The sequence below is a fragment of the Cricetulus griseus genome, chromosome 2 (genome assembly GCF_003668045.3).
Source record: "Cricetulus griseus strain 17A/GY chromosome 2, alternate assembly CriGri-PICRH-1.0, whole genome shotgun sequence".
Taxonomy (NCBI): domain Eukaryota; kingdom Metazoa; phylum Chordata; class Mammalia; order Rodentia; family Cricetidae; genus Cricetulus; species Cricetulus griseus.
In genome coordinates, this window is record NC_048595.1 from 100,669,165 (window position 1) to 100,813,343 (window position 144,179).

General features: G+C 44.6%; 4 protein-coding genes and 2 pseudogenes across 4 annotated transcripts; 4 read left to right on the plus strand and 2 right to left on the minus strand.

The window, feature by feature from the left end:
• The first annotated feature begins 1,078 nt into the window (after positions 1 to 1,078).
• Positions 1,079 to 5,293, plus strand: Fam205c (family with sequence similarity 205 member C). Its single transcript, XM_035438693.1, has 5 exons — positions 1,079 to 1,222; positions 1,673 to 1,718; positions 2,343 to 2,403; positions 3,437 to 3,924; positions 5,055 to 5,293. The coding sequence occupies exons 1-5, from the start codon at positions 1,079 to 1,081 to the stop codon at positions 5,291 to 5,293; spliced, it is 978 nt and encodes a 325-aa protein (XP_035294584.1).
• Positions 5,294 to 12,017: 6,724 nt separating this feature from the next.
• On the minus strand, positions 12,018 to 17,145 carry LOC113834431 (40S ribosomal protein S20-like). The gene is made up of 2 exons (XM_035438694.1): positions 17,015 to 17,145; positions 12,018 to 12,474 (listed from the first exon to the last, which is right to left on the minus strand). Exons 1-2 carry the CDS (start codon positions 17,143 to 17,145, stop codon positions 12,018 to 12,020), a joined length of 588 nt encoding a protein of 195 aa, XP_035294585.1.
• Positions 17,146 to 24,756: 7,611 nt separating this feature from the next.
• Fam205a (family with sequence similarity 205 member A) lies at positions 24,757 to 31,554 on the plus strand. Its single transcript, XM_027403620.1, has 5 exons — positions 24,757 to 24,900; positions 25,475 to 25,520; positions 25,938 to 25,998; positions 27,393 to 29,631; positions 30,061 to 31,554. The coding sequence occupies exons 1-5, from the start codon at positions 24,757 to 24,759 to the stop codon at positions 31,552 to 31,554; spliced, it is 3,984 nt and encodes a 1,327-aa protein (XP_027259421.1).
• Positions 31,555 to 52,917: 21,363 nt separating this feature from the next.
• LOC113834432 lies at positions 52,918 to 92,636 on the minus strand (annotated as a pseudogene).
• A 6,764-nt stretch (positions 92,637 to 99,400) lies between these two features.
• On the plus strand, positions 99,401 to 104,318 carry LOC100751366 (annotated as a pseudogene).
• Positions 104,319 to 129,212: 24,894 nt separating this feature from the next.
• Ccl21 (C-C motif chemokine ligand 21) lies at positions 129,213 to 129,886 on the plus strand. Its single transcript, XM_027403305.2, has 4 exons — positions 129,213 to 129,279; positions 129,373 to 129,493; positions 129,589 to 129,771; positions 129,853 to 129,886. Exons 1-4 carry the CDS (start codon positions 129,213 to 129,215, stop codon positions 129,884 to 129,886), a joined length of 405 nt encoding a protein of 134 aa, XP_027259106.1.
• The last annotated feature ends 14,293 nt before the right edge of the window (positions 129,887 to 144,179 follow it).

Genomic DNA, 144,179 nt, shown 5'->3' on the forward strand with positions numbered 1-144,179 from the left:
GTCCCCAGGAACTCCGGTGTCAATGAGGAGACCTCGGAAATCTATGGGACCTCCTGTAGTAGTTCAGTCCTTATCCCTAGCATAGGTGTGGACTTTGGGAGCCCATTCCACATAGAGGGATACTCCCTGAGCCAAGACACACAGGGGAGGGCCTATGCCCTATCCCAAAGGATACAACAGACTCTGACGACTCCCTACGGAAGGCCTCACCTTCCCTGGGGAGCAGAAAGGGTGTGGGATAGGTAGAGTATTAGTTGGGGGAGTGGTGGTAGGGGAGGAGGCGGGGAGAGGGAACTGGGATTGACATGTAAAACAATCTTGTTTCTAATTCAAATAAAAAATTTGCTATGATATGCTTAGCATAAAATAAACTCAGCATTTTAATAACTTTTCTTGGGATTTATTTATTATTTTCTTCTGGTGCTGGGATCAAGCTAAAGCTTTCTACCTTTCTCAGAAACATTTAGGACAGCAGCCACAAAAGTTTTGTCTTTTTTCCCCCTGACCTGTTTTAAAAGCTCTTCTTCCTAAAGCTTTCAATACTGTATCAGTCATTGGCTGTGACATTAAAATTATGCCTTTTAAAGATTTAACCATATAATTCCTGCCCAACCCTGTTGTATGATTTTTAGTTATCTCCTCAGTACAGACAATGTAGTTCATGGTATTCCTCTGACTAAGGCTCTGGCTTATTAAAAGTGTATGTAATGTGCATAAAGACTGTTACCTGGAGACAATTGCCAGACTGTGGAATTAACGAGAACTGAGCTGTCACAGTACAGGGAGTAGAGAAGCACAAAGGGGTATATGCCACCCGTGACATCGTTTGTCACAGGCTCTGCAGCCTGTATAGACAACTGATACCCTCATCTGAATGTTGAGCCACCACATGACTTTATCAAAGCCAGATGAAGGTCTGCAATTCTGTGCCTGCTCTGTGGAACAGGAGGGCTTTGTGAGGTAGTGTGGTGGCCTGGGTGTCTCTTCTGTGAGGCAAAGAGCCGAACTCTAGAACTCAGAGGCGTTACATTCTAACACCCTGGGAGTCTGGGAGAGGGATGACTAGGGAAGTTGAATGATGTTGAGCCCTACTTTTATTCTGTGGGATATGGGGTACCCATTATATACTTATGGATCTATCTTCATTATTGCATTAATTATTTGGCATGTGAAAAGGAGCCATCGAGAATTAAGGTTGGGACCTGACAAAAGCTGTTACAAGGTAGGGAAATACTATGACCAGGTCTGAATACGTTGTTTACAAGGAGTTTATCCCCTCGCTGTCTCTCGGTTATCTTACCCCTTGTTTTTTTCTTTTTAATGAGGATTTTTTTCACTGGATCCAGATCAGCTCTGATTTGGGTCATTACCTTGGTTGGTGGACATTTGGGACTTTTGATAACTGAAGCCCTTTGGTTACTAAAGTTGCCCATCATTTAGTTTGCCCATTTTTTTTTTCTGCCCTTTGAATCCAACGCAGAACTTGTCCATGAAGTGGGATGGACGGTATAGAGCATGAAGAGCCTCACATTGAGTCAGAAATAAGAAGAAAAAGACCAGGATGATGAGATGGGAAGGCAAAGATTAGGGGGCATTTCTGGATTTTGTTGCACTTTAGATGTGAAAAAAATTTGTGTTTCCACTTCATATTCTAATGCTTTTGTCTTTCAAGTGTTACCGAAAAGTCAAACAGAGGCCTAAAGATAGAACATCAAGAGGTAAATCCCAATTTCTTTGACTCCCTACCTGTGTGGGAGAGGTTTCCACAGGTCCTGACCCTCTGCGACGACTGGCACCAGAAGCCAGGTGTTTACAGCCCTTGAGGACAGCACTATAAACCAGTGACAACTAAAGAAAGACACACGGGTGGGAAGGAGACCAGGCACACTCCAGCTTCTGTCTGACCTCCCTGGGATAAAGCACAGGGATGTGGAGCCAATGTCCTTAACTCTGTCATTATCTTGTTTAAAGCTCTATGGAAGTCACATTACCTCCATCTTTGTTCTCCACAAAATGGGCACTGATATCATGGTCAGGGATAGGACAGCATGGCAAATAGTTGCTGCACATAGAACATTTACTTTTGAGGTTGTGGACCACCTGTCCCTCAAAAACCTTCAGCTTCTTTTTGTTGTTTCTCAAGACAGAGTTTCTCTGTGTAGCCCTGGCTGTCCTAGAATTCTCTCTGTAGACCAGGCTGGGCTCAAACTCAGAGATCCTCCTGCCTCTGCCTCCCGAGTGCTGGGACTAAAGGTGTGCGCCACCACCACCCAGCTGCCTTCAGCTTATAGGTTGTCCCCTCAACTTTCCATTCTGCCTAACGCTGTGTCCTCCCCCTTCAGCTAAGAGAACGTCCAAGGAAGAAGCTGAGAAGCTTCAGAAGCTGCTGTCTATCATGAAAAGGTGATCTCTTGCTCGCTCTCTGTGGTCTTCCAACCCCCAGCCTGGCTCTGATGATTGCTTAGCCTGGCCTGGGTGGAGGATGAGGATGAGGATGGGGTATTGACTACAGAGAGATACACCATGGAGTGAGGGTAATATCAGTCCAAGTTGATAAGTCTACCAGGGCAGAGAGAGTTCATATGTAACTCAAGAGGGAAGAGCCACCCATTTTACTCAGGGTCCTAGTTGTTTTGCATTTCAGCATTCACTGATGCTGACATTGCTCCTGTCATGAGACAAGAGAACAGTGTTGGCATAAGGAAGCCATTACTTAGCTAATCTCTTTCCAGCTACATCCTTTCAGGGGTGGAGCTCTGGTTTGGCTGAATTCTGCTGACACACATATCTCCTTAGAAGGCCTGGTATACCCTCAGTCAGTCATCTTATACTCTTCCTTAGGACTTCTATAGAATGGGAGTGATTCCTAAGAGATGCTGGGGACAGCAGCAAGGACACCCCTAGTTCTTAGAATGAGGTTCCCATTTCTCACAGTTTGGATATACTGTTTACCAGGTACCAAGTTTCTCAGCTCCCCCCACCCCCCAAAAAAAACTGATTCAGGCCTTACATGGTGGTGCCCTTGGTGGTGCCCATCAGCTAATCTGCCTGTTTTTTCCTTCTTCTTCTTCTTCTTCTTCTTCTTCTTCTTCTTCTTCTTCTTCTTCTTCTTCTTCTTCTTCTTCTTCTTCTTCTTCTTCTTCTTCTTCTTCTTCTTCTTCTTCAGGTTCTCGATACAGTTGGCAGAAAACTGACCCAAGTTTCCAGTTCTCTCTGAGGGCTGTATCCTCTGATGGGTTTTCTGAAACTTTTCCTCAGACTCTCAGCCCAACCACAGACCTTACCAACTGAAAATTTCCCAGGAAACAAAGCAGAGTGGCAGACACCAAGAGGCATAGGCCAGGCTGTGTAGGGTGTGGGAAGGAAAGCAATCTTGGCCCTCATCTGAGGGGGCAGGTGCCATGCTGTCTTTAACAGTTGCCATTTTCCTTCCCAGCCAGGGCTGGCTTCCTCAGGAAGGAAGTGTGCGGAAGCTCCTGTGCTCAGATCCTTCGTGCCCAATCTGCAATGCTATGGCTTTGGAAATTCAGCAGCTGCTGGGGGGTGAGAACAAAAAGACCTCTTCTACTCCGCTGAGGCCATCCCAGAGCTTTGCTTGCCTGGAGTCATTGTCTACATCAAAAACGTTTGACAAGAATCCAGAGCTCTGTTCCCAATACTCCAGAGACATTTCACTGGTGTCCAGCCTCACACCGTCACAATCAACAGATCAGAAATCTTCAACTCAGTCAGCTGCCCCATCAACTGGTGATGCCAACATTCGATATTACTGTCCTGATCATCAGCAAAAGCAGGGACCTCAAGGGTCAAATGTGTCCCGGGATGCAGGCTCGCTGTCTTCATCAAGTGTGGAAGAACCTGGGGTTCCTGCAAACCAGCAAAAGAAGAGGAAGAAAAACAAGAAACATGTCTTGAAGAAGGAAGGTCAGCAGCCCTTGAGTATTAGATTCCTTCTTTGTCCTGAGACCCAGAGCTTCCTGAACCTGAAACAATGTCCTATGACCTTACATTCCTGTCACCAGATGTTCCTATATCCCAAAGGCCCCAAGGTGCCTCTGAGTATAGGAAGATATAAATGCATGCATTTTTAACATTGAGCTTTCCCTTGATCTTTGGAGGAGTTCCTGGGGCATCTTGTAACACACCACTTCACCACTTCCCATATTTTCAAAGCTCAGAAACCCAACAACAGACAACCTTCAGATCTAGAGTGAGTGTTCTTGAAAGAATTTTCAGCTGAACAAAAGACTGTAGAGTAGAGCCAAGGTGACCTAGACTGAGCAGAGCGCCCTAAGGCTCTGCCCACTGAGCCTCTGGCATCTCACAGTCCAGTTGGGACACAATAGAGGCCCAGGTACTTTGCATGTAGCTGGGGACAAAAGTGAATAATCCAACCTGAAGGTCCCCTGGACCCCTTAGACCAGAGTGAAGGCCAGTCCTTACCTAAGCAGGGAAAATGAAGGACCTAGTGGAATCCAAACTTGCCAAGAATCATAGAGCACAGACACTTTGCTGAGGTTCATGAGACAGGAAAAGGTTTCTAAGCAGAACCTCAGGGCTGCTTGGCTTCCCATGGCCTCTTAAGGATCTTTCTCAGGTAGAATTTTAGTTTAAGCAAGTTGCCTTCATGAGGAGGGACTGGTAAGACCTCTATCAGTAGAGCCACCATCTCTATCCCCTTGGCTTTTGGTTCCAATTCAACACTTTTACTAGTTTCTTCACTAGTTCCCAGAGCATCCTTCCTTGGGACAGATAAAAATGATCTGCACAGCTATTAGGATAAACCAAACTATCTCACCCAAAGGTTCCTAGGAATGCTCAGCCAGGGGTACCCAGATCTTATAAGACCAGACCTTACAATGCCAACTTATTGGACCAACATCTGCTGGCCCAGTATTTGCAAGTCCAGTATTCAAAGGGGCTTCATTTTTTAAATAGAAAAAAATCAAGGTGGAATTCTCCCAGGCCATTTTGCAGGGGGCAAAACTTGGTAGGGCTGGGAGCTGGAGGGTCTGATGAATGAGACTATACTCACTGGAGTTCCACCTTCCCAGAACCCCCAGAAGCTGAAGCGGAAAATAAGATGACGTTCTTTTCGCACTGGGTTAACCCTGAAGTGAAATGTGCGAGGCCAGAAGAACCCATTGTCCTGTCTAAGTCTGAAGCCAAACCCAAGACTAAAGTGCCCGAGAAGAGCCAAACTCCTGTCAGAGACCACAAGGAAAGAGCCAATACGGAGCAGACTATGAAAGACCTGAAGGCCAAGCCTCTCAGTGCCAAGAAGACCAACTGACTTGCCTCCATTCTGACAGTGCCTACACAGCTCCAGCAACACCTGCTTCTGCCCAACCAAACCTGGGCCTCATGGCTATCCCCACAAGTGCTTCAAAAATTGTCCACAATTGGTTTGTATTACCCAGCTAGGATAGCAATGTCAGATCTCCTCAGCAGAAGGCACTGGTTAGCAGAGGGGATAACCATTTCAAGCCAAAAGAGTTTGTAGGTTCCCAAAGCTCTATACCTTCCCGAACAAAGACTGTCAATAGTCATTTCCACTACCATGCAAGTGAGGCATGGCATTCTCCAAATATACTATAGACCCATAAGCAAAGAGCCAGCTGTATTTTCTTTTGTTTTCATTGCTGTGTGTGAGAAAGTAGGAAATGCTTTTCTTGTGGTATAGGTGCTGACCTCGATGGGTCAGCATTCTATAGAACTCCTATACTCGTGCCGAGAAGGAAGGACCCTTGATTAAGATACTTTAACTAAAAGTATAGATCAGGCTTGAATTCCCACAGGAAACAAGCAACCTATCTTTCCCTTTAAAAATGTTTAATCTATCTCTGTGTTGGTCACTTGCTCCCTTTTACAATTTACTTATTCTGTCGGCTCCACCCAAATTAACACTTCATGTACTTCAGAAACTCAATAAAATAGTTTGGAAGTTAGAAGGAAAGAGAAGAAGGAATGGAGGATGGAAAGAAAGGAAGAAAAAAGAAAAAGTTCTGAAGAAACCAGTGAGCACAGGGCACCAGAAAGCAACAGCCAGTGTGGCAGAAAAGGGGCCAGGTGACCACAGACCTGGAAGCCAGAGGAGGAAAACAGCTCAAGCAGAAAATTATTAGTTAGCTGAAGAGCAGCCAGGCCAGCAGGTGAGATGAGGACTTGGTGCTCACTGTCACACTGAGAAATACAGAGCTCCTTCATGGTCTGAGACCATTAGGTCAAGGAACAGATAAGACTTGCAGTGGATTGACAGGAAAGCAATTGGGTGACAACAAATAGAAATAGCTCTCTTGAGGGCTTTTTGTTCCTAGAAGTAGAATTGAAGAGGTGTGGGATCCACCAAGGCGGCTTTTGTTTTGTTTTGTAGGTTTACTGAACACAGTGCAAGAGGTAGTGAGGTAAGTATCAATTGCCCTCCAGAGTTGGTCTTTGTGCATTCTTAAAGATAGAAAACAGTTCTTCTGGGTGGTGTTGGCGCAAGCTTTTAATCTTAGCGCTCCGGAGGCCGAGGCAGGTAGATCTCTGTGAGTTTGAGGCCAGCCTGGTCTACAGGGTGAGTTCTAGTACAGCAGAGGTGACTCAGAGAATACCTGTCTCAACCCCCCCCCCAACAAACAAACAAAACCCCCAAAACCACAAAAACCCAAAAACAAAACACAAAAAAAATGAAAAACAAAACAAAACAAAAAACCCAAACAGTTCATTGCCAGTTGATGGCAAAGAGAGTCAAGAGAGATAAACTGGTGATTTGAGAAGCAAGTGAAGAACTCCTAGGAGCGGGACTAAGCACCACACTGAAGAGTAGTAGATCGCCTTTTGGTGGTGTTATTAACGAAGGTTAGGAAGAGAAGTCTCTCAATATACAAGTGAGTGTGGGTAAAGACCAAGAGGGGGAGGAGTCAGTGAGCTGGGAGAGGGCGTCGGCTTTAAGGGGAAGAGCGATTGGAGAACTGGAGCTGGAGAGCCGGAGGTGATGGTTTCTGGAGGTTACCACAGAAAGTGTCTGTCACTAAGGAGTTGGGGCAGTGAGACCCCAGATGGGAAGGAAAGATGGTTGGAGTTACTGGTCACGGCGTGAAGCAGGCACTCCTGGAACTGGGAGCAGCAAGAAAGATTCAGAAAAAGCTCTGAATCCACAGATCTGGATTCCGGAAGAACAGGGACTGGAGAAGGAGAAACAGGGCCAGGGCGTCTTCCGCTCAGTATGGATCAGGGAGGATTTGGAAGTGGGCCAAGGGAGGAAAACTGGGAATCAGAAAGGAAAAGAGGGGGCTCTTAAATACTTGGGATGGATCCCCGTTAGCCACTATGGCAGTAGGCAGATGCCTCTGAAGGCAATCTGTCTACTGCGTCCTGCTAGCCTGCCTCAGGGGAGAGCAGAAGCAAGGGCAGGAAGCACTGGGCTTCCTTGTGATGTGGCTTGAGGCAGGGGTGGGCTCCTAAGGGAATTCAGCGTCTGTCACCATCCCATCAAGCCAGGAGGAAGTGGTAATGGGAGTTGCTTCCTCTCACAGGGCTCCAATGTTCAGCACAATGTGTTCACTGCTAGCAGGATGCAGAAACCCAGGTGGGAAAAAGTATGGATGTGCCCCGTCCCACCTCTTGGTGGTGATTCTGTGTCTAAAGGAAGGAAGGTCTGCCCTTAGTTGATCCTCAAAGCGGAGAAACACAAGGCCCAGGCTCGCTGAGCCAACACCCTCCAGGTGTTTTCCTGGAGCATCCCCAAAGATCAAGGGGGCCTTCCAACAGGCATCCTCTCTGCCCACTGAAGCTAGGCAGAAATCCACAGAGCAAAGGGTGGGGTGGGGTAGAGGGGTGGAGGGGGGGTTGCTAGAGGGAGGCATGTGTGAAGGGAACTGATTGGCTCAGGTGGGAACCCGAGTTAATGTGTGCACTTCCTGGGTTATGATGGAGTATATTCTGCCCGTGTCCTGCTCCATGCTGTTAACTGGCTCCTGCTTCATGGCAAAATCAGGCAACTGATCCCCAACAGGTTTTATTCTATTTTTGCATAGAAATATATATATATATATATATATATATATATATATATATATGAGAAAAGAGTTTATTTGGCTTACTCTTCCATATCATAGTCCATTATTTTTTAATTTATTTTTGTTACATAGAATATATTTTGATCATACTCTTTCCCCTTCCTCAATTTCGTCCATATCCTCCCTACTCACATATTGCTGCTCATAAACTTATGACACCCACAAATCAGGACATCACTCAACCCTCTGCAGCAGATGGTACTTGACGGAGACCCACAACTGCGTAATGTGGAGCAGAGACCGTGGAGCGCTTCTTAAATGGGATGTCTTTATTAAGAACCCTCCCTCGAGGCTCAGGGATTTTTCTATGTGGAAGAGGAAGCAGAAAGATTGTAAGAGCCAGAGGTGGTGATGACTTCAAGGACACACTGTCTTCCCTACAAATTCTTAACCTTTTCACCATCCCACCCGACTCCATCCTAGAAGCGAGGTCACAAGATATGCAGAGTGCAGGGGAGAATGTATAAGTGTGTCTGTGTGTGTGTGTGTGTGGGGAGGGACATGAGTGTGTCTGTGTGGGTGGGTATGAGTGTGTCTCTGTGTGTGTGGGGACATGAGTGTGTCTGTGTGGGGGGCATGAGTGTGTCTGTGTGGGGCATGAGTGTGTCTGTGTGTGGGGGCATGAGTGAGTGGATCTGTGGGGGGGGCCATGAGTGTGTCTGTGTGGGGGGGCATGAGTGAGTCTGTGTGTGTGGGGCATGAGTGTGTCTGTGTGTAGGGGCATGAGTGAGTCTGTGTGTGGGGGGCATGAGTGAGTCTGTGTGTGGGGGCATGAGTGTGTCTGTGTGGGGGCATGAGTGAGTCTGTGTGTGGGGGCATGAGTGTGTCTGTGTGTGGGGGCATGAGTGTGTCTGTGTGTGGGGGCATGAGTGTCTGTGTGTGGGGGCATGAGTGTGTCTGTGTGTGGGGGCATTGAGTTGTGTCTGTGTTGTGGGGAATGGAGCCCGTTGTGTCTTGTGTCGTGTAGGGGGCATGAGTTGTGTCTGTGTGGGGGGACATGAGTGAGTCTGTGGGGGAGGCATGAGTGGTCTGGTGTTGAGGGGATGAATGTGTCGGGTGAGGGTGGGCATTGAGTGAGTTCTCTGTGTGTGGGGGACCCCGGGGCATGAAGTGTGTCTGTGTGTCGCGGGCATGAGTGATGTCCTGTGTTGGGCTGCATGAGTGTTGTCTGTGTGGGGGGGCATGAGTGAGTCTGCTGTGTGGGGGCATGAGTGTGTCTGTGTGTAGGGGCATGAGTGTGTCTGTGTGTGGGGGCATGAGTGAGTCTGTGTGTGGGGGCATGAGTGTGTCTGTGTGTGGGGGCATGAGTGTGTCTGTGTGTGGGGGCATGAGTGTGTCTGTGTGGGGGGCATGAGTGAGTCTGTGTGTGTGGGGCATGAGTGTGTCTGTGTGTAGGGGCATGAGTGAGTCTGTGTGTGGGGGCATGAGTGAGTCTGTGTGTGGGGGCATGAGTGTGTCTGTGTGTGGGGGCATGAGTGTATGTGTCTGTGTGTGTGTGTTGCTGCTATTGAGTGAGTCATGGGGGCATGGTGTGTCTGTATGTGGGGGCATGAGTGTGTCTGTGGGGGGGCATGAGTGTGTCTGTGTGTGGGGGGCATGAGTGTATCTGTGGGGGGGCATGAGTGAGTCTGTGTGTGTGGGGGGAATGAATGTTTCTGTGTGGGGGCATGAGTGTGTGTATGTGTGGGAGGAATGAGTGTGTCTGCGTGGGGGGCCATGAGTGTTGTCTGTGGTGAGTGAGTGGATGTGTGCTGAGTGTGTCTGGTGGGGGGCATGAGTGAGTCTGTTTGTGTGGGGGGCATGAGTGTGTCTGTGTGGGTGGGCATGAGTGTGTCTGTGTGTGGGGGGCATGAGTGTGTCTGTGTGTGGGGGGCATGAGTGTTTCTGGGGGGGCATGAGTGTGAGTGCCCGTGATGGTTAGAAGAGGGCATCAGATCTACTGGAGCTGGAGTTACAGGTGGTTGTAAGTTACCCAGTGTGGGTGCTGGGAACCAAACTCTGGTCCTCCGAAAGAGCTCTTAACACCTAAACCATCTCCCCACTCAGCTCCTATTCAGTTATTTTATGTTTGTTTTTTCAAGACAGTGTCTCACTATATAGCTCTGGCTGTCCTGGAGCTCACTATATAGACTAGACTGGCCTTGAACTCACAGAGATCTACCTGCCTCTGCCTCCTGAGTGCTGGGATTAAAGGCAGGCGCCACTCTGCCTGGCTTATTTAGTAATTTTTAAGTGTAGATTCAGTGGCACTAAGTACATTCATAATTTTGTGTGAGGATCACTATTTCCTGAACTTTTTCATCATCCCAAAGAGAAACTCTTGTAGCTGCTAAACAATAATTCACTATTCTTCCTCATCAACCCAGACTCTGGTAACCATCTGCTGCTGTCCGTCTTATGGATTTGCCTATCGTAGATATCTCTCACCGACTGATGTCATACAGTGTTCTATTGCATCTGTCTTATTTTGCTCAACATCTTTGAAGTTCATCTATATTGTAACATATCAACATTTTATTCCTTTTGTGGGTTAAATAATATTTCATTATAGGCATACATTACATTTATTTGAACAGTTGTGTTGTTTCCACTTTTGGCTAATGTGAATATTGTTACTTTAATACTGGTCTGCAAGTATCTTTTCAAACCCTTATGTTTCTTTGAGACAAAACTGCTGAGCCATTGTGATAATTCTATCTTTGACTTTCTAAAAAAGATTTTTTTTTGCAAAGAGAATCTCTTTTTTAAGATTTATATTTGCATGTGTGTATATGTATTTGTGTACTGTGTACATGACTGATGCCCTCAGAGGCCAGAAGAGGGAGTCAGATCCTTTGGAACTGGAGTTACAGACAGTTGCCAGTTGCCAGTTGCCATGTGGGTGGTGGGGACTGAACCTCGTTCTTCTGGAAGAGCAACCAGTGCTTTTAATTGCTGGGCCATCTCTTTAGCCAGTATCTTTAATTTTTAAAGAATTGCTAAACTCTTATCCATAGCAGCTGTATTGTTTTATAGTCACACCAGCAATGCACCAGGGCTACATTTTATTCTCATCTTCACAAATATATATATTTTTTTTTACAATGGTTATTCTGAAGTGTGTGAGGTAGCATCTCACTATGGTTTTGATTTGTATTTCTCTAATGACTGGTAATGCTGCTCTTTTGTGTGTTTATTTGGGTATTTGTGAATCTTATAAGAGAGATATTTATGGGAATCCATTGCTTATATTTGAATTGGGCTTTTTGTGTTGTCTTAACTACTGAACATTTAATTGCTAAGCGTTACTGAGAACTTTGGAGTAATTGTTTCCATAGTTCTTACTTTTCCAGGATGCTGTATGTTGAAATCACATAGTGTTCCCTTCACTTGGTAATATGTATTGAAGTTTCCTCCATGTCTCCTTGCAGCTTGCTATCCATCCATGCTGGGCTTGAGACCAAGGACCGTATACATCTAAATACATATGGTACTGCTAAACTACTACCCAACCCTCTTGTTTCTTTTCCTCCCTTTCTTTTACTTCCCTTACTTCTTTGTTTCTTGAGACAGGGTCGCACTATGTAGCTCAGGATTGAGACCATTATCCATCTGCCTCAGACTTTCAAGTGCTGGGATTAGAAGCATATACCATCATGCCCAACTTAACAGTATCCTTAGAAAAACAGGTTTTTTTTTTTTTTTGAAGTTATACTATTTTATATTACTTCTTTGAGAATTTCATGCATTTATGCAATATATTTTGATCATATTAACCTCCATGTCTAGGAAGGTCAGAGGCCCTAGGGTAGAACCAGCTATTGTTATTTTGCTAAATGCTCGTGCTGTCAAATTGTCTTCTAAGTATCTATGCTTATACCCGTAGATGTTGGCTGTTTTTTGTTTTTGTTTTTGTTTTTGTTTTTGTTTTTGTTTTTTTTAAACCGGCTAAGTCAGTTTATTAAAATAGTTGACTCAGGCATCTGCAATAGTGACTTCAACCTCCACGCCTGGCTCAATACTGATGGAAGTGATTTGCTTAACAATCTCGGAAGGACTGTGCAAATCAATCAGTCGCTTGTGGATTCTCATTTGGAAACAACCCCATGTCTTGGAACCTTCACCACAAGGTGTTTTTCTTGTAGTGATTCTCAGAGTCTTGGTAGGCATGCGCACCGGTTCCTTCACTTTCAGATTCTTTTCCTTGGCGCCTCTGATCAAGTCAGCGCACACCTTCTTCAGCGACTTCACGTTGCGGCTGGTGAGCGTGATTCGAATTCCGTGAGTCGCCACCTCGGGTTCCACCGGCGTCTTTCCGGTCTTTAAAAGCCATAGCTGCGGCGCGGCTTCCTGACCGACTTGTTCCTTGGCAGGAGCGAGCAGCCGTGAGTCAGCACGGGAGCAGACGGAGCTCCGGGCACGCACCGCCACGCTTGAGAAAAAGAAGATGTTAGCTGTTCTTAATCTTGGCCAGAAGCTTCTTTTTTTGCAGTGGAAATAAGTCAAAGCTGAGAGGTGTAACTGATGATAGTGCTAGTAATGAGACTGAGTGCTCCCTCGGACATGAGCCCCTCCACAACCACTACCGTCAAGGCTCAGGCGACGGGAAGGGTGTAAGACTGGGAGGAGAGCTGTGAAATGCCGTCTTCTGAGCATGGCACGCCTATCACACCCATGACCTCACAGCAGCCATGGTTGCCTTCACAAGACTTGTACAAGATCAAGTCAGGCGAAATCCTGGTGTAAATGAGAGCAGGTGGTCTCCAGGCCCCTCCCTTTGCCGAGGAGCTGTTAGCATGGATAGCTGCTGGGGAGAGAGAATCATTATGAGTACGTGGTCCCTTGTGTAGTGGGTTATTTAAAAAAAAAAAAAAAAGACATGAAGGGGAGCTTATTGGAGGGGATAAAAGGAGGTAGATATGATAATATTTGTGAGTATGTAGGAAGTTCTCAAAAATAAAAGTATTTTTCAAGCTAGGCATGGTGGCACACACTTGTAAGTACCAACCAGCACTGGAGAGGTAGAGGCAGGTAGATTGCTGAGTCTTACTAATCCACCATCAGCCTACCTTAATTGACATACTCCAAGCCAACAATGAGCTGCTGTCTCAAAAAAAATGGCATCTGAGGCTGACCTCTGGCCCCCATGTGCATTTGCACATACCTGGTGTCCTCAAACACACACACACACACACACACACACACACACACACACACACACTTATAGCACTGAGTGTCTATGTTAGAAAAAATTTCAAAACAGTAATCTCTATCACTAAAATTAGAAAAAAAATAAATTCTACACAATGCAAGCAGACAAAAAGAGGCAATAAAGAGTGAAACAAACTGAAAGTAGATTGAAAAATCTACTTTCTTGAAAAAAAAAAACCTCTAATCATATCTACTGAGGGGATGAAATTTGTCAATATAAGGAACAAAAGAGAAGACATTGCTGTAATGCCATAGGAACCAAAGAACAGAAAGAGTGCTCCAGTGTTGTGACAGGCACTGGCGAAACATGGACAGACAGTATCTGCAGGCTGTGGTGTAAAACAGTTCACTCTCTTCCTGATAACCCCATTGCCCTCTGTTGGTTTAAGAAATTAAAGTTGATGCTAGTAGCTTTTTCATGAAACACTAGCCCAGGTGGTCTCATTGATGGATTCTAAACAAATACATGGGAAACTCTAATAACAAACAACTTTTCTAGAAAAGCAGAAGATACAGGAAATCTTCCAGCTGTTTTTTTTTTCTTTCTTTTCTTTTTTTTGAAGTGAGGCAGGCATGAGATAAGGTCTTATGTATCCAAAACTCTTCAATTTATTCTCTGGCAGATTTTTTAGGACAAGGGTAAAAAGCAGCCCCATTCTTCCCCAACATATCACAAGAAATGTCTCTAAGCAACTTACTAATATTCTTCCTTTTGAAACCTCTTGAGTTGGGCCCTCATACTTTACATCACTTTCAGCAGCACTGTCTTCTATGATCCTACTAGGATGACCCATTAAACCCCTCTTAAAGCTTCAACAACTTTTCTAGTCCCAAGTCCCAAAGTCTATATTACACCAATAAGCAACATTGCCAGGCCTGTCACAGAAATACCCCACTCCTGGCACCAACTTCTGTCTTAGTTGTGTTCTATTGCTCTGAAGAGACACAATGACTAAAGCAACTCGTATAAAAGGAAGCATTTAATGGAGGGCATGATTACAGTTTGAAAGGGTTAGTGCATTGTCATTGTAGGGAGCATGATGGCAGGCATGGGGCCGAGGAGCAGGTGCCGGTTACATCCAGATCCATAGGCAGGCCGGGGGGGAGGGGGGGAGGAGAAGGAGGAGAGGGAGAGGGAGAGGGAGGAGGAGGGGGAGAAGGAGAGGGAGAAGGAGAAGGAGAAGGAGAAAGGAGAGGGCCTGGCATGGACTTTGGAAACCTCAACCCCACCCCACCCCACCCCCAGTGACACACTTCTTCTAACAAGGCCATACCGCCTAATCTTTCTAATCCTTTCAAACAGTTGTACTTCCTGGTGACTAAGCATTCAAATATCTGAGCCTATGGGGGCCACTCTTGTTCAAACTGTTACACTATGCATCCCACATACATCATCTCCTTTGTCTCAGCTTTCCGAGTCCTAGGAGATGCCTCCATTTCCAGCTTCAGTTCATCTTTTGATGTCAGACTTACTCTGATAGCCAAACAAGCAAACAAACAAATCAACAGGTAAGATATACATTATCATCACTCATAAATGTAGAAACAAAAAAAACTCAAGAAATACTAGTAAGTCCAGCATTTCAATATATAAATTAAGACCAAAAATGGAATTATTCCAGAAGCTTAATGCTAAATCAAAATTGTGAAAAATCAATGTAAACTACCATAACAGTATAAAGAAGAAAAATTACATGATTGTAACAATAGATATAGAAAAAACATTTGACTAAATTCAACATCTTCCAAGATTTTATTTAAAGTAACTTAAAAAAAAACAACTTTCAGCTGGGTGGTGGTGGTGTACATCTTTAATTCCAGCATTTGGGAGGCAGAGGCAGGTGGATCTCTGTGAGTTTGAGACCAGCCTGGTCTACTGAGTGAGTTCTAGGACAGCCTCCAAAGCTATAGTGAAACCCTATTTCGAAAAACCAAAACCAAAACCAAAACCCCTCTCTCATCAAACAAGGCATAGAAGGAAATTCTAGCAAGCTGATGAAGGACATTTATGAGACACTAATATAAGGTCTTTAAAAACTATAGCTCTACCTGGCCCTGAATGTTCTATGTAATCAAGCTTCATAAATTAATCCAGATACAGAATTCGGGGAAAGACAACAGATCAATGAAACAGAATGGAAAGATTATAAGGGAAATCACAAATAACTTCTACAAATTAAAAATAGAATTCATTTCCCCCCAAAAGTGTACTGGGCTAGCTGGTAACACACACACACACACACACACACACACACACACACACACACACACACACCCACGCGCGCGCGCGCGCGCGCGCGCGCGCAAGCGCACACAACAACAAGGAGATGCAACAACAATGAGATGAGACTGAAGGATGACATACAGAGCAAATTTTATCTTCCTTTGCTATTTGCATTTTGTACTGTGTACATGTATGCCAACATTTCTGTTTTAAAAATTGTTAGACTGGACTCCTTTAATTAGATACACGCCTTTAACCCAGCACTTTGGAGGCAGAGGCAGGCAAATCTCTGATTTCAGAGCTAACTCAGTCTACCTGAGTTTCAGGCCAGCCAGGACTATAGAAAGCAGCTCTGTCTCAGCAGTGTTAGTAACTGACATGAAGCAGAAGCAGAGGTCTGCCAGCCAGGGGTTTTATCCTTCTCCTTTACCTTTCTCCACATCTGCATTTCTGTCTACTACCAGCTCCTCTGTCACGGAGAATTAGCATTCCTCACTACCAAGTGAACGTTGGGGCCCATTCCTCAGTGTCCCGGATTCGTTAGTTTTCTTTCCCGTTCAGAACAGTTCTTGCCCTAAAACCTGTAGTTCTAGACTAAGCTCCAATGTTGCTATCCCAGGAGTCTTGTCTGACCCTACAGATCCCATTGGAGCATTCTCTGAAGTATTTGTCTGTTTGCTTGTTTGGGGGGGGGGGTTATTGTGTGTAGCCTTGAACTCATTGGTACAAAAAAGACTTTCTGAACAGAACACTATTAGCCCAGCCACCAAAATCAACAATAATCGAGACCCCTCAAAATTGAGAAGCTGCTGCACAGCAAAGGACACCATCATTTGGACAAAGCAACAATGGGAAAAGACTTTGACCAACTATACATCTGATAGAGGGCGAATATCCAAAACACATAAAGAGCTAAAAAACAAGATAAGACAAGACAAGATAAAACAAACAAAACAAAACAGCCCTAGCCTATATAATCAAGAAAACAAGCAACCCAATTAAAAAATGGGGTACAGATCTAAACAGAGAATTCTCAATAGAGGAAACACAAATGGCTGAGAAACACTTAAAGAAATGTTCAACATTCTTAGCCATCAGGTAAATGCAAATCAAAACACTTTGAGATTCCATCCTACATCTGTCACAATGGCTTAGATGGTAAGGATGTAGAGCAAGGAGAACACTCATATGATGCGGATGAGAGTGCAAACTGGTACAGACACCATGGAAATCAGTGTGGTGGTTCCTCAGAAAATCGGGAGTTGATCTTCCTCAAGATCCTGCTATACCACTCTTGAGCATATACCCAAAGGGTGCGTTATCCTTCCACAGCAACACTTGCTCACTCATGTTCATTGCTGTTATAGTCATAAAAGCCAGAAATTGAAAACAACCTAGATGTCCCTCAACAGAAGAAAGGATAAAGAAACTATGGAACATTTACAAAATGGAATATTGCCCAGCCATTAAAAAAATGACATCGTGTAAACCATGTTGCCATCAAAGACCAAACAGATGCTCAGGTCTAGGCCACAACCTGAGATCATGTTGGTATCCAAGAGCTGTGCCACTATAGGGACCATGATGATTTGCGTGACCAGCACCCTCACCAGGGGCCATGTTGTCATCTGGGCCAGGACTGCTGTTGATGGCCATGTCTGGGTCCATGACCCTACTGCAGACAGGGTCTGTGTTGATATCTGTGGTTCCTGACACCATTGAAGGCCATGCTGATACCAGGGGTCTGGGTTGCCACCTGGGGCCATGTTGGTATTTGAGGGCCTTGCTGCCACCAGGGCCATGCACTGAGTGGCCTACACTGCCTTTTGGGGCCATGGAGACACTGGGCCTGCTGCAGCTGGGTCTGTGTTGATATCCATGGCCTATGTTGCCACAAGGAATTATAGGAGCCATGTGTGTTGAAGTCCCAGGCCCTTGCTAAGCAGTCCCCACCCTTCACTGGTCCTGGGATAGTTGACCCTACCCCTCCATGAATACTGCAGCAGGAGAGCTGGTCCCACCCCTCAGGGGAGAGCAGACCCCTGTACTAGGGAAAGATGGCCCTCACCACAGGCGTGTACTTCCCCTGGTCAGTGCGCTAAAGCTGACCCTGGTGAAGGGTGCACAGATAAGCCAGCCCTGAGGGTGTGAGAGCAGGCGAGGTGACCCTGGGTCTTCCTTGTCTGCCATGTGGAGGCATGGGGGAGGGAAAGATGCTACACAACCCCCCAACCTGAGCAAGGGAGATAAATGGCCCTGGGGTAACAGGAGTGGGAGAACTAGCCCTGCCCCTCACCAGGTGCAGCACACAAGAGAAGGGGCCCGACACATTATTTGAGCTGTATACTAGAGTTGACCCTGAAGATGTGAGAGCAGGAGAGCTGATCCTGCCCCCACCCCTTGTACGCCCCTACAGCAATCAAGAGACTGGCCCCTCCACCTCGATTGGTGCTGTGAGTGTGGGTGAGCCGAAGCTGAGAACACGAGAGCTGGAGAACTGGCCCTGGTCCTTGCTACAGGCTGCATTGGGTGAGCTAGCTGAGGCAGTGCTGGAGAGCTCACCTGATAGTGACAATGAGAGAAAGCTGGTAGGCTGACCAATCCAGCTACCACCCAGGGCCAGAGTTAGGGCTATGAGTTGCCCCAGCCCAACATCTACCTCATCTATGAACTGTTGGAGCATGTGAAGGGGAAGAACCTACGAACCAAAACTGCAAGATCTCCATGACACAGGACAACAACAGGATATCCAAGGGGAGCCCCAGTAAGAGCCCATTAAAGGTGGCGTAGCAGAAACCAGAGGCCTCGAACCAGACCATTGACTGATGGCAATGGATACTTGCAAGTAAAGATAAGTGGACTAAAGAGTAAACTGTGTGACTCAATAGGCCACACTACAGCTTCCACGTTGAGATGTATTTTGCTTTGTTTTATTTAGTTTTGGATTTTTCTTTTTAGTTTTGTTTTGTTTGGGGGGATTTGCAAGGGCAGAGGGTGGAGAGTGGTCAGGTAGATAAGTGGGATTGGGATGCATGATGTGAAATCTACAGAGAATCAGTAAGAGTTAAAAGAAGTTTCTAGGGCTGGAGAGATGGCTCAGAGGTTAAGAACTTCCAGAGGTTCTGAGTTCAATTCCCAGCAACCACATAGTGGCTCACAACCATCCATTATGAGATCTGGTGCCCTCTTCTTGTGAGCAGATATACATGGAAGCAGAATGTTGTATACATAATAAATAAATAAAATTTTTAAAAAATGACATCATGAAATTGCAGGTAAATAGATGGAACTAGAAAAAAATTATCCTGAGTGAGGTATCCTAGATCCAAAAAGATAAATACAGTGTGTATTTACTTATATGTAGATATTAGCTGTTAAGTCAATGATCACCAAGCTGCAATCCATGGGACCACAGACGGTAGGTATAGAATAAGGGACTAGAGGGAACAGATAGAGCTCATTAGGAAATAGAATTAGAATAGATAGATATGGATTGGTGGAGGGCTGGCATGGGAGGATCACGTGGGAAGGGGGAGAATAGAGAGGTTTGTGGGAGGAAATATAGGGAGATATAGCTAAAATTAAGGGGCATTTGGAGGAGTACTATGGAAACCTAATGCAGGAGAAACTTCCTAAAACATACACACAAATGAGGGCAATCTAAATGAAATTGCCAAATACTGGGGGAGACAGAAACCCAACTGGCCAGCTCTTGTTACCAAATGAAGCTTCCAGTGCTGGGATTGGGTTACACATAATTGAGTTGATGGCCAGAAGGGCCCCATGGGAATTCCCAAACAACTCAGGATGTTGCCAAGGTTATAGGTTTCCCTCCAAAAATTGACAGCAAGGCCCTAAGACAATACCTATATAACTCGTTGAACATGCAGATGCCAAGCTGGTACTTACAAAGAGACTTCACCCCCTTTTCCCAGCATCTTTGTACTCTGCATACTATCAAAAGAGAAATGTAAACACCAACTCAGCCACAAAACCTTTATCTACAATGGTGTACTACCTGCAAGATATGCTCGGGCAATAATGGCACAAAGCTTGTGGGAGTAATCAATCAATAACTGATTTGACTTAAGGCCCACTCCATGAAACACTGCATTACCCAACACTGCATGGATGACCAAGAACCTGAGACTAGTTAGCCCAGGGACCTAAGGTAAAACCAAGTGATACTTGTCTAAAAAAAAAGAAAGAAAGAAAGAAAGAAAGAAAGAAAGAAAGAAAGAAAGGAAGAAAAAGTGTAATGATAAATGATTCCTAATGATATTCTGCTATACTCATAGATTAGTGCCTTGTTCAGCTATGATAAGAGAAGCTTTCTACTGAAGTAGATGGGAGCAAATATAGAAACCCATAGCCAAACATTATGTAGAGGGTGAGAGATCTCAGAACACTCTCCACCCAATCTCTCCCCTCAGAGCTCAGGGAATCCCTCCCCTCAGGGATCAGGGAATCCCTCAGAAGAAGATGTAAAAAGAATGAAAGAGCCAGAGGAAATGGAGGACACCAAGAAAACAAGTCCCTCTAAATCAACATGAGCAAAGCGCGTGTGAACTCACATACAGGCAACATGCACAGGGCCTGCACAGGTCTGCACCGGGTCCTCTGTGTATATATTATACTCTCCAATTTAGTGCTTTTATGGGATTCCTGAGTATGTGAACAAGTGGGTCTCTGACTCTTGTGCCTTCTCTTAAACTCCTTTTCCTTCTGGTGGTTTGTCTTATCCAACTTTGTTGTGAATATATATAACATTTTACTTTGTTATATTTAAAAGATGAATGAATGGGGCTGGAGAGATGGCTCAGAGGTTAAGAGCACTGACTGGCTGCTCTTCCAGAGGTCCTGAGTTCAATTCCCAACAACCACACAGTGGCTCACAACCATCTGTAATGAGATCTGGTGCCCTCTTTTGGTATAGATGAAAACAAAGCACTCATATACATAAAGTAAGTAAATAAATATTTTTTAAAAAAATGAATGAATGAATGAATTAAATAAATAAATACAAGGTAACTACTGGGGTAAAGGCTAACTGAATTGTCACTTACACCTGCTGGGAGAGGGAAAACCAGTTTTCTCCTGTGGAGTGACAATGGGTTTAACAACCACTCCAGGACAGGCTGCCTTAGTGAGCCTCCATGGAGAGCAGCACTTGCAATCTCTTTCCGCTCAAACTGTAAGCTTCTCCTCCTTGCTCCTACAGTGCAACTTAAAGACAGTACTGCCTTTGTGGCTGGATCACCACCTGGGCTTTCAGTTTAAGTATGCAATTGATCAAATCTGTAATGAGTGCAGCACCTGGTGACTGACTTGTTTGAGGTCCCAGTGCTTACACTGGATATGAACAGCAACCTCCTTGATCTAACGACATATTATTGGCTTGAGATCTGATTCTTGTTCCCTTCCCTCAAGTAGTATTCAGAATTCTAATATTGAAAATTTGTGCAGATTTGTGTGGAACAAAGCCTAGGGGGAAAGAAATGAAAACTGTAGATTGGATAGTAATCTGTGTTTATCATTAACAATAATGTATTTGGGGGTGGTTTTGGTGTCATAATTTCCTTTAGTTGGTGTTTTACTTCAAATTCATTTCTGTCCTACAATGCAAGTTTCAATAAAAGTTTGCTTAATTTAAAAAGAAAAAGATGCTGCCGCTGTTGCTTTCCTGTCACAGCAGTCCTCCTTGAATTTCTGATGTCTGATCACCCCTTAAGTGAAATATCAAATGTCTGTGTTTCTGACCCTTAACTATGTTTTCTCCCTGAGCCCCTGTGTGCTTCTCAGACACTTTTCCAGGTAAGGAAGGAGAGTTTGGAAGAAGTTCCTCTGTCCCAGCCACTCTTCCTTACAACATACCTTGTGTGCCAAAGTACTGTTTTCTGAGGATGACTAACTTATAAGTAGACAACATAAGAATAGCTTAGCAAGTGGGGCAGTGATGGCGCATGCCTTTAATCACAAAACTCGGGAAGCAGAGCCCTGAAGATCTCTGAGTTTGAGGCCAGCCTGGTCTATAGAGTGAGTTCCAGGACAGCCAGGGCTACACAGAGTAACCCTCTTTCAAAAAACAAAACAAAACAAAACAAACAAACAAACAAAAACAAAACAAAACAAAAATAAAAAACAGAATAGCCTAGCAACCTAGGACTCCACTTGGCTTGGACTATGCACACACCCCTCTCATAGTGCACTTGGGCTATGCACACATACTTTGTCTCTAAACAATATACCTAGCAATAGTGTAAAAAGGGGAAGCACTGGGCCGATGAATGCCAATCAGTTAAAGATATCAACGGCCAGCCGCTTGATGTGGGATTCAATGGTGCCAGGCCAAAAAACGGCCAACGGGCCACCCGTCCCCAGGGCCCTCGAATATATGGGGCTATGGAGGATCAGAGCAGTGGGACCAAAACTCAGTGGTCGTCCCTTCGGCCACCAAGGGACCAAGGAGAGCCACTGAGGGTTCAGCAGGATTGGACCTCTGTTCCACCACCAGACTCGTATTAACTCCCCAGATGGGGGTCCAATTGATAGAGTCAGACTTTCAGGGTCCCTTAGAACCAGGCACAGTTGGGCTCCTTCTAGGGAGATCTTTTTCAGCTTTGAGAGGCCTTAGAATCCACCCAGGGGTGATTGATCCCGATTACACTGGAGTGGTGAAGATCATGGTAGAGTCCCCTAGAGGCATTACAGCCATCTCCCCTGGAGATAGGATAACTCAGTTGATACTTTTGCCTAGCCTGCATGAGTGTTTTGCTGCACAAGACAAAGAAAGAGGGAAAAGCGGCTTCGGATCCACAGGAACAGATTTGACTTTTCTGTCCCTAGATTTGGACCAAAGACCAGTTTTGGAACTTAATATAGATGGAAAAAGGATCCTAGGCCTATTAGATAAGGGGGCAGATAGAAGCATTATTGCCAAGAAAGACTGGCCTACAGGCTGGCCCGTACAAGTCTCTTCTCAAACCCTACAAGGGCTAGGTTATGCAAAGACTCCAGACATGAGTGCAAGACAGTTACAGTGGAAAGATGAGGAAGGTCATTCTGGAGTTATGCAGCCTTATGTTTTGGAACTTCCTGTTTCCCTATGGGGAAGGGATCTTCTAAAAGACATGGGTTTTAAGTTGAGCAACGAATATTCCCCTACTTCTCAAAAAATTATGAAGAACATGGGATACCATCCCAATTATGGAATAGGGAAATATTTACAAGGAAGAAAGCATCCTGTTCAAACGCAACAAAGAAATCCTAGGCAAGGTTTGGGTTTTTCCTAGGGGCCGCTGAGGAAGGAATTCCCATTACTTGGAAGACAGAGGAGCCAGTGTGGGTTCCTCAGTAGCCACTGTCCTCTGAAAAGCTCAGCGCAGCCAAAGACCTTGTGGCTGAACAACTGTCATTGGGACACATTAAGCCATCAGTGTCTCCATGGAACACCCCTATTTTTGTGATTAAGAAAAGGTCTGGAAAAATGGTGCCTGCTACATGACCTAAGAGCCATTAACAATCAGATGCAGATTATGGGTGCGGGCCTGATCCCGTGCTGACATGGGCACGAGGTTCTGTTTGTGTTTTTCCACAGGACCAACAGGATCCGGTGTGGGTGCCAGAACGATTGATCAGGAAAATCCAACATGAGGAACACCATGAGTGTCAACGTGGTGATGCTTCTGCTCCTTCCCATGATGAGTCAACTGGGGATGGCAGAGCAGAGATGGGGGATGTATAATGCAGGGGTTTTCCCATGCCTTTTAACCACCAATCGAAGTTTAAAAGATTATCTCAGTTTCTATTACAGAATTGGTCATCCGAGTTTGAAGACACCATGAGAGAACTCTGGATGGCTATCGTGCATGTGAATTCCACCCGAATAGACCTATCCCTTTCGAGCAGCCTGACTTCCTGGTTGAACTCCGCCATGGATCATTTGAAAGAGTGGGCGGGCATGGGAGCGTTAGCAGGCCTCTTGATTATGGTCTCCCTGGTTTGCCTGTGGTGTATATGCAGGATTAGGTCTTCGAAAAAGTGTGATGCAGCTATGATTATTCAAGCCTTTACTGCCATAGAGGCAGGGCAGTCCCCCCAGGCCTGGTTGGCCACTATTAAGAACTAAAATGCTCTCTTAAGCGGGGTGGGAGGCTAAGCACTGCACGAGGGTTTGTTTGTATGCCGCTAGGCTGCCCTCGGAAGACAAGCCCGATTGCATGAAGGTTGTACCCAAGATCCTTCCCCTGGGAAAATAGGTACGGGATGGGTTTGGGTCACCGCAGGCGTAGAGTTTGTGGGTGTCACCAATATATTATCCCTTGTTTGCACACCGGGAATCGGGCCTCTATCTTCACCTGCTCTGTTTTTTAATAAAGAAGGGGGAACTGTGGAGAGCTGCGATGCGATGCGCCAGAAGATGGCGCCGGTTTCCGCCTTCCACCATCCCGAGGGTGAGCACTCTCTGGAATAAACAACTCCTTATTTGGCTTGGTCTAAGATTCAAACTTGCATCAGCAAATGCGAGCCTATCCGCCATGTGGTGTTCTGGGGTTGGCTGGCAAGAGTGCTTTAAAGCTGTGGGGGGCCTTGCGGCTTCCTTGCTGGTCAAGGCAGTCATGACACAAAACAAAAAACAGAAAAAAAAAAAGAATCACCTATGCAATCAAACTCTTCCTTCTCTTAAATTCCATAAAAGCAAGTGCCAAACAGTAGTTGGGGACTTTGTGTTCCTTTGCACATGTGGCCCACTGTTATTATTCTAATGGCATTCTTTCTTTCTGATCTATACTATCACTTTGCTTTGAATAAAGTGTCCTACTTTGCAAATCTGTGTGTGCAAAATTTCAATGTTTTGAATAAGATGTCAAGAACGTGGAAGTACCAAACCCAGATTCTGGGCCACCAGTAACACCAGTAATACCTACACAGTTAGGTGTAGTAACCAGTACAACTACACAGTTATGAAGAAAAGAGCCAAGCCAGCAGGCTGGTATAGAGAGAGTGATTATGAAGTGAAAATAGGGAACAGGCACAGCTTGTAAATGTGACATTCAGACCCAGCCTTTAAAGGTGACCACACACCCTCTTCAACAAACTAAATTATCATGTAAGGTTCTCTTATGGAATGGAGGGCTTTGTGATGCCATCCAGTGGCCCAATTCTATCCTCTGTGAGGTGGGCGTGACAAGGCTCAGCCCTGGAAGATATGGGCACTGGGACTCTGAATGTCCTAGGAGTAGGGATGGCTGTTCTCCTTATGTTAATGAGGTTTGGACCATGTTGAGCTATATCTACTTTCTGTGGGACATTGAATATCCCTTATATGTCTATTTCTACATCTTCATCATTATCCTAATTATCTGGCAAGTGAAACAGAATTATCAAGGATTGAAGTGGGAACAAAAAAGGAGCTGCTGCCGGGTAGGAAACTCTTTGACCACTACTGAGCTAGCTGAGAAACTTTCAAGTTCCAGTGTTTGCCCACCTTCCACTCATGACCTCACTACCCCTGTCTCACTTTGAATAGGATACTTTCTTCCGTGAGGCTGGAAGCCTTCCCTTATCAGGAATTTCATGAGGCATAAGCCAAAAACCTTTTTATTGGCTTGAATAGAAGACTACCATTATCTCAGATTTCCCAGTACAGGAGAATTTCCCAGTTTAATTTGTTATGTCGTTTATATGTGGAAGGTCTTTTGTATAAGAATGCATATTATAATGTGTCTATTGTTTTATTCGCAATTTCCAGTAGAGCTTCACTCAGTAATTGGATAGGAAATGGAGTTCAGATCGGTTTCCACGAGAACCAGAAGACTCAGAGAAGGGAGGTCGGGGTGAAAAGCGTGGAGCATAGCAAAGAGCAGTATAGGACAGTGGCAAAATTGCACATGGATAATTGAAAGGAAGAAGGAAATATTTATGATCTTTGCCACATTACAGACATGAAGAAGAAAATGGAGTCCTAACTTCACAATGTAATATTTTTCTCTTTAAGCGCCACCAAAAAGTCAGGCAAAGGGCTAGAGATGCAGCAACACAAGGTAAAGTCCCCGCGTCTCCTGACCCCTTCCCCGGGGAGAGCTCCCACCTCCTCTTATCCATGACCCTGCCCAGTGCCAAGTGCTCCAACTTCTGAGGCTCCAGAGCCACTAACTGGTGAAAGGAAAGTTCTGTATGGAAATCAGAAAGTAAGACTGTTAAAAAAAAGTCTCAACCTTACTCCCCTGACAACAAAGAATTGAGGAATGAAGATATCCTTAACAGTCATTTACCAGAATTCATTTCACCTGTAAGGGACAGTGCACTATAAATGGAGATGCTATAAGCAAACGTGCTGTAGAACACTAAGTCTAGGTGCTCAGATTCCTCTTGCTGAGCTTAAGACTTAGCATTCAGATCCCCATAGAACATCCCTAAAATGCTCATTCACCACATAACACTGTGTCCTAATTCCTCAGCCAGGAGACTTACCCAAGAAGAATCTGAGAAGCCATGGGAGCTGCTCTCTATCATGAAAAGGTGACCTCTTGACCTCTGCAGTCTCTTAGCTGTAATGATTTTTAGGCCTACTCTGGGTCAGGGGTGAGAAAAGGGGTAACTCTTCCTATTCCCATCTATCTCCAGTCTGCCCACAAAATCTATCATTTCCCTTTCCCAAGGAGATCCATGCATTCCACCTTGAGCCCTCCTTGTTACTTAGCCTCTCAGGGTCTGCAGGCTGTAGCATGGTTATCTTTCACTTAACAGTTTATGTCCACTTAGGAGTGAGTACACACCATGTGTGTCTTTCTGGGTCTGGGTTACCTCACTCAGAAAGTTCCATTCATTTGCCTGCTAATTTAATGCTCTTTTTCTGAAGGGAAGCAGGGGAGGAGTGGATCTTGGAGAGAAGGGAGGGAAGACTGGGAGGAGAGGAGAAGGTAAAACTCAGGATGTAATATATGAGAGGAGAAAGAAAGGGGGTGGGGATGACCGGTAGGAGGAGAAACACACTGGTTAGGCAGCTGAGAGGGTTGTGAGGGCAGAGACAGGAGGGAAGAGCCACCCAGTACCCACTGCTGTTAGGATCTCAGCAGCTCTGCAGTTCAGAACTGACTAGTGCACACTTTGCAAAGGACATTGCCTGTGTTGCACTCAGACACCAAATTGTCAAGAGGCAAAAGTTTCTGTTCTGCCTGGTCCCACAGCCATTTAGTTCCAATAAGCACATGGAGGCTTATATTAATTATAAACTGGTCAATGGCCTAGGCTTATTATTGGCTAGTTGTCTCTTACTTATTAACCCATTTCTATTAATCTGTGTATCTCTGCATTGTCTTGGCTTATTGGTGATGCCCAGCCCTCTTGCTTCATTGGCAGCTACATGGCATCTCCCTCACTGCTCAATCTCTCTGTTTCCCTTCCCTGAATTCTCCTAGTCTGGTAGCCCCACCTACTTCCTGGACTGGCTACTGGCCAGTCAGCATTTATCCATCAACCAATAAGAGAAATATATATTCACAACATATAGAAAGACATCCCCCATCAAGAATGGAGTTAGCATAAAGAAGTCACATGTCATACCTGCTTCCAGCTACTCCCTTTCAAGGGCAAAAAGCCCTGGGGCTACCTGGACCCCACTGACATTACCTCCTGTTGTCTGTCTGGGGGCGGGGGAGCAGTTGCTGGGACACCTTCAGCCCATCATCATATCCTCTACTTAATTTCTAGAGAGTGTGAATGTTCCCCAATGATTTCCTGGGTACAGCAGCAGGGACATCCCATATTTTGAGTGGTTCCCACAAGGACCTCATTTGCCAGTGCCAGCTCAGAAGTGTGGGACTGGAGGAAAGGGCACAGCAATCCCCAGATACATTCCTCCAAGGAGCTAGATGTCATTCCATCATTAATGGTGGCTATTTTTCTCTTCCTAGCCAAAGCTGGCTCCCCACAGAGGGAAATGTGCGGCAGCTCCTGTGTGTAGATCCCTGCTGCCATATTTGTGATTCTGCAACTCTAGAGATTCAGCAGTTGCTGGAGAGTGATAAAAGCCAGATCTCCCCTGCTTTGCCAGAACTGCCACAGGTCTCTTCTTGCCTGGACATGTTGCCCATATCCAGTGTGCCTTTTGACGATAATACGAAGTTTTACTCCAGGCACTCCACAGACTTTGCACTGGTACCTGTGACCCAAATGCCAATGGAACACTCAACACAGTCAGTCAATGCAGTTGGCATTCAACAAGTCTGTGATGATCATTTCCAGGTAGGACAGGAATTTGATCAGTCAGACATGGCCATGGTCTCTGAGGCTGTGGCTTCTTCAAGTCTTAGGGGGTCTGTGGTTTTAGTGAATGCTGGACAGTCAATGCACAGCAATCTAATCTATGTCCAGCAGATCCAAGGCTATCATCAGTCTTTGAATTCACAGATCCCTTTTCAGACCCTGAACCCAGAGAGTACTCATGTCACACATCCTGTGTCCCTGTCTGTTGTCAACATTCTCCCGCAGCCATTCCTCAGTCCTTCAGTGGTAAGGCTTCTTGAGCTACATGTGAAAAAACTGATGCATTCCCAAAGGTGGGGGCTCCCAAGACGTGTGGAGGAGTCCCTAAGTCAACTAATGCCAAACCCACCAATGTATTTCCAGCCTGAAAACAACCGGCCAGTTTCTTTTATCCTGAATAATACTTCTCAAGACTGTGGTAATAGGTTTGGGAGTATTTCCCACCAGACCTGGTACTCATATACAGACAGCCAACCTATGCAGACCTTTTGGGTTTCTGAGTGGTCTAATGTGGAACCAGAACAAAAAACACACTGTAAACAAATCCCAAGCCCTGGGAGAAAGCCCTTATTCACTCCTGACCATAATGTTGCCCATGGCATCTGTCTGCAGCCTGAGGGACAGGCTAAGGAACCCAGGGACAATTTTCAGAAGAAATTTACCCAGTTATTCTGTGGCCTCCCTTCTATGCACAGTGAATCCTTGGTTACTACCTTCCTAGGCACTCGAGGTCTCTCCAAGGACTCATCTAGACCCTCCTGCGAAGATCCTCATCTCTTGAAAGAGTCCTCAACCTTGCCCTTGCTGCCCTACACTCCACCTATGGCAGCCCCTCCTCCTTCCTCAGTTTCTCCAAATGAGTGTTTATATGAGCATAAAGAGGCTCAGATCACCGTGCCATTTTTGACTCTGGCCGAGTGTAAAACCTTGGAATGGCACCTTCTACAAAGACAGCTGCAGCTTCAGTGGGGCCTACCAGCTGTCATACCTGGATCTCCCTATATGCCGAGCTACATACAGTACAGGCCATGTAATAAGGCAAAGCCACGCGAGACTTTAAAAGCCACCTGGCCAGGAAAGTGCTTCTCGGTCCTCACCAGAGACCTTTTCTTTGTCCCAGAGCACGTGCGCAGGCTGCTGGAATTCCACCTGCAGAAGCAGCTGATCCACATCCGCTGGGGCCTGCCCCAGAGGATCCAGCGCTCCATTCACCTGCTCCTGTCCTCTGCTAACAAACACGCCCTGTCCCGCAGCCGCAGCCGGGCACTATCCAGTGTGAGCATCCCAAAGCCAGGCAGCCCAGAGGCTGATGGGTCTGGTGACAGGTTCGCATCTGCAGTGGACAAAGGGCCAATCCTCATGCCTCACTTGTTTGTCCAGGCAAAGGCAAAGTTAAAGAGCCACGTTGATTCTAAATGTGATCAGATCCACCATGACAAGGTCCCTGCCTGTGTCCAACGCTCCTGGGAATTCTGCAGGTGCTTGTCAGCAGGGACTCCCTTCCCAAGCGTCCCACCAGGCCAGTCCCTGAAGCCACAGGCAGAAAATAAACCTGACCTACATCACAAAGTTGTCCCTCAGGAACCAACGAGTGACCAGGAGGAGCGGCCCGTATCATGCGCTTTCATTGAACACTGTAAGAGACCCCAATCCCTATCTGAGGAAACCATTAAGAAACTGGAGACAACTTTAAGACATAAGTATCTGGCCTTCCTGTCAGGTCTGCCTGCCCTTTACTGTGTGGCTCCTTCTAGAGCTACATCCCCAGCTGTTGGCCAGTTTGCAGTCACAGAGATTGTAGTTAAAAAGCCACAGAAATCCCTAACACAGGTGACCTCACTTGAAGACCCACGTCTGAGTAGGCTTGAGCCTTGTCCTCGGGATGACATCAAAGCTTCAAGCCCTTGTCCTCGGGATGACATCAAGGCTTCAAGCCCTTGTCCTCGGGATGTCATCAAGGCGTCAAGCCCTTGTCCTCGGGATGACATCAAGGCGTCAAGCCCTTGTCCTCGGGATGACATCAAGGCGTCAAGCCCTTGTCCTCGGGATGACAGCAAGGCGTCAAGCCCTTGTCCTCGGGATGACAGCAAGGCGTCAAGCCCTTGTCCTCGGGATGACGTCAAGGCGTCAAGCCCTTGTCCTCGGGATGACGTCAAGGCGTCAAGCCCTTGTCCTCGGGATGACATCAAGGCTTCAAGCCCTTGTCCTCGGGATGACATCAAGGCGTCAAGCCCTTGTCCTCGGGATGACAGCAAGGCGTCAAGCCCTTGTCCTCATGATGACATCGAGATGTTACACCCTTGTTCCCGGGATGACAGCGAGGTGTCTGCAGACATTACAGAAGAGGTACAGCCTGAAGTGCAGGTGGAAGGAAAGACAGAGATGGTGCCTCTAGAGAGCCAGACTCCCAGCCCCAGCTCATTAAACACAGAGTTGGTGGCGAGACTAAGTTTCCATCTGAAAAAAAAGGTCCTAGAGATAAAGTTGGGAATTCCAATAACAGCACGTGAGCTCCAAGAGCCAAATGCAGTGGGCTCGGGGACTGAACACCCTCAGGAGCTTGTAGGGAGTCTCAGTATCCCAGAAAGCATAGAGCTACAGAAACTGCCCGATTCAGGTGACCTTCCTCCAGCCCCAGATGCAAGTACTGACCACCGGAAAAAACAGCCAGCCACTGCAGTGCAGGCTGTGTGCCACCAGCGAAAGAAACCTAGTTCCAAAGCAGTGTCCCAGGGTTCTGTCCACTGGAACTCCAAGGCCTCACAACTCAGGAATGTGACCAAGGCTCAAGTGCCCTGTGTTCAGACGGAGACCAGTGGGGAAAAGCCCAACCTAGAGGAAGCCCTTAGCACTGAGCCTCATGGCCCAGGCAAGAGCAAGTACTCAGACCATGTCCCCAAACTGACAGGAAAGAGCCAAGAGCCAGGGAAACCCAAGGCAGTGGGGGACTTTGGAGAAGGGGATACAGGTCTTGGGTTTTCCCCAACCAGTGAAGGAACACACCATGATGAAGACCAGGAGCCAGAAAAGGGGCCTGTGCACGGGACACCCGAGGGCTCCTCACAGCACAGTCATAGCTTTCATCCTGAGGATCCCTGTCCACCCAGCCCCCAGAACACCCCTGAGCTGGAGTTCCCGGATCCACCTCCAGAAGTCTTCATGGAGAGGGAACCTGAGCTTGACACGCAAGACAGTCAAACCAAGGCAAATGCCATCCAGGAACATGCGAGGATTGCTGAGGTCCCCCAGCCTGTGGCCTCCTGGGCTTCCCGGAACATTCCTTTCCCACGCCCACCAGTTCAGGGAAAGACTTTTCAGGGCCAAACTAGGCAAGACCGCATTTCACGGGGGCGGGAGCGGGGGCGGGGGCGGGAGCGGGGGCAGGTGATGCCAACCTCTCCTCATGCTAGCCCCAGCCTTCAAGAGGTTGGCTTGAAAAATAAGGTGAAATCCTTTCTTCAGTCTATTAACCCCAAGATAAAAGGCAAAACACACGTGGAACCCATGGTCTCAACACCTGCAAAAGTGGCCAAAACCAGTAAAGAAAATGTTGGCAAGGGTCTGCCTCAAGCAAAAAGCCCCACCCAGAAAACCAAGGCAGAGAACTGCAGAGGGCCCAAGGCCCAATCTGCACCCGCTGAGAAGTCAGTGATCGCTTCCTTCCTAACTGCGCCCCATATTCTAGACAGTAAGCTCCGGCCACACTCTGGACAGCATGGCTCTGTCTCAATATCAGGCCAGTCTCCTCGACATTGTCCTCGGCACTGTCCTAAATTGGCTTATGCCACTCAACACAGAAACCCACCCTAGGTCCCAAGGTTCACCTCAGAAGTGTTGTTCTGCTAATGGAGACCACTCAGGGCGATGGCAGCCTCTCGGCTCCCCCTCCTCACTACCCTTTAAAGAGCACTATTGTTATTTTCTTTAATGAGCAGGTAGGTGGGTTAAAGAACCACCCAAAATATATTCTGTATCTGTAAACAGAGAGTCCCCTGTCTTTCTTGTCTCTGCTGTCTATTATTAAGGGTATGAAGGAAGCAATGATGTCTACCCCATCCAGGGAGGAGATTTGGCCCCAAATTCTCATACTTGTTCTAGAGAAGGACCATTAGTACATTCAAGGGATGCTTTTGAGTTTATCAAAAACAAGTAGCTGAAAAGAACACTCATAGCATATACGACAAACATCACAACTGAGTGACAGAATCTCCTTGTTGGTGTTGGGAATATCTTTCTAAGATCCATCTGGAAGTCTGCTTCAGCCCCTTTGCCTGGTTCTCATGCTTCAGCTATGTGGCCTAGGTGCCTCCTGGAAGGAGAATCCAGTTGGGGGGGGGGGTAACATATAGAGGAGCTCTTGTACTTGTGACAAAGCTGCTGTGTTCCTGATTGGCAGGCAAGAAACAAAGGGCCAGTTTTCTTAGCACTAACTCAAGCCTGAGCAGGAGGCTAGCCCAAGGCCCAGCTGTGGGGGACAGGAGTGAGGCCTCTGTAAGCTGCCTGTGTGATAAAGGAGTGAATGGAGCTGTAGTGTCCTGGCCAAGATCCTCAGCAGTAGAAGGTGTGTAACATACTTGAGACCATTAAGGCCAACAGCTTGTACCATGCCCTATTGCCATGTCTATTCACCTCAGACACGCCTCCATCTTCACACCTCACCCCCACTCTGCCAGCCTTCCTCTCCCAATATACCTTCATTTTATTTTATTTTATATATTATTTATTTTAGAAATTTTATGTGCATAGAAATTTTTCCTGCATATATGTGCATTACATGTGTGCATGGGCCCACAGAGGCCAGAGAAGGGCATCAGATCCTTGCAGAAAGTACAGCAAGTAGATATTGAAGTGGTTAGGGATTAGGATGCCCCCATGAGACTTGCCTTTCAAATATGCTCAGATTATTCACACAATCATTACAATCTCACGTTACTATAAAGCTTAAAACAGACAGCTCCCCAAGTGGGGAGCAGCTGGGCAGATGACACTACAGCAGGGTTCCACCAGGGAGTCTTTTCGAGTTAGGATGCTTTTGCTCTTTTTGTTTTTTGTTTTTTGTTTTTGTTTTTTTTTTTTGTTCATTTGTTTTTGGAGCATGTCCTGGAACTTGATCTGTAAACCAGGCTGACCTCAAACTCTCAGAGATCTACCTGTCTCTGCCTCCTGAGTGCTGGGATTAAAGAGTGCACAACATTGGGCTTCCAGTTCGGATGCTTTAGGAGTTTGGTGGCTAAACCCACGTCCACCATGAAGTCCTTTAGCTGTGTCCGACCAGGAAGATGGTACTTGTGGAGGTTCTTGAGAGGTTTCAGATAGATGCTGGTGTTCACAGGCATGTGTAAGCTGAGCAACTGTGCTGAAAATGAATCGTCAAACCCAGGCCACACACAGAGACCAGTCCCTAAGTTGCCTTGCAGATGGGTATAAATGCTGAAGCTTGAGATGTCTTGGGAGCACAGCACAGCAATGTGACCCTAGGGACCACTTAAAAGTTTCATTTTTTGTACCATTTCATTGGGCCTTACCTTTGCACTATGGGGGCTCACAGCCTAGTCTGGTTCACTAGCATAACAATGCCACTTTGGGGTTAGTTCATTAGCATATCAAACTATTGGGATTAGCTCCTACCTGAGCCGCCTTGTGGCAATCTCCTTTCTCATGGAACATTATTTTAAGTCACAAACTGGTTTTCAAGTTATGCAAAAAGGTTTCACTTGTATTCCTAACAGATCATTTGGAGCTGAAATTGCAGGAAGCTAGGAGTAGATATGTAGGTTCTGGGAATCAAACCTTGAACCTCTGGAAGAACAGCTTGTGCTCTTAACCACTGAGCCATCTCTCCAGCTCAAGAAATACAGTCTCATAGTAGATAATGATACTGAACTCTGTAGCTGCTGCTGCTTTGGACTGCCAACCAGCTCCCAAATAAAGACACAGATTTATTATTAATTATAAATTCTTAAGCTGGGCGTTGGTGGCGCACACCTTTAATCCCAGCACTTGGGAGGCAGAGGCAGGTGGATCTCTGTGAGTTCAAGGCCAGCCTGGTCTCCAGAGCGAGTGCCAGGATAGGCTCCAAAGCTACACAGAGAAACCCTGTCTCAAAAAACAAAAAAACAACAAAAAAATTATAAATTCTTGGCCTTAGCTTGGGCTTTTCCCACTAGCTCTTTTTAACTTAATTTAACCTGTTTCTAGTCATATACATTTTGCCTTGGGCTTTTTCCCTTTCTTTTTCATTCTGTATGCCCTACTTTCCTGCTTTCTCTGTGTCTGTGTGGCTAGCCCCTGGTGTCTCTTTTTCTCTTTTTTCAGAGCCTAAATTCCTCCTCCTACTTTTTCTCCCTGCCTGGAAGTCTCACCTATACCTCCTCCCTCACTGTTGATCATGCAGCTTTTCATTAGATTCCTTAGGCAGTCAAGGTAAAAACAGCAACACATCTTTACATAGTTAAACAAATGTTCCACAACAGATCTCGGTCAGCTCTTCCCCCTCCCATGATCTGCATGATAATTTCCCTTCAGAGGAGGACTTCTGTACTTTGTCCCACCAAGGACAGTTCCACAAAAGCCTGACAACACCAACCCTCAAGTTCTGTTACTCTTTTTCTTCACCCATCTGCCTTACTTAGGGTTCTCATGAAAAATCATGACAAAACATGCAGAGACCATGGAGGGGTGCTGCCTACTGGCTTGCTCTTAATGCCTTGCTCAGCCTACTTCCTCATAGAACCCAGGACCTCCAGCCCAAGGGTGGCACTATCCACTATGGGCTGGGCCCTCCCCCATCAAGCACTAATTAAGAAAATGTTGCACAGGTTTGCCTATAGCCCAGTCTTGTGGAGGCATTTTCTTAACTGCTATTCCTTCCTCTCAGATGAAGTCAGTTAGTGTCAGGTGATGTAAAGCTATCCAGCACAGTGTGTCTCTTCTTTATGTTCCTCTGTATTTTAGAAGACATCAAAACCCTTCACCTAGATTTCAAAAGACCTTTAGGTTTTTTGAAAGGCTCCCATTTACTCAACAGCCACAAAATGTGATCTAAATTCTGGAGTTTAATAGCATATATGAGTCTTGTCAGTACCAAACAGAAACTCCATTTCCCCAAATTCTGGCTGTTAGACCAAAACAAGTATTTCCTGGAAACTTATGAAGCTGGTTCCACTCAACCAAAAGGAGCCATTTCCCTAGTCACTGGCAGAAGGGAGGAATTCCTGGTGCGTCTATTAGCATACTAAGAACCTGCTGGCCTCCAGGCTCCCTCAGAATCTATCACAAGTCCTGCTATACACTTCAGAGTCCATGCTAGCATCCTAGCTCTTCTCACTCTCCTCCCCTTGCCCCAACTTCTCCAACTCATGGTCTTCTCCCCTCAGCTACTCATTCCTATACCTCTGCTCTTTCAGCTATGCTCTGGTTTTGCCCTCTCTTTTTCTGAAGTCTCTTTGTCTTCTTCTCAGTCTCCCTCTGTCTCTCTGCTTCTCTCATGGCCAGGTCCAGTCTGCTGGCCATGTTCAGTCTACAACTTTCTGTCTCTGCTCTGGACTTTTCTAGATGCCTGTTCTCTCATATCTACAATACAAACCTTCCCCTTAACCATACCATGGAGCTGTCATGTAATCAGTTTATACACAGATCACACTTTTGGCCCCTTTGCTTTCTTTTTGTTGCTGGTGGTGGTAATGTCCACTGTTTGGCTATTTCAGGGACATCTCTTACTAATGAAAACATTGTGTTTGGATTTCTGTAATTCTTCTAAGAAAACAAATAGGCTGACAGTAAGCTGAGGGAGACCATCAGCAGAATCAGAAATGTAAGCCTTGTCTACATTCCCCCTCACAGACTAAACGAAGTCTCTCCTAGAGGCCTGAGGGCTTCTCAAAGAGCTTGCTCTGCTGAGACATTTCTAGAAGCCTTTCCTGTTACCTGTTTAGTCCAGCCAGCTTGTGTTCCACTCCCGTCTCTGTTGTGGGGTGTCCACCAGAGAAGACTTCTTAGACATGATTTTAAGCCAATAGAACTCTTTATTAACTGGCCATTAACTACACTGGGCATTCAGGATCCCAGTGCGGCCCCAAGCCTTCCTCAGGGTGAGTTTTCTAGCACAAAAACAACATCCTGGGTTGACATACTTCAATTAACAAGAACAGTTATACATAAGCAGAGCTACTGAAGTCAAGAAACAACATTAGTACATTTAGAGACTTTCAGAACTATGGACTTTGATGGAGTAGGCCTTTGTTTTTATTTTGGCAGGTGTGCTGAGTTTTAAGGTCTGAGTGGTATTTCCATCATGGAATCAGTTATGCTTAGGTCCAGGGGCCTGTTAAAAATCCCATCCCTGTCAATGAGTGGGTGATTCACCACCAAAGGCTCTGGACACAAAAATCTTCTCATTATCCTCACATTCCTTCAAGCCTACGAGGACAGAAGACTGTTTCTCCTCCTCTAATTACTTGGGCTGGGGCAAGCACTGGTCTCCCTAGGGAGAAGACTGGAAACCTAAACTTGTTAAGAAAGCCTTAGCACAACAGTGTAACTCAAGGCTACGCTTGCATCATAAAGTTGAAGACTTGAGTTGGAAAGAAACTTTTAACTGAAGTGACTGGCGAATAACTTTAAGATGACAAATATGAATAAAAGTGTGTATGGGGGATGAATCGTAAGGAAGATGTTTCAAAAGTCTTTGAGTGTTTTTATTTATCTATTTATTTGTGTATGTATGTATGTATGTATGTATGTATGTATTATTTTTGAGAATTTTTAGGTCAAATGTCTGACCCCTTGGGGGAAAGATACAGATTAAGGTCAAAATGACAAGAACGGAATGTGGGCAACCATCTTCAGCTCTAACAAGTTAACATTTCTAAGTCCAAGTTTCTTTGGGGGTGGGGAAGGATAACTTGACATGTGTATCCAAAACCTCAATTGTTGTTAATATAATAAATTGTGAAAATATTAATAAAGATGATTCTCAAAGTCATTTCTCTGGCTTGGTATTTCATATGAGCTCTGAGTCATACAGATGGATTAAGAAACAACAAAACAAAAAAGCTCTAGCTCTATCTTCCTCCAGAGATAATGTGTATTGATTAAAAATTTTCTAAACACCCTCTTCCTTATTAATCAGTGTCAGGGAACAGATTTACTACTACATTGATTGCTCAGTCCATGAGCACAGATGGTCATGGAGCTGGAACCATGTTAATTCTCAGATAGACCTCTCTAATTTTGCTGACTGTCCTTGAAGTCACTTGAAGGACTTTCTGTCCTTCCCTTGCCTCAGAAACTAAATCAGTGTCTTGAGTAACTAGGACAGTGACTAGTACTAGTACTTGAGTATCTAGACAGTGATTAGATAAGTCCAGTGACTGGGCTACCAGGCTGAGGAAGCACTGTATCCACTTGATGAGCCTTATGGGAAATGCGATCAGGCACAAAAGGAAGTACTCAGCTAATGAAGAGAGCTCCAGAAAGTTCACAATAAAAGTGGCCTTCAGGATCATCTTTCATTTAATAATTAAACATTTGAATATGTTACTATGTGCCAACTGCTGTGACAAACACACAGGTCTGTTACAATGCACTTAGTTCCTGATTTCATGTTGTCCTAGTTTGCTTTCTATTGCTGTGATAAAGCCCATGATCAAAAGCAACTTGGGAAGCAAAGATTTTTGTTTTGTTTTGTTTTGTTTTGTTTACACATCCTAATCATTGTCACTGGGGTAAGCCAAGGAAGGAACATGGAGGTAGGAGCTCAAACACTGACCACAGAAGGATGCTGCTTACTGGCTTTATCCTCCTGACTTGCTTAGATTGATGCTCACACACTGATCAATAATTAATCAAGAAAATGCCCCCACCCCCAGACTTGTCCATAGGCCAATATGATGGGGTTTTTTTTGTCACTTGAGGTTCTCTCTTCCCAAATGACTCTAGCTTGTGCCAAGTTGACAAAAAAATCTAACCAGTACACATGTGATAGACACATGTCCAAATTGTCTCATCAGTGTATACACTTAAAAGGCTAATATCTCAAACTATGCAAAAATAAAGTTCTGGATCATTGACCCAAACTTATTTTTTTCCAGTTATGTAGACTATGAATAGTGGTGCCACCTTTGAATTTTCCCCCTCTAACAGACCACAGACCTCTAACAGATCAGTAAATCCTGTTGTCTTTTCCCTCAAAATTATATCCCAACTATGACCAGTTGTCATGCCCTCTACTGCTGTCATTACTGTGGTACTATCATAACTAGTCTCTGTTTTATCCTAAGACACTATTACCAACAGCCTGATTTTAATACAGAATTAGTCCTGGCTACTTAAGAAAGACAGACAGTCTTGATACCAGATGTGGTAGTTTGAAAAATGGCCCCCAGAGGCCCATAGGGAATGGCACTATTAATAGGAGTGACCTTGTTGGAATAGGTGTGGCCTTTTTGGAGAAAATATGTCACTCGGGGTAGGATTTGAGATTTCAGAGATTCAAGCCAGGCCTAGTGGCTTGCTGTCTCTTCCTGCTGCCTGTGGATCCAGAATAGAGAACTCTCAGTCAGCTACTTCTCCAGCACCACATCCGCCTACGTGCCAACATGCTTCCCACCACGATAATAGACTAAACCTCTGAACTGCAAGCCAGTACCAATTAAATGTTTTCCTTTATAAGATTTGTCATGGTTGTGGTGTCTCCTCATAGCAATAGAAAGCCTAACTAAGAAACCAGGTAAGATCATCAAGGGTGAGTATATATAAAGGAAAAATCTAAGAACTGGAACTGCATACCTCTGCTCTAAGAAACTGAAAAACACAGGAAAGAGGGAATGAGAAGGTGGAAGAAAGGGAAATGTAGAAGAATGTAGTTAAGAAAAAATAGAAAATGAACAGCCAATAAGCAGGGAAAAGCAGGAGCCACTGCCATGGCAGGAAAACCAGAAGACTGGTGGTGTAATAGAAGCCAAGAGAGCATTTCAAGGAAAATATACTAACTGCATAAAAAGGTACCAGCTGATTAAGTAAGATGGAATCTGTTAGATTTACCAACAGGAAGAAGATTCATGGTCTTCAGAAGAATGGACTCAGCTAGAAGGGGAAGTAAAAGTATTACTGTATTGTAGAAATAACCTGCTTTCCCAGTGAGGGAAATCACTCTATACACTTAGAAGTTAATAAAGGAAAAATCCTTTAATAATAGCACATACTAGCTAATGCTTAAAGAGGAGCTAGCCTCATAGAATATTTTATTAACTTATATATACTGTGGGCTTATGCGTTGTATATACGTTGTTATATTAATCTCTTTTAGATCCTGGCCCCAGGTTTAATTTAAACAGGAGACTGCAAGTCCCATCACTTGGGCAAATATGAGAGTTACACAGCAAAGATACTGACCTATTGGAGGCAATACCTTTAATTAAATCCTACATAACTTAATAGATCCTAAGTAAGTTTATTAGTAAACCTTTACAACATCAATTTTACTACTTCAAGTTTCTGCTGTATCAACTGAAGTGGACTGATGTGAAAACAGAGGGCAACAACTGGTAATTGCAATTGTAATCACTTTTTCAAGACGTTCACCTCCATAGAGGTGTGGATGAGTCAGGAAGAAATGGAGACTCCACAGAGTGTGGGTTTATTTGTTTGTTGTTTGTGATACTGGAAATCAAATCCAGAGTCTCATGTATGTTGGGCAAGTGCTGAAGGTGCTGAACTCTGCAAGCAGATTTTTCTTTTCTGACCACCAGTTTCCAAATAACCGACATGGAGTCTAAATATTAATTAAAAGCACTCAGTCGATAGCTCAGGTTTGTTGCTAACCAGCTCTTACAACTTAAATTAACCCGTTTCTATGGATCTATGTGCTGCCCTAAAGCTCATTTACCTCATCTATGAACTTCATGTTGCTTCTTCCACATCTAGCTCTCGATTCTCCAGACTCTGCCCTTCTTTCCAGTGTCGTCCTAGTCTGGCTCTCCTGCCCAGTCTCTTCCTGCCCAGCTGTAGGCCAATCAGCTCTTTATTAACCAACGAGAATAACACATGTTTACAGTGTACAAAGACTGTTCCACAGCAGAGCTCTATCCCCAGCACCTAGGTTTCCTTAAAAGAAGAGACACAGCATGCTGCATAGAGGTGGAGGATCTCTGTCCAAGAGGAATAAATTAACAGTGTGAGACAGCAAGCGAGGAAAGGACCGTCAGATCCAAGTGCTGCTTTGGAGGAGGGAGAGTAACATGGCTGTAGTTTGGGTTGCCAGGCTGACCTCGACTGTCACTTTGGTGGCATTCAGAATTGCTATGAAAACAAATCTCTGAACTTCTCTATAAGGGATCATTCAGATTTGCTTAGCTGAGGTGGGAAGAGCCACCCTCCGTGTGGGTGGTACCATTCCACAGTCCGGGGTCCCAGACTCGATACAGGCTGAGCACTCAACATTCATATCCGCCTGTTTCCTAACTGCAAGCTCAGGCCGCCATGGTTTCTCTTTCCAACTGTGAGCCCACATAAACCCTTCTTCCTTTAGCTGTTCTCAGCAAGCAGATTGCCACAGCAAAGGGACAAGTAACTAGTGAAATCAGCAGAGAAGTGTGGCTGGGGAGGGCTTAGTGAAGGGGTTTGGTGGATCAGCGAATGTGTGAGAATCGGGTAGGGACCCTGGTTTCTTATTACATCTCTCCTTTGTTTCGGGGCCTTTTTGAGATGGGCAGGGTTTTTTTGGCCATAGGCTGCAGGATTTTTTGACCATGATAAGCAGCCTCGTCACCCAGAGCAGCAAAGCTCACTACCCGTGAACTAAAATCTCTGAAACCGTGAGTCAAAAGAAAGCCTTCCTCCTTTCTAATTACCGCAGCCACTGTCTTTTTTGTTGTAACACAGCTAGCACTGACAGAGTGTCCAACTCAAGAGATTGGTCTTGACTGAAAGTACAGATGTCTTGGTGGTGGTAAAGAAATGGTACCAGTAAAGAAGAGTCTCTCAGAAATAGGTGACTGCCAGCGAAGACACAGGAGGAACAATAGCAGGGAAGGGTCCATAAAGTTGGAGAACTGGATGGTACTTAGAGATCCTGGATGTTAACAGGCATGATGGCTAATCTTGGTTACAGCTTGACTGAAGGGATCTGCATACTGCTGGGTGCTCCTCTCTGCACCCTGGGTTAGGTACAGACCACACCCAAACACCAACTTCCAAACACAAACCAAACACAAAGATCCTTTATGAAACAAGGCAAAGAGAGATGGCTGAATCTGAATCAGGCAGAAACAGCACCAAATAGCCTTGCAAGTGTTAGTTTTAAGACGGATAAGTGGGTGTCTGTGTTAGAATGAGCTGGTAAGTTCAGATTGGGTATTTTAATTAAGCTAGTCAAAATAATGAATGTTGATTACAGGACCTTGAGGTTTTGATAGTTGGACCTCGGTGATTAATCAGTCTCAGTGGACAAATAAGGGGATGGACTTCGATGGCTAGGTTTAGGAATGTAATCTATGGTTTAGCAATGGGGAGAATGGTAAAAGGCAAAACCTGTTTGCCATGCTCTGGCCTGTGTTTGTCATGGCCCTGCCTGCTACAGCCTTTCATTGACTACATCTGGAATCAACTAAGACCCAAGCAGCTAAGCACATCTGTGAGGGATTTTTCTTAATTGGATCATTTGCAGTGGAAAGACCCACCCTAAATCCAGATCATTTGAGGTCAGAAGGTCCACCTTAAATCTGGGCTACACCTTCTGTGCAGCCCACATAAAAGGACATGCAAGAGGGAAGCTTTTGCCTTTGGCTTGCTGGCCTCACAGTCACTGGCAAACTCATGTATCCTGCTGCTGAGGCATGCCTTCACTGGTATTAGAACCTACTTATTTGGGATTCTAACATAGACTGAAGACAGCCAAGGCATACAGCCTCATAGACTGAACAACTACTGGATTCTTGGTCTTTCTGTAAGGAGACAGCCATTATTGGACTAGCCAAAACACAGCCTGTAAGCCATCATATTCTTTCAGTTTTGTTCCTCTTGAGAACCCTAATATAGCAAACAAGACTTAGGAAGTTGGTTGCAGTGTTAGCTTAGGTGTACATGAAAAAGTGGTGGAAGTTACTGATTATGTATGTGAAGCAGATGTTCTTGGAACATAGGACCAGATCCCAGAGAAAGCTCTGAATGTGTAGAGCCTGAGAGACAGTGTGGGTATCGACCTAATATTCAGAAAGGGATAAAGACAGACTGGGAATGTCTTCTGGCTTGAATTCAGGGTGTCCCACACAAGCTTGTGTTTCAATGCCCAGTCCTCTGCTTCTGGCACATTTTTGAAGACTCTGGAGCCATTAGGAGTTGAGGCTGGCTGGAAGAAGTAGATCACTACAAGCAGCACTTTGAAGGTAATAATCACTTCTGCTTGTGGCTGACCTCCTTACTTCCAAGTGTGGGTTGATCCCCACAAGCTCCTCCCACTGTGTGCTCCATGCTGTGATGAACTGAAACTCTCTGGAAATGTGAGCCAATGCAAATAACTCTCCCTTGAGTGGCTTCTATCAGGTGCTTTGTCACAATGAGAAAAACAACTGATATAGAGTAGATGAGAATAGAGCTTGGGAGTCAGGAAGACAAGGGATTCCTGAGTAGATGCCATGGGCCTCTACTTGGATACCGTATACCTTTCAGAAGGTGACACTTCTATGTCCTCCTTCTGGTCTGTCATAACATAACAAGGGCCGGATAAGAGTGCTTGAATTCCTTTACAATTCATCATGAGAAACATGAGTATTCTAGGTTTCTAAGAAAATATCAATCTGGTCAAACCAAAAAGCAGTAGTAGAGGCCAGGGCTCCACAGTGTACAGCATCACGTGCCTACTTTTAGCAGAGACCCCAGAGGGTAAGAAGTATAGGTGTTCCCTTGTGTGAGTGGTGTGTCTGTGCCTGAAGCGCATAGCTGGTCCTGGAGATACAAGGCTCAAGCCTGCTGAGCCAACTCACTCTCCAGGTGTTTTTCTGAAGCATCCCAAAGATGAAAAGGAGGTCTTGTGACAGGTGCATCCTCTCTGCTGGTGGGAGATGGGCAGACAGCCACAGGGCTTTAAGACCAGAAGAGGCCTTGGATGAAGGGAACTGACTGGAAGGGTCATGGAGGCCCAAGGTAGGAAGGCGGGTTACTGTGCACACATCCTGGTTTAGGGTGGAGCAGCTCCTTCCGATGGCACCCCACAGGTCCTGCCTGTCATAATCCACCATGGGCTCATGCTGCTGACCAACCTCCCACAAAAAGGGATGGAGAAATGAACCACAAGAGATTTTCGGGATCCTGAGTTCTCGGCAGAGTAGGGAACAAGGATCCAGAGCCAGAGATGACAGTTCAGGATGCGGATGGATGATGAAGCCTCCTGTCCCTTCCCACCAGCTAAGCATAAGCCCACCTGTCACCTTCCCTCAGACTGAAGAGAAGGGAAATCTGAAGAAGGAGGAGCCGCACGAAGGCACAGAAGCAAGAATTTACTATCCTAAGACAGGGGAGATGGCTTGGCTACTAAAGGATTTGGTGTGCAATGATGAGGGCCTGAGCTTGAATCACCAGAACCCACATAAAGCCGGGTGCACAACTGCAATCCCAGTGCTCCTGCAGCAAGGTGGGAGCAGAGATGAGAGAATCCTGGAAGCCTCAGACAGCTAGCTCCAATATGCTGTGGTGTGCAAAAGAAAGTACCTCAAACTAGGTGGAAGGTGAGGCCCTAAGCCTCAGGTGGTCCTCTGACCTCCTACACAGCTACACAGCTACACACACACACACACACACACACACACACACACACACACACACACAAACACACAAACAGAGAGACAGACAGAGACACAGAGAGACAGAGACAGACAGAGGTTTTCAGGAATAATTCACTAATTCACCGCTCTACATCAGCATTTGGTTAGAAATCCTAGCATGGCATGCCTATGTTAATGACCCAGACCTTTTAGAAGGTAACTGGACATAGGTAGGAGGAGAACAACCTCTCTGCGTTACTCCTGCTAAACCCTGGCTTGTGGAGGACTGAGCGTATCACTGCCTTACTTCTGCGCCTGCTCGCTGCAGGCCTGGTAGGGAGGGTAGAAACCACAGGATGTACACAGGTGTAAGTCACACGGGAGAATGCGTCATGGGGCAGTGGCTGAGACTTTGGTGTTCACCAGCCTACCAAGGCCTAATGCCCTGACTGGAATAGTCAGCTCACGGCCTAGGCCAGGAGGGTCGTGGAGGGAAGGACAAGGATGGTTTCTGTGTCCACTGCAAGGAGAGGAAAAAGTAAGTGGTGAGCATGGTGGCATATATCTGTAACCCCAGCATTCAAGAGACTGAGGAAGGAGAACTGTGAGCAGAAGACCAGCCTCAACAACGGCACAACCTCCACTGAGGAATTGCCTCCATCGGATTGTCCTGTGGACACATCTGTGGGCATTTTATTGCTTGGCTTATTGGTGTAGGAGGGCCCAGTCCATGTGGGTGATGCCATCCCTAGGTTGGTGGGCCTATACTGTATGAGAAGGGTATCTCAGCAACCAGACGTGTACACTAACATTCGTTCCTCCATTAGTCTCTGCTTCAAGGTCTCCTCTTGAGTTCTACCCTGATTTTCCTTGATGATGGACTACAAACTGTAAGCTAAAGTTAACCTTTTCTTCCCCAAGTTGCTTTTGGTCATGGTCTGTTGCTTTTATTCACAGCAACAGGAAGCAAACTAGAATGAGGAGAAAGAATACATGGAAGAGGAGAAGAAAAGGGGAGAGGGTATGGAGAGCATAAAGGGAAAGAGGACAGCTGGGGATTCAGCGGGCACTGGGTACATGAGATCCACAGCAGGTCTAATTGGATGGCAGAAAGCTGCCCATTCCCACACCTGGAGATAACATGATGGAAAGAGAGGGAAAAGAGGACCTGGGAAGGAGTTAGGACGCCACATAATGGGAAGAGAGCGTGGGCAAGAAGGGGACCTGGGAAGGAGTTAGGAGAACTCTTGTTTCCAGAAGGGCTGGGTGCTCCCACTTTGCCTCTCTCCCCATAATTTCTCTCCGTCCTCAGATAGGAGGAACCACACTGGGGATTTCCAGTGTGTAGCTCTCCCAAGGTCAGGACTGCTTCAGAGGCCACAGGGCCAGAGACCTGGGCAGGCAGCCTGGCCCATGGGAATCCAGACAGTGGGAAGGGAAGCTATTATTTTCAGTAAATAGTGCTGGCAGCTGGGATGTGTCAGGTGGAAAGTGGGGGCAAAAGGAGGGGCTGAAGCCAACCCATATGGACACAGACACCCAGTCACACAAGCGTGTCAAAGGTGGCCATGCCAGTCAGCAACGAATTCAGGGAAGACAAAATCTTATCTAGGCATCATACCTATGCAGACTGTGAACATCCCACTTTAGGCACACTGGAGGAGACACAGACAAGACACTCTGGCAGACACAGAGACTCATTTGCACATATAGTGCCACAGCCACAATTGCACTCCAAATGCATCCTTCATGCCCCTCTCCTCCACTAAATCTCTAAGCCTCTTCTGACCTGGCCTCTCCCTCCCTCTGCTAAAGTAGGTTTGTAATTTTTATCCTATTGCTGGTCCTTTAACAGAAAAAATTTGGATTCACAGCCTGGTCTCAGCAGCTCGGCTGTGTGCTCTTAGAGAATCTCCAATCAGGCAGCCATTCCACTATCCTCTTTGTCAGTCATCCTTCAGTTATAAACCCCTCACCATGAAGTCCCAGGGTACTGTATGCTGGTGTCAACAAAGTCTGTTTGACAGACAACTGTGACATCAGCCTCTCCTTGGCAGCTGATTGGCTACCTGTCCTTTTTGGATAACCATAGGGACACTCATAACCATCAAACACAGAGAGCCCAGAAAACAGCCAAGAAGTTCCCAAATAAATCAGAAAAAACCTGCACAGAATACACAGGCTTGGGCCTATGCTCATCAGACCCTTCCTGGCTCTTGTCTGCTAGGCAGACTATCTTTGAAGTAGAAGGGGCCTAGCAAGATGGTTGGCAATCAAGAGCATTTGATGCTCTTCCAGAGGACCTGAGTGTGAGTCCCAGCACTCACACTGGCTCACAACTGCCTGTGATCCTAGCTCCAGGGGAATCTAACGCCCTCTTCTGGCTTCTCAGGACACCCACACACGTGGCATACAGTTGTGCCTCACACACATATACACACATAAATAAAAACCAAAAATAAATCTTAAAAAGATTCTTTTAAATAAAAAATTCAAGAAGTTAAAAGCGAACCTTTCACACGTAGTTTATCTTGGCCATTTCAATCTTAATGCTAAATGCAAGCCGTCCTCTATTCCTTTCCAAACAAAACCTTAATATAAAAGACTCCAGTTCTGGCCGGGCAGTGGTGGTGCACGCCTTTAATCCCAGCACTCAGGAGGCAGAGGCAGGCAGATCTCTGTGAGTTTGAGGCCAGCCTGGTCTACAGAGCGAGTGCTTTGGAGGATAGGCTCCAAAGCTACACAGAGAAACCCTGTCGAGAAAAATTAAAAAAAAAAAAGACACTAGTTATGTAAAATGTTTTATTCCATTTTAAAATGTTTATAATTATCTTGTGAGGTGTGTGTGTGTGTGTGTGTGTGTGTGTGTGTGTGTGTGTGTATGCACATTTCAAGCACCACAATGTGTGTGTGGTGATTAGGAGACAAATTTTCTTCTTTATCATGTAGGACTCAGGAATTAGACTATGAGGCTTAGTGGCAAGTGCCTTCACCTGCTAAGTCATCTCACTGGCACAAAATATGCTAGATCTTCTCAATACGAATCACAAATTCAATCCCAAACCTCACTTTAGCATCAACAGGATTGCTTTGAGCTTTTCATTGTCTAACTCTTGTCTGTGACTACATAAATGCTTGTCTAAGCTATGGTATGACTCTGAGCCCACAGAAGCTACCACTTGTATAACACAAGCCTCTACATTGGGCACAAGAACGTTACATGTACACGAAAGGTTGTATCATTTAAACCCTCAAGGGAGCATAGACTTCTTCAGGAGTAACTGCAATGTCCCCTGGGCATTGTGTTGCTTGAGGGCTCAACAATCTTCAGGGAGAACCTAAGAGGATCCAACTGCCTCTGACCCTTGTTGGATACACAGGCCCAGGGCAGTTGGCCCACCCTAAAGCCTCTTCCGGGACCAGCCCGGCCCCTGAATTCATATTCCCGCTATAGACGTCCGGGATCTCTCTTTCCTGCCAAACAATGAGTACTTGCTGCCCTGGATCCCCACAGCAGGCTGAAGTGGGTGGGACTAAGACTGAAAGGGAATGTATAAACATTTCTTTCTTGGACACAAGGAGCTATAGTTGATTAATGCTATAGCTTGGATCTGAAATGCACCGCACCCCCCACCTACACAAAGACCTGTGGATTAAAGGCTTGGTCCCCAGCAAGGTGTGTGATAAGAGATAGTGAATGCTTTAAGAAGTGAAACCTAGTGGGACACTTTTGCAGTGTTGAAGACTACGGCCTTGTGCTTGCCAAATAAGAGTCTACCAAGGAAGTTACAACTTAATCCTAGTAGGTAGCTTTATTCAATTGGAATATGGTCCTTAAGGACATAGTGGACCCTACCCACATCTCTTTTGCTTCTTGGCTGTCCTGAGCCAATGATTAATGAGCACGGGTTAAAATACATACACTCCCAAGCATTCTGAGCAGTTTTGCCACAAGAACCAAAGCAAGAAGCAGACCAAACATTCATTGAAATCCCTGGCAAAAAGTCCACACCAGCTTTCTCTCTTTTTATTTTTTTGTGGCAAGTACCTTCACCTTCACTCAAGTACCTTGAGTCTGGCTGTTTTGTCTGCATGCATGCCTGGGCACCCTGTGTGTGCCTGATCCCCAAGGAAGCCAGAGCAAGAAACTGGAGTTACAGACAGTTGTCAGGTGTCATATGTGTGTTTGGGAATGTACTCAGCCTCCTTCAAGAGCGGCACGAGCTCTTACTGATGAGCCATCTCTTCAGCCCCACTTTTCCTCTTTTAAGTTAATTGTTTCAGATATCTGTCACAGCAACAGAGATCCAGTTACACAATTGCTGTCAGGCACAGGTCTGTCCTCAGGAAGTCCTTCAAAGGATTTTATTTTTTATACCCTCTAAGCCTGTGATAGGTGGGGTCTGGCCAATTCGTAAGATGCCCTCAAGACATTTTTCTTATTGTACTGAAGTAGTTTATTTCTTTTTAATGACACTAATATCTTTTATAGACAGATCCTTCTTGTCCAAAACTTTAAAAACCACTTCTAATTCCTCGCCAAATTGCATAATTTTCAAAACTTTCCACTTGTCCCAAATTCTCACTGTAAACCTGACTGAAGCGTTCTGCAGTGACCATACAAACAGCCTGGATCCTACTTCACTATTTTGAAATTTCCTCCAAGGTAATCAATTCATTGCCTTTAAATTTAGCCTAACTCAAAGTCTCAGGACACAAATAAAATGTAGATGATCTCTTTTTGGGCTATACATAAATAGCCAGTGTCTGATTCCTAAGACCATCTCCTCTCGACTGAAAACTCAGCAGTTTGTGGCCTTCAGTGTCCACACTCTTGTTCCTACCCTGACCTCCTGTGCTCTCACTGATGATGTGGCTGCTCCATGGTGTGGTTAAGGGGAAGGTTTTTATTGTAGATACCAGGGAACAGCCAGAGGCATCTGGAAGAGTCTAGAGCAGGGAGAGAAAGTAGTGGACTTAACAGGGCCATGAGAGAAGCAGGAGTGGAGCAGAGAAGGGGTGAGGGGGCAGGGCAGGCCTGAGAAAGAAGACAGAGAAAGAACCAAGAGAAAGTAAAGAGAGGGAGGCTTAAGAGAGCACAGAGCTGAAATAGCAGGGTTATAAAGAGAGAGAGCAGCTGGTGGGGAGGGAACCCCTGGAGCTGGGGAAATTTGGGGTGGGGGAAGTGAGAAGAGCCAGGATGCCAGCATGGTCTCTGAAGTGTGTGGCAGGTACTTGTTATACTGAGAGAGCCTGGAGGCCAGCATGGGCTTTGGTGTGCTAATAGGCACCGCAGGCAGCCATTTGTCCCTTCTGCCAGAGACTTGTATTAGGTTCAAATGCTGTTTGGCCAATGACTAGGATTCCTCATCTGTTAGCTCAGTCTTAATTATCATAAACCTATATATTTTGTAAGACTTATCTTATAGAGGATGCCTTTCACTGGCACCCTCTCTTGCCGGTGGCTCACATGGCGCCGCTGGAGGAGGAAGGGGAAAAGGGACACTTTCTGTTTCTCCTTGCTTAAATATGAGTCTCCTTGCTATGTCACTTCCGGCCTGGATCACCACTTCTCTACTACAGAAGCACCGGTGACCTTGCTCAGTCATCTTGGGGGGGGATGTCTCTCGAGACAGCCCAGCAGGTATAAAGAAACCAGCAATTTTGGTAGGTGAGAAAATCATTCTAATTATGGCAACCTGGAAACTTGTTTGCTTGGGAGCACTAGAATTTTCCACTTTTGAAAAGTATCAGAAGGGAGAACAGATCTCACCTAACTTCAGGAAGTTATTTCCCCAAGGCAGACAAACACAGGAAGAAGGGAAATGTGGATTCCATGCTGCAACCATTTCCACCCTTCACCTCACCTCTATAAAAGGTCACGGTCACCTTTCTTCTCTGGTAGATTCTTCAGCTTCCCTTAGAGAGTTTGCCCCTTACTGTGTACTCACAAACACAGTCCTAGCTGCCAAAGCTCAGCTCCTGTCTCTTTTTTACCTCCTGTCCCTTTAAGCTGCCTCAGAGATCTAACACTTTCTATAAGAAATTGAGTATGCAAAAACTTTAAAGTCTTAGCTGTAGATTACCTCGTTTACCTGATACAGTTTCAAGTTCACCCTGTGTTCTTTACGGAAGCAAAAACATGCTGCTAGTTGTCTTACATGAATAACAGTCCCAGCGTTCCAGGATGTTATCTGTCCTTGGGCAAGGGGGCGCTTATAGTTTAAAGACATTTCTGATTTTTATATCTCTTAAGCACAGTAATCTAAACTTATTTAGCCATCACACACACTTGTCTGTAAAACAAATGTTCCCCCTTTCCCATAATACAGACTGCATAAAGCTACCTGGTTAACAGGGATGTGCTATACAGTTCTAGCTATTTGAGTAATATAGCAAGCACTTAGGGACTGCTTTTGCTAAAATCACTGACTCTCACTTGGGTTCACAAAGCCTGAAGTTGGGTGAACCCTGGTGTTTCCACCCTTATTTGATATATCTCCTTTACTTTGACTCAGACTCAGATCGGCTCCGCATAGACTAATCTGTTTACTTAACCTGTCTTTCCCACCCCTTGGTTGAAGGCACAAAGGTAAGTCATTGTCCTAAACCAGCAATCACACCTGGATTCCAGAAACAGGAATGTGTCATATGACATACAACCATAAACCAGCAATCACACCTGGATTCCAGGAACAGGAATGTGTCATACGACATACAACCATTCCCCAGTCCCTGCCTCAATGAGAACAATTACTATAATGGCCTTGACTTCTCCCTGGAGCAGAACTCTTAATTATCTTTAGGAACCAGACTGATCATCTCAGATGGTGATACCTTGATAGAAATAACTTGTTCAGGAACAACTAAGAGAACCAGAACTCAGATCATAACCAAGTACTCCATGGTTAACTATCGACTGCTTGGTTATTCATTTCTCTATTTAAGCCTACAGCTTGTATCAGTATCCCAAAGATGAACTAGGGTCACCCGGTCCCAGTGTACACTGACTGAATCTCTTTTACTTGTGTTTCGCTGCTACCCACTTCTTTAACCTGCATATTGGGATGGGAGCTAAGCCTAGCCTATTGGGGCTGCTGGAGTCCAGATGTTAGCTCTAAACTCTGATTACAATAGTAGAGCAAACCTGTCTGCTAAAGAACAGTGGGCCTGGAGACAGAGGCAACCATAAAACTTTTAATTCGTCAGAAAGGCAGCAAGAGTTTAAAAGGTTTAGAAATGTTAATCTGAAACCTTAAAGGATAAACACCAGATTCAGTTTTGAGGCCAATTCACTGAAAGCATATCAATCTATGCAAATTCAAAACAAACATAAAAATGGGTTTTCAGTCCTGACCACAGATCTGTGTGGGCAAAAAGTAGACCAGAATCATTAAAAGAAAACAAAACCCAAATCTAAATAATGTTGATTTAAAAGACTACAGCTTTCGCCAGGCATTGGTGCTGCACACCTTTAATCCCAGCACTCGGGAGGCAGAGGCAGGCGGATCTCTGTGAGTTTGAGGCCAGCCTGGTCTCCAGAGTGAGTGCCAGGATAGGCTCCAAAGCTACAGAGAAACCCTGTCTCAAAACAAACAAACAAACAAACAAACAAAAGACTAATGTTTCCTTCCTGATGCACCTAATAAGAACATTCAGAAATCCTAAGGGCCCAAGGCAGGATACCTACCCCAATATTGATAACTGATGGACAAAAACAAATGCTAGGGGAACAACTGACCAAATTTCCTTGCACTGGAGAATTCCTAGAAGAGTCATTTTGTTTAAAAATAAAATCAATTAACTAAAACTCTGCTCTTGATTAACAATTGCTTTATTTAGCCAGTAGATAGAACTGGAGCTTTCCAGTGTCACTTAGGGAAGATGCCATCAAACTCAAGTATGATGTTTCATCCCTGTAACCCCAGCACTTGGGAGGCTGGGCAGGAGTACTGACACAAGTTTGAGACCAATTTGAACTACATAGTAAGGTCCAGGCCATCCTGGGAGGAGGAGATAGAACAAATTGTAAATGTTGAAAAATTTGTGGTTTAGAAAAACCTCAGGGAGGAGGAGCATGTGGTGGCCTAGTCACAAACACTCACCATCACAATCCCCCTCCAGTGTCTTAGTCACTATTCTATTGCTATGAAAAGACACCAGGATCAAGGCAGTTCTTATAAAAGAAAGCATTTAATTGGAGGCTTGCTTACAGTTTTAGAGGATTAGTTCATTATCATCATGGCAGGAAGCAGAAGGGTGTGGCTCTGGGGCAGTTACTGAGAGTTCTGCATCCTGATTCAGAGGCAGCATGCAGGGGCAGGCAGGCAGGCAGACAGACAGACAGACAGACAGACAGACAGACAGACAGACTGGACCTGTTCTGGGCTTTTTAAAACTCAAAGCCACACTCAGTGACACACCTCCTCCAACAAGTCTATATCTTCTAATCCTTCCCAAATAGTTCCATTAACTTGGGACCAAGCTGTCTCAGTCACTGTTCTATTGCTGTAAGGAGACACACAACCACTGCAACTATTAAAAGAAAACATTTAACTGGGGGCCCACCGTTTCAGGGGTTTAGTCTGTTATCATAAGGGAGGGAGAGCATGGTGGCATCTGTGTAGGCACTGGAGTAGTAGCTGAGAGTTTTACATCCTGATCCATAAGCAGGCAGAGAGAAAGAGAGAGAGAGAGAGAGAGAGAGAGAGAGAGAGAGAGAGAGAGAGGAGAGAAGTGGCCCTGGGATTGGGTTTTGAAACCTTGAAACCCACATCCAATGACTCACTTTCTCCAACAAGGCCACAACTCCTAAACCTTCTTGTAGGGGACAGTAAGCCACGCCTGTTAGAGGCTGGCTACAGGTGTGCCTGACCACGCCTGTCAAGGTGTGGTCAAGGTGAGGTTAGAATGATGCCGGATAGGTTCTTAAGGAACAGTGAGCCATGGAAGCCCCTTCTCCTTTCCCTTCTCCCAGGCCTCGATGCTCAGCTGCCCTGGGCATGCTCTGGCTTGCGTTTGGCTGGTATTTATCTCAATAAAGATATCTTGACCTTATGGATTATGGATTGTCTCTTGACGTAATACCTTCTAATCCCTTCAAATACTTTCACTCCATGGTGACAAAGCATTCAGATATATGAATCTATGGAGGCCATTTTTATTCAAACCACCACACCCCCTGAGGAAGCCAGACCCAGGACAACCTAGCCTCTGCCCAGGAAAGCATTGTGATTTATCGTCCAGGGCTTCAAAGGTCTCTTCCCTAGTCCTGTACTGAGGGGAGGGATAGGAATCATGGTCCCTTTGAAGCTGGTTGGAGTAAAGGTGTGCAGCTGGCCTGTGACAGACCTGATGGGGTTCATTGTGGTGCTGGGGCCACCCATGTCTTGAGTCTGCACCTTTTCCACTTTCATTACTTCTTTGTCTGGGGTGACACTGAAGACTGAAATGTCTCTGCATGTTGAAAGCTGATGGCAGCATACACTGGGGTTGACCCTTTTCCTGCCACTACCTGGGCAAATGGGTGCCAGACCCCATCCAAAAACTGCATACTCTCACTAAGGGCCACACCAACTCCCCTAACAAGACCAGCAGCCCAATTGTCAATAATGTCCCCATAAAGACTGGGCGTCATAAGCACATCAAACTGGTAAGGGTTCTGCACCAGCTGCTTGGAGCAATTGTCTGTGATCCTTGTCTCAAACTTGATCTGCGTATTGTATTAATCAGGGTTATCTGGAGGAACAGAATTCATAGAATGAATAAATGTAATTTATTATACAAATGAATATATATGATTTATTATATGATTTGGCTTACAGGCTGTGGTCCAGCTAGTCCAACAATGGCTATCTACCAATGGATGGTTCAAGAATCCAGTAGTTGTACAGTCCACAAGGCTATATGTCTTAGTTACAATTTCTATTTCTGTGTAGTGACACCATAACCATGCAACTCTTATAAAGGAAAACATTTATGTGGGGTGGTTTGCTTACAGTTCAGAGGTTCAGTCCATTGTCATCATGGTGGGGAGCGTGGCAGCGTATAAAGATGGTACCGGCTACACCTTGATTGGAAGGCAACAAGAAGTGGATTGTCTGTCACACCGAGTGAAGCTAGAGCAAACGAGAACTCAAAGCACACTCCCACAGTGACGCACTTCCTCCAACAAGGCCACACCTACTTCAACGAGGCCATACCTCCCAATAGTGCCACTCCCTATGAGGTTTTGGGGGCTAATTACATCCAAACTCACCACATTCCATTCCCTGGCCCATATAAGCTTCTAACAATATCATAATTCAAAGTGCATTTAATCTAACTTCAAAAATCCCCACAGTCTATAACAATCCCAAACTTACTTAAAATTCTAAAGTTCAAAGTCTCTTTGGAGATTCATGCAATCTCTTAACTGCAATCACCTGTAAAAATCAAAATTAAAAAGCAGATATCATACTTCCAACATATAATGACACAGGGTATACATTACCATCCCAAAACAAGAGAGCATAGTGAAGAAATACTGGACCAAAGCAAGACTGAAAACCAGTTGGGCAAAATCCAAAGTCTACATCTTCATGTCTGATGTCAAATTCTCTTCAGATCTCCAATTCTGTTCAACTCTGTTGACTGCAGCATACTTTTTTCTCTTGGGCTAGTTTCATTCCCTGCTAACAGCTCTTCTCTGCAGGTGTCCCATGGTTCTAGCATCTCTAACATCTTGGGTTTTCCAAGGCAATCCAGGCTTCAACTTCACAGCTTCACACAAAGGCTTCTCCAGGCCTCCATTTAGGGACACCCCTGACATATACCTGGCCTCAGCAGCTTTCCTTCTATCCTTAACTCCAGAACCATGTGGCTGAAGCTGCCACGTTCTGCTGCTTGCTGGGGCTGGAAGAATATGGTCCCCTCATTCAACTACATTTCACCAGCTTTCTGTCCTCCACTGCTTAAGCTTGGCTGCCCTGGAACTTGCTCTGTAGACCAGGCTAGCCTCAAACTCAGAGATCCACCTGCCTCTGCCTCCCAGTGCACCACTACACTCAGCTCTAAGCTTTACTTTATTTCATTTTCACAAATTGTAAACTTAGCTGGGTGGGATCTTGTCCTGAGGCCACCACTTTCTTTATTACATTTCTTAATTTGTTTATTTCCTTGAACATTTGGCTCTATTCAATCTCCTGATGTCCTTTTTGTCAACTTGTACATTTTGTATTTTTATTTGTTCGGCTTGTTCCTTTTCAATTATAAATCTTCATTAGAGTTACCACTAATCATCACGCAACTGAGTCTCTACTAGGCTGTTTTGAGATTTCCTCTGTCAATGAAATTAATACAAAGCTCTTCTCTTCAGCCTCAGGCAGACTCCTCAGACAAAGGCAGAAAGCAGTCACATTCTTCACCAAAATATCAAGAGAACGATCTCTAGGCAGCATACTAAAATTCTTCTCTGAAACCTCTTGAGCCAGTCCCCTCCAGCTCATCAAATCACACTCAGCACCACTGTCTGCCATGCTCCTACTAGTACAGCCCATTAAGTAGTGCTTAAAGCATTCCACTGCTTTCCTAACCCAGAGTACCAAGTCCAAATTCCTCCCAACAAACACATGGTCAGGCCTATCACAGCAGCAATTCCCCAATCCCAATTAACAACTTCTGTCTTCATTAGGGTTTCTATTGCTGTGAAGAGACACCATGACCATGGCAACTTTTGAAAGGAAAACATTTGATTGGGGGTGACAGCTTACAGTTTCAGAAGTTTAGTCCATAACCATCATGGTAAAGAGCTTGGTGTCATTCAGGCAGACATAGTGCTGGCTACATCTTGATCAGAAGATCAAGTCCACAGGAAGTGGACTGAGACAGTGGGTGGTATCTTGAGCATATAAGAGACCGCAAAGCCCACCTTCATAGTGACACACTGCCTCCAACAAGTCTACACCTCCTAATAGTGCCACTCCCTATGAGATTATGGGGGCCAATTACATTCAAATTATCACACTGGATGTCTCATCTGGTTTTTGGTAATGCCTGAATTCAAAGAAGTGGGCTCTAACACAAGTGAAAGAATAGATTTGCCAGAGAGTGACAGCAAGCAGGCAGAGAGAGCAAGCTTCCTTCTTCCATGTCCTTTACATATACTGCCAGCAGAAGGTGTGGTCCAGATTAATTTGGTGGCAAATTACCCAGATTAAAAGTCAGTCTTCCCACTTCAAATGATTTAATCAAGAAAAAAATCCCTCACAAGTGTATGCAGCCCCTTGGGTTTTAGTTGATTCCAGATGTAGTCCGATTGACAACCAAGAACAGACATCACAGGTGTACAATCTGGCCACTTCCTCACATCACTGCAGGAACATCCATAAAAATCAGTTTTTGTGAAGTTGGCCTAATTGACAGCTGTGACCTTGCCCTGCCTCTTCTGCAGTCAATCCCTTGGGCATTATTCGTTCCATAGACAATCTTCAAGCACTCCATTATACTCTTCCTGCTCTGGTATTCCAGAGAGCGATAACCCCCTTCTGTCTACTGGAGAACAGTTAGCAGGTATAGTGCTGGGCTGAGTTGTGTACTCAGGAAGTGACTTCACAGGGACTACATTGGCAACCAACTTAAGCCACAACTGCGTTTCATACAAGGCTAATTCCACCTCATACTCCATTGGAGGTGTAGATCTTTCCAATGATGGCAACTTTGTTCTTCATAGAATTGGGCACCTGTTCCAACTCCTCAGAAGCTATTCTGTACCTGGCTCAGGGGTGCACCTGGAAATAAACCCAGTGGCAGTAGCCTTGAACATTTCCTTGACAGCATGCATGAACTCTGGTCCCATGCACTCTCCCTACAGCATGGTCCCAGAAAAGGTACCTGGAGGCCTTTGGCTTGACTTTGTGAAGCATGTGAGCCAAGGCCAGGATTCTGGAGCCTCTCTAAGTCCTGGGATTCCAAACAGGGCCTCAGGCCAGCCAGGCAGACAATGCTCAGTGCTGCTGAGCTTGTGGAGGAGGTGGCACACATAGGCGGATGAGGGAGAGGGGGAAGCAGGGAGCAGGAATGGAGGGCAGGGAAAGCATTGTACAGGACTCTATTTTATTTCTTTGTATTTGAAGCCAACATTCCAAAAATGAAGTTTTACAAAAATTACATTCTATTTATTTATTTATCCATTGCTTATGAGTGTGCATGTATATATGTGCACCACACATGTGCCTGGTGTGCAAAGAAGTCAGAAGTGTTGGATGCTTTGGAAATGAAGTTACAGACAGTTTGAGGCACCGCGTGAGTCCTGGGAATTGAACCCAGGTCCTCTTTGAGAGCAACTGAGACACCTCTGCAGCACCACTCTGCCTGTTACATCCTTAATAGAATTAAAAAGAATAAGATACAAATAAATTTTGCAAAAGAAGTGTAAGACATATACTCCGAAAACCAAATCATTGCTGAAAAAATTTAAATCCAAGTAAATGTTTTTAAAGCCTATATTCATAGTTAGAAGGCTTAATATTATTAAGATGGAAATACTCTCTAAATTTACATATTCAATGCAGTATTTACATATCTAATGCAGTTCCTACCAGAATCAGATTTTGAGCAGCTCTGAACAGCCAAGCAACCCTTAAAAATAATAAAGTAGGAAGACTCACTTCACAATTTTAAACTTACTACAAACTAACAGTAATTAAGTCAATGCAGTGTTGGCATGATGGTGGAGACACACACACACACACACACACACACACACACACACACACACACACACACACATTCCCAAGAGCAAAGAAAAGAAAAGAGAAAAATTAATTTAAAGCAGAGGGCATGAGTTGGGAGGAGGACACAGTAGGGGAATCAGGAGTTAGAAGGGGGAAGAGGGGGTAGATATGATCGTAATATATTGTATACATGTATGATATCCTCAGAAATGAATAGTCTCTGAGCAAATGGTGCTGAACTAATTGCTACTCACATGCAAAGCATACTGTTGGAATCCCATATCATATCAAGAATGGATTAGGGGCTTTCAAAAAGAAAGGTTTCAAAAACCTCTTACATGAAAACATAAGGAAAAATTTGTGATGTTGCACTTGACAACAGTTTCTTGGACATGACATCAAAGCACAGATGGCAGAAAAAATTGACAAATTGTGTTTCATCAAAATCAAAAACATTTGAGTTGCCATTGGGCTGGCAAGATGGGAAAAGATGCTAAGTTATGACCCACATAGAAGAAGGAAAGAGCTGACTCCAATAGATTGCCTTCAGAACTTCACACACACACACACACTCACACACACACACACACACACACACACACACACACACACACTCTAAATATAGGGTAAGTATAATTTTAAAATTCAAGATCACCACAGAGATTATGAAAAGGCAAACCAGAAAATGGATGTAATATTTGCCTGTCTTGTATCTGACAAAGGATTTTAACATATACATTATACATATATATGAAGAATTATAATAACAAAAGACAAAGATGAATTTTTAAATGGGCAAAGGATACAGATATTCCTCCAAAGAACATATAGTCACTATGTATCTGAAAAGCTTCTTTTTTTCTCCCTTTTAATTTGAATTAGAAACAAGATTGTTTTACATGTCAATCCTAGTTCCCTCTCCCTCCCCTCCCCCTGCCCCCCCCCTAACACCCTACCTATTCCATACCCTTTCTGCTCCCCAGGGAGAGTGAGGCCTTCCATGGAGGATCTTCAGAGTCTGTCATATTCTTTGGAATAGGGCCTAGGCCCTCCCCCGTGTGTCTAGGCTGAGGGAGTATCCCTCTATGTGAAATGGGCTCCCAAAGTCCATTCCTATGCTAGGGATAAGTACTGATCTACTACAAGAGGCCCCATAGATTTCCAAGGCCTCCTCACTGACACCCACATTCATGGGGTCTGGATCAGTTCCATGCTGGTTTCCCAGTGATCATTCTGGGGGCCAAGAGCTCCTCCTTGTTCAGGTCAGCTGTTTCTGTGGGTTTCACCAGCCTGGTCTTGACCCCTTTGCTCATCACTCTTCCTTCTCTGCAACTGGATTCCAGTTCAGTGTTTATCTGTGGGTGTCTGCTTCTACTTCCATCAGCTGGATGAAGGCTCTAGGATGGTATATAAGTTAGTCATCAATCTCATTATCAGGGGAGGGCATTTAAGGTAGACTCTCCACTGTTGCTTAGATGATTAGTTGGTGTCATCCTTGTAGACCTCTGGACATTTCCCTAGTGCCTGATTTCTCTTTAAACCTATACTGGCTCCCTCTCTGATGGTATCTCTTATTTTGTTCTCCTCTATTCTTCCCCCTACACAACCTTCCTGCTCCGTTATGTCTTCCTCACTCCTCCTCTTCTCCCCTTCTCATTCTCCTAGCTCCCTCTCTCCCTCCCCATGCTCCCAATTTTTGCTCAGGAGATCTTGTCCCTTTCCCCTTCTCCGGAGGACCATGTATGTCTCTCTTAGAGCTTCTTAACATGATTAGTTATTAAAGAATTACAAATCAAAACCACAATGAGATACGACTAAAATAAAAAGTTTGGTATCTAGAGTTGCAAGGATCTGAAGAGATGAAGCCCCCACATTTCTGGTGAGGATGTAAAAGGAGGCAGCTGCTTCCTCAAAAGGTTAAAGATAGAGTTGCCACATGACCAGTAGATTCACAGGAGAAATTAGAACACACCTCCTCACAGAATCTGAGGATACACGACTGTTTATAGTATCACTGTTCATAGTTACCACAGGGAAAAAAACCCCAATGTCCATCAGTGCTAATGGATAAAGAAAACATGGTATGTTCACACAATTGACTATTAATTACTATTCCATTATTAATTATTAATATAATGGAATATTTTAGTTACCCACAAAAAGCATTCTACAATGAGTTTTGAAAATATAATGCTAGATGCAAATAATCACAATAGATTGTTTACTGTGTGACTTATCATAAACAAACTTCCAAGTTGGGCATGGTAGTTCATGCCTATAGTCCTCGAACTTGGGAGGCAGAGGCAGGATTTTGAGGTCAAGTGCCACTTAGGCTACATAATGAATTCAAGACCATTTTACAATTCATAGTAAGATCCCGTCTCAAAACACAAGAACAAAAAAAAAAGCAGGAAAAATGGAAAAAGGAAAAGAGGGAGACAGGGAGAAAGGAAAGCAGGCAGGCAGACAGGTCATCTGGCTCACAAGAAAGAGCCCAATAGAGACTGGGGTGGGAGGTGAGATGGTGACAAGGGTGTATTGATTCTAACGTGTTCACCAAAAATTGCATGTTAGATACAAAAAACTCCAAATTCAGATATCAGTAGTATTTTGAAGTAAGACCTCTAAAGATAATTAACTAAGATTAGATGATACCATGTAGATAGGACCTACATGATACCTGTGTGTCTTTAATTAAGGAGAAGGAAGAAGAGAAGGAGGGGGAGGAGGAGGAGGAGGAGGAGGAAGAGAAGAAGAAGAAGAAGAAGAAGAAGAAGAAGAAGAAGAAGAAGAAGAAGAAGAAGAAGAAGAAGAAGAAGGAGAGATACCCAAACTAGTATGCTTGCTCTTGCTCTTTCTGGCCATTTTATGTCATGATGTAGCAAAAAAAGCCATCACTAGAAGGCAAGCAGAGGCCCATGTCAGACAATGCTGTCTGGATAGCCAGAAACTGGAAGCTAGATGCCTCAGAAATGTAGGATAGAACCAATCACAACTAACAAAAAAAAAAAGGAAATTAAATGATTCCTAATGATATTCTGCTCTACTCAAAGACAGGTTCCTTGTCCAGGAGTCATCACAGAGACTTCCTCCAGCAGCTGATAGGAGTAGATGCAAAGACCCACACCCAAACATTAGGCAGAGCTCGGGGAACCCCGTGGAAGAGGGGGAAGAAGGATGGTAGGGGTCAAGGACACCAGGAGAACATGGCCCACAGAATCAACTAGGCAGGGATCCTAGGGGCTCACAGAGACTGAGGAAGCAAATTCATAGTCTTCACGGGTCTGTGCTTGGTCCACATGTTGTGGTTGTCTAGCTGCTGCTGCTGCTTCTTCTTCTTCTTCTTCTTCTTCTTCTTCTTCTTCTTCTTCTTCTTCTTCTTCTTCTTCTTCTTCTTCTTCTTCGTTTTTCAGGACAGGGTTTCTCTGTATTGTTTTGGAGGCTGTCCTGGAACTCTCTCTGTAGACCAGGCTGGTAGCTTGTTCTTCTGGGACAAGTGGAAGGAAGTAGGGGTGTCTTTGTCTTTTTCACCTGCCCTTGCACCCTTTTCCTCCTCCTGGGTTGCCTCATCCAGCCTGGATATGAGAGCTTGTGTCTTACTGTATCTTGTTATGCTGTGGTCAGTTGATAGCACTGGGAGGCCTGCTCTTTTCTGAAGGGAAATGGAGGAGGAATGGATCTGGGGGAGAGGGGAGATGGGGGATTGGGAAGGGTATAGGGAGGGGAAGCTGTGGTTGGGATGCATTGAGAGAAGAATAAATAAAAAGAAAAAAGAAGAAGACAAGCAGAAGCTGGCCTTTTGGATTTCCCAATCTCTTGTGAACCAAATACATTTCTATTCTATATAAATTACTCACTCTTGGTCTATTTTGTCATAGTCACAAAAGAAACACGAAGATGATAAACAATACAGAGTTCTCTTTTAAGGTGATGAATATTTACTAAAATTGTAGTAATGGTTTGTTACCTCTGAATATACCCCCAAATGAGTACTGTACTATAAATTGATCAATTTGATATACATATATATATTAAAGTATGTAAATTATATCTCACTTTTTATGATAGCATTTCACTATGTAGCTCAGGCTGGTCTTGCCCTCATGATCCCCCACACCTGACTTAGCAAATATATTTTTAAAGTAAAAGCAAGTATGTGCTCTAACATCAGAGAAATCTATGTATAAAGCCCATGTTAGCCAGCTGTCTATAACAAAATACCTGAGACAACCCTGTGAAAAAAAGGTTTAGCACAGCTCAATAGTTAAAGAGTTTAAAACTGATCAGTGTTATTTTAGTCCTCTGGAGGGTTTGCTAGTTGGCAATCATAGGGAGCACACACACAATGGAGCAAACACATATACCTCACCAGCCAGGGAGCAAAGGGTAAGAAGAAGGCAGCAAAGTCTCTGATGCCCTTTGGTGGGCACAGCCCCAGTGATCTAAGGGCCTCTTCTAAAGCCTCATCTCCTAAAGGTCCACAGGGCTTCCAAATGACACCATCCTGGGGACCCTTGGAGCACATTCAACTTCCAGACTATGGCTGTTCTCCAAATTTCCTTGGCAATTTAAAGAATGCATACATCTGAGTCTGTCTTCTTGTCTTTGAAATGGTGATTTAATAAAACAAAGCATATTAAGGATATTAAGCAATCAAGTAAATACTTAGTAAATGTCAGACATGTTCCAAAAACAACAAAAATTTTAGAGCTGAATTCTAATTTCACAAACATCACTATTTCCTTTATATTATACTCTAAGCCAGTGGCCCCAAGACATAATAGGAAGTGGTATAAAAGAAGTTTAGATAGGATGAGAATTACAGCTCAGCATCAAGAGAGCTTAATGGGCAATCATGAAGACCAGAGTGCTGATGCCAGGGCTCACATAACAAGCCAAGCATCCCACAAACACCCGGAGCTCCAGTTCCAAGGGATTCAGTGTCCCCTTCTGGCCTCTGAGCACACAGGGAAGTGTACCCCCCTCTCTCTCACGCACACATACATACACCCACCCCCCCCCACACACACACACACACTATTTTTTTTTAAAGTTTAGACATTGTATTTGTTGGCTTAGAAACACTGGCTTTCTTATTCTGACTTTGGACTTCTTTTTTTTTATAACTTTTATCACCTCAGATTTACACAATTCTCTATTCAGCTTTCTGAGTTCTTTTCTATGTGCAAGTGGCAGAAATACAACTCAAACAAGTCTGAAATGATGAGGAAAAACTCACTGGTTTGCATGATAGGAGGCAGACCATGCAGACGGAGGCAGAGCTCCCCTTCCACCCCACCCCCCACTCCACCCTAACCCCCCCCCATGAAATTCTCGTCAACCTTGGGTCTCTCTGTGACCTTCACTCTCCTACTGAGCTTGGGTTTTGCCAGGCTGGAAGAGTAAGAATATAACTGGAGACAACCTCAAGATTATGTCATCTGGATTTAGCAGCCCCAGGAGAAAGGGGGTCTCCCTGTCTCCTTCCCTCCCTCTCCCTCCCCCCCCTCTCTGAGGAAAGTATTTCCAGTGTCTAATGAGGAGGTCACAACACCTTGTCCCTACAAATGATCTGCAGGTGTAAGAGTAAGGTCTGTGTGGAATGAAGGCTACTGGCTGTTTCCATCCTTTACAGATGGTGAAACAGGAAGAAGATGGGTCTGGTAACTAGTGAGGAATATCCACTGGATGCTAACCCTCCAAGTCTGCAGCACTGGACCCTGGTCCTCTTTGTTTCTAATATATGAGAATACTGTTGACCCTTGTCTCCAGGTTGAGAGTTGTGTGAGTCAGAGAGGTCCAGACTCCTATTGAGTCCTCCAAGTTTTCAACAAGGATGCTGAGGCTTTTGGAGGCCTCGGATTTACTCAGCACTCTGTCTTAGAATCTGTGTCTTTAAATCTAGGAGTATGTTGGTGAAATGGCTCAGCTTAAAGGTAGTTGCCACCAAGCCTGAGTTCTATCCCCAGGTACCACATAGTAGAAAAAGAGCACCAACTCCTACAAGTTGTCCTCTGACTTCCAAATAAGGGCTGTAGCTCGTTTGTGTGCTCCTGAACACCACACACACACACACACACACACACACACACACACACACACAAAAATTTTTTAAAGATTCATTTATTTTTATTTTATTGTAAGGGTGTTTCGCCTGCATGTACGTCTGTACACCACATGCATACATTGCCTATGAGTGCTGGATCCCTTGGAACTGGAATTACAGATGGTTGTGAGCTGCTGTGTGGGTCCTGGGAACCAAACCCATATCCTCTGGGAGAGTTCCAATGCTCTTGCCCTCTGAACCAGTCCCATCGAAACAAAACAAAAACAAAAATCCAACTCTTTTAAATCTAAGGGATTTATTCCAGAAGCTATGCCAACTATGTATTTTCTAATTGTAAGAGAGTTTTAGCAAGATTGTGGTACTCTGCCCTCTAGACATGGTCAGGTCATTGCCATTTAAAATAAAAAGCAGCCATGGTGGCCCACAGTAGTCTGGGTTTACTACTTCCCTTGTGAAAGGAGGACGGGATCATGAAGTGGTATGGGGATACATTATCAATTGGGGGGGCTGGCGTGGTGGTAGCACGTGCTCTCTCTCTCTCTCTCTCTCTCTCTCTCTCTCTCTCACACACACACACCACACTACACACACACACACACACACAGAGAGAGAGAGAGAGAGAAGAGAGAGAGAGAGAGAGAGAGAGAGAGAGAGAGAATTAGAGAATTGCTGAGAGAGGAGACTCTTCTTTGTTGGTGTAGCCATCCTATAAGTAACTCCAGTTAAACTCTCTGCTTCACCAAGCTAGACTTGGGCCAGCTGTTTCGCTAGACTATTCTCAGTGTTATATCTGGAGTGGATGTGTGATGTTAACATCATCCTGGACATCACATAATAATAATGCATACTAACATGGATATCATTGCTTTCGACTGCTACATAATGCTCTTCCCAGCTCTCAAACGTGAATCTTGTTTTAGTGCTTAAAGGGTCAGTTACACAGAGATAGTTCTTACTGAACCAACAATATAACTATTTCATCTGGGAATGGTATTCTTGTCTTTTTCCATTCCAAAGCATTTCTTCAAGGAAGACTCACAGTGTTGGGCCATATGAGGATGTTATTAGCTTTGTCCATGCACCCAGGAGTGGCTGTCTGAATATTGGAGTGGCTGAAAACCAGAGCTCCTTGGGGCTGGAGGCCTCAGTGGTTCCAATCTGATAATGAAGGCCTGGGAGGTTCCTGTAGAGCTGCTGGTGTTTAGTCTCCATTGGAAAGCTGAATAGACTAGTTTCGATGTCAACAAAGGATGGTGACCAGAACATCAGATTAGATACACTCACCATCAAGGAAAAAAGGCAGGCAGGCAGACTAAAAGTATCACTCCTTTTCCATTAGATCTTTTTGTACCTGGGCTGGAAGGTTCTGTACACTCTATAAAAAGATCTTTACAGGAAATTCCAGCACACAGAACACATCCAGAGGCATGTCTCTTCATTCTAGATCCCATCAAGTTACCAGCAAAGATTGACAATCCCAAGGTGCTTGTTTTGCTGTTTTTTTTATTTGTTGGGTTTTTTTGTTTTGTTTTGTTTTGCTTTTGAGCCAAGCTTCACTGTATCCTCACGCTATCCTTGAGCTCTCTCACACTCAAGCATCCACCTGCCTCAGCCTTCCTGGCCTTTTAACTAAATCAGAATATACTGAGTCCAGAATGTCAGTGAACTACTTACTACCTTTTTGTTGTTGGTGGTTTTTTAATTTTTAATTTTTAATTTATTTTTTTAATTTATTTATTAGTTCTAGTTAGGGAATAGCTTGTTTCACATGTAAGTCCCTTCTCCCTCTCCCTCCCCTCACCCCCATCCCTCCTCCCCCACCCCCACCTACCCACCCATCCACCCACCACTCCCCAGGCAGGGTAGGGCCCTCAACGGGGGCTCTGCAAAGTCCACCAAATCTTCCTGTGCTGGTCCTGGGCCCTTCCCCATGTGTCCAGGGCCAGAGTGTAACCCTTCACGTGGGATGGGCTCTCAAAGTCCCTTCTTGCACCAGGGAAAAATACTAATCCACCACCAGAGGCTCCCTGGAGTGCAGAGGCCTCCTTATTGACATCCATGTTCTGGGGTCTGGATCAGTCTTGTACTGGCCTCCCAGACAGCATCTGGGGTCGATGTGCTCTTCCTTCTTCAGGCAAACTGTTCCTGTGGGTTTCTCCAACCTGGTACAGACCCCTTTGCTCTTCATTCCTCCCTCTCTTCAACTAAATTCCCGATTTCAGCTCAGTGTATATCTGTGGATGTCTGCTTCTGCTTCCATCAGCCACTGGATGAGGGCTCTAGGATGGCATAAAGAGAAGTCATCAATCTCATTTTAGGGGAAGGGCTTTTAGGTTATCCTCTTCACCATTGCCTGGATTGTCAGATCGTGTCATCCATGTAGGTCTCTAGAGATCTCCCTGATTCCAGATCTCTTCTCGGACCTATTAGTGGCTCCCTCTAATATGGTATCTCTCATCCTGCTCTCTTTCCTCTATTCTTCCCCAACTCAATGTTTCTGCCCCTCCATTTCCTCTCCTCTACTCCTCTTGCTCTTATTGTAGCAGCTCCCTCCCCCCTCCCCTCATGCTACCAATTAGTTTAGGAGTTCATGCCACTTCCATTCCTGGGGACCATTTATCCCTTAGAGTCCTTCATGATTCCTAGTTTCTTTGGTGAAGAGGATTATAGGCTGGTAATCCTTTGCTCTATGTCTAAAATCCATAAATGAGTGAGTACATATGTTGTGTGTCTTTGTGACTGGGTTACCTCACTCAGGATGGTTTCTTCTAGTTCCATCCATTTGCCTGCGAATTTCAAGATTCCATTGCTTTTTTCTGCTGAGTAGTACTTCATTGTATAAATGTACCATATTTTCTCAATCCATTCTTCAGCTGAGGGGCATCTAGGTTGCTTCCAGGTTCTGGCTATTACAAACAATGCTGCTCATCACCTTTCACAATATCAACAAGCAACATAAAATATCTTGGGGTAACACTAACCAAAAAAGTGAAAGACCTGTACAATAAGAACTTTGAGACTTTAAAGAAAGAAATTAAAGAAGATACCAGAAAATGGAAAGATCTCCCATGCTCTTGGATAGGTAGAATTAACATAGTAAAAATGGCAATCCTGCCAAAAGCAATCTACAGATTCAATGCAATCCCCATCAAAATCCCAACACAGTTTTTCACAGACATTGAAAGAACAATACTCAACTTTATATGGAAAAATAAAAAACCCAGGATAGCCAAAACAACTCTTTACAATAAAGGATCTTCTGGAGGCATCACCATCCCTGACTTCAAGCTCTACTATAGAGCCATAGTTCTGAAAACATCTTGGTATTGGCACAAAAATAGACAGACCCAATGGAATCGAATTGAAAACCCTGATATTGACCCATGCACCTACGAAACCTTACTTTTGACAAAGGTGCTAAATCTATACAATGGAAAAAAGATAGCATCTTCAACAAATGGTGCTGGTACAATTGGATTCGGACATGCAGAAGATTGCAGATAGATCCATACCTGTCACCATGCACAAAACTTAAGTGCAAATGGATCAAAGATCTCAGCATAAATCCAGCCACACTGAATCTTCTAGAAGAGAAAGTGGGAATTACCCTTGAACAAATTGGCACAGGAGACCGCTTCCTGAACATTACGCCAGTAGCACAGACATTGAGGTCTGCAATTAATAAATGGGACCTCCTGAAACTGAGAAGCTTCTGCAAGACAAAGGAAACAGTCAGTAGGACAAAACAACCACCCACAGACTAGGAAAAGATCTTCACTGATCCCACATCTGACAGAGGGCTGATTTCCAAAATATATAAGGAGCTCAAGAAGCTAGCCACCAAAACACCAAATAATGAAATTAAAAAGTGGGGTGCAGAACTAAATAGAGAATTCTTAACAGAGGAATCTGAAATGGCTGAAAGACACTTAAGAAAGTTACTCAAAATCATTGGCCATCAGAGAAATGCAACTCAAAACAATTCTGAGATACCACCTCACACCTGTCAGAATGGCTAAAATCAAAAATACCAATGACAATCTATGCTGGAGAGGATGTGGAGAAAAAGGAACACTCCTCCATTGCTGGTGGGAGTTCGAACTTGTAAGACCACTCTGGAAATCAGTATGGTGGTTGCTCAGAAAAATGGGAATCAGTCTACCTCAAGATCCAGCCATTCCTCTCTTGGGTATATACCCAAATAGTGCATATTCATTCAACAAGGACATATGTTCAACCACGTTGTTGTTGTTTTTAAGAATTGAGAAATGAATGACTTCCCACTAAAGAAGTTTGATTAGAAACTTCCAGATGTTCTAAAAGGATACTTATCTGGAGTGTTCAAAGGTTTCTCTTTACTCCAGTTTCCCCAGGGTAGGAAGTACTTAAATGGCATCCACCTGAATGATGCTAATACTTGTCACTACCTGGAATATAGTTCTTGACTGACAAGCTGAACTTGCACCAAAATTCCCCCAGGGGCCTTTTTTTGTAGCCTGGAAATTCATCTGTGCCTTCTTCCATTATTTATAGTCAAAAATAGAAAATATTTTTAGATGTCTCAGTGCTAGAGCATGAGACACATATCCCCTGAGGTGTGGTTTGAAGAGTTGAAGAGAGCTGAGAATGAGATTCCGTGTGTGTGTGTGTGTGTGTGTGTGTGTGTGTGTGTGTGTGTGTGTGTGTGTAGGGGAGGAGATTTGCTTTTCCTTGCTGAACCAAAGCTTCTTTCAGTTCTAATCAGAGGAGCTTTGTGGTCCAGCTATTTCTAGTCTGACTCAGTAAGGTGCCAGCCGAACTCACCCACCTCCAGGCACCGTGCTTTGAGGTTTTGTAGTGGGCAGCCAGATCAAACCGGCCAGAGGGTCAGCCTTCTCAACCTTTAAGATGTGCAGCAGACAGATGGAGAAGCCCTGTCCATTAGCCAGAGTGTCTTAACTCCTTGGGCAATTTTATAGATTTTAACACAGATTTACCTAATTGTGTAACTTGCAACTAAGTCAGACTTTTTAAGATTTATGTATGTGGGTGTTTGCTTGTCTGTAGGTGCTCACAGAGGCCAGAAGAGAGTTTTTGGTCCCCTGGAACTGGAGTTACAAATGGTTGTGAGCTGCCATGTGGGTCCTGGGAACTGAACCTGGGTCCTTTCCAAGAGCAATAAATTCTCTTAACCTCTAAGCCATCTTTCCAGTCCCAAGTCAGACATTTTAAATGCAGAATTTGCTTCACTTGAGAGAAGACTTGCAAGACTGAAAACACCATTTTGCTCTTCAGGTTAGAGGGCACAAAAAGAATCATTTGTGCCCAGTGCATTTGTAACCAGTACTGGGAACACTTAGTCTTTCTAATCTGATCTTTCCTAATGGGTGTTGTACATCTTTTCATGTGCTTAACTGGCACACATACACAATCTGCCCAAGCGCCTTTTCAGTCTAGCTATTTTTGTAGACAGCACACCATACACATAAAATTTAAACAATTTCTGACTGATTTAAATTGAATTATTTATTTTCTCCCCATTTCATTTGAATCATTAAAAAAATAAATCCTATGCCATTATGTTTATATAGCAAGGAAACAGAAATCAACAGATGGACAGATAGATAAGAAAAACGTGTACAGATGCATAGTGCAACTTTATTCAGCTAAAAAGAAAGGTGAAACTTGTAGGAAAATGAATGGTCTGGAAAGTATAGTATTAAGAGCAGTGGCCTAACTCAGAAAGACAAAGACCACATGGTCTTTCATACATGTGGATCCTATCTCTAACATGTATGTAAAGGGTAATATGTGGGTCAAACCTAAGGCAAACTGGAAGACCAAGGAAGAGGAAAACGGGTGCCGAGGAAGGATGGTGAGGGGTGGGCCAGAGAAACCTGACATGGAAAAGGAAAATAGACCAGGGAGAGGGTGAAAGGGGGGATGGGGACAGAGGAGGGGGAGGGGAGTCTACACTACACGTTGGTGTCTAATATTTTGTATACTAACTTTAAAGTCCTCTGTCCAATGTTGGATTTACAAACATTTCCTACCAACTGTAGCTTATCTTTTCATGGATTTGTATTGTTTTTTTAATTACATGTAGGCGTGTGTCTACATGTGGATGGGTGGTAAGTGCAGCCCCAGAGGAAGCCAGCAGTGGGGGGCGGGTTGGGGGTGTTTACAGTTGGTTGTGGACCACCTGACCTGGTTCTAGAGATCAAACTCAGGACCTCTGGAAGAGCAGCAAGTACTCTTAACCGCTGCACCATTTCTTTAGTCCCCCTCTTTTCTCTTTCTTTTCTTTTTTTTTTAAAATGGTGTCTTTTGCAGAATTTTTAATGAAATCCAGTATTTTTATATGCCATTTAATTTTTCAGCATCATATCCAAGAATTCCATCCTAACTCAGTAGCAAAGATTTTCTTTCAAAAGCTTTGTAATTTTACATGTCACATTTTGGTTTAAGAGTTTGGTTTGTTTTGCTGTCAGTGTTAGGAGTCCAACCAAGGACTGTAGCATGCCAGACAAGCACTGACTACTGGGATATGCTGTCAGATGAACCATAAATTAATTTCGGTATGAGGTGTGAGGTTGAAGATGTGGTTGGCTTTTTGTATGTGGATGTCACAATCAACACTACTTGATGAAAAACCATCTTTGTCCAATTTCTGTTACATACAAATTCAAGTATTGGCCACCTATACTGTAGTATCTCTAGAATCATGGACGGTTTCTCTAGTGGTTTTGTCTTTTTCTGTACTACATATGTAGATTACTGTATGTTACCAGACATTTGATTGTACTGTGAAACCCAAGGCTGTGTTAATAAAATCAACCTTGGATCAGGGGACAGAGCCAGCAGCTAGTAGACAGGAATTAGCCAGGAAGACAGATAGAGGGATCCACAGGAAGGAGTAGGGAGGGACTTTAAGCTTTGCATCATTTTTGGCTGATATGATCTCCCCAATATCACTCCTCTTTTTAGAAGTTATTCTTTCATTTAAGAAAATCACCTTACTACCATATGGTTTGGCGTATCTCCCCTTTTATGTTGTTGTCTTATCTATTACACTCACATTCACTGGAAACCTCTTCATGAACTGGGGCTGTAGCTTGGCGAGGACACTTTTCTAGCATGTGTGAGGTCCTAGGTTCAATCCCCAGCGCTATGAAACAAAATATTAGGCGATTGAGATGAATAATCTTCATCAAGTTGACTGGTTTCAGAATCACGTTGGAAACACCTCTGGTGTGTCTTCAACCCAAGAGGGAAAACACATCCTGAGTGTGGATAACACCACTACCAGACTAAATAAAAAGGACAAAGTGACCTGAGCACCCTCATGGTCTCTCTGTGCTTTGCAGGTGCAGGCTCGCCTGAGCAGCGGCTTCGTGTCCTGTCACCATGCTTTCCTTGCGTGGCACCCTCACACTGAGACAGAATGTGCCCTTCCGTCTTTTTTATATGGTACTTGATCACAGCCGTGGGGAAAGAAACTAATACAAACGAGTTGCCATTTTTGCTTTCAGAGCCAAGCATTTCAGTTGCCGGGGGAAGATAATTAGGATATTTACACAGATCATCGTTTTCTGTTCGTTCGCTCCTAATATTCTCAGTTCCCTTCTGTTACTGCTTCTCTCAAGCAACAACCACAGATGAGGTCTTCCAGTAACAGATTCTTTGTTTTCCTCCATCTTTCTCAGAAGTCTTCCTTTTACCTTCATTCTGAAGAATTGTTTCAGTAGTTATAGACTTCTGTCTTATTCAAGTCGGGGGAAATCATAAACCCAACACTGGCTCTTTAGTACTCTGGGCTCTGCTCTTTCCCTCTAATCCTGCTGCTGTAATTTACCCCCAGTACTCTGTATATTTATTCTCACCAGTTTCCAGCGTCAGTGAGTGGAGGAGACTGTCTGGGATGTGTTTGATGTACTTTACTCAGAACTGAACCCTCTTCTGACCGTGCTGTTTCCGCTGTGCAAAGGCACAGACAGCTTCTGGGCCTGTTGAAAGTGGGTCCTAGAGTTGGCGATGGTTCTTGATGTACCAGCGTTTCAAAGGCAAGGAGGATCCCAGTGGACAAGCTTCCCTTCCTCCAGAGACTTAAGTCTTGAAATGTTTAGTTTCATTTTGCCAAGAGAGACATTGTGTTAGTGCACACCTGTAACAAAATATTTAGTGATTTTAGAGCTATAGAGTTTATGGGCTTAGAATTATAACAAAAGATATGCTTGTATAAGGATGTTATGCACTTCTTAATTAAATAAAATACAAGCTTTTTAAAATAAACATTAGAGCCAGGTGTAATGGCACATGCTTTTGATGAAAAACCATCTTTGTCCAATTTCTGTTACATATAAATTCAAGTAAAGAAAGGAGGAAACATCAACAAATAACAGACGAGGGGCTGGAGAGATGCTCTTGATGCTCTTGGAGAGGACCTGGGTTCGGTTCCCAGTACCCACATGCTGGCTCACAAGCACTTGTAACTTCAGTTCCAGGGGATCTGGAACTGTGCATGTATGTGGCACGCACATGGATCTATAGGTAAACACTCATACACATAAAATAAAATAAATACATTTTTAAAAATAACAAATGTGAAATAAAACAGAAAGCAAACTGAATGAAAACCTTTGTTCCGTAAGTTAAAGACTGTATTTAAGATGCAAGATTCTTTGCTGCTCCGGGCATCTTGTGCCTGTCTCAGCATTAGTTGTCTTAATCATAGCATTCGCCTGTCAACCACTAGTTGGCTTCCGTTAGGAGGAACCATCTGAACACAGCTTTGGGGTTTGAATGAGACTGTTTCCTCAAGGCTCGTGTATTTGAACTCTTGGTCTCCAGAGGGTGGTGCTATCTGGGGAGGTTATGGAGCCTTTCCAAGGTAGATAGAGCCTGGCTGGAGGGGTACATCACTGGGAACCACTTCACCTCCCGGTTTCTCTCCCTCTCCTTCTCCCCCTCCCCCATGTGTGGATGAAGCTGTGGTCGGCCAGCTTTGGGGCTCTGCTGCCATGTTCCTCCTGAAGTTGCTTTGCCTTCCCCTCTGGTGACAGTGGATTCCATCCTTCTGGACGATCAGCTGAAAACTCTCTTCCCATAGCTCCTTTTTGCTGGTTTGGTTTTTGGTTTTTTGGTTTTTTTTTTTTTGTTTTTTTTTTTTTGAGACAGAATTTCTGTTTAGCCCTGGATTACCTAGAACTCAGTATGTAGACCAGGCTGGCCTCAAACTCAGACATCCACCTGCCTCTGCTTCCTGAGTTCTAGTTTTGAAAGCAAGTGCCATTATACCTTGATTAAAGGTGTGCACCACCACTGTTGGGCTTCCCAAGTTCCTTTTTGACAAGATATTTTATCGAAGCAACACGAAAGTCACTAATATAACATCCAAGTAATCCATTCAAGCTGGTATGATTTCTTGAGTCTCTGTAAAGTTTCTATTTTGAGGATCTCTGTGTTCCTAGACACTTCCCACAGGGAATTACTTCTTGCTGAGGTCCAACTCCTGGCCAATAGCAATGCAGCTTCAACAATGAATCAGCATCATTATTTGACTGAAAATTTTCTTCATTATCCTAATAATGTGTGAATCATTCCAGTACTTCCTAAGCACTTAAACTTGCTATAGAATGCCTTAACAAAAGAAGGTGTGTCGGGCGTTGGTGGCACATGCCTTTAATCCCAGCACTCAGGAGGCAGAGGCAGGTGGATCTCTGTGAGTTCGAGACTAGCCTGGTCTACAAGAGCTAGTTCCAGGATAGCCTCCAAAGCCACAGAGAAACCCTGTCTCAAAACAAACAAACAAATAAACAAACAAACAAACAAAAAGATGTATACCGTGAGCCTTCAAAGGCTATATTTGTAAGAAGGGTAGGGTTATGTGTAGCAGGGAAGTTTTAGAATGGGAAGAAAGTCCTTAGGAAGAGGTGATGGTTGGCCCTGGGTAGTCTGGACCACAAGCAAAATACCTACCGGGGGATGATAGCATTTGAGTTTGGATTTTAACATACATTCAAGCTTGTAAAGTAGTCTGTGACTGATCGTCCTCCTCTCTTCCGTCTGCTTCCCCTTTACAGTTAAACTAGGACATTGCAGAAATTTTTCCTTATGATTCATAAACTATTTTACTGAAGTTACTGAGCTTCTCAGAGCTCAGAGGAAGGAAAAATCCTGTCCTCTGTGGGCGGGGACTGGATATAAAACACCTGCACACCTCTCCCGGCTTGTACTCAATTTCTGTCTGTAGGTTGGTTTGCAAGATTCAAGGCTCACGCAGACCTCTTTTGTCCTATTACTGTCAATATGGCCAACAAACATGGTGACACACACCATTAATTCCAGAGTCAGGAAGAGTTTGAAACCAGCCTGGTCTACACAAGTTCTAGGACAGCCGGGGCTATAGAAAGACACCCTGTCTCAATATGACTCAGTGGTTGGATCGGGGAGAGCCCTGAGCTTAATTATAGCAGGGTTTTTAAGGAGTAAAGGATGGAGGAGTAGGGAAATTCTAGATTAAGATGGGGGTTGAACTCCTGATTGGACAGGAGTTGGGCAACAGAAGCTTGTCAGATAGGGATTGGTACTGGCATTGCTGCAAGGAAATTGACAACTTATATACAAAATATGTAAGCTATCCTTAACATTCTGGAATATTTAGTACTTGTTTGTCTCAATTCTGATTGGTCCCCCACAGGGTACAGTTTGTGATTTTTCCTGGTTGTTGTAAGGGTGATGCCTAGTCCCAGAATTGTTAGTCTGCAGCCTGTCATGGAACCTGATGTCAAGTTATGCATCCTCATAATGAAATGAGTGACCTTGACCTGGGAGCACAGATGCAAGTTACACTGGATGGCATGTTCCACCATGGAGGAAGTTATATGAGCACCTTTATATTTTGAGACAGGTGTAACCCTGGCTCACCTGGAAATTGCTATGAAGACAAGGCTGGCCTTAAACTCATAGAGATCCACCTGCCCTCCACCTCCCTAATGCTGGGATTAGAGGACTACTCCACTATATACAACAATATGAACTTTTATATTAAAAGAACAAAGAAAAATTGAAGGTGGAGTCTTCAGATAGTGGAGATTTCTTCTGTAGGATTTAGATGTTTATTCCTTTATAAATGTATTTTATCTTATGAGTTTGAGTGCTTTGTCTGCATGTCTGTGCACTCACCATGTGAGCCTGGTGCCCATGGAGGCTGGGAACTGAACCCGGATCCTCTGAAAGAACAGAAAGTGCTCGTAACTGCTGAGCCATCTCTCCAGCCCTGGTATATTATCATATTCTTGTGTTATCTTGTGTCTCTTCCCACAATGGGTCTGATTTTAATCATATTCACACCCAAACACGCATAGACATAAGATGGTAAATAGGAGATACTCCCCTATTCTCTCAGAGAACACAGTTTTCCCTGTTGTACATGAACCTAAACTAGTTCAGCTGCTCCTAGTGCTCCTGCCCTTGTACCCAGTATAATTGGAGCACTTTGAATAGAAACTATGTTTAATGGCTGTTTGAGGGAGGAGAAATTATTCCATTGTTTGGAGAGAAGTTCGTGCATGCAAATTGATACAGGTGGGGAGAGTCTTGGTTGCTAGCATGTTGCTAGGTGCTCGTGTGTGTACAGTACAGACAGGTGTGGTTCCCAGGCTGCTGAACATGTTATTAGAAGGCAGGTCTGTGTATCGCCCAAACCAAGTGCAGTCTCAGTTTACTGAACTGTTTCCTATGCGTCTCTGCCTCACTCTGTGTGTGTGTGTGTGTGTGTGTGTGTGTGTGTGTGTGTGTGTGTGTGTGTGTGTGTGTGTGTTGAAAACATGTATGCACATATGGTACCAGAGGTCAGTGTTAGTCACTCCTCAGTCACTCTCCACCTTATTTTTTTTTGAGACAAGTTCTCCTACTAAACTTGGAGCTTGCTGGCCCAGCTAGGCTGGCTGTTAAATGACCCCCAGAAATCTTCCTGTCTCCACCTCCTAGCACCACACCTGGTGCAGTGCTCTTAATGAAAATGGCCTCCATAGGCTCACAGGGAATGGTACTATTAGGAGGAGTAGATGTGGCCTTGTTGGTGGAAGACCAACTGGGGGGGGGTGGGTTTTGGGGTTTCAAAGGCTCAAACCGAGCCTAGTGGCTCACCGTCTCTCCCTATTGCCTACCCATCCAGATGTAGAGCTATCAGATCCTTCTCCAGCACCATGCCTGCCTGCATGCTGCTATGCTTCCCTAAATGATGGCAATGGAGGAAACCTCTGAACTGTAAGCCTGCTCCAATTAAATGCTTTCCTTTAGAAGACTTGGTGTGGTTATGGTGTCTCTTCACAGCAATAAAAACACTAAGACGCTCGGCTTTCTTACATAGCCGCTGGGGATCAAACCCAGGTCCTCACACTTACATGCCAAACACTTTGCCTTCTTCTCAGCTTTTATTGTCACATTCTTAGCTTATAGGGTAGTAGAAGCTAAAGATGTGTCAATACGCTACAAGAATTCTACCGAGAGGTTGGGAAGCTATTAGGTTAGACATAGAGGTTGTTATAAGTAGCTATCGAGGGAACTAAAGGTAGCAGCTCCCTTATTTATCAGCATATATTCATCGTACAGAGCCATGATGACATTTTTGTTTCAGTGCTTTGACCATATCCATTCCCCATGCCCATCTCCCTTCTCTACTACTTCCTGATAGTCTAAAATAGTCACACTTCTACTTTCATGCCGCGCGTGCGTGCGTGCGTGCGTGCGTGCGTGCGTGCGTGTGTGTGTAGGTTCCACTTATGAAAGCAAACTGTTAGTAGTTGTCTTTCTGGGTCTGGCTCACACGGTCTCCAATCCCATGCGTTTTCCTACAGATGATGTTTCATTTGCCTTCGTGGCTGAATCAAGCTCTGTTGTGTATATACATCTTCTTTATCTTTTCCTCTGTTGACGGACACCTCAGACGAGTCTGTAACTTGGCTATTGTGAACAGTGCTGTTGGGTGGCCAACGGGACATTAGCGGGCCTGAAGATCATTGAGGGTGGAATCCAGCATCATGATCATCTTCAAGCCCATCCCCTGTGTCCTTGGTAACACCATAATTTTAAGGAAGAGGGGAGTAGTGCAATTTTCCATCTTTAAAATTTCAAATTTACCTTTTATTTACTTGCAGGGGTGTGCAGGAGCATGCATCCCACAGGGTACTGGTGGAAGCCAGAGATAATCTGTAGGAGTGGATTCTCTCCCCCTGCCTCGTGGGTCCCAGAGATCAAACTCAGGCCATCAGAATTAGAGGCAGAGTCCTTTACCAGCCAAAGATACCATATGGAAGGGCAGAAGGTGGAGGGAGCGTGGTTACTTCCTCCTAGTGGAGCATGACTATTTTTATATATTTAAATTTTTTTCTTTAAATTTTTTAGAGTCCCTCTGTGTATCCCTGGTTTTCCAGAACTCACTCTGTAGACAGGCTGACTGAAAACTCACAGAGATTCATCTGCCTCTGCCTCCTGAGTGCTGGGATTTATATAATGCTCCACTATACTCAGCTCTTTAGTTATTTTGTAAATTACCCTATTAGATGATTTTTAGACAAGAGGATGGGATCTGAGTGGGGTTCACATAAAATGAACTAATAGAAAAGGGGGGACAAAACACCTCATACTGAAAGACACTGGGGAAGAGAAGCAGACAGAAATAATACAAAGATTTGACAACAAACTTGGTACTAAAATGCAGTAAAAGCACTGGTACTTAAGTTATATCCCCCATAAGGTTAGGAAACAAAGGAACTAGGATACTATTGGTAACAGAGGGCCATGTGGGCTGCTTTATATTTAGACAGCATTGCACTGATATGGATATCTGGCAGGGTCCAAGTTGACTGACATTGGACATCCAGTGGTCTGAATCAGCACAAAATGGTGGATACTAGAACATCCAGGAACCCAAAAGTAAACACTGATACAATTTGTTTGTTTTAACTACTTTTGGCAGAATGCCACTTTCATGTTGGTTTTATACGAATATGGCATTGAGATTAAGGGCATTTGCCTGAGCCTTCACCAGCCTGTTGTGTGACCATCTGTAGGTCTGTGTGTCCTTCTGTAGGCCTGTGTGTCTACCTCCACACACCTTGATTCTGGTCTAAATGTGCCTTTGGCTTCCTGTGTGCAGCCCATGTGTTCCAGCATGTGCCTTGTGGTCTGTGGAAGCCTTCACGCAAGAAAATAAAGGGTGTTTTACCTGTCTATAGCTCCTTGTGTCATCTTCAACCTTCTGCCCTCCCATAACCTTCCTCCTCACAAATAACGACAGGATACATGGAGTTGAAAGACTATTAAAGCTATGGAAAACTATAATTAAGAAGTAGAAAGAGAGTAGATGTGGTTCATTGCCTTTAGTTTCAATACTGAGGAGACAGAGGCAGGTGAATTTCTGTGAGTTCAAGGACAGCTTAGCCTTGGGCTAATCAGGTATACACAGTGAGACATTGCCCCACCCCACCCCACCTCCGCTCAAAAAAAGCAGTAAAAAGAAGAGGGATTGGAAAGAGCGAAAGAGGAAGCAAAGTAGGAATGAGAGGGAAACCACAAAATGAGAATAAGGAAAGAAAGGGGTGCAAAGGAATCATAGCTGAGTTAAAACGGGACTGAAACAAAACAATCAAGGATTAATACAAAAGTGGAGATAAAAATAAAATAAAATAAAAATACTATACTGTAACATTATTCTTCTTGCCAATCTAGATGCTTGTGATGAGAACAACTAACTGCTTGAGTCTCTGGAGTTGGAACAGGTTAGACCAGAAGGAGCTGTAAGCATACTGTCTTCTGTCTGTCTTGTCTTCTTCACTGAACTATTGCATTCTGGGATCAGTGTTTATGTGCCCCACTCACCCACACCATGAGTTTCTCAGCCCTCCGTGAGCATGAGATCCACTCTGAAAGCTACTGTTCCCACATGTATAGGATGGTTGTACTTTTCCACATGGGTTTCCATGTTTGAGCTTCTGGGGGTACTTACATTTGCAGCTGGACATTCTCATCCTTTCTAGGTTTGGGCCATCTTTCTACCATCCTATAGATTGTGCCCGAGTAGACTGATGCCCAGGTCAGCTCCCGTGGGGTGTTCACATGAATCTGGGGGTCATGATTTGCTTAGTTGAGATGAGAGGGCTAAGGAACTTTGGTGTTCAGATTCATTGTAGTACAGTTTTCTACTCTCCCTGGCAGAGTGGCCTGATTATAGAGTTTCTCTCAAGACCAGTTCCCTCCATGCCCTGTCCACAGTGTCACCACCTACACTGGGACCCTTCCCCCACATCCAAATCACGTAGCTTGAAAGTCTGCTATCTAAAACTCCTTGATCTATAACATCCCCTCTCTCGTCAATCATAGTATTCTCTCAGCCACAGTCAGTCTGAGGAATCTTCAGTGTGGGTTCTACGTCTTCAGAGAACTCTGAGTCCCCGGATTCAGTCTTCTCTGGCCATCTGGAAATAGAAAGGAAGGGGGGAATCAACAGCTGAAAGGAACAAAGAAATAGAAATGAAAAGTGGGGGTTCAACATCTAGAATGAATGAAGGAGCTGAAAGAGAGCAGAAGGGTCATTAAACTCCTGAAATTAATTTTGGGAAAGAGTTCCACACAGATAGTAGAGATAGTGACTAGAAAAACTAATTTCTGAGCATGGACCCCCCTCCTTAGGGGGCCTCATATCCAAGTATGGAGTCGTTGGTTACCCCCATAACAGTTGTGCCGTACTATCTCAGCAACGGGCAAATCTTGCCTGGGAGGTTAGTATTATCATAGTTCATAGAGTTCACAGTGGATACGGCCACTAATGACTTTGTTTCCCCCAGCAGCTTGCATAGCATCGTCTGGCACTATGAAAGCTATCCAGCCATTGGGAAACTTTCAGCTCAGCCTCAGCTTGGTATTTATATATCTTTTTTATTTATTTATTTATTTTTGTGCTTTGCCTGCATCTATGTAGGGTGTCAGATCACCTGGAACTGGAGTTACAGACGGTTGTGAGCTACCACGTGGGTGCTAGGAATTGAACCCTGGTCCTCTGGAAGAGTAGTCTGTGCTCTTAATCATCTACCCAGCCCAATTTTTCTATATCTTGTATTCAAGGATGTGGTTTCTTCGGCCATAGAATCACAGAATTTTATTCTGGTAGGCAAACAAGAGAAATGACAAGTGCCTGGATTATTTTGGTGCCTTTGTGTTCTCCTTGACCAACCACTGCTATGGAGGCATCACACAGCTGGCACTGGTTTTTGTTTTTGTTTTGTTTTGTTTTGTTTTGTTTGGTCTGGTGACTTTTACTTCTGGAACTGGCATTAGCCAGGCTTGCAGGATAACTTCCTTCAGATTCTCTTTAACTTTGTTTTAGTTGGGTTGCCAGCTAGTGGACTTGAGCATGGCTTGTATTGGTCAACCTTCTCCCTCCCACCCCGTCCCTCATCCTTCCCCGTGAATGAGCCCTTCCTGCGCCCGGTATTCTCTCTCCCCCCTGTCACTTTACTTACATGCTACTGTCACCCCCAAACCTAACTCATTTCTAGTTTCCTAGCTCTTTGGGGTACTCCAAATTAAACACATGAAACTAAAGAGTCAGAGCCAGGATCCACATGTGAGGGAGACATACAACATTTGTCTTTCCGGGTCTCGATTGCCTACCTCTCTAAAGCATAATTGGCTCTAATGAAGCCGTTCTCAACCTTCCTAACGTGTGACCCTTTAATACAGTTCCTCATGTGTGGTGATACCCCACCATAAAATTATTTTCATGGCTAGTTCATAACTGTAATTTTGCTATTATGAATCATAATATAAACATCTGTGTTTTCCAATGGTCTTAGGTGACCCCTGTGAAAGGGTCAGATGACAAACCCCCCAAAGGGGTCATGACCCACAAATTGAGAACCACTGATCTAAAGGATAGTTCTACAGCCATGGTCACACAGACAGACAGCCTTGGGTAAATTCTGTAGGACATTTTTTTTAATTATTTACTTATTTGTTTATTATGTACAGTGTTCTGCCTGCACGTATCTCTGCAGGCCAGAAGAGGGCACCAGATCCCATTACCGATGGTTGTGAGCCACCATGTGGTTGCTGGGAATTGAACTTGGGACCTCTGGAAAAACAGCCAGTGCTCTTAACTGCTGAGCCATCTCTCCAGCCCAGGACATAATTTTTTTTCGAGACAGGGTTTCTCTGCTTTGGAGCCTGTTTAATAAAACATGAATATGGGAGGGGTATTTGTAGAGAAGGGGCTAGAGAGAGGGAGGAAATGGGGAGACATGGTCAGTGTGTGTGTGAGAGAGAGTGAGAGAGCGAGAGAGAGAGAATTGGATAAAATTTATTAATAAAAATGAAAGAAAAATTATTTACTCTCTTGAAGATGTTTTCCATTTCTATGCCCTCCATATTTGTAAAAAAAATTACACCTAGAGTCATGGCAGCAAAATCTACAATAGACAAAACATAAAAACAACTCAACTAGCCAGTGCAGGTCAGTAGATACATCAAATGAAATATTTAGCTTTAGAAAGGAAGGAAATTCTGTGACATGCTGCAGCACAGATGGATCTAAATTAAGTAAAACAAGCCAGCCAGGAAAAGACAAATGTTGTATGAGTCCATTTATATGAGGTACTCAGAGGAGTCAAAATCAGTCACAGTAAGAGAGTGGGGGGTGAGCACGGTGGGTGTCCCTGGTGGGGGACAGGAGGAAGGTGATGCCGTTGTTTTAGAGCATGTTAAAAGTTCTGGGGATGGAGATTATAAAACATTGCCTTCTGGGCTTTTGTCTTTCTTACTTATGTGTATCTTACTTTCCTTCTTACTCCATGGCTGACTGGGTAGCTGGCCCCTTAGTCAGTCATGGAGTAAGGTAGATGGGTTGATTTAAGTTAAGAAAAGCTGGCTAGAAACCAGCCAAGCTAAGGCCTGATGTCCATAACTAAAAATAAGCCTTCATGTGTGCTTAATTTGGGAACTGGGTAGCGGGCCCCTCAAAAAGACAAAAGGGCAAAAACATCACACTACAGACAAGGTTTCCCAACTTCGCCCTCACTTTTCAGACATTGACCCAAACTTATGAATCATTTTTAAGGCTACCATTGGAGTTATAAAATTGAGAAAAATATCAAGTTCAAGTTTGCTTTGGCTAGTTCTCCATGTCCTTGACCCTCTCTGAGACGTGTTCATTAGTTTCTTGGCTTGCTTACAAAAGTCAGCTTCCTGGTGGCAAGAGTTCATGTAATAGTCATGTGGTTACTAGAAATCTTCATGCATGACGTCAGGAAGTAACCCCAGTCTTTAGAGAAATGAATGATGGACTGCATTGCTTCATGATGCCCCTTTCTGCACATATCCTTTCTGCTCCAAGGCTAGCACTGACTACAGAGATCCTCTCTTTCTCCCCCTCTCTCCCTTTCCTTCCCCCTCTTCCTGTCTCTGTCCCCTCTCAAGATCTCTGTATCTTATATCTTAGGTCTGCAGGACTCTTCACATACTGTTTAGTGAGACAGCTTGCCTCCATCAGAAATCGTGTAGAGTAGTTAGGAGTAATCCATGGTGAACGTTTCAGAGGATGGCTCCCAAACTGTCTCCTCTCAAGCTCCTTTGGTTCCAGAGAAAGAAATGTCAACAGACTGATGGACCCACCAACTGACTGACCAACCGGGAGAGCACCAAAGTCATGAGGACAGCCGGGAACCCACACAAGACATGGCACCTTCCAGACACTGAGCACTTAAACCTCAGCCTTGTAGCAAGCCCCCAAACCATTTCAAGAGATGACCAGCAATTCCTCTTCTCTATTTATATATGGAAATGCTCATTTCACTTGCAAAAGAGAAGACAAAAATGTCATTTTTATGATTATGATGTTATAACAGAAATGTAGGAGTGTGAAATTTATAATGTTATAGACAAATTTAGTATGAAATGCAAATTTCACAGTAAAGCAGACTGGGTATCCAAATCTCAGCTGAAACTATGACAGAGTCCCTACCCTAGCTAGTTCAGCTGACTAACAGGCCCAATGGTAAGGAGGAAAGTGGAAAAAGGGTAATAATTCCAGGGCACCAGGGGAAATTTGTACCTCATAAATCTTTCTCAACTCCTCTCGGGAGACTCACAGATTTTAATACTTACGATAGTGAATTCTCCCTGTACTATGTCATGTGGTGGTTAACAGTTGTTACTTGGAATAATACAAACTGCTACTTATAGAGATTGTGACAGCTTGAAAACATTTGATAACCTCTATACCTGGTCACTTCAGTCCTCTGCTCAAAATCCTTCAAAGGATCCCAGTGCCAAGGGAACAAACTGCTTAGTGTACATTCGTTTTCATGTCTCTTTAGTTCATTGGTCTTCCATGAGTATTGACTGAATAATAGGCTCTGGGCTAGATGCTGGTGATAAAACAGTAGCAGATGAAGAGACCTCAGAATTCTTAGAGCCCATGTCTTATAGCAGAGACAGAAATTAAGTTAATAATTTTAATAGAGATAGATAGGTACATAGATAGATAGATGATAGAACTTGTTTTGTTTTGTTTTGTTTGAGATAGGGTGTCTCTGTGTATCCATGGCTGTCCTGGAACTGGCTATGTAGACCAGAATGGCCTTGAACTCAGAAATCCACCTGCCTCTGCCTCCTAAGTGCTGGGTTTAAAGGTATGAGCCACTACTGCCCAGCCTAATTTTAGTATTTTGATAGTGAATTAAGTTATATTTTTTCCTTGGTGACCCTTTCATAATCAATTTCCCATATCAAACCATATTCCCCTCCAGCCATTCCTCCAGTATAGTTCAAGGGAAGGGGAAAGATGAATATCTGTTAAAGGAACAGATGATAAAAGGTGAACTCTCTCCACACATGAAGGACTTTATCATTAAAGGCAGGAATATACAGGGCTGGGGAAACGGCTTAGTTGGTGTGGTAGTTCGAAAGAAAATGTCCCCTAAAGGGAGTGGCACTATTAGGAAGAGTGGCCTTGTTGGAGTGGGTGTGGCCTTGTTGAAGGAAGTATGTTACTGTGGAGGCAGGCTTTAAGGTCTCATATGCTCAAGCCACATCCAGTGCTCAGTTCACTTCCTGTTGCCTTCAGATCAAGATGTCAGGACTCTCAGCTCCTGCTCCAACACCATATCTGCCTTTGTACCACCATGTCACACCATGATGAAATGAACTGAACCTCTGAACTGTAAGTTTCCTTTATAAGAGTTATCGAGGTCATGGTGTCTCTTCAGAGCAATAGAAACCCTAAGAAAATTGTTAAGTCATTGCCATGCACACATGAGGACCTGAATTCATATCCTTAGCAACCGCATAAAATCCCACATCTGCAATCCCAGTGATGAGAGATGGGGTGGAGACAGGCAGGGTCCTGGAACCCATCAGCCAGCCAGCCTAGAAGGATTGATGAGCTTCACTGAAACTGTCTCGAAAAATAAGGGAAGACCATCTGGATAAATAAGTGTATTGAGGAATATACTTGGATGTGAACCTGCCCCTCACACACACACACTCTCTCTCTCACACACACACATGCACACACATACACACATATATACATACTCACATATACACTCACATACCACACACATACACACTCACACACATACTCACATACACACATACTCACATACACACATACTCATATATACATTCACATACACACACATACACACTCACATACACACATACACACTCACATACACACATATACACACATATATACACACATATACATACTCACATATACACTCACATACCACACACATACACACTCACACACATACTCACTCACATACACACATACTCACATACTCACATACACACATACACACATACTCACATATACACTCACATACACACACATACACACTCACATACACACATACTCATGTACACACATACACACATACACACATACACACATACTCACATACACACATAGACACACACATATGCACTCACATACACACTCACATACCACACACATATACACTCACCACACACATATACACTCACACACACACTCACACACACACACACACACACACACACACACACACACACACACACACGAGTTGGGAAGATTGTAATAGAAATCTTCAGACAGAGAGGATGGTGACCTGAGACGCTGTCCTATTTTGCTCTCTGTTGCTGTAATAAAACATTTACAAAAACCAACCTGGAGAGAAGGGTTCATCTTAAACTTCCAGGTAACAGTCCATCTCTCCAAGGGAAGCTAGGGTAGGAGTTCAAGGGATCTGGAAGCAAGAACTGCAGCAGAGTCCATGGAGGATGCTACTTCCTGGCCTGCCCTGTGGCTCACTCAGCTTGCCTTTTTATGTAACTGAGGAATATCTACCTAAGGGGTGCTGGAACCTCCCCATTGATCTTTAATCAAGAAAATGCCCTACAGACAGACAATAGGCTAATCTAATGAAAGTAATTCCTCAGTTGAAGTTCTGTCTTCTCAATTGACTCCAGTTTATGTCAAGTTGGCAAAAACAAGACAGCACGCCCACAAAGCCCTGGGCTTGCAGGTATATATGAACACAAAACTGGCTTTGTTTTTAGTGTCTGTGCTGGCCCTCAGCTTGCACAGTGAGCACTTCGTCCACTACCTCATTTTAAGATTTATGTTTATTTCATGTGTATGCTGACCTCCCTGCATGTATACCATGTGCATGCCTGGTACCCTTGGAGGACAGAAGAGGATATCAGGTCTCCAGAAAGTGGAATTACAGGCCATTGTGAGCTGTGGTGCTGGGAGTCAAAACTGGGTCCTCTGCAAGAGCAGTAAATGTTCTTAACTGCCCTCGTTGTGATCTGATGTAACAATCTGCCTTTTGGTTGCACTGTTTAGCCCATTTTCTCCCAATGCTGTCTTTATGGTTAAATTAAATTTCACAGTTTGCTTTTTCTTGGTGTTCCTCTTTAATGCCTTGTTTTTCATTTAGTGAATAATCCTAGCATGATTTCAATTTCTTTCTTGTTTTTTCTCTGTTTACAGTTATTTTCTTAGTGGCTGCTCTTACAATGTATTTCTTATCAGAAACACCATCAGGTCTGGCCTAACTTAATTCTGGTATAGAAAATTTACTCCTATATATGCCTATTTCTTTCCCATTTGCAGTGACTCCTCTGGAATATGAGTCTTGCTCCCTTCTCTTGCCTCCTTCCCATGCCATGTTTTTCTGTCATTGACATGTAGCATTGCATTGCCCATGAGGCACTGACTTCCACAGGGCAGTGGAGATGCACACAAATCAACACGGAGAATAAAAATAATGATGTATTGCTATGAGAATTTCATGGTTCTGGTAAGAATAAAGTACAACTATCTGTATCAGCATGATCACTGATACTCAAATTATGGATTGTCAGTGAATACATAAAATTTACATTCTCTGATATTTGTGCTTAAAACTAAAAGCACACAGGCTAAACATGAACAGTTGCAATCCATGCATATTGCTTAATCTTGAGATTTTTGAACATGAAAGAGATAAGAAGGGTAAAGTTCAGCAGGGTGGTGGTGGCACACGCCTTTAATCTCAGCACTATGGAGGCAGAGGCAGGTGGATCTCTGTGAGTTCAAGGCCAGCCTGGTCTACAAAGCTAGTTGTAGGACAGCCAGGGCTGTTACACAGAAACCCCCATCTCAGGGGGCGGAAAAAGAAGAGTAAAATTTTCTAATTATTATCTCTAATATTCCCTACTTTTAAAACAGTGGCCCTGTCTTATTTAGGGTTTGGATTGCTGTGACAAAAACACCATGACTGAAAACAAGTTGGGGAGAAAAGGTTTTATATGGTTTATACTTCCACGTCATAGTCTGGAGGAGGGCAGGGCAGGAACTCAAGGCCAGAACCTGGAGGCAGGAATTGACACAGAATCCATGGAGGGGAGCCATGGCTTGCTCCTCATGGCCTGCTCAGTCTGCTTTCTTGTAGATCCCAGGACCCACCAGCCCCAGTCAGCACCACCCACTATGGTCTGGACCCTCCCACATCAATCACTAATTAAGAAAATGCCCTACAGGCTTGCCTACAGCCCAATCTTACAGAGGCATTTTTCTCAGCTGAGCTTCCCATCTCTCAAATGGCTCTAGCCCATGTCAAGTTAACACAAAATTAGCCAGCACAGGGCCTGACACTCATTTTCACTGGGCCCTGCAAATAAATACGGACAACCTTATTTTTAACAAGCCATTGGTGAAGCTGAAAAGCCAGGCGCCAGCCTTGCGATTCACAGGACCAACTGACCTCAAAGATTCCAGCCAATGCAGGGCCTGTCCCTACCTGTAGGGTGTGTATGGTGTGTGGGTGACGCCTCTAGCGCCCCCTGGCTTCTGTCTGGTGATAGCCCTGCATTGGTACATACAGTACTAATCTGCCTGAAGCTCAGGCAGTCTCCTGTCTAACACAACGTGGAGCTTTCCGGTCGAACTTACTAGAAACTCTGGCCTTTGGACAGCAACAAAGATGCCCAGGTATTTAAAAAAAAAATGCATTCCTGTTCTCAGAACCTTGGTGCATCTTAGGTGACTTTTACTATTTTATGAGCAAAAGACACAGCAAAGCTCCTGAAAATGTTTCTGTGAGGGACTGGCAGAGGTACGTCTGCTCAGTTTTCTCCACAAGGCTATGTGACCCATAGCACCTATGAACTGAGAGCAGTGAACAGCTTCCCTGAGAAATCTGAGGGCAATCACTATGGCGCTTCCCCCTAATAATGTAAACAGAGTCTGACTTCAGTACGTTTCCTAGAAATGAATGGGTAAGGTTCCCTTACTGCACTGTGGACACCCAGGGACCACAGAGGCGTCTCATAGGCTTCATCTCCCTTGTTTCCTGTTCAGACACGAGCTAAGACAGACGTGATGATCTATACACTCGTGACTAAAAAATGTCCTAGTGTGTCCACTGCTCCATGGCGCCTTTGTTCAGGATCTCTGATCCCACTGTGCTCTCCCTGCAGACACCTTCTGCCAACAAGCCCCCAAGTCAGCAAAGAGACCTATGCTGGAGGGCACTCTGAAAACACGCATTTTGCTAGCACAGGGTTCCAACTCCTCAGCCCTGAGCGAGGAGCAGAGCTGGAGGAGGTTGCTCATCACCGATTCACCTTTCAGGAGGTCTGTGTAGTGACTCACGACGGCTGCAGCTATTTGTGATTTCTTATGTGGTTGAGAACCTTTGAATCTGTTTAGAAGATGTCCTAGTTAGGGTTACTATTGCTGGCCAAAAGCAAGTTAGGGAGGAAAGGGTTTATTTGGCTTACACATTCCATCATTGAAGGAAGCCAGGACAGAAACTCCAACAGGGCAGGAATCTAGAGGCAGGAGCTGATGCGGAGGCCATGGAGGGGAGCTGCTTACTGACTTGTTCATCATGGCTTGCTCAGTCTGCTTTCTTACAGAACCCAGGACCACCAGCCCAGGGAAGACACCACCCACAATGGGCTAAGCCCTCCCCCACCAATCACTAATTAAGAAAATGCCCCACAGGCTCGCCTACAGCTACATCTTTTTATTTTATTTTATTTTATTCTTTTATTAGTTCAAATTAGGAACAAGCTTGCTTCACATGTCAATCCCTTCCCCCTCTCCCTCCCTCCCCCCCAACATCCCACCTGCCCCTAGCCATCCCCCCTCCACTCCCCAGGCAGGGTAAGGCCCTCAAAAGGGCTCCCCAAAGTCTACCACATCATCCTGGGCCAGGCCTAGGCCCTTCCCCATGTGTCCAGGCCAAGAGTACAGCTACATCTTATGGAAGCCTTTTCCCACTTGAGGCTTGCTTCTCTCTGATGACTCTAGCTTTCATTAAGTTGACATAAAACTATCCAGGACAGAGGCTTTCTTCCAAGAAACGCAGTTGGGGTCCTTTGCTTTGTTACCTGTCTGTGCTGGATAGTCCTACGTCAACTTGACACAGAGAATTGTGAGGAAAGGCCGTCTTCTAGGCTCGACCCCTGCACAGATACCATCCAACACTGCTACTGTGCTTCTGGGTGAACTCGGAAGTTACTCCAAATCTTTTGTTCACAGAATCAATGGACGGGACCAGACCCTGAGTTGGTCAAAGTAAAGAAGAACTTGATGGATTAGAAAGCACAGGGGGGTCAGCCTAAGGTCTGAGATTGAATGCTGGCCCAGGGTCTGGCAGGGGTTGAAATAACCTTTACCTAGACTAATTCTACAGGCACAGGAGATTAAAAGGAGTCCCTGTGTTAAAGGGGAGTCTTGCCACAGCTGTCTGGACATAAAAACTGCAGAGGAGAGCTGAGATGATAGTGCAGTCCATAATGTACTTGCCTTGCAAGTGTCAGGACCTGAGTTTGAGCCCCAGAACCCACATCGTAAAAAGCAGGTGTGATGACAAATACTTGAAATCTCAGTGCTAGAGAGGAAAAGATAGGCAGACATCTGGGCTCACTAACCAGCCAGCCTCATTGGTTAGCTCAAGACCAATGAGAGAGACTGTCTCAAAAAACAAGGTGGACAGCATCTTTAAAATGACAAAGTTGTCCTCTGGCCTCCATATACACACACATGCTCCTGTAGACACACACACACACACACCCTTGTGTACTTGCACACACATGCTCCTGTAGACACACACCCCATGTGTACTTGCACATGCATGCACCTGTAGACACACACACACATGTGGACTTGCACACACATGCTCCTGTAGACACACCCCCCATGTGTACTTGCACACACATGCTCCTGTATGCACACACACACACCCATGTGTATATGGAATGCTGTAGCCATGCCTGCTTAGGGGCTGGCTACAGGTGTGCCTGACCATGCCTGCAAGGGCATGCTCAGGGTGACGTAGGGGAGGTTAAGAGTGAGGGACACTCATGAGGTGGACCCCTTTGTTCGATTTCATCATTGGCTTGCTGTACTTACTGCTGCCCCGCCGGCTGGCTAGGTCGCTCCATAAGTAAGGCTTTTCCCTATTAAATTCCCTTGTATTTTTACCTGGCTCCATATTGGTAATTTCCCATGTTACATGTGTACTTGCACACACATGCACCTTTAGGCACAAATACACACACACACACACACACACACACACTTCAGAGATGTCCTGAAAGACTAAAAGAGATCTCTGCCAGAATTTTAAGGTTTGAGAGATTGTAAGCATTTCCATCCTGTAATAGATCTGTAATATATGACTTCCTGGAGTCATCACACCAGAGAAATAGGGTGCAGGAGTGAAAAGGGCTCAAATGTGTTGCAGAACTGAGCCTACCCACAGGCATTCCTGTCAGCCACACCTAGGACCCTAGTGGAGTGTGCCCCAAAATTTTCATGTTGGCTGGTTTAACCTCTTATGCTTGTGCTCCAGAACCTTGAGCTAAACATGGCCAAAATGTGTCAGCCACTCTTTTTCGTGAACTGACCTGGTCAGGTTTCAGTTTGTTTTGTTTTTATCAACCTGACACAACACTACTGAGAAAATGTCTCCACCGATTGCCCTATGGGCAACACTGTGGGGCATTTTCTTAATTTGTTACTAATGGGGGAGGCACCCACTGTAGGTGGTACTACTCCTGGGCTGTTAGTCCTGGGTGGTATAAGAAAGCAGGCTGAGCAAGCAATGGAGAGCAAGCCAGTAAGCAGCACCTTTCATGGCCTCTGCATCAGCTCCTGCCTCCAAGTTCCTGACCAGTTTTTTTTTTTCATTTTTTTATTTGAATTAGAAACAAGATTGTTTTACATGACGATCCCAGTTCCCTTCTCCCTCCCGTCCTCCCCTACCATCCCCCCAACTAAAACCCTACCTATCACATACCCTTTCTTCTATTCTTCCCCTGACTCAACCTTTCTGCTCCCTCATGACCTCTGCATCCTTCCTCTTCTTCCCTTCTCATTCTGGTAGCTCCCTCCCCCCTCTTCCCGTGCTCTCAATTTCCTGCCCAGTTTTGTTATTAGTCTGATTTCTATCAGTGATGGACTATTACCTGGAAGTGTAAGAGAAAAAAGGTTGCTTTGGTTGGGTTTTTATCTCAGCAGTAGAAACCCTAATGTAGATACCAAACCTTAAAACTGTAGCATTCCCTTAACTGAGCATACTCAGGAACATGCCCATTCCCAATGTGCTTTCTTGTGTGACTCCCCCATGCCCCCACCCCCTAATCCCCCACCCCCCCAGTCCAATAAAATCCTCATGCTTCCTTTGTGGAGGCCACTGCTCTGGAAATTACTCTAGTGCTTTTCCTTCCATGCTACAAGTAATAAATCTTCTCCCATCTGTCTTAGTCAGAGTTCTATTGCTGTGAGGAGACACCATGACCACAGCAACTCTTATAAAATAAAGTGGGGCTGGCTTACACTTTCAGAGGTTTAGTTCATTATTATGGCTGGGAGCATGGTGGCACACAGGCAGACATGGAGCTGGAGAAGTAACTGAGAGTTCTACACCTGGATCTGTAGGCAGCAAGAAGAGAGAGACACTGGGCCTGAGTTGGGCTTTTGAAGCCTCAAAGCACACCCCCACTGACACACTTCCTCAACAAGGCCACACCTCTTAATCCTTCTCAAGTAGCACCACTCCTTGATGACTAAGCATTCAAACTATGAGCTTGTGGGGGTCATTCTTATTCAAGCCACCACACCACTCTTTAAAAAAAAAAAAAAAAAAAAAAAAAAAAGATATCCACAAAGAAAGAAAGAAAGAAAAAAAGAAAGAAAGAAAAGCCCTCATATCTAGAAATTTGACAATATGTGTACTATAAGAGCCAGCAATTTTTCCATAGAGAGGCAATCCCATGCATTTACATGCAGCAGAACTAAACCAGAATTACAAAACAACATTGATTTTACAAATGCAGTGCAATGAATCCATTTTCCTTTATGATTAGTGCTTATTATGATTCGTAAAGGCATTTTGCTTACCCTCAAGAATTTCCTGATGAAAGTGTTGGGAATGTGACTCAGTGGAAGAATGTCTGCCTGGTATGCACAATCCCTTGATTAGATCCGCACCGCTATTTTTTAAAAACCCTAACAAAGACATTCTATGTTATATTCTAGAAGTGTTATGATTTGTTGTGTCCTTCCTAAAACCATGGGATAGTCCATGTTCTATTGCTATAATAGAATGCCACAGGTGGCATAACAAATGAAGAAAACTTTACAAAGAAAACATCTATTTCCTCAAAGTTCTGGAGCCTGGCAGTGACATCTGCTGGCATCTGAGGAGGCTACAATGACACAGAGCAAGCTAAGCACAAAGAGCTTGACTTTATAACAAAACACTCAAGGAACAACTTACTAATTCTCTGACATATTAATCCATACAGGGGTTAATGCATTCACAAAGATGGAGCCCTCATAACCCAACCATGTCGTTTATTATTTTGAGATTAATTACAACACACACACACGCACACACACACACACACACGCACACACACACAATTACAACATTTCTGCTTTCCCTGTCCTCCCTCCAAGCCCTCCTATATAAGCCCTCCTTGCTCTTCTTCAAATTCATGACGTCTCTTTTCATCGTTATTGCAGGCATATATATGTATATGCATATATATTCCTAAACATAACCTGCACACCAATGGATATGCCAAAGTGGATGGGAAGGTCCACAGGACCTCAACCATACACAAAGTAAAATAGGCAACTAAGGAAAGCCTGGAGTGAGAGAGGTGTTTTTTTTCCCCAGGAAATGTCACACTGATTGGCTGTCCAGTTCCAAAGGGTCACCTTTTAATACCTCGTGTGCTTCCCTTTCCTTCTCGTCCCTCCCTCCCTCCCCCTTCTCCTCTTCCTTCTTTTGCATCCTAATTTTGTGGTCCCAACTCTTAATAGGACCAAATCTCATGATAGAAACTATATTTCAACAAGCATTTTGGTGGAATTATTCAAACCATCGGAGAGCTCCACCCAAAATGAGTCAAAACACACACCAGCAACTGCGGTTCACTATGATGCGTTTCTTTCTGTTCTTTTTTCTCAAGGTCACATTTTTACGTGGTTAGACTTGTGGTACTTGATTAATTTCACAAGTTGCCCCCCCCCATAACCTTATTCTAATTATCATTTTTACCTAGTGTCTTCGACAGGGTCTCTGTTGCTGTGGTGAAACACCATGACCAAGAGAAACTTGGGGAAAGACAGGGTTATTTTCATCTTGTAACTTGTAGTCTATCAACCAAGGAAGCTGGGGCAAGAACTCAAGGCAGGATCCTGGAGGCAGGAAATGATGCAGAGGCCATGGAGGAATACTGCTTTCTGGCTTGGTCCCCCAGGCTGCTCAGCCTGTTTTTTATACACCCCAGGACCATTACCTTGCCCAGGGTGGCACCACCCATAATGGCTTGGGCCCACCATCATTAATCACTAATTAAGAATAAGCTCTATGTACTTGCCTACCTGAAAATCTTGTGGAGGCATTTTCCCAATTGGGAGCTCTTCCCAAATGACTTCAGCTTGTGTTAAGTTGACAATAAATAAGCCATGACACTTTACTACATCTTACTATAAATATCATTTCCCCCAAAAGCTATGAAATCTTTTTTGTTTTTTTTCTTCCAAGAGACTTGTAGCACTTTGCACACTCCAGTGAACTAGTTACCCATGCAGTGAAGGTGACAGATGACAAGAAGTCAGAGTTGTCCCCTCTGCTGCTCTTAGTGTGGTTCAGTTTTAGCCAATGAAGCTTTCAGTGCAAGAAACCAAATATGGGGGGAGCAGAAAGGGGAGGCATGACCAGAATCAACAATTCCCCCTCCAGGAACCCATATTCAGCCCATTTCAACTCCTTCTCTACCTCCTCCATCTGTATGTGTCCAGTACACCGCTGGTCCCCTGTTAGCACCCATGGCAGCAATGATGCCAGCTTCTGCCCATGGCTGATGATTAGGAGGCAACTCTATCTCTTCTCTCAGCGTTAATGTATTCCTGTCAAGTTGTAACTGACCCCAGGATTCCTGTTGAACACCTGTCTGGCTAGTGTAGTAAGTGATTAATGAGTCTTTCATGGATCTGGATACAAACAAACCTTCCAAAGTCATGACAGATATCTCTCCTCCACCTAATGGGAGCGTTCCTGGGCCAAAGATTACCTAATCTTGGCAAGATCTGTTCTTTTTTTTTCCCTTTATTAATTGTGTGTGTGTGTGTGTGTGTGTGTGTGTGAGAGAGGAGAGAGAGAGAGAGAAGAGAGAGAGAGAGAGAGAGAGAGAGAGAGAGAAAGAGAGAGAACTTTCAAGAGTCCTAACACACGGGTCCTGACAACCCAAGTTTGTCAGGTGGTAACTGCCTTAATGGCTGAGCTGTCTCATCCAGCCACCAAATCTGTTCTTTTTTTTTTTTTTTAAATGTGTCTGGGTGTTTTTCCTGAATGTATGTTTGTGCACTGTCTGCTTTCTGGGGAAGCAAGAAAAGGGTCTTGGCTATCAAGAACTGGAGTTACAGATGTCTGTGGGTTACCTTGTGGGTGCTGGGAATCGAACCTGCATCTCTTCCAGAAGAGCAGCCAGTGCTCTTCACTGCTGAGCAATTCCTCCGGCTCCTAAATCTTTTCTGTAGAGCAGTAGCTCTCAACCTTTTTTCATTTATTCATTTGACAGTTGATTTTCAAAAGCAGTGTTACGCCAGTGCAGGATTTCCCACATATTTTCAAACTTCTCTCCAACACAGAAAAACATGTGTGAAGTAGAAATATCACACTATAAGCTCATCTTTCATTTTCATCATGTAAAGCATTGGAAGATTTGGGTTATTAAATAATGATGCTGTTTAGTAGTATTGTTAGACCCCCGAAAACTCAAGTATCCGGGGTCTCAGGCCAGGTTCGCGGTCACCCCAATCACCAGGCGGATTCGAGAGCTTGCTGCAAACTGCACGAGGCTTTATTGTAATTTAACGAACTAACCCCATGTTAGCTCGGGTCTTTCACCCACCCGCCATGGCAGACGGCTAGAAAAGACGGCTCCTTGGGTCTCCCAAAAGATCTTATAGGGCAGCGTAAGGGGAGTGTCTAGGGGTACGCACAGGCTCAGGATTGGTGTGCCTCCAGGCTTGGAGGGCTTGCCCTGTGTTGATTGGTCAACTGGTTGTTATGGCCATAGGCCCTCCCAGGGTGGTTGCTATGCTCTTACATCATTGTCGTGCGCTTGTCCGTAAAGCACACCCAGGGTCGTAAAGCATAGCGCCACCAGCTAACTTCTGATTGGTTCCAGGACTGACTTCTTAGTGACGCTAACTTCTGATGGTCTTGTCACGAGGACAGATCTGACCTCTACGTGACCAAGGTAGTTTATGCAAGCACGTTCGGTTTATGGACTGCCCAAAAGGAAGCTCCGCTTCCTCGAGACATAAAACTTTGTGGCACTTCTTGATTGTTTAATTATTTCTCATTATTTTGAAAGAATTGTTGACTATTTCTTCTAATACTTCTTTTGGTCCCCCCACCGTATGTGTGTGTGTGTGTGTGTGTGTGTGTGTGTGTGTGTGTGTGCCTGTCTGTCTGTTTCTAGAATGTCTTACAGATATAATAGACTTTTTGATATGTGTCACAACTCTTGGATGCTTGGTTTTAGTTTTATTGGTTGGTTTGATTTGGCTTGTTTTCACTTGTATTTCACCTTGGATAACTTCTGTTGAATTAGGCTCACTGATATTTTTTCTCCAGTGTCAAGACTACTGATAAACCTGACAAAAGCAACATCTGTTAGCATGTTTTCTGTTTCCAGAATTTCTATTTGATCCTATCTCTCTGTTAAAATTATCCACTAAATCAGAAAGACTACCACATAATAATATTTTGTGCAAAGATGTGTGGTGTTTTTCACTGCCACAGAAGCTAGTAAACAAGGAAGACCCTAAGAGAGACATACATGGTCCCCTGGAGAAGGGGAAAGGGTCACCATCCCCTGAGCAAATTGAGAGCACAGGAAGAGGGGGGAGGGAGCTACGAGAATGAGAAGGGAAGAAGAGGAAGGATGCAGAGGTCATGAGGGAGCAGAAAGGTTGAGTCAGGGGAAGAATAGAAGAAAGGGTATGTGATAGGTAGGGTTTTAGTTGGGGGGGAAGGGAGGAGGGGAGGGAGAGGGGACCTGGGATTGTCCCCTCTTGTTTCTAATTCAAATAAAAAAAGAAAAAAAATAAATATTAAACATTATGATCCAAGAAACAAACAAACAAAAAAGACGTGTGGTGTTTTTTAACTGGCTGGTTTTGTGTGTCAACTTGACACAAGCTAGAGTCATCAGAGAGGAACAAGCCTCAGTTGTAGAAATGATTCCATGAGATCTAGCTGTAAGGCATCTTCTCAATTAGTGATCAGTGGGGGAGGGCCTAATCCACTGTGGGTGGTGCCATCCCTGGGCAGATGGTCCTATAAGAAGGTGGATTGAGCAAGCCAAGGGAAGCAAGCAATAAGTAGCTCTCCTCAATGGCCTCTGCATCAGCTCCTGCCTCCAGGTTCCAGCCCTGCTTGAGTTCCTGTTCTGACTTCCTCCAATGATGGACTAGGATCTGGAAGTGTCAGCCAGATAAACCCTTTCCTCCTCAACTTGCGTTTTAGTCTTAGTGTTTTCTCACAGCAATAGAAGCCCTGACTAAGACAGTATTTAAATAAGAAACGTCCCCCATAGTCCCCCATAGTCTCAAGTATTTGAAGACTCGGTACCCAGCTGACGGCCCTGTTTGGGAAAGTAATGGAATCTTTAGGAGGTGAAGCTTTACTGGAGGAAGTACATCGCTGGGATGTACTTTGGTGGGCTTTGAGGATGCATGGCCTTGCCCCACTTCCTGTTCTCCCTTTCTGCTTCCTGTGTGCATATGAAATGTGATCACCCAGCTTCCTGCTCAAGCCACCACGCCATGCTTTCCCTACCATTGTGGACTCCCCCTCCCCCCCTCCCCTCCCCCTTTGGAACTGAAAGCCAAAATAACCTCTTTCTTCCATAAATGGCTTTTTGTCATGGTATTTTATTATGGAAACAGGCGGGCATATATTATAAAGCATTGAAGACTGAGTTAAATCGGGGCATAGTGACACATGCCCTTAATCTCATCACTCAGAAGACAAAAAGTTTAAATGCAGCCTGAGCTAGACAGCAAGTTCAAGGCCAGCTGACAAGCCAAGGGCTACAAATGTAGCTCAGTGGTGGAGCACTTGCCTGGTGTGCTTAAGGCCGTGTCCTAGTTTGCTTTGTATCGCTATGATAAAGACCATGACCAAAGCAACCTGGAAAGGGAAGGGGGAGCCCAATTACATATCCAATCACAGTCCATCATTGAGGGAAGTCAGGGCAGGAACCTGGAGGCAGGAACCTGAGGCAGGAGCTGAAGCAGAGGTCACGGAGGGCCACTGCTTACCAGCTTGCTCCGCTGCCTGGATCTTCAGCCTGCTTTCTTACTCAACCCAAGACCACCTGCCCAGAAGTAGCACACTCATTAACCAAGAAAATGTTCCTCAGACATGCCAACAGATCAATATAATACAGGTATCTTCTTAATTAAAGCTTCCTCTTCTCAGATTATCCAAGCATGTGTCAAATTGATAACATAACAGCACAGGCAAGCCCGGAGTTCAGTCTTCAGAACTAGGGTGTGGGAGGTAGAAATGTGTTTTTATTTTTTTTTCTCTAGTGGGAGACTGTTGCCTTTGGTTTAGGACTTCCATACATTCCTCAAAAATCTTTAAGAATGGTGTAAGGATTATGCTGGCCTGTTGCTGTCACCTGGCAGAATGCACTCAGGCAGTACCCTGGTCAGCCCAGGTGCAAAGGACCCCTTTAACAGAAAGGCCTCTGTTCACTTATGCTCTCTTTCCTGCTCTCCTTCTGTCTCTCTTTCCTGCTGTTCCCCTGGGGCAGACAGGATTTTTCCTGTCTCCTCTTCTCTTCGTACTGTGTCTCTGTGTCTTTTTTTAACCTCTTTATTAGTTCCTTTTCCCCCTTGCCTTTTCTAATAAGCTCCGTCTGTCTGGCATGTTTGTCGTCATGTCCCATCCCACCCCCACCCCCGCCGTCGGTGTCCCCCCACCCCAACCTGGGCCACCCTTGCCTCAGTCACCCTCACCTGCCATGGAATCCACCAAGGTCCCCCAGTCGCTTTATCATAACAAATGGACATTTTGATAGGACGGAAAGCTCTTTCTTCAGAGATTCCTTAATACCTCCCCACCTAAGGGACAGACAGCTCACCTCATTGCCTCTGTCTAACTTCTACTCTCGTCAAAGAAATCCAACAAGCAGTGTAAGAAGAGAGGCATCTCATCCTTAGTGTCCTAAATGACTCTGGGAGGAAGAGTTTGCTTGTGTGCAGGGGGTATGCAGGGAAGCCACGGCAGCCAGGGCTGTTGCAACAGCGGGAACATAAGCAGCTAGTTATACCATATAACCAATCAGAAAGTGGAAAGATACCTTCCTGTGAACTGCTTCTTCCAGGTTCCACCTCCTAGAAGGTTCCATAACTTCTAATAATAGTGCCATCAGCTGGATACAAGGTGTTCAAATATGTGAGCCCATGGGGAACATTTCCATTATATTATGGCATTCCACTCCTGGTCCTCATAGGCTCATGACCATCTCATAATGCAAATGCATTGATTCTAGCTTCAAAAGCACCCAGAGTCTTACCAATATTGGTGCTGTTTAAAATACCAGTCTCTTAAGAAATACAAAGCCATCTCTTACCTGTGTTCCATGTTAAATCAAAAAAATAAGTTGAATACGTTCTACCTTCAATGAAACATTACAAAGGTGAGAAATAGAGACAGCTAGCCAGGAAAGACCAAAGCAAAACAGAATCCCAGCAGAACAAACACAAGTTCCTGAAGCTTCATGTCAAGCATCTGGGACTTATTATGGCAACATCTGGGCTGCAGGGGGCCCTGCTCTTACGGTGATGCTATCTGCAGTGTATGTGGCCTCCCTCTCAGGCTGCTCCACTCAGTGCCTGGAGCTTTCCTCAACAGACATCCCACAAACCTGGAATCACCATCATCCTGGACTCTGCATTGCAACTTACATGCCTTCACAGTTTTGCACACAGCCCACTCTTTTGTGAGTTCCATAGAAGGAACACAATCTGCTGCACATTGCTTTCTGGGACCTTAGTGTGAACCTCCATGGCCACATATTCTTGCATTTTGCATGGCTGCATTGCATGGATGATTACACCAACTTCTGCTCAAAATGTAACCTGCAAAATAGCTGCTGCAATCTGTGTTTTTGTGGCTGAATCCGAGAGAATGCTTCCCTAGGCAACCCTGCTTAATCGGGGTGCCCTGCAGGCACTATCTTCTCAGGCACTCTCTCTTTAGGCACCACCCTTTTAAATGAGTTTATACCTTATAGTCAAAGCTTTCAGTGGTTGGGTCTTGTCTTCAAGGAACTTTTCCTACTGTTTTGGTGCAAGGTTTGTGGTATCTATTCAATTGCAGCTGTTTTGTTTGTGCCTATCTAGTCCACAACAACATTAACTGATAGTTTAGTTACTGTTCTATTGCTGTGAAGAAACACCATGACCAAGGCAACTTTTAGAAAAGAAAGCTGTTATGGGATAGTCTTTTTTTTTTTTTTTTTTTTTTATCTAGGCAGGGTTTCTCTGTGTAACAGTTCCGACTGTTCTGGAACTCCCTTCAGAGACCAGGCTGGCCTGAACTCACAGAGATCCACCTGCCTCTGCCTCCCAAGTGCTAGGATTAAAAGCATGTGACACCACCACCCAGCATAATCTTTTTGTACACTCTGAAGATGTGTTTAACCTCCCCCACATAAGACCCTTCTGATTGGCTTAATAAAGATCTGAATGCCCAATAGCTAGTCAGAAGAAGACAGGCAGGACTTCCAGAGAGAGAGATAGGAACTCTGGGAGGAATCTGAGGCACAGGGAATTCACCAGTGAGAAGTGGAGAAAGTCAGGCATACACTGTATTGAGGAGAGGTAACAAGTTCATGTGGTAAAATATTGATTAATGTAAATGGGTTGATTTAAGTTTTAAGACCTAGTTGGGAACAAGCCTAAGCTAACAAGCTTTCATACTTAAAAAAGAAGTCTCTGTGTCATTGTTTGGGAGCTGGCACTCCAAAGAAAAACCAGCTATATGTGGTTTCCAACAATGGGCACAAATATCCAAGTGTACAGCAGCTGGTGCACCCCCTGGCAGGAGATTAAGACAGAAATGCTTGCTGCAGAACAGGCCCGGCAACTTCCCAGAGCTGGGGAAGGTAAATGTGGCTCCCAACCCATACCTATGGCATGAGGTTCGGCTCTCATGGATCCAAGAGGGACAGAAACAGCCACCGGCACCAAATGCTAAGCTGAGCCTTAAAAGGAGCTGTAGACACACAAGGGCTCTAGAGTCATAGTGCACAGAAAGCCAGGTCCAGACTGAAAAAAACCTCTGAACATGTACAGTATGCTTAAAAATGTGCTTAGATGATAAGAAAGAAAAGAAAATGGGTAAAGACAGTCATAGAAAAAATAATTTGAATAAAGTAATATAAAAAAATTAGCCACATAAGGATGGAAAATATTATATAGGATGTTTGGATCCTATATAATGCTTTATTAACTTTATGTTTTTAAATGCTAATGAACAAAAAACAACAGCCGAGGAGAGACACTGGATAGTAAAAAACTACTAAATTAAACCTGCCTATATATCTTACGGATGTCTTAACTTCAGAATGAAAGTCAGGAAATATGGTGCATTGGGGGAGAGGTTATGCTTTTGCTTCCACAGGAAACAAAAGCTATGGATTCCTTCAGAATTAATAAAGATCAGAAAATCTTGGCTGCAGACATGAAGAAACCAAGAAGAACTACAAGACAGGTGATACATATGCTGATCCCTCTACATGGGAGCAACTCTGGGACTGGATGAGACATGATAAATCTGGTTGGCTACAGAGTTCTCATGACTTATTATTACATGTCATCCTTGCATATGGCATGGATGGAGATTTATATTACAGTTTGGTTATGCAGTCCAAACAAACATAAAGTTGGCAGATGCCTTTTACCTGCTCAAACATAGAACAGAAAATCTTATTTTGCTGATTTTTGCATACTGCATATCCCATACTTGTGTTAATGCAGATATGAATGTTACCTTTAACAGCTGTGTGTTTTCAAAAAAGAAAAAACAAAAAACAAAAAAAAAACAAAAAAAGACCAGACACCAATGAAGACAAGTAGCCCAGGTGACCAGCCTCTCAGAACGCCTCTGTTACAGTTTCCTCAAAAATCGGCATCCAGAACAACTTCAGAGCTACTGAGACAATCCAGCTTCGCAGACTACTCCAGCCAGGACTTCAGATAAGTGCTGCAGTTTCCTGTCACACAGAGACTGGACAGCAAATGATACAGCTAGTTCTCCCAGGACTTGATCATTATCCTAATTTTCTCATGTTCTCTTAAAGATGTTGGTGCCTCCAGGCAAGAAGAAGTAATTTTAAGAACATGATGCCTGCTGGGTGGTGGTGGCACATGCCTTTAATCCCAGCACTCAGGAGACAGAGGCAGGTGGATCTCTGTGAGTACAGGGCCAGCCTGGGTTAGAGAGAAAGTGCCAAGACAGGCTCCAAAGCTACACAGAGAAACACTGTCTCAGAAAAACAAAAGAACAAAAAACAAAACAAAACAAAACATAATGCCCACATCCTGAGAGATGGATGGATAGTTTTTGGTTGTTCAGTGGGTTATGGATGTTTGTCATTGTTTAGGAGAGTTAGTTGCAAGTTGTTATTAGTCCTGGTCAGGGAGGAAACTAACTAACAAATGAAGTTGAATTAAGAGATTTCTTTCTTGGTTTTTCTTTCCCCATCCTTCTTTCTCTCCTACCTAGTAAAAAAAGGGGGATATAGGAATGATAGGATAAGAGGGTAGATTATTAAATCTACTAAAAAGCACCTAGTAGTCTCAAATATTTTACATTGGTATGGATTTTTGTATATCGATACAAATTTAAGGTTTTTTGTTATAACACACTGTATATATGTTTCTACTCTTGTTTAAGGTATTGTACCTATGTAGCTCATTTAAAAATGGAATGTTTTGAAAGCTATTATTATAAACTGTTTAGAATAATTAAGAAATGCAAGTTAGTAATTAGTTGCCCATAACAATCAAACTTGTAGTTATGTTAATAATGTTTTCAAGGTCAAACAGAGATTTTTAGATAGACAGGTGGTAGTCTTCAAACACTTCAGAGATCTACAGAATATGTCATTTAAGATGTCATAATAACATAAGGCTTTTCATGACAGTGAGACATGTCTGCTCCTGGCAGCACCAATCTACTTCAGAGAAGATGATGGACACCGTAGAACCTCCATATGGAGTTAGCTTTCAATGTGGCAAAGCTAACGAGCTACTGGGCAAGAAACTGCCCTTGGCTCAGCTACTGACAGTATGCTATCCAAACTGGACAAGCAGGACACAAAGGAAGTTGACCACTGAACTTTGCCAAGACAAGGTAGGCCAGTCCTTTAAAATTTCTGCTTCACAGACAAGTCTGACATGGCTGGGCGTTGGTGGCCCATGCCTTTAATCCCAGCACTCTGGAGGCAGAGGCAGTTGGATCTCTGTGAGTTCAAGGCCAGCCTGGTCTACAGAGAGAGTTCCAGGACAGCCTCCAAAACAATACCTGTCTCGAAAAACCAAAAAAAAAAAAAAAATTAAATAAGAAGAAAGAAAGAAAGAAAGAAAGAAAGAAAGAAAGAAAGAAAGAAAGAAAGAAAGAAAAGTCTAACTTGATCATTATGGCAAGAAGAAGACAGGCATGGTGCTGAAACTGTAGCAGAGAGCATTGCATCCTGATCTGGAGCCAGAGAGAGAGAGAGAGAGAGAGAGAGAGAGAGAGAGAGAGAGAGAGAGAGTGAGATTGAGCCTGGTATGAGCTTCTGAAACCTAAAAACCCACTCCCAGTGACAAACTTCCTCTAACAAGGACATACCTACTCCAACAAAGCCATGCCTCCTAATCCTTCCAAACTGTTCTCAAACAACAGTTCTACTCCATAGAGACTGAGCATTCAATTACAAGAGCCTATGGGGACATTATCATTCAAACTACCACAACTGAGTTCACCCTCCTTTTCTGACCAAACTACACAATGGTCTTATCTTTCCACTTTCTGTCATCATAATTCTGGCTAAGAGTAAGCAATGTCATAACAACCTGGATGCTATGCTATCTTGAAATTTCATTTCGTCTGTCAAACAAATTAGTCCATTATTTTAAAATTCAGCCTCACTTAAACTTTCAGGACGTAGACTTAATATAGCCATATGCTTTGCCAGAATGTAACATGAATGACATCTAGTCCAGTTCCCAATAAAGTCCCTGTTCTCTGAAACCTCAAAAGCATGCACTTTATTGCCCATGTTCCTATCAGCATTCTGGTCTTCTGTTCTCCCACCAGAATGGCCCACTAAGTTGTACATCATTATAAAGCTTCTCTAGATGCCCAGTGTGGGCACAATTCACGGAAGCCCCGGGGCGGAGCGGGCAGCTGAATGCCGACCAAGCAAACCAAGTGGAGCTGCCACAGCAGGATGATGTGATGAGAGATTTGGGGGTACTTCCTTTCTGTAATTGATAGTCTGGGCAGTGAAGAGATGGCTGACAGTGTCAAAAACCTTTCTGCAGGACGTTGGAAGGGGAATCAAAGACTCCATTTGGGGCATCTGTACCATCTCAAAGCTAGATGCTCGGATCCAGCAGAAGAGAGAGGAACAGCGCCGAAGAAGGGCAAGTAGTGCCTTGGCCCAGAGGAGAGCCCAGAGCGTAGAGTGGAAACAAGAGAGTGAGCCACGTATTGTTAGTAGAATCTTCCAGTGTTGTGCTTGGAACGGTGGAGTAGTCTGGTTCAGTCTCCTCTTGTTTTATCAAGTGTTCATTCCTGTGCTTCAATCAGTAATAGCCCCGATTATTGGTGATCCATCGCTGCATGGAGATGTTTGGTCATGGCTGGGACTCTTCCTCACATCAATGTTCAGTGCTCTTTGGGTGCTCCCGCTATTTGTGCTTAGCAAAGTTGTGAATGTCATTTGGTTCCAAGATATAGCTGACTTGGCATTTGAAGTATCAGGGAGGAAACCTCATCCATTCCCCATTGTCAGCAAAATGCTTGCTGACATGCTCTTCAACCTTTTGCTACAGACACTTTTCCTTATTCAGGGGATGTTTGTGAGTCTCTTCCACACCCATCTTGCGTGTCAGCTGGTTGGTCTGCTGCATATGTTTCTTCTCTGCTCATTAGACTGCTTTGAGTACCGTTGGTTCAATAAAGGAACTGAAATGCACCGGCAATTGTCAAACATAGAAAGGAATTGGCCTTACTACTTTGGATTTGGCTTGCCCTTGGCCCTCCTCACAGCAATGCAGTCTTCCTATATCATCAGTGGCCGCCTCTTCTCTATCCTATTTCCTTTATTCATCATCAGCACCAATGAAACAAAGACTCCTGGAAAAGCATAACTTTTCCAGTTGTGCCTCTTCTCCTTGGTAGTCGTTTTAAGCAACAGACTTTTCCATAGGACAGTCTACCTGCAGTCAGCCCTGAGCAGTTCATCCTCTGCAGAGAAGTTCCCTTCTCCACATCCTTTTCCTGCCAAACTGAAAGCTGCTGCTGCAGACCACCGAGTCCTGCTGTCCAAAGGGGATGGGTGGGTGGGATTGGGTGGGGGATGTGGCAGGTCTTTCTGTTTTCCGCCCTCTGCCCCCTGCCTCGGAAGGCAGGACCCACTGCCAAGGGCCCTCTGCATATATTCCCCTCTCTTGGATGAACTGGAATTTTTGTCTCTGGCACATTAAGGCAGAATCTTCCCAACTCCAATATGTGGGGTTTTTTTTTTTCCACCACCCTAGGTCTGAAAGGACTGGAGTTTTCCAGCTGTTTCTAGCATTTGCCAGCTCCTGTGCTCCTGTGCCTGCACTGACTGACTGGCTACAGTTTTTTTCTTTTCCCATTAACCCTGTGTCATTTCCCTCCACCCCACTTCTTCCTGCCTTCCAGCACCCCTGGATGAATGGGCTCTGTAATTTTAACTGCTGTATTTTGTGAATTTGTTGTTAACTGTTTTTCTGTGATGTGCATACATTGGATGTGGGAGGTAAAGGATTATTCCAATTGATCCAGGTCACTCCTTCTAGAACCATCACTGTCTTGTTCTCTTGTAACTCAGGTTAGGTTTTGGTCTCTCTTGCTCTGTTTCAGAAAAAGAAAGAAAGAAAAAAGAGCCTGAAGAGATGGGACAGATAGATCACAGCTAAACTAGCTGGGTTTTGAAGAGTTGTTCTTTTCTTTCTTCCCCTTGAAGGGGAAACAGCTTTTTTCACTGGTACAATTTAAGTTCCTCAACTATGGGGCGGTACCAGTTCTGGACAAGTGCCATGCATCACAGAGTGCTCAGAGGATCAGAGCTGCTTAACCCTGAAGATGAAATTCACTGTTGGTCACTGCCAGGTCTCACTGGTATTTTAAGGAATATTGGGTGCTTCATATAGGAATTGAAGGGATAAACTTATTAAACCCATTCAATCTGTGATTGGTGATGTTTTCCTGTCATTTTAAGAGTCTAAACTTGTATAATTTTAAAATATCACAATTAAACGTGAGCTCATTTCCAAAAAAAAATTAAAAAAAAAGCTTCTCTAACCTGTGGCTCCAAAGGATTCCAAGCCTTAAAAGCCACATAACCAGCTTTGTATTCATGCTTCCTATATGCCTTAGTCACTGTTCTATTACTGTAATGAAGCACCATGACCAAGGCAACTTATAGAAGGAAGCATTTAGCTGGGGGCTTGCTTACAGTTTCAGAGGGTTAGTCCATTATTACCAGGGCAGGAAGCATGGCAGCAGACAGTCAGATATGATACTGGAGAAATAGCTGAGAGCTCACATCTAATGTGCAAGTTGTAGGGAGAGGAGATTGGCGAGACTGAGCCTAGCATAGGCTTTTAAAACCTCAAAGCCCACGCCCAGTGTCACATCTATTCCAACAAGGCCACACCTCCTAATCCTTCCTAAACAGTTCTACTAACTGAGGACCGAGCATTCAAACACATGAGCCTATGGGGCCATTCTCATTCAAACCATCACACTATGCTAATGTAATTTTGAAACACATGAACAAAAAAATTAAGTGGAAGGAGATAAAGATGGGAAAGAAATGTGCCTTTTGCCTTTCCTATTTTGTACTCTGTGTGTCTGTGTGTGTTCCTATTTTGTACTATATATGCCTACATTAAGAAAAAAGTCAATGCTAGTGACCTGAATAAATGTCAGACTTCCCTTAGTAGGGTCTCAACCCTGCTCAAATCTTTCCCCACCCTTGCTTTCACACCTATTCACTTGTACCAGTTCAAGAGAAACCCTGCATTTCTTACTGCCAGATGAACTTTATGGCCCATTCCTTAGTTTATATATTTGTTAGTAAGTTTTCATCCTTTTAGGAACAGTTCTGAAGCACAGCCAACAATTTTAAGCCAAATTCTAACTACTCAGGAGTCCAGGAGCCCACTCCTGATAACCAGGACCTTATTATGATTCCTCTTCTCAGAAATGGGATCATTTCAAGTATACGATGGGCATAAACATCTATTTATCCCATTGTTAACTCTTACTTTACTTGAATTTGTAAGACCCCCCCCCAAAGCTCAGGCCTCCAGGGTCTCAGCCCAGGACCTCGGTCACCCCAATCACCAGGCGGATTCGAAAGCTTGATGCAAACAGCATGAGGCTTTATTGTTGTTTACCAAGCTAACCCCATGTTAGTTCGGGTCTTTCATCCACCCGCCATGGCAGATGGCTACAAAAGACAGCTTGAACCAGCTGCATAGAGATCTTGTAGGGCAGCGTAAGGGGAGTGTCTAACAGTACACACAGCCTCAGGATTGGTGTGCTCCAGGCTTGGAGGGCTTGCCCTGTGTTGATTGGCCCATAGGCCCTCCCAGGGTAGTTGCTATGCTCTGCAAGTCATTGCTGTGCACTTGTTCATAAAGCACACCCAGAGCTGTAAAGCATAGGGCCACCAGCTAACTTCTGATTGGTTCCTTGCCACGAGGCAGGCATCTGACTTTCTAGTGACTAGGACAAGGTCAGACAAGCACGTGTTCAGCTGTTATGGCTGCTGAAATGGGAGCTGGTCCCTTCAAATTAATCTTTGTAATTAGATTTTTTTGTTTCCTGAGATCAGACACAAATAGACACCCTAAATGTCTTTGTACTCTTGGCATTACAGACACTGTGTGTCCATTAAACCAGTAGGGTGGAAGACTGGGTGCTGGAAGGACAAACAGGCTCTTCATAGAGTTCTTTGCCTGAAAGCACTGTCACCAGCATAAGCTTTTCAAGGGTGTTCAAAAATGCTAGGGTGTCAGAGGCCTATTACAATAGCCACAAAGGCCAAGCAGGTAACATGAATATTTAGTTAGAATATAGGAGTGACGGGTCATGGGACTGAATTGAAAAATGCCTGCCTTGACTGAAATTTTCCTAGATCCAAATTTGAGAGAGAAAAAAAAATCTTCAGTAAAAAGCCATACATCCAACCATAAGCAATGAGGCATTGGCAGCCACCGACAGAAATGACCACTAAACCCGCTTTTGTGAGCATCCATCACCCTAAGCATGCAGGAAGCTTCCCCTGGGTGCAAACTTGTCTTGGGTGGAGTTCCACGAGTGTGCTACACCAGTGTTGTACCTTGGAGGAAGACCATGTTCACAGATATTCGCCACCCACACACTGTAGGTCTTCTTTCTGCCCTGAATGGTGTCATTTAAAGATACCGCCACCTTGGCTTTATCACATCGGTCACAACCAGCCCCTCTTGTAGTTTTAATCTCTGGTAACCTCTTGTCTGAAAAATCAAAGCTCTCCATTTCCAAGCCATAGCCATGCCATACCCTCTAAACTCCTGTGTGTTTCCAAGTCAGATGTGGGGTGAGAGGAGGTCTCTCTCCAGTCACTCTTTCTTTCAAGGTTCCCTGTGTGCCAAAGACCTCAAGATTCTGAAGATAAGCAACTGTACATTTGTGGGAGAGGAAGCTGAATAAAGAGGTTGGTGTGGGAGACAAAGGAAATAAGGATGATATTATATATATATATATATATATAGTATATATATATATATATATATTGAGATGGGCACCTATAGTCCTGCAGGGTCCATGAAAACCTTTGCAGATGGCCACACAACATCACACCACACACACACACACACACACACACACACACACACACACACACCACAATCAGAGAGAGGAGAGAGAGAAAGAGAGAATAGAAAGAGAGAGAGAGGGAGAGGAGAGAGAGAGAGAGAGAGAGAGAGAGAGAGAGAGAGACTTCTACAGAGTGAAGTTCCACTGGAACAACCTCTGTGGAACAGAGGCCTTTGTGATGCATTCCAGTGTCCTAATTCTATCCTCTGTGAGGCAGCCATGACAATGGCCAGTGCTGAGAGCCATTAGGCACTTAGACCCCTGAATGACTAGATGCAGAGATGACTGGTCCCCTCATGTTAATGAGGTTTAGGCCATGCTGAGCTCTGCTTGTTCTCTGTGGGACATCAGTTCTCCTTTATGTACCTATAGCTCCATCTTCATCATTTTTCTAATTGCCTGGCAAGTAAAACGGAGTTACCAGGGATTGAAATTGGAACCTAAAAAGAGCTGCTGCCGGGTAGGAAAACACTGACTAAACTTGAACTACTTTAAGCCTAGATAAATAACTTTTAAATCCTAAATGCTTCTCCAGGTTGCCCCCATTTTGTGTCAAGGGACATAGAAAAGAAAGGAAGTGGTTACAGAGGACCTATAAATAATTCCTCGCCAGGCCCTCCCTGCAATGCACTGCAAATAGAAAGCCAACAGCCTCCCTGTTTGTCTTGAGTTGAGAATTAGATAATAGAAAAACTACCACACTGGATCTCAGAAGACCTCCTGATGAGGGTTTCTCTACTTGGAGGACGTAGTGAGCAGGTGTCCTCACACTGGCAGGTATACCTGTGCAGCTGTTTTCCCTGTGCCGGCCTCTCCACAGAAGTTCATACAAGAGTAGAGGTGTGAGGAAAGAGGGCAGAGAACCTTAAGTGATTGAGAAGTAAGCAGAGAAGGGAAAGGTTCAGGTGGAAAGAAAGGCGGAGTCTAGGTAAGGCAATGTAAGGGAGCATATAACGTATAGGGAAGGGAAATGTATACGATCTTTCATCTTAGACATGAAGAAGAAAATGGAGTCCTAACTTCACAATGTAATTTTTCTCTTTAAGCGCCACCGAAAAGTCAGGCAAAGGGCTAGAGATGCAGCAACACAAGGTAAAGTCCCAGCGTCTCCTGACCCCTTCCCCCGGGAGAGCTCCCACCTCCTCTTCTCCATGACCCTGCCCAGTGCCAAGTGCTCCAACTTCTGAGACTCTTCTTCTACAGCTTATGGTTTACAGAGAAGATTGCTGTGGGTGGGAACTGAGAATATGGGGTGCTCCAAAATGTTCTACCGAATACCCTTCAGGATAAGCAATTACGGAAGTGTTATAGGTCACTGTACAGCAAGAGATCATTCAGGGTTTACTGCTGCTTCTCATCACGGTGATGGCATACCTAGAAGAACACAGGAGAGTGGCTTGTTTTGGCTCCCAGCTTCCGATTTAGTTAGTCCATCGCAGCAGGGAAGGCATAGTGGCTGAGTAGCTTGTCTCACAGCAGCAAGAGTTGCAGCACGGCTTGTTCACATCAGGGTACGGTGCAGAAGCAGAGTTCATGCAGAATGGAAGTGGGCTGTAATCCTTAAAGGTACACTCCTATGGCCCTGCCACTTGCAACACATCTAGGCTCTCTCTAGGACTGGCTGTGCTCAGTACCACTAGCATTCCGTGTCCGACTTTCCATATCCCTGGCATCTCTACCATCCTAGGGCCTCCATTATAACTTGGGCTTCACTTTCACAATTTTATCATGTCTTTCATGCCACAATGGATGGAACTGGGGGCCAAAATAAACCTCTCCCCTACATTACTAATATCAGGTATTTTGTCATAGGAAAGAGAAAACCTGATTAAGAACTAGTTTTAGGGGCTGGAGAGATGGCTCAGTGGTTAAGAGCACTAGCTGTTCTTCCAGAGGACCTGGGTTCAATTCCCAGCACCCACATGGCTGCTCACAATTGTCTGTAACTCCAGTTCCAGGGGATCTGACACCTTCACACCAATGCAAATATAATAAATTTAAATAAATTATTTTGAAAAAAAAACTAGTTTTATGACCCTGTAAAATTCAACTCATTCAGCCATCCGAAAAATAGGCATAATACTGATGACCTTCAGGTGGTTGCAAAGATCAAATGAAATTAGGCAGGGACATCAAATTTTAAATAGCAGTGCTACATACAAACACAAGCCTTAGAGTACCGAGTCTAGGACTTCAGATGTCTCTCGCTGAGCCAGAGGCCTTCCTATAGAACATCTCTAAATGTTCATTCACTACATAACACTGTGTCCTGATTCCTCAGCCAGGAGACTTTCCCAAGAAGAAGCCGAGAAGCCGTGGAATCTGCTCTCTATCATGAAAAGGTGACCTCTTGAACTCTGTGGTCTAAACCGTGATTTCCTGGCCTGGGCTGGCATGAGGAAAGGGATATCTGATGGAAAAACACACTGGAGCTGAGAGGGTTTTGAGAGCAGAGATGGTTCACACACACCTCAGGAGGGAAGAGCCACCCAGTACCCACTGCTGTTAGGATCTCAGCAGCTCTGCAGTTCAGAACTGACTAGTGCACATTTTGCAAAGGACGTTGCTGGTGTTGCACTCAGACACCAAATTGTCAAGAGAGTGGATTTAGCATAAAGAAGTCACATGTCATATCTGCTTCTAGCTATTCCTTTTCAAGGGCAAAAAGCCCTGGGTCTGCCTGGACCCCACTGACATTACTTCCTGTTGTCTGTCTGGGGGCGGGGGAGCAGTTGCTGGGACACCTTCAGCCCATCATCATATCCTCTACTTAATTTCTAGAGAGTGTGAATGTTCCCCAATGATTTCCTGGGTACAGCAGCAGGGACATCCCATATTTTGAGTGGTTCCCACAAAGACCTCATTTGCCAGTGCTAGCTCAGAAGTGTGGGACTGGAGGAAAGGGCACAGCAATCCCCAGATACATTCCTCCAAGGAGCTAGATGTCATTCCATCATTAATGGTGGCTATTTTTCTCTTCCTAGCCAAAGCTGGCTCCCCACGGAGGGAAATGTGCGGCAGCTCCTGTGTGTAGATCCCTGCTGCCAAATTTGTGATTCTGCAACTCTAGAGATTCAGCAGTTGCTGGAGAGTGATAAAAGCCAGATCTCCCCTGCTTTGCTGGGACTGCCACAGGACTCTTCTTGCCTGGACATGTTGCCTATATCCAGTGTGCCTTTTGAGGGGAACATGGAGCTTCATTCCAGGCACTCCAGACATCTTTCACTAGCATCTGAGACTCCAACACTAGCACAACTAACAGAACACTTAACACAGTCAATCAATGCAGTCAGTGTCCAAGAATGCTGGGCTGATGACCTCCAGCTAGATCAGAAATTTGACCTGGCAGACATGCCCATCATTTCAGAAACTGTGGTTTCTTCAAGGCTTGAGGAACCTGTGGTTTTAATGATTGAGGAAAAAATAATGCAAAGCCAACCAAAGGTTGTCCAGGAAAGTCAAGACCAGCATCCCTTGAAGTCCTCTGTGTCTTTACTATCCCTGAACCCAGAGATCACAAACTTGACACATTCTGTGTCCTTGCATATGGACTCAGTGCTATCTTCCCATGTGCCATTACTCAGTCCTAAAGTCCGCAGGCTTCTTGAACTACATGTAAAAAAGTGGATACATTTCCAGAAATGGGGCCTTCCCAGACGTGTGGAGGAGTCCCTGAGGCAGCTCATGCCAGACCCGGCATTGTTTTGTCGATCTAGAAAACATATGCTTTCTTCTGTTCTGAGCAGTGCTTCTGAGGTCCCTATGAACAAAGCTGGGACCATTTCCCAGCATACCTGCTGGGTTTCCGAATGGTCCATTATAAACTCAAAACAAAGAATGCACTGGCACCAAATATATGAATACTTGCCCTCTCATGAAGAACACCTAAGTGCCTCCAGTCCACCCACTAGGGCACAAGATGATGACTCCGGGAGCAATCTTCCGGAGAATGAATATTATAGTCAGTTATTCTGTGGCCTTCCGTCTCTTCACAGTGAGTCCCTGGATGTTACTTCCTTGAGCATTCACAGTGTCTCTAAGAACAAGAACGTGCCCAAGTCCTCCTCTACAGATCCTAGGCACACAAAGGAGCTCTCACTCCCCTTCTTGCCCCAAACTCCATGTAAGTCAGCCCTTCCCTCTTCCCTGGCTTCTCCAGATGTCAAGACTTCCCACGAGCATGAAGAACTACAGTTCCTTGTCCCTTTTCTGACTCTGGCTGAGTGTGAAGCACTGGAACGCCACGTCCTAGAGAGGCAGGTGAAGCTTCAGTGGGGCCTGTCGGGTGTCTTCCTGAGAAATCAGTACCGCCAGAGGCACACGCTGTGTGAACCACATGGGAAAGCTAAGACTGTAAAAGCTTCCTGGCCGAGGAACGCCTTCTCATATCCCACCAGGAAATTCTCCTTCCCAGAGCACGTGCGCAGGCTGCTGGAATTCCACCTGCAGAAGCAGCTGATCCACATCCGCTGGGGCCTGCCCCAGAGGATCCAGCGCTCCATTCACCTGCTGCTCTCCTCTGCTAACGAACACGCCCTGTCCTGCAGCCGCAGCCGGGCACTATCCAGTGTGAGCATCCCAAAGCCAGGCAGCCCAGAGGCTGATGGGTCTGGTGACAGGTTCGCATCCGCAGTGGACAAAGGGCCAATCCTCATGCCTCACTTGTTTGTCCAGGCAAAGGCAATGTTGAAGAGCCACTTTGATTCTAAATGTGATCAGATCCACCAGGGCAAGGTCCCGGCCCAAGTCTGGAGCTCTTGGGAATGCAAAATAACAACAGTCCCCTTCTCTTGGATTCCACAAAGCCAACACCTGAAGCTATACCCAGAAAGTAAAAGTAACGCTGACCAGGAGAAGAAGGCCCTATCAGGCACTCTCATTGAACACTGTAAACGGCCCCAAGCCCTATCTAAGGAAACCATTAAGAAACTGGAGACAACTTTACAGCATAAGTATCTGGCCTTCCTGTCAGGTCTTCCTGCCCTTTACTGTGTGGCTCTCTCTAGGCCCACATCCCCAGCAGTCACTAGCCAACATAGAACCACAGAGATGATGTCCCTACCTGTCAAAAGCCCACCAAAAGCTAGGACCTCTAGTAAAGGTCCATTTGAGTCTTGTACCCAGGATGACAACAAGGCTTCTGCCAACATTACAGAAGAGTTACAGCCTGAAGTGCAGGTGGAAGGAAAGACAGACTGCCAAACTCATGACATCCATTTGTTAAACACACATATCTTGGCAAAGCTGAATTTCCACCTGAAAAGAAAGGTCCTAGCGATGCAATTTGGAATTTCTGAAAAGGAAAGGGAGTACAAAGAACTAGCTATAGTTGACCTAGAGAGTGAATCCATACAGGAGTTTCTCAGGAGTCTCAGTATCCCAGAAAGCACAGAGCTACAGAAACTGCCCGATTCAGGTGACCTTCCTCCAGCCCCAGATGCAAGTACTGACCACCTGAAAAAACAGCCAGCCACTGAAGTGCAGGCTGTGTGCCACCAGCAAAAGAAACCTAGTTCCGAAGCAGTGCCCCAGGGTTCTGTCGAGTGGGACTCCAAGGTCTCACAACTCAGGAATGTGACCGAGGCCCAAGTGCCCTGTGTTCAGATGGAGACCAGTGGGGAAAAGCCCAACCTAGAGGAAGCCCTTAGCACTGAGCCTCAAGGCCCAGGCAAGAGTAAGTACTCAGACCATGCCCCCACGCTGACAGAAGAGAGCCAAGAGCCAGGGAAACCCAAGGCAGTGGGGGACCTTGGAGAAGGGGATACAGGTCTTGGGCTTTCCCCAACCAGTGAAGGAACACACCGTGATGGAGACCAGGAGCCAGAAGAGGGGCCTGTGCACGGGACACCCGAGGGCTCCTCACAGCACAGTCATAGCTTTCATCCTGAGGATCCCTGTCCACCCAGCCCCCAGAACACCCCTGAGCTGGAGTTCCCGGATCCACCTCCAGAAGTCTTCATGGAGAGGGAACCTGAGCATGACACGCAAGACAGTCAAACCAAGGCAAATGCCATCCAGGAACATGCGAGGATTGCTGAGGTCCCCCAGCCTGTGGCCTCCCGGGCTTCCCAGGGCATTCCTTTCCCACGCCCACTAATTCAGGGAAAGCCTTTTCGGGTTCAAACTAGGCAAGACCGCATTTCACGGGGGCAGGGGCGGGTGATGCCAACCTCTCCTCAAGCTAGCCCTAGCCTTCCAGAGGCTGGCTTGAAAAATAAGGTGAAATCCTTTCTTCAGTCTATTAACCCCAAGATAAAAGGCAAAACACACGTGGAACCCATGGTCTCAACACCTGCAACAGTGGCCAAAACCAGTAAAGAAAATGTTGGCAAGGGTCTGCCTCAAGCCAAAAGCCCCACCCAGAAAGCCAAGGCAGAGAACTGCAGAGGGCCCAAGGCCCAATCTACACCCGCTGAGAAGTCAGTGATCGCTTCCTTCCTAACTGCGCCCCATATTCTAGACAGTAAGCTCCGGCCGAACCCTGGACAGCATGGTTCTGTCTCAGTATCAGGCCAGCCCCGACATTGTCCTCGGCACTGTCCTAGATTGGCTTACGCCACTCAACACAGAAACCCACCCTAGGTCCCAAGGTTCACCTTAGGAATGTTCTTCTAGTAATGGAGAACGCTCAATGTGATGACGGTTTCTAGGCTCCTCAACTTGTGTCCCTTTAAGAGCTCTATTGTTGTCATTTTCTTTAATGAACACGTGGGGAGTGCACCACTCAAAATATATTCTATATCTATAAATGAGCTGTCTGTTTTTTGTCTCTGCCGCACATTATTAAGGGAAGGTATGAAGGAAACTAAAATATCTGCCCTCATCTCAGGAGATCTAAATTCACATTTTAGACAAGTCAGTTGGCCCTAACCCACCCTAGAATAAATTAAAAGACTTGATCAGAAAGGAAGGCTCTTATGTAATATGCATTAAAGATAGTGAAGCTTTAATTCCTTCACCTCATATCTTCAGTCAAAGATAAGGAGATAAAGGGAAAATTCTGAGATGTTCTTGATTTAAGAAGACCAAAGGCTGGAATGAAAAGGAAGGGAAATTGATTAGCAACAAATTAGAGACCCAACAAGAATGATTGTTCGTGTTTATGAGTCTTTACTTAAATCCCTCCACCACCAGGGTTACTGAGCTGTATTTATGCATGAACAACCCAAATGGTTAGTCCAACCAATCCGGAAGAAACCAGATGCCCAGTAAAAACTAGTTGCACATGCCTTTAATTGTAGCACTCTGGAGGCAGAAAAGGCAGAGCTCTGTGAGTTTGAGGCCAGCCAGAGCTACACAGTGAGACCCTGTCTCAAACAAGTTCCCAGACACCATGCTCCTTTCCCAAAATGTTGCCTTTGCTGTGATCTTTCCCCTCTCATCTTTAGCCATCACAGGACACAATTCTTCCCTCAAAGTTTATAAAAAAAAATACTTAGTGCCTACAATGACTATTTCCCAACTGTCACCTACCCTAGCTACTGTTGAGAGCTATGAAAATTTGTCCCAGGAATCAATTCCTTCTGCTACTATCTAATGGCTCCATGAAATCTTTTATTTCAGATATTTCTTCATTTCTAGTTTTGGATGACAGTCACTATAGTGCATAATGATGTGTTAATAATAGTTGCATCCATAGTCTGGATACAGCATCACATTAGCTTCATTGATGCTGCAGAGTATAGGGTCCTGACACAGGTAGATGCTCTCAGATGAGGAAGAGGTCTCCAGAGGTGTGACTTTGAGAAAGATCTTGTACTCAACAAATATGTTAACTATGGGCCAGGTTCTTGACTCAGTGTCGGGGACTAGACAATAAGACACAGGCTGTGCTACAACAGAGTTTCACAACTCATACAGTAGTCATTTTTACATATCCAAATTGTCTACTCAGCATATCCACTTGGAATCCCATTATTCACCCCAACTCTGCAGAAATAAACTCACAAATCTGCCCCCCCATCACACCTGTAGCAACTGCTTCAGTCAGTATTTCTCATAGTTTAATGGCAGACCCATCTTTCCAGGAGTTAGGCCATAAACAATGGTGCCATCCTTGACTTTTTTCATCTAAAAGTCCCCATCCAGTTTGCCAGCCAATCCTGGCGTTATCTCTACCATCAAAAATGCATGCAGACTCAGGTCTATTGTCATGCCCTCTGCTGTTATCCTCATGACAGTAATGTTCACAGAAACCATCATAATACAATCCAGAGTGCACAAGCATAAACCTGAAAAAGCTATTAATACAATTTTAGTTTGGAGGCCATCAGTTTGGTATTTCCCTAAACTTAGCATTCTAGGAGGCTTGGGGTCATAAACATAAAAAAAAATCTAGTAATCAGGTGCATCACAGATCAACAGGTCTTATATAAACTAAGTTTTTATCTTTAACTCGGAATTTAAAATCCCTGACACAGCAGAACCTATAATTAGATGATTTTTGTCTCTGATGAGTCTATATAGATAAGTTTTAAACATAAGCTTAGGAAAGAATAGTAATGATCATAGTCGATTTATCTGATACACTGGTTCATCTCATACGCACTGAGACAAAAATAAGTAAAGCAAGCAGATAAAGATCAGATTTCAGGACTGGAGAGATGGCTCAGTGGTTAACAGCACTGACTGGTTTTCTAAAAGACCTGGGTTCAAATCCCATCACCTATGTGGTAGCTCACAACCACCTGGAATACAGTTCTAGGGATCTGATGTTCTCTTCTGACATCCAAGGGCACCAGGTATGCACACGGTGCACAGCCATACAAATACACACAGACAAAATATGCATACATATAAAATAATGAATCTCAAACAAAAATCAAAAAAAGAAATCTCTTCTAATCCTTTAAAATGGGGGGGGGGGATAAGCCAGATTTTAACCAGATAAAGCAAGATTTCTCAAATAATGTGTGGTTTTTCTGAATGGTACCAAACACAAATAACAGAAATGCTAAGAGTTTTATTGATGACTGTGTTTAAGCTCTAGATGCCATACATAGTATACAAAATAGAGCACGTACTGATTTCACTGCATAGTCAACCTTCTGTGCATAACTTTTGCATAACATTTGGGTGAAACTCATCACATAGCATATTAAGCCTGCAGATGTATGTATATAACCAGATACCAGATAAGGGTTATCAAATATAGTATAATAACCTAAAATAATAGGTGTTTATTTAACCAGAGCTAGAAAGTGATCATTTGAAACAACAGTCTTTTGAGACAACAAATAAAACATTTATTGGCTTAGCAACCAAGGTGGAGACATATCCATTTTTAAAGACAACTTTTTTATCTTTCCAATAAATTTAACAATGTCAAAGATTTACCTAAATCATGTGAACCAAAAGACATTTAGGGCTGATTTGGGGAGGGGCAGGTTTGAGACAGGGTTTCTCTGTATAGCCTTGCTGTTCTGGAATTCACTCTGTAGACCAGGCTGGCCTCAAACTCACAGAGATCTGCCTGTCTCTGCCTCCTGAGTGCTGGGATTAAAGGTGTGTGCCATCACCACCCAACTAGGGCTGATTATTTTTTATTTAAAAAAAAGTTTTTTGTGTTTGCCTGCATATATGTATATGTTACCATATGAGTGCCTGGTTCCCACAGAGGCTATAAGAGGATCCCCTGGAATTGGAGTCATCATAGTCAGTTATAAGCTGCCATGTAAACTGAACCCAGGTCCTCTAGGAACTGTGACCAGTGCTCTTGACCACTGAACCATCCCTTCAGCTCCCATTTAGGTCTGATTTAACTTATCTGAACACTCAATGATCTATAATACAATTAGTAAAATGAAAATGTACAAACAAGCATGTATGTAGATAGAACAAACAAAGCACACGTGTATACAGCCATTCATAAAATAGCTGACAAAATCCACAGATTGGGTTGTTTTCATTCAGATGCACCATTTTGTCCATTTTTCTTTCTTTTTTATTCTCTCCCCACCCCCCCAGATAAGGTTTCACTGTGCAGTTCTATCTGTTCTGGAACTCACTCTATAGACCAGGCTGGCCTCAAACTCACAGAGATTCTCCTGGCTGTACCTCCTGAGTGCTGGGAATAAAGGCATGCACCACCACACCCATTGGCCAAATCTGCACCACTAAATATAATAAGACAAAAGAAATTTACTATTTAGCTCAGAGCTTAATCTAAAAATCATTAAGAAAGGCTTGGATAAAAACTCAGTGGAAATCCAAGGTCAGAGAGTGTTGTACGACTTTGAGTGGGAATTGTCCCTGCTTTAAGAGCTAATAAGCAGGCAGCACCCTTTCAAATGGAAATGTCTTTTGCTGTGATTTTTTTTAAATGCCTAACTAAAATTTCAGGTAGACATACTTTAGAGATCTGTCTAGGTAAATGTAAATGCTTGATGTAATTCATTTTCATTTTTAATTTATTTGTTTTTATTTTATGAGCATTAATTGGTGTTGCCTACATGTATGTCTGGGTAAAGGGGTTGTAACCCCTGGAACTGGTATTAAAGACAGGTGTGAGCTGCCATGTGGTTCTGGGAATTGAACCCAGGTCCTCTGGAAGAACAGCAAATGTTCTTAACCCATGAGCCATCTCTCCCCATAACTCATTTTCTAATCAGATTCAGCCCTTCAAGGAGAAGGCAGAGACCTTCCATGCTCACCCTACTCAAGACCACCTCTTTGGGTGTCCTGCAGGTTTCCTTCCCATTTTATAAGGTGAGAGCCAGGAGGAAATCCTACTGAATATGACAGCCTAGCAGGTTGGGTGTGGCCAAGCAAAGAAACTTCCCCCAAAAGAATCTTTCCAGCCCAAGTATCAGCCATGGGCCTGTATGTCACAAAGGCCCACTCATTGACACCCTTCTGTCCCCTTATTTCAGAATGGGATTGATGAGCCCTGGAATCCGAGAACTGGTCATCCTCAGTACAAGAGGAAAAACAGGAAAGAAAACTCTTAGATGAAAGAAAACACTAAGGATAAGACAAGCTGTGTAGATAAACAGGGTAACAGGATGTATAGGTTACCAAATCCTGATTCTGATGCCAGAAAAAATCCAGGAAGGTCCTCATTTGATGCCAGAAAGATTCCAGAAAGGTCCTCAAGGAACACCAGTTCTCTACTGAAGCCTCAAGTTGACAATTTAGATTTCCTGCAACCTGCCTGGGGCAACCTCACAACAAAGATCTCTTGGCCTCCTAGAAGCAAGAACCCACCATCATGCAGACCCAACAGTCCACATCTTCTCAGACAACCCTACCTTACAGTGAATATCAGAAACAACAAAAGGCAATCCCAAATGCTTTTCCACTGGTTGGTAGCTTCATACTCACAAGAAGTCACCCTCCAATGGGGAACATGTCCATGACCCATCCTGTTCCCCAAAGACAAGATTAGGTAAGGCAGCATGTAATAACAAAACTGTGTTAGCAGGTAAGGCCACTCAGAGAGTGAGTGAAACTGGAGACATATCACAAGGTCTGGACCTCGGGATGCTTTTACTTTAAGAAATTGAAGGGTTGGAGATACAGTGCAGTAGTGGAGTGCTTGCCTAAGCTATGGGAGACCTTTCGTGTGATCCCTAGAAGTGGGGCGGGGGTACAAATCTGAAAATAGAGGAGAAACTAATTAGCAGAAGAAATTGAAATGTAGTAGCCCATGATGTAGCAAAAACAGACAGTGGCATAGTAGAAGTGAAAAGACCAAGGTTTTTCAATAACAAAGTGATAACATGTATGAGAAGTACCCATCAATCTTCTGCATTTAAGTTGTAGACATCTGATTTAGCGGCCAAGAGATCATTTATGACCTTTGGAACAGTCTTGGGTGAGTGAAACATGCGGAACTGATGGAATGCATTCAAGTGAGGGGGGGGGAGGTTATAAGCCAAGTATGGAGGTTTATGCCCAAAAAAGTCCTGGAAAGGAAGATGGTGAGTTCAAGGACAGTGTGGGCTACATAGTGCATTCCAGGACAGCATGGCCTAATAACATGAGCCTTCTGAAAAGGAAAGAGGACAGAGAGTAAAGAGATGGGAAGAATGAGAGAAAAGAGAGAATGGACTTTGCTCCCATGAACTCTCTCCAACTCCCTTTACTCCCATAAATAGAACATAGAATTAATAGGAGTCCTTTGTGGATCAAAAGAAGGACAGTTGCTTCATCAATTAATTATGTGTGGACAAAGGCTCTGAGGGTGAAGGAGAAACTAGGAAAGGACCATGGCTTCACAGGAAAGCTCATGGGCAGTTTCTATTGGGTGGCAGCGTAAGAGTCCAGATGCACACAAAAGGGTAGCTGAAGTTGCTGCTCATGCGTCTGAAGCAGGCACTGGTGGAACATAGGAGCTGAGAGAGAGCATAGGGAAAGTACGAATGCTCAGAGCCTGAGGGGAGCAGCCAGGTGCTCAGCAGAGGCGCAGGGAGAGACCCAGGAAGTAGGGAGATGAGGTTGCCCTTGAGTGGCTGTCCCTTCTAGATTCTCATTCACCCCTGGGATCATCCACCATACTCTATTTAAGGGAGAGATTAAGGGAGAGATTTCCTGTCTTTGGATCCACAAAATATTCTCCTTAATGCCTACTGGCCACCAAAGAGCCCTCAGAATGTACTTCTGCCGCATCCTTCCAATGTGACACAGAGACGCCAAGAACTATAACGAAGGCGGGAAATGATATGTTATTGAGGGTAAGAAGATGCCTTTGGTCTTAAGGAAAGCTAGTGTCAGTAACCAACTTATCTGAGCAGTAAGAAGTAGAGGCAAGGCTTACATAATCCAGCAGAACATGATTGTTTGGTATCGTGTGTCCACAGCAGAACATCCATATGGGCATGTCCCTACTTTGAATGATGGATGATCTGCTCCTAAAGGAAGGAAGTCCAGAGCCTCACTGGTCCAGAGGACAGAGAGAGACAAGACCAGGCCTGCTGAGCCAACATTCTCCCAGGTGTTTTCCTGAAGCATCCCAAAGATGAAAAGGAGGTCTTGTGACAGGCACATCCTCTCTGCCTGGTGGGAGATGGGCAGACAGCCACAGGGCTAGGAGACTGGGGGAGGAGGAGCTGCAGCAATGAAGGGAATTGACTCAGAAATGTCATGGTGGCCTAAGGTAGGAAGGCGGGTTACTGTGCACACATCCTGTTTTAGGGTGGAGCAGCTCCTTCCGATGGCACCCCACAGGTCCTGTCACAATCCACCATGGGCTCATGCTGCTGACCAACCTCCCACAAAAAGGGATGGAGAAATGAACCACAAAAGATTTTCGGGATCCTGAGTTCTCGGCAGAGTAGGGAACGAGGATCCAGAGCCAGAGATGACAGTTCAAGCAGGATTCGGGTGGATGATGAAGCCTCCTGTCCCTTCCCACCAGCTGAGCACAAGCTCACCTGTCACCTTCCCTCAGACTTAAGGGAAATCTGAAGAAGGAGAAGACACATGAAGGCACAGATGCAAGAATTTACCACCTTAAATTTAGGGACAGATACCAGGAGTATATCAGTGCTTGATCAGTTAGAAAACGTGAAGGTCATTAGCACATCCTGTCTCAATGAACAGCCCTGACCTTCTTGGGCTCTCAAGAAGAGCATTTCAAAATAGCCTGGAAGACATGAGCCCCACTCCTAGCTGAAGAATTATTGACAGTTGATGGCTCCTAGGAATGTGAGAATCAGTTATATTTAAGGGTATGGCCTAAATGCCAGTGGATGGTTCCATAACCCTTAGTTTATGAGCAGCACAGTTGGACTCAATGGGGCATAAAAAATAAATTTAAAAGAGCACATGAAATTTTGGGGTAGAGGTGGGAATGTGGAAAGATCTTGGATTAATCTTGGAGGAATTAGGAAACAGTGAGGGGTGACTACAATCAAAAATACATTGTATGTATGAAATTCTCCAAGAATTAATTTCAATTTTTTTAAGATAGGGTTTCTTTGTGTAGCCCTGGCTATCATGGGACTCACTCTGTAGGCCAGGCTAGCTCAGAATCCACCTGCCTCTGCCTTCCAAGTGCTGGGATTAATGGCATGCGCCACAACCGCCCAGCTAAAATTTAAAAATAAAAATGTGACACAAGGTGTGCTGGCTAGTTTTATGTCAACCAGACATAAACTGAACTCATCTAAGAGAAAGGAACCTCAACTGAGAAAATGCCTCCATAAAATAGGGCTGTAGGTGAGCCTCTAGGGTATTTTCTTTATTAGTGATTGCTGGGGGAGGACCCAGACTATTGTGGGTGGTGCCATCCCTGGGCTGGTGGTCCTGGGTTCTATAAGAAAGCAGGCTGAGAAGTCATGAAGAACAAGCCAGTAAGCAGCACCCCTCCGTGGCCTCTACATCAACTCCCGTCTCCAGGTCCCTGCCCTGCTTAAGTTCCTGTCCTGACTTTCTTCAGTGATGGACTATGATGTGAAAGTGTAAATCAAATAAACCCTTTCCTCCCCAGCTTGCTTTTGGTCATGGTGTCTAATCACAACAATAACCCTAACCAAGATATAAGGTCTCATGATGGAGTCCTAGGTGGCCTTGAACTCACAATGTAGACCAAGCTGGCCTTGAACTCACAGAGACTTTATTGCTTCTGCCTCCTAAGTACTGGGACCAAGAGCATGTCCTACTTGGCAAAAATGCACTTTAAAAAATATTTTGGGAGAGCCGGGCGTTGGTGGCGCACACCTTTAATCCCAGCACTCGGGAGGCAGAGGCAGGCGGATCTCTGTGAGTTCGAGGCCAGCCTGGTCTCCAGAGCGAGTGCCAGGATAGGCTCCAAAGCTACACAGAGAAACCCTGTCTCGAAAAACCAAAAAAAAATATATATATATATTTTGGGAGAGCTGTATCTTATTGACAGAAAATGTAACTTCATGGTGAAGTCCTTGCCTAGCATGGACGGCCCTAGTTTCAATTCCCAAAAAGAAATAAAAGTAAAGCAGAATTCTCTGGGGAAAAAAATTGGGCAACTGAAAGTAAATAGACATAGAAGAAGACCTTTTCTGCATCATCAGAACTTCTGTTAAGCAGTGGGTCTTAGAGTGTGTGTCTGTATGTGAGTGCATGTGTGCTTGTGTGTCTGAGGGTGTGTCCGTGTCTGTGTGTGTCTGTGTGTCTGTGTGTCTGTGTGTGAGAGAGTGTATGTGTCTGTGCTTGTGTGTGTGTGTGTGTGTGTGTGTGTTTGCCTGACTGTATGTGAGACTGTGCATGTGTATGTGTGCACATGCACTTCCTTTCTGTGCATCTTCGCTGCAGCCTACACAAGATGCCAAAGAGCGCAGATAAACACCAGGGTAAACAAGATGGAGAGGCTGCTCCTGTACGTGGGTGCTGTGGTTGGATCCCTGATACTATGCCAACCTACCCTGATCTAATCTCCAACTGGACTCTGGAGCCAGGCCTGCCATAGAAAGAGCAAAAATGCTTCCTTTGTCCATTGCAAAGAGAGAAAAGAAGGGAAGGCAACTTTGAGTTGGGTGTGGACAATGCAGACTCCAGTGACACAGAAAAGGTGTACACCTAATAAATAGGCCTGGGCTTGCAGAGGACTGTCTATTCTCATACCAAGAGACTGGGACCAGGACCCTGAACACATGGTTGGAAAGAGGGCATGGTGGAGAAGGAAGAGCCTGGGAAAGAATCAGGAAAGGATTCGGTTTCCAGGAGGGTGGGTGCTGCCAGCTGCTGCCTTTCTTGCCTTTCCTTCTCCACATATCTTCTCTCAACCAGTACCCAGGCAAGAAGCATTGGGGATTTCCAGCGTGTAGCACTCCCAAGGTCAGGGCTGCTTCAGAGGCCACAGGGCCACGGACCTGGGCAGGCAGCCTGACCCATGGGAATCCAGACAGCGGGAAGGGAAGCTATTATTTGCGGTAAATAGTGCTGGCAGCTGTGGTGTGTTAGGGGGCATGGAGGGCAGCTGTGACATGTCAGGGACATTGGGGAGGGGGTCAAAAAGATAGGCTGAAGCTGACTCCCGTGGAAACAGAGACCCAGTCATGCAGGTTCATATGACAAAGTCAACCATGCCACTCAAAAACTGAATCAGATCGAGAAAATCTTGTGTAGAAAATGTACCTACATAGACTCACAAACACCCTGTCAGACATGATTGTTAGACTCAGGCAAGACAATCATGCAGACACAAAGGCAGGCTTACATGCATATAGCCCGTCACACAGATCCACAGATGCAAATGCTGTCCAAATCCGTCCTTTAAGTCCCCTCCTCCCAGTAAGGTCTCCTCTGACCTGCCTCCTTCCTCTCTCTCCTGAGACCAAGTCTCACTGTGGAGCCCTGACTGACTTAGAACTCACTTTGTAGACCAGGTCAACCTCCAACTCACGGAGATCTGCCTGTTTCCAACTCCAGAGTGCTGGGATTAAAGGTGTGCCACCTTGCTGGCCCTTCTCCCTCCTTTAAATCTGGTTTGTAACATCTATCCTACTGCCTGTCCTTAACGGGTTAGCCTTGAATTCATATGAATAGCCTGGTCTCAATAACCTGACTGTTCAATCTTAAAGAATCACCAAAGGAGGGTCTATCCCAGTGGCAGAGCACTTGCCTCACATATGCAAAGCCCTGAGTTCAATAGAGTACCATAGGAAAAAAAATATTCAGAACAATGCCCCCACATTTGAGAGTGGTTAATGATGACAAAGCTAGGTGAACACTAGAAACTGTCCACATTGAGAAGATTCTCTTTTAAGCCTGGACATGAGTTCATGACCCTCTTTGAAAGCCACTGTGAAATTGCCTCGGGGCTCCATGCCTTCAGACTACTGAGCACCCAGACCCTGACACAGCAGGCAAAAAAGAAAAACAAACCAAATAGACATGCCCAATTCAGGCTGCCCTCTGCGAACTATCAAGGCATGATCCCTTTTCAATCTCTCTGTCAAACTTTAATGTTAGCTAGAATGGCAGCCTTACAAGCCTACTCCTCAACCCAACTCCAACCTCATTCCAAAAAAGACAAGTGTTCCAGAGAAAGGTGATGCTGGTGAATGTCAACACGACATTGTATGGTTAGGTGACGCTGATGTAGAAGGTTGTAACTTTCCTTCTCCCTGGGACCTGTATGGTTACTTGGATGGCTGTAAAGAAGCTTATAACCTCACACAGAGAGCCCAGAAAACAGCCAACAAGCCCCCTCAATGTCAGAACAGAACTTCACATGGTACATAATTGTACATCCTGTGTGTGGAAATTGAGAACCAACCTCCACACACAATGTAACTCCTTGGCCAATCTTAAACTCAATCCTAAATTCACCAACCTACACCATTCCCTCTCCAGAAGACCAATCCAAGATATACCAGCCTCTATCAGTAAGAATCACAGCCCAATTCCCAACCCCACTTTAACATCACAGGATCCTTCCCATGCTAACCCCTGCCCTAATCTGTAACCACAATGTCAATAACCTTCTAAGCATCCATTTAATTCTAGCCCTGCCTGGAACAACCTACATATTACACTGTGTAATATACACCTCTATGTTGGGCACACAACTTTTACACCTTCAGGGACTCAATGGCTCCTGCTGGCATAGCCACCATCTTTCTTTATCCATAAGGCATCTTATTCCTGGATGGCTCAGGGCTCTGCTGGGAACCCAGGAGCACCAAAGTGCCCAGGCCTTTTGACCCAGGTTGAATATGCAGGCCCATGGGTCCTGGCCCCCTCCAAAGCCTCTTACAGGATTAGCCCAACCCTTGAGCTGAAATTCCCGCCATACCCTCCCCTTGGCTCTTGTCTGCCAAGCTTGGAGGGAGCATCTGCTGCCCTGGAGCCCCCAAGTAGACAAGAACATGCAGGCCCAGAGATGAAGGGAATGTGGCTATTCCAACATGGGGATTTCCAGACTCTTGCAACGCCTAAGATGTCTACCCCAGAATGGCACAAGGTACCTGTCCCAGACAGGTAGTGGACCTGCTGAAACTGGGGCTGAGGGAGATTTTGGCATCCACCACTGTACCTGCCCCACTATTTACCCCCAGGTGCCAGTGTAGACATCCTTTGTTCCTAGGCCTCCATGGGCTGTCACAGTAACAGGGTTTCCTGAAGAGTCAAAACCTTCCTTCACATTAAGGACTGGAACACTTAAGTGAACACTCAAATCTCAGATGGACAGCCATCGGTCTCGTGTCCTTTCCCCAACTGTTTACCTGCAGTCTGACTCAAGGACCCAACGAGGTTCTAGGATGTAAACTCCAGACCTCTGTGCCTATGCTGAGGTTCAAGTGGGACTGTGGGCTGGGATGAGGTTAGGCCATCAGTTAAGGGCAGGGGACTGTGGGTCCTTGGAGTCCTAGGGAAAGGTAATTATGGCCCCCTCATCTTGGCCTCTCTGCTATCCTTACTTCTTTCCAGGCCACCTCCCTTCTCCAGGACCCTGGGTCCTGTCACCAGTCCAGACAAGGTAGGCAGGAACTTGTCATCCCCGTTGTTTTCAAGGCAGAAGTTTCCTGCCCTGACTTTTGTCCAGCAATCTCCATTGAACCTCCACTTTTCCTCATTTAGACTCTAAGCCCAGGAACAGGCAGGAAGACACCACCACAGTTCTCAATGGAACATCTCTTTCAGGCTGTTTTGCCTCTGCAGGCTCAAGTTCAAGGGGAGATGTCCCTGGTCTATGCTAGGAAAAGCTTTCTAGATCTAGGAACATGGGCATTGATGGACCTGAGGGGGAACATGTACCACAAATAAGAGCATAAGTAAAGGCAAAGGCATAACAGGATCTCAGGTGGGGGAGAAAGACCTAGAGATTTTAGGAGTGGAAGCCATGCAGTCCCTTTTTAGTCTTCATCTTCCCCTTTATTTCTGTGCTAGGCTGGAAAGTAACCTCCCTCAGGATAGGTGGGGGATGTCAATTTTCTCAGACCACCTGTGTTCCCTCCCACAAGCTCTTTGCCCATGGGCAGTGTGGGATGGGGAGCAGAACTGTCCCAGCTGGCTCTTTCAGTCTCACCATCATATGCTTGGAATTACCTGGACAACCTGCTAAAAATACAGCTTATTTGGCTCTGTTATGAGATTCTATTTAAGATGGTTTGGGATAGTGACTGATTCTTATTTTTAAAAAGCTCTCCAGGTGACTTGGTTATTCAGTCAGTTTGGAAAAAAAGTCTAGTGCAAGATGACTGCCATACCTTGATCTTGGTCCACCCTATCTTCCTTTTTTAGAAAACTCAGAGACAGGTTATGTATTAGGGTTCTCTAGGGGAACCAAACAGATAGAATGAATATATGTTGAAGAGGCTACTTATTAGATTGGCTTATACAGTATTGTCTGGGTTGTCCAACAATGGCTATCTTCACACTGAAGAGGCTAAGAACCTGGTAGCTGCTGCCCTCAAGCTGGATAGATTCCTCAGTATCCCAGTCTATCACTGATGTCCTAGAGGAGTCCAAAAGAGCCACTGGTCTTTAGTCCAGGTTGGAAGCCAGAGTATCTGGGTTCTGATATCAGCAAATATGTCAGTGGCAGCAACAGCAGCAGCAACAGAGTAGCTGAACTCACCATCAAGACTCAAGGCAAGCAGGCAAAATGTCAAGATCTTTTTGTCCCCCTGACCTTTTTATAGTTAGATGGTCACCGTAAGGAACCAATCCCGTATGTGGTGTGTCTACCCTGAGCTATCCACCTATATGATGTGTCTACCCATTTCAGTTTATGCAGTCAGGAAAATCCTGGAGCCAGAGAAAAGGCTGGAGAGGTAAAAATAATTGCCTCGAAAGCCTGATGGTCTGGCAGGATGGTAGGGGCATCAGTGGTGCACTTCATCCCAGCATTAGGGGGACAGTGGATCTCTGTGAGTTCAAGGTCAGCCTGATCTACAAAGTGAGTTCCAAGACAGCAAGGGCTACACAGAGAAACCCTGTCTCAGAAAGGAAGAAAGAAAGAAAGAACGAAAGAAGGAAGGAAGGAAGGAAGGAAGGAAGGAAGAGGCGTGAGGATGAAGCTCAGTTGTCTGTCTTAGCTGTCAATTGTTTAAAAAGTTGTACAAATAAGGAAATGAACCAATTAAGGCAGAGATCAATGAAATAAAGAATAGAGAGAACATAGGAAAAATAAAAGCCAGGCATTGGTGGCCCACGCCTTTAATCCTAAAACTCCAGAGGCAGAGGCAGGCGGATCTCTGTGAATTCAAAGCCAGCCTGGTCTACATATTTAGTTCCAGGACGGCCAGGGGTATATAGATTGACCCTGTCTTAAAATTTTTTTAATTGAAAAAAAATAAAAGCACTGGAAACTCTTCCAGAGGTCCCTGGCTTAAATATCAAAACACACAAGGTAACTCTAGTTCCAGGGGATCTGGCAGCCTCTTCTGGCTTCCATGAGCACTGCACACTCATGTACACAGGTTCATATGGGCAAAAATACCCAAGCACAGGAAATAAAATAATAAAAATGTTTAAAAGATCAAGTCCAGAAAAAAAAAGCCTTTAATCCCAGCACTCAGGAGGCAGAGGCAGGTGGATCTCTGTGAGTTCGAGGCCAGCCTGGTCTCCAGAGCAAGTGCCAGGATAGGCTCCAAAGCTACAGAGAAACCTTGTCTCAAAAAAAAAAAAAAAAAATGAAGTCATTGAAGTCAGAAAAGAAAGCAGACACCACTATTATTTAACATAAATAAAAAGGGTTGTAAGAGGGTCCTATATGCCAGATATAGGGGCACACACCTTTAATTCCAACACTTGGGAGGCAGAGGCATATAGACCTCTAAGTTTAAAGGTAGCCTGGTCTACAGAGCAAGTCCCAGGCCAGACAGGGCTATGTAAAGAGACCCTATCTCAGAAAAAAAAAAAAATCCCGAAAGGAAATTAAGAAGAAAATAACATTTATAACAGCATCAAGCAGAATACTTACAAAATAAACTTAATCGTGTAGGTATAAGACTTTTACTTTGAAAATTATGAAATATTGCTAATTAAAGCAGGCCTGAATACATAAAAAGATATCCCCTGCTCAGATTTGGCAGTCTGTCTGAGAATCTCAAGGGAGGAATAGGAAGGGAGAAACTGTATAACTATAATCCCAAAAAGCAAAAGGAATAATGAAAACAACAACAAAACAAAACTTAAGGGCGGGGCAGAGAGACGGCTCAGCCCTTCAGGACAGGTGCTGATCTTTCAGGAGACGTGGGCTCAATCCACACCATCTCACCCACCCCTTCCACTCATGCACACACATAAATACATGACTTAAACTTAAAAACAAAAACAAAAAAGCCAGAGGAAACCTTCACGGGGTTGGATCTGGAATGCTTTTTAAATTTGTGAGATTGTGATACCAACATCACAGGTCATAGGGGAAAAGGGAAAATTGGACTTCACACAACTTCTCGGTTTTGTGCACTCCCAAAAGGGAAACCCGTAGAACGAGAGGACACATTTCCACATCGTGTATCTAAATTAAGGCCTATCATCAGGGACATAGAACTCTTAATTATTAGCTGGAAATGTGTGGAGCCTGCAGGGCAGTGAGGAAGGACCAGGAAGAGATGAGGACAGAGGCAGGGACTGACTGACTCGTATGCTAGCGCTCACTAACACCTCCCGACCAGACCCAACTCGCAGGAAAAGGAGGGGGAGAGAGGGAAGCCCAAGTGTCAGAATGCATAAATAGGCAGCAAGCCAGTCACAGCCCACACACAGACCCCAACTTGCAGCTGTCCATCTCACTCACAGCTCTGGTCTCATCCTCAACTCAACCACAACCATGGCTCAGACACTGGCTCTGAGCCTCCTTACCCTGGTCCTGGCTCTCTGCATCCCCTGGACCCAAGGTACCAAGGAGGGAGAGGCTTTGGCTGGGAGAAGGGAGCTAAAGAGGCACTTTCTTCCTAGCTGCCTCTGGTTCTATGTGCCCTATCTTGCAGGCAGTGATGGCGGAGGTCAGGATTGCTGCCTCAAGTACAGCCAGAGGAAGATTCCCTACAGTATTGTCCGAGGCTACAGGAAGCAAGAGCCAAGCTTAGGCTGCACCCTCTCAGCGATCCTGTGAGTGAACCAGAGGGGTGGGTACAGGCTGGGGGTCGAGTAGGGGAGGCAGTGGTGGGCCAGACTAAGAAAGCTTACTACCCTCCAATTCTCAGGTTCTTACCCCGGAAGCGCACTCAGCCTGAGCTGTGTGCAAACCCTGAAGAAGGCTGGGTGCAGAAGCTGATGAAACGCCTTGACCAGCCTGCAGCCTCAGGGAAACAAAGCCCGGGCTGCAGGAAGAACAGAGGAACCTCTAAGTCTGGGAAGAAAGGAAGGGGCTCCAAAGGCTGCAAGAGGTGAGGATGCTGGCGGGATGGGAAGTGGAGTAAAGAGGAACCTCCCCACCTGTCTCTCACACCTCTCTTCTGCTCTCCCAGGACTGAACCAACACAGACCCCAAGAGGGCCCTAGCCCAGTGACCACCCTGGGCCCCAGGAGATTCTCCATGAACTTCATTATGGCTTCATGCCCCAACTCACGGGCAAAGGGGCTCGGAAACAGGAAGGACTCAGGAGCCCCGGAGCAGCCCTCTCATGCTGGCCTTGTCACACCCTTGTCCTGCTTCAAGCATCCCATCTGCATGGTCATTCCTTTCTTGTATGGCTGAGCTGCCTTCCCTGGGCCAGACCTGGAGAATTAGAAGGAGGGAGGAATGAAGACGGAGACAGCAGGACTGTCCCCTCTAGGAGGTCACCAGGTCCCAAGACCTGACCTTGCTCTCCAAGGAGCCCTACCCTTTTCCTTGCAAATATGATTTATACCTGACTGAATAAAAAGCCTCAACCTGAATACCTGTTCCTCGGTGTTTGTGTTCACAGGGAGTCGATGTTATTTCAGAGCAAAGTCATATTTTCTGGGTCCCAGCTGAGAGCTCAGACCATGAACACTACATTCCTATCTACTTGAATAGTTTCTTTGTCCCCAGGGTGCCCGGACCCTTGATAGGTAAAGGGAGGCTAATGGTCAGGTGGGCCAAGGTCTCTGAGGAAACTGCTAATGGAAAGACCCAAGCATGAGTGGGAACACTCACACTCTCACACACACTCACACACTCACACATACACACACACACACTCACACACTCCATGACTCTGCAGGCCTTTGAGGCCTCCCTCTCCCGATTCTGTTCAACACACTTACTCCAGGAGTGAAAAGCCTGTTTCTTGGAACCCCACAACCCTGGTCCCCTTCAAAAACCCAGAGGGCCCCCTCCTGACTACTTAATGCAGCTGTCTTAGCCTCTTCTATTGTTTCATAGAGCTCTAGGGATTTCTTCCCATCAAAGTCTGGGTTCCTTGTATCCTTGGCAGGAAAACCTCTCTTTTTCCCTCTCTCTCTCCTGTGGCCAGGACCTACAGTCCTCAGGCTCTTCTAATCTCTTTTACTGTTGTTAGTACGCATGTGTGCACATGTGTGCCCGTGTTATGTATTTGCATTTTCAGGGAATATGAAGAGGCCACAGGAGAACATTCTGCGTCTTCCTCTATAACGCTCCACCTTGTAATCCCAGGATTTTACATGGGTGATTGGGGATTTGAACCCAGGTCCTATCGATTTCACAGCAAGTGTGTTTACCCACTGAGTCATCTCCTCAACTGTCTCCTCTAGTTTCTTGAAGCCAAGGAACAAGCCTCCCAAGACAGGTGTTGAGAATCCCAGGATTCAAACAGAAATCCATCTGCCCTTCAAGAAGACTACAACCAGGCTTCCCTCTATCTCAGACACAGACCCTCCAATCCCCAGGCAAGGGCAAAGAAAACCACCAATGAGCCATGACGGTGTGAGAAAGCAGGAGACAGATCCTGGAGGAAAGATGAGAAAGGCAGGGACCTAGGCAGGGAGTGAGGGCTGTGGGACCCTTTCCACAGAGCCTGTGTTGGCCACACCACTTACAAAATCGTCCAAGTGTCTGCATCTGCCCCTCGATTTTCCTAGGGCTGGTGGAGACAAGGCAGTCTACCAATCTTTGTGCAATCAGGGGTGATCTTAGCCTGCAAACTCACATGTGCACAGCACGAACACCACATTATAGAATGTCTATCTAATTAATGTCATTCCTACTCCAATCTCCTACACCAGAGTGCTAGCAAGAAACAAACAAACAAACAAAAAAAAACAAAAAACAAAAAACAAAAAAAAAAAAAACTTGACATCAGATTCTCACTCACAGGGAATCCCATCTCTCAAAGGCTGTATAGAGTTTCTAGAACACTAAGCCCCAGTGAGGCCTCTTCCCTGCACCCACCAACCCCCACAACCGTACCATCTTGGGACACTGCCAGGGAAAACTGACTCCTGTAGTCCAAGCAGGTTATACATCTTCAGATCTAAGCCAAATTTGAGACGTGGGATTTCTGACACTTGAGCCTCTGAAATTAGACCTGAATACCTCACCACACCCCTAAAGCCATCTGCCTGTCACTTCCCTAGCTTCCAGGAACTGAAGCCCAGTGTCCACAGCGGCTGGACCTGCAGGACAGTCTCCTCCACGGTCTAAAGAAGTCTGTCCCTCTCCTGAGCCCTCCAGAGTTTAAACTCCTCTCAGGATGAGTCAGACTTTTACAAAGGGCAAAAGGGCCTTTAACATCTAGAAGTTCTATTCTCATATCTGCTCTAAAGTGAGAGGAAAATCATCAGGCAGAAGCAAAACCTAGCCAGGCCTTTTGGTACAGGACTGTAATCCCAGCTACTTGGGCGGCTAAGACAGGAGGATCCTACACTAACAGCCCACCTGGCCATAAAATAAGTTCAAGGTTAGCCTAGGAAACACTGTCTCAACTGTTTTAAAAAATTATTTTAAGTAAGAACTATGGCTGAGGCTATAACTGAGTGGCAGAGTGCTTGTTTAGAATGTGAGGAAACCCTGTGTTCAATATCCAGTACAAAGAAAGAAGGAAAGAGAAGAGAAAAGCAAGAAGAAGATGTCAGTTAGCCACACCTCTGTGACTGGTGTTTGCCTGGAGCCCTGCTCTCAACAAACACGCAATCACTTATCTTTTCGTCAGAGAATGAGAGACCACTTTCCTTCTCCATTTTGTTCTTTAACAGTGTTGTCCTGTTCTTCCTTATTCCCATAAATTATATTTTTTAAACCATGTAAACATACCCATGGCTTAAAAAAAAGCATTTTAATTTTTTTTCTAACAAGAAAGTACCAGAATCTTGTTCTGAACAATACCAGTCCCCACAACTTTTAACTCTTAAGATATTTCTTCTGGGAGTCTGCTCCTCATTTCCAAATCCTTGTAACTGTCCCTGGATTCATGCTGAGCACGTTATCAATAGACTTCTTACTATAAAAAGTGGAGATTTAGCTCTCTTACCAATTCTCCTGCACTACACCTTCTGCACGTAATTGTCATGATCCCTATATTTCATCATGTTATATGTATATTAGTATGATTATGCAAATATTCGTTCATTGAAGAACAAGGAATGAAATGTGCACACTTCTTACTTCTCCTTTGTCATTCAATTTCCCTTTTTATTTCTTTTTAAGCTATATTGGAGGTTGAATCTAGAACCTCATGCATGCTATGTAAGAGCTCTACTACAATACTCTACTAGCCCCAGTCCTAGCCTTTTGTTTTTCTTTTATTTAACATGTATGTGTATAGCCTGGCGTTGGTGGCGCACACCTTTAATCCCAGAACTCAGAAGGCAGAGGCAGACGGATCTCTGTGAGTTCGAGACCAGACTGGTCTACAAGAGCAAGTGCCAGGATAGGCTCCAAAGCCACAGAGAAATCCTGTCTTGAAAAACCAAAAAAAAAAAAAAAAAAAGTATGTGTATGTATTTGTACACATGCATACAATGCCCAAGAAGTCCAAAAGAAGGCATTCATACCCTGAAGTTACAGGCAGTTGTAAGCTTCTTCTAGCCCTCTTGGCTTGTATGGACCACATGCACATGCAGGGCATAACTCTCTCTCTCTCTCTCTCTCTCTCTCTCTCTCTCTCTCTCTCTCTGTCTCTCTCTCTTTCTCTCTCTCTCTCTCTCTCTCTCTCTCTCTCTCTCTCTCTCTCTCACACACACACACACAGAGAGAGACAGAGAGAGAGAGAGAGAGAGAGAAGACACACAGACACAGATGCATACATTAAAAAATAAATCTTCTTTTAAAGGTAACATTTTAAAAAACAACCTGATGGTAGGAAAAGTAAACACTTCAGCAAAGATGAGCACAAACCATGAAAGGAAACTATAAAGCTGAAGGATTTCTCAGGTCTTTGCCCTGCACACACCAGCAGTATTAATTTCACTGAATACTGTGAAAACAGAAAATAATTCATAGATTCTGCTATAAACGTAAGAGGGAAAACAACCATTAAAATTTCTCCAAAATTTACAGAGTTGTTCTCTAGACATGAGAACACTGTAATCTCTGGAATCGTGTGTTTTCTTCTAGTTCTGAAGTACTGAAGTACCTTACTTGTTGGTTGGTGTGTGTGTGTGTGTGTGTGTGTGTGTGTGTGTGTGTGTGTCCCTGCACAGGTGCACGAGCCTCAGCCAGAGACCACATCAAGTGTCCATTTTCTGTCCACCTATTCCTTTGGCATTTTCCCTGAACCTGGGGCTCGTGTTTTGTTGGCCAGGCTGGAAGCAGTCCCAGCAGTTTCCTGAGATTCCCAGCTTGCTACATGGATATGAGGATCTGAACTCCAGTCCACAAGATTGAGTAGCAAGCACTCTTAACTGCTGAGTCATTCCTTTTTAGCTGAATCATCACTACCTTCTAACAATAAGTTATGCTCAGGGCCATTCATTAAGTTACTAATTTACATATATTTAAATTATTTCATCACTCTCTTTTCCATGAAAGGAACACACAGGTGTTCATGCATGCATACACACACACACACACACACACTCCTTTCTTACCAGCCCTTTAACCTCTTTAGAGCCAGTCTCAAGTCCTGAGGCCTTCACAAGGTCAAGCATATACCTGAAAGCAAATTCCAAGGTGAGAATTCAGGTTTCTTGCATGCAAACTAAAACAACCCAGAACAACTCTGTTGATACTGCTAATTTTGCTTTAGATACATTCATTGTGATAGTATCGTTATAACATAATTCAGCCCAGTATTAAGAGACTAAGTGGACCCATCTTTTGTGAACACATCTGTACAGTGGCTTGTTTCTGTTCTGGACATTGTCTGCCGCAGGGGAGGGGAGGAACACATCGCTGTCTCAGTCACCAGGGGGCAACATCATCGCCGCAGTCCTAGGTCGGCTAAAGTCAAACAGCTTGCTCTCTTCACCCTTGCTTCATCCAATTTTAAAACTATTTTTTAAATTTGTCTTTATTATTTGATGTGTATCGTGTTAGAACAGAGGCTTATCATTTATCTGTGTCCATTTAAGAATAGAACAAATTTCTTTCGCATTCGTTAGGTTCAAGCCTCTCATTAGGCACAGAAGCTGCTTTTAGTCTATCAAGAAATCTCTGAGGAATAAAGAAACCTTTTACTTAGAGCAGGCTCTGGTGCTAAGTAATTTAGGAACTTAAGACGAGAAGGAAAGCACTGGAGGCGATGTGAACATCCTTCAGTCTTTAAGTCAAACATCAGTTATTTCGCATCTTCAGCCTTGGGTGCCGCGGATTCGGGCACACTGGGGTGTTTGGGTGGGGACCTTGGAGGTAAACACCTTCTATTCACCGCCACCCTGTCGCCGGGTTGAATGCCTGTGGGCCTCGAGGGCCTGGGTTGGGGATCTGGCGCTAGAACTTGCAGGACGGGACAGCACAGGGCGCCGGATCGCAGGAATGTGGTTCCCATCCCCTGTCCCACCCTCACCGTGTCGCCAGAGTAGCTGGGAGGGAACAAAAGACATTCTGCTAACGCCCGCGCATCCTCAGAACCAAACGTCTGGGCCGAGCCTTGCTTTCCGGGCTCCGGGCGCCCCCTGCAGGCCAGGGAGTAGAGACACAGCACATCGGCCAACACATCACCTGCACCACAGGCGCGCGCTAATTGCACACAGAAGGCGACACATGAGGACACACTCACCCAAACATCCAGCCTGGGTCCTCTCCCATTCACCCCCTTGCATCCCTACTTCCACAACAATCTTGACTGACTTCCCAGGATCAAGGTGGGGGTGGAGAGTCCCTTATTCCAATGGCAAAGGTCCCCTCACCCAATCCTCCCCTCTCTGACGCAAGGATTTAGTCAGACTAGGGCACATACATGAAGACAATGCAGGTTCCTTGGTGGAGTATGAAGCCCAGCTGAGCTGAGCCCACCTGAGGTGTCCTATCTGGGACAGCTTTCCCAGGGCTCACACTGACTGAACTAGGAGCCTCTCAAAGACAACATAGCTTTAGCAGCCGCTGAACTGAGTGAGGCCGCAGCACTGCTCCTGCATGGAGTCAGAAACATTGCACACCTTCCTCCATGATCTACAGGCCTCTGTCCGCCATCCTCACCGCTACTCCCAACGAAATCTAAACCAATGGCTGGATGTGGATGACCAAAAGCCGCTAATATTTATTAGAAGAGGATCGCTAGACCAGCTGGCATGCAATCGTCTGGGTGGTTCAACAATGCTATCTTTACACTGGAAAGACTGAGAACCAGGTAACTGCTCAGTCCACGATGTTGGATGCCTCTCAGTCCGGGTCTGGCAATGGAGGCCTGGTGGGTTCCTAGAAAGCTGCTAGTCTTCGGCCTTATCGGAAGACTGGAGAGGCTGAGTTCTCCGGCAGCAGCTAAATATGGCATGAGCAGCAACGAGATAGATGAACACAGCAACAAAACACTTGCTTAGGCAAGCCGGAAAACAGCAAAGCTTTCCCAGGGATCTCCTGGGATCTGGCCCACCAACAGAAGAAGCTGTCCTGCCCACATTTCGAGTGGGTCTTCTTAGTTCAAGAAAATCCCTCACGGGTACTTACAGAGGCTTGTCTGGACATTGATTCAACATCCAGTCAAGATTAGCCACCACAATGTCTATGTCCTTCCCCTTTGCTGTGATAGTAGACACCTTCCTAACACCCCCATCTGACCCCTCCTTCCCTGATTTCTCTTCACTCATCCAATTGCATGCGTGCACCTGTACATCTGTGCATCTGTGCATGTCATTCGGGTGTATGTGCACTTGTACATGTGTGTGTGGAAGCCAGAACCCAATATTGGCTATCTTCTTCAGTCACTCTCTACCATATAGTATTGTGTCTGTGCGCATGCGCAAGTGCCAGGCATGCAGCCACCGGAGGAAGCTAGAAGATGTCAGACACCCTAGATCTGGAGCTACCGGCTGTTGTGAGCCACCCAATAAAAGTGCAAGAAACCGAATTCCAGTTCTCTATAACAGCAGCCAACATTCATAGCCACTAAACCACCTTTCCAGCCCTCCTCCTCAGTTTTTGAAACACGGTCTCCCACTAACCCTGAAATTCACTGCCTGGGCTAGACTGGCTAGCCGGTAAACTCAAGGGGTTCTTCCGTGTCTGCCTTCCCGATGCTGGGACTACAGATCTGCACCACCGTACCTGGCTTTCCTGTCGGCGCTGGGGTCCAAACAGGTCTTCATGCTCGCACAGCAAGCACTTGAACAATTGAACCATCTCTCCACTTTTTCCCCCTCCCCTGTTTTTGGTTTTTTTTTTTTTTTTTAATGTTGGCAAGCCTCGAGACTTGGAACTTGGGACCTCTTCTACCTACACTCCCTCTCTTGGAGATCATATGGTCTTAAGGCCTTAAATACCACCCATATGCTTCCAAATGTGTGTCTTCAGCTAGTGTCTTCCCCCTGAACTCCAGGCTCACGCCAACTACCTACATAACACTTCCATTTATGTATCCAATGTTCAGCTTCAACCTAACAAGTCAAAACCAAGCTCCTGGTCTTCCCACAAGCCCACTGCCCTGCAGTCAACCACAGCATGATAACTATCCTATTCATTTTCTTCAAGCCTATGTTATCCTTGCCTCTGCTTTCTCTCAGATCCTCTGCTGAGCACCAGCCCACTGGTTCTTTCCAGACTCTGAGCACTTCTCACCAACTCCAAACACCATCTTCTGTCCCCTGGATTATTGCAATAGCCTCCAGCCCCAACTCCCAGCTTCCATGCTCACTACTTTGGTCTAGTCTGCTGTGTTTAACAACTATAGGGAAGATTTGAAACATTAATTCAGGTCATGTCAGGGCTCTACTCATCCCTCTAATGTCCTCTTGAATCACCCAGTAAAGTGGAAACCTACCATGCTGATAGCCGTGCACTCTCATCCCTTATTGCCTGCTTCCTACTGATTTGCACTTGGGGCCTCTAGGCTATTCCTCACACTCTGGTTTCATGGCTGTTGAATCTGTTGTTTTCTCAACCAAGAATATTTCCCTAGGATCTCTGTGTGGTTCTTTCTTTCTCTCTTCCTGTCAACTCTCTGCTTTATGTCATTAAAGGCTCCTCTGACTGTCTGATTTAAAATAGCACGCACCTGTGTACTCCCTACCATTTTTGCCTTTCTTCCTTCCTTTCTTCCCTTTCTTTCTTTCTTAAACAGGATATCATCGATTATCCTTGGCTGCCCTGAACCTAGATCCACCTGCCTTTTACTGGGATTAAAATACTAGGATTAAAGGCATTTGCCACCATGCCTCGCCTCTTGCCTTCTTCTTATATAATTTTTATTTTTATTTGTGTGTCTGCATATGTGTTTGCCACACATGTGAAGCTGAGTGGAGAAGCCAGAAGAGGGTGTCAGGTCCCCTGGAGCTGGAGTTATGGGCAGTTGCTGATGGGGGATGTCCTTCTGTATATGTGTTTCTCTTATTGGTTGATGAATAAAACTCCTGTTTGGCCAATAGAGGCAGAAAGATAGGTGGGACTAGGAGATGAGAAGAATTCTGGGAAAGATAGGCAGAGAGAGCCGGCTAGAGAGACACCATGGAGGGCCTGGGAGGATAGGATGTGCCAGGTGTTCTCTGGTAAGATAAAGCCATGTAGAAATATGCAGATTAGTAGTGATGGGTTAGTAATTAAGACAGAGCTAGCCAGTAAGAAGCACTAGCCATTGGCCAACAGATTTATAATCAATATAGTATCCATGTGCTTATTTGAGACTGAAGGGGCTGCAGGACCTGGTGGGACAAGAAAAACTGCCAGCAGCAAGTTGTGAGCCACCTTATGTGGGTGCTGGGACCTGAAATCTGGTCCTCTGGAAGAGCAGCAAGTGCTCTTAACACTGAGCCATCTCTCCAGCCACCCCCCCCCACTCTTGCCTTCTCCACTTTTCTTCTTGGCAGTTTTTTTGTTTGCTTGCTGTCTATCTCCTTCATTGGAATAAAATCTCTGCAACAGCAGGAATGTTTCTGCTTTGTTTGCTGCTGTTTCCCAATGCCGGAGACAGCCTGGCACAAAGGAGGACTCAATATAAACTCACTGAGTGAATGTGGTACCAATGCTCTGTATACTGTTATTCCACTATTGCACTCTTTCCTGCCGATTCTTGTGAGCACTCCCAATCTCCCAATAGGTACTCACGACAAATGGTAATGAAACAATTGAAACTCCACACCAGCTTAGTGCTATACTATTGTTCGGCTTAGGACCTTGGCAGGAGGCAAATGCATACTCCACAAGGCTTAGTAAGAAGAGATTCATGACTGAACCATTTACAGAGGTGAGGGCAGGCAGCCACTGCATATAAATTATTGTAGTTTTAAACTTTGGGCCTTCTCTGGTAGACAAAGTAGACACTAGATGTACTGCCTGAAATTCTGCCCATTGAAATGATTTAGTTTCTTCATCATCTTGCAGACCACCCCTAGAGCTGTAAGCAACTATTTTCCTCATGCCAGTAAGTCTTAAAGACCCATCTAAAAATCAAGACCATTCCTTTTTCTCCATTCGCCAACCCTAGAGAATGTCTCCATGAAGCTCTGTGGTCAGAAGAAGAAGCAAAAAAATGAACAAGCTAACAAGCTAAGCCACCTTCCCATGCTTTCCCCTCGACTTCTGAAACATCTAAAGTCTGTTGTCTTACATGCAGTACCCATTCAATAGTGCATATGGTGTGCACAGCTAGGTGCTATAGTAAAGACAACACCCTTAGGTCACATTGTCAATGGGGAACTACAGTTTGAGTTTCATGTCAGGTCCCTGGGGCAAAGAACTGTTCTGTTTGACTTGACTTGATTTGTTTGATTGGTTTTTGGTTTTTGTTGGGTATGTGTTGTGTGTGTGTGTGTGTGTGTGTGTGTGTGTGTGTGTGTGTATGTGCCTTCAATTGGGCATCAGCTTCCCTGGAGCTTGGTTACAGGTGGTTGTGAGCTTCCCATTGTAGGTACAGGGAACCAAATGCAGGGCTGCTGCGACAGCAAACACTCTTAACCAATGAGCCATCTCTCCAGCCCCAGTTTCTGCAGCCTGGCTGTCCTGGAATTCACTATGTAGTCCATGCTAGCCTCATATTCATGAGTGATCCTTGTGGTGGTTAACCTTCTTGTTGACTTAACTACATCTACAGTCAACAAAAACCCAAGCTTCTGGGCAAGGACTTCCTTCTCATGTGAAGGACTTTCTTGATCAGATTATTTGAAGCAGGAAGACCCACCCTAGGTCTGGGCAGCACCTTCTGCTGGCAGCCCAGATAGAAGAACATAGAAGAGTAATGAAGATAACTTTGATCAAAAAACCATAGGCAATAGATAATCCCACTTTACCAAACACCCAAAAAAGTGGGGAAATCCACACACAATAACACCACCAATAATAAATTCAAGACAAACAAGAATCAACCATCAATGGTCATTAATATCCCTCAATGTCAATGGTCTTAACTTGCCTATAAAAAGATACAGGCTAACAGAATGGATACGAAGACAGAATCCATCCTTCTGCTGCATACAAGAAACACATCTCAACTTCAAAGACAGATGGTACCTCAGAATAAAGGGTTGGGAAAAGATTTTCCAATCAAATGGACCCAAGAAACAAGCTGGTGTAGCAATCCTAATATCTAACAAATTAGACTTCTAACTAAAATCAATCAAAAGAGATGAAGAAGGGCATTTCAAACTTAGTACAGGAAAAGTCCATCAAGATGAAATCTTGATCTATGCCCCAAATACAAAGGCACCCACATTTGTAAAAGAAACATTACTAAAGCTCAAATCACACATAAAACCTCAAACACTTATCGTAGGAGATTTCGACACCCCGCTCTCACCACTAGATAGGACCACCAGACAGAAACTTAACAAAGAAACAAAAGAACTAACAGATGTTATGACCCAATTGGGTTTAAGAGATATCTATAGAACATTCCACCTGAACACAAAAGAATATACCTTCTTTTCAGCACCACATGGAACCTTCTCTAAAACTGACCACATACTCGGCAACGTAGCAAACCTACACAGATACAAAAAAATTGGAATAACCCCCTGTATCTAATCAGACCACCATGCTTTAAAGTTAGAATTCAACAACAACACAAATTGCAGAAACCCTACAAACTCATGGAAATTAAATAATTTGAAATTGAACCATTCCTGGGTCAAGGAAGAAATAAAAAAAGAAATTAAAGACTTCCTAGAATTTAATGAGAATGAAGACACAACATACCCAAACCTATGGGACACTTTGAAAGCAGTGCTAAGAGGAAAGTTCACAGCACTAAATGCCCACATGAAGAAACTGGAGAATAGTCACACTAGAGAATTAACAGCGCAACTGGAAGTTCTAGAACAAAAGGAAGCAAACTCTCCCAGGAGGAGTAGACGCCAGGAAATAATCAAACTAAGGGCTGAAATCAATAAAGTAGAAACTAGGAAAACACTACAAAAACTCAATGAAACAAAGAGTTGGTTCTTCGAGAAAGTCAACAAGATAGACAAATCTTTATCCAAACTAACCAAAAGGCAGAGAGAGAGCATGCTAATTAGGAAAATCAGAAATGAAAAGGGGACATAATAACAGACACTGAAGAAATCCAGAGGATCATCAGGTCATACTTTGAAAACCTGTACTCCACAAAATTCAAAACTCTAAAGGAAATGGACAATTTTCTGGATAGATATCACTTGCCAAAATTAAATCAAGAACAGATAAGCAAGTTAAATAGAACTATAACCCCTAATGAAATAGAAGTAGTCATCAAAAATCTACCAACCAAAAAAAAGCCCAGGGCCAGATGGTTTCAGGGCAGAATTCTACCAGAAATTCAAAGGAGAACTAATACCAGTACTCCTCAAATTGTTCCATACAATAGCAGCAGAAGGGACATTGCCAAGCTCTTTTTATGAGGCTACAATTACCTTGGTACCCAAGCCACACAAAGACACAGCGAAAAAAGAGAATTACAGACCAATATCCCTCATGAACATAAATGCAAAAATATTCAACAAAGTACTGGCAAATCGAATTCAAAAACACATCAGAGAAATCATCCACCGTGATCAAGTTGGCTTTATCCCGGGAATGCAGGGATGGCTCAACACAGAAAATCTATCAATGTAATCCATCATATAAAGGAACTGAAAAAGAAAAACCACATGATCATCTCACTGGATGCTGAAAAAGCCTTTGACAAAATCCAACATCCCTTCATGATAAAGGTCTTGGAGAGATCAGGAATAACAGGAACATACCTAAACACAATAAAAGCAATACACAGTAAACTAACAGCCAACATCAAACTAAATGGAGAGAAACTCAGGGCAATTCCTCTAAAATCAGGAACAAGACAAGGCTGTCCACTCTCTCCATATCTCTTCAATATTGTACTTGAAGTTCTAGCTAGAGCAATAAGACAACAAAAGGAGATCAAGGGGATACAAATTGGAAAGGAAGAAGTCAAACTTTCACTATTTGCAAATGATATGATAGTTTACATAAATGACCAAAAAAACTCTACCAGGGAACTCCTACAGCTCATAAACACCTTCAGCAAAGTGGCAGGATACAAGATTAACTCGAAAAAATCAGTAGCCCTACTATATACAGAAGATAAATGCGCTGAAAAAGAAATCAGAGAAACATCACCCTTCACAATAGCAACTAACAACATAAAATATCTTAGGGTAACACTAACCAAAAAAAAAAAAAAGAGAGAGAGAAAGACCTGTATAGTAAGAACATTGAGTCTTTAAAGAAAGAAATTAAAGAATATACCAGAAAATGGAAAGATCTCCCATGCTCTTGAATAGGTAGAATCAACATAGTAAAAATGACAATCTTGCCAAAAGCAATCTACAGATTCAATGCAATTCCCATCAAAATCCCAACACAATTCTTCACAGACCTTAAAAGAACAGTACTCAACTTCATATGGAAAAACAAAAAACCCAGGATAGCCAAAACAACCTTGTACAATAAAGACACTTCTGGAGGCATCACCATCCCTGACTTCAAGCCATAGTCCTGAAAACAGCTTGGTATTGGCACAAAAATAGACAGGTTGACCAATGGAATCGAATTGAAAACCCTGATATTAACCCACGCACCTATAACCCCTGATTTTTGACAAAGAAGCTAAATTTATACAATGGAAAAAAGAAAGCATCTTCAACAAATAATGCTGGCATAACTGGATTTGTACATGTAGAAGATTGCAGATTGATCCATATCTACCACCATGCATTAAACTTAAGTCCAAATGGATCAAAGACCCCAACATAAATTCAGCCACACTGAAACTCCTAGAAGAGAAGGTAGATGGCACCCTTGAACAAATTGGTACAGGAGACCACTTTCTGAACATAACTCCAGTAGTTCAAACATTGAGATCGACAATTAATAAATGGGACCTCCTGAAACTGAGAAGCTTCTGTAAAGCAAATGACACAGTCAGCAAGACAAAACACCAGCCCACAGAATGGGAAAAGATCTTCACCAACCCCACATCTGACAGAGGGCTGATCACCAAAATATACAATGAACTCAAAAAGCTAGCCACCAAAACACCAAACAATGCCGTTAAAAGATGGAGTGCAGAACTAAATAGAGAATTCTCAACAGAGGAATCCAAAATGGCTGAAAAACACTTGAGAAAGTGCCCAACATCCTTAGCCATCAGGGAAATGCAACTCTGAGATACCATCTTACTCCTGTCAGAATGGCTAAAATCAGTAACACCAATGACAATCTATGCTGGAGAGGATGTGGAAAAAGAGGAACTCTCCTCCATTGCTGGTGGGAGTGCAAACTTGTACAACCACTTTGGAAAGCAATATGGCGGTTTCTCAGGAAAATGGGAATCAGTCTACCTCAAGATCCAGCAATCCCTCTCTTGGGCATATACCCAAAGAATGCACACTCATACAATAAGGACATATGTTCAACTATGTTCATAGCAGCATTATTTGTAATAGCCAGAACCTAGAAACAACCCAGATGCCCGTCAACTGAAGAATGGATAGAGAAAATGTGGTATATTTACACAATGGAGTACTACTCAGCAGAAAAAAAAAAAAAAAAACAATGGAATCTTGAAATTCACAGGCAAATGGATGGAACTAGAAGAAACCATCCTCAGTGAGGTAACCCAATCCCAAAAAGATAAACATGGTATGTACTCACTCATTTTTGATTTTTAAACATAGAGCAAAGGATCACTAGCCTACAATTCACACTGCCAGAGGAGCTACGAAACAAGAAGGACCCCAAGAGAAGATTGCATAGTCCCTCGAGGAAGGGGATGGGGACAAGAACCCCTTACCAAATTGGAGCCCTGGAGCAGAGAGAGGAAGGAGAGTC

Excerpts from the sequence above, each read along its gene's own strand:
- Fam205c (XM_035438693.1), top strand. The coding sequence starts at position 1,079 with ATGTTGAGCCCTACTTTTATTCTGTGGGATATGGGGTACCCATTATAT. Across the intron at positions 1,719-2,342 it reads TAAAGATAGAACATCAAGAG|CTAAGAGAACGTCCAAGGAA; the intron begins GTAAATCCCAAT and ends CTCCCCCTTCAG. Across the intron at positions 2,404-3,436 it reads CTGCTGTCTATCATGAAAAG|CCAGGGCTGGCTTCCTCAGG; the intron begins GTGATCTCTTGC and ends TTTCCTTCCCAG.
- LOC113834431 (XM_035438694.1), bottom strand. The coding sequence starts at position 17,145 with ATGGACCCAGACATGGCCATCAACAGCAGTCCTGGCCCAGATGACAAC. Across the intron at positions 12,475-17,014 it reads GGATACCAACATGATCTCAG|CGTGGCGGTGCGTGCCCGGA; the intron begins GTTGTGGCCTAG and ends CTTTTTCTCAAG.
- Fam205a (XM_027403620.1), top strand. The coding sequence starts at position 24,757 with ATGTTGAGCTATATCTACTTTCTGTGGGACATTGAATATCCCTTATAT. Across the intron at positions 24,901-25,474 it reads AAAAAAGGAGCTGCTGCCGG|CGCCACCAAAAAGTCAGGCA; the intron begins GTAGGAAACTCT and ends TTTCTCTTTAAG. Across the intron at positions 25,999-27,392 it reads CTGCTCTCTATCATGAAAAG|CCAAAGCTGGCTCCCCACAG; the intron begins GTGACCTCTTGA and ends TTCTCTTCCTAG.
- Ccl21 (XM_027403305.2), top strand. The coding sequence starts at position 129,213 with ATGGCTCAGACACTGGCTCTGAGCCTCCTTACCCTGGTCCTGGCTCTC. Across the intron at positions 129,280-129,372 it reads CTGCATCCCCTGGACCCAAG|GCAGTGATGGCGGAGGTCAG; the intron begins GTACCAAGGAGG and ends CCTATCTTGCAG. Across the intron at positions 129,494-129,588 it reads TGCACCCTCTCAGCGATCCT|GTTCTTACCCCGGAAGCGCA; the intron begins GTGAGTGAACCA and ends TCCAATTCTCAG.